This window comes from Bos javanicus, chromosome 13 (genome assembly GCF_032452875.1).
Source record: "Bos javanicus breed banteng chromosome 13, ARS-OSU_banteng_1.0, whole genome shotgun sequence".
Lineage (NCBI taxonomy): Eukaryota > Metazoa > Chordata > Mammalia > Artiodactyla > Bovidae > Bos > Bos javanicus.
Window position 1 is genome coordinate 11,092,973 of NC_083880.1, and position 144,179 is coordinate 11,237,151.

The following is a 144,179-nucleotide window of genomic DNA, read 5'->3' on the forward strand; positions in this document are numbered from 1 at the left end:
CTCTTAGAGACCCCATGGACTGCAGCCTACCAGGCTCCTCTGTCCATGGGATTTTCCAGGCAAGAGTACTGGAGTGGGGTGCCATTGCCTTCTCCCAACATGAAGAATAATTAAGGTAATTGGGAGATAAAAGGAACTGCCTAATTTTGAAATAAAGATTTAACTGTGGAGTTTAGGTCTCTTCAGAGTCACTCATTGACTTGTGAAAAGCTCTTTGGAACTTCTGAATCTATTTCTCAGGTGTAGGGTGTTCAGAATCTGAAAGTAGGAATGAGGTCAATCATGAGACCATGTGGCTGTAGGAAAATCCAAGCAATGTGAAAAGCTTTGGCTTTTCAGATGGTGAAGGCTTTCCTTAGAGCATTGTTAAAACATAAGAGATGGAAAGGGAGAGAGAGATTCAGAAAAGATCACACAGAATTTCCAAGGTAAACTCTGCGACAGTAAAGTTAGATTTCTGTGCCATCTGAGTGTAAATGAACTACTCAGAAAATGCAAAAACGTACGCTGAGTACTCTTGGCAATTGACGGCAATCATTCTAAGAAGGCCATGTCTGGAGCGCGCTTTGTGCCTGCAGAGCTTCCACCTGGTCGGTGCGCAGGGCACTCGAAGACGGCTGGGCCGCCGCTCCCCACACTGACTTTTCGGCCGCGGACCTCCCCGCTGGCGCAAACACGGAGCTCGGCCCGGGGGCTCCCGGTCCAGCGCCGACTGAGCTGTCTCCCCAGCACCGCGCGCCGCTGGACGGCTTCCCGCCTCCGCCCCTCCCGCTGCCGCCCACGCCCCAGCCACGGGGGGCAGGAGGAGGCGGCGGCCGGCCCTCCCCGTGCCCTTTTAAAAGCCTCCCAAGCGAGGCCCGGCAGGGGGATCCCGGCGGAGGAGGGAGCAGCACGTTGAGTTCCGCAGCGGTGCGCGGAGCCAAGCGCCCCGGGCTGCGCCTCCCGCTGGTGGGGCCCGGCACTTCGGGCTCCCGGACGCTCTCGCTGCCGCCGCGGGCCTCCCCGCCCCGGCCATGCGCCCCGGGTAGCGCGCCTGGGGCGCGGCGCCCACCCGGCGGCTCCCGCCGCCCGCCCCCGCCGCCGGCATGCTGCGCCCGCTGCTGCTCGCCGCGCTCTGCCTGGCCGGCGGGCTGGGGACCGCCCGCGGCTGCCAGCTGCCCTCCGAGTGGAGACCCCTGAGCGAGGGCTGCCGAGCCGAGCTGGCCGAGATCATCGTGTACGCCAAGGTGCTGGCGCTGCACGAGGAGGTGCACGGCCTGTACAACTACCTGCCCTGGCAGTATGAGGCCAGCGACGCGGGGCTCTTCTACTCCGCTGAGATCGAGATGCTGTGCGACCAGGCGTGGGGCAGCATGCTCGAGGTGCCAGCGGGTTCCAGGCTCAACCTCACCGGCCTGGGCTACTTCTCCTGTCACTCCCACACCGTGGTCCAGGATTACTCCTATTTCTTCTTCCTCAGGTGAGCCTGCCACCTCCCGCCCATACCATCCTTTCCGCCACTTGGCACGGCCAGCAGAGGTACCTTTATCCCCAGCAGGCTCAGGAACTCCTCCAGAATCCCGTCCAGGCGATGTTAAGTGATGCCCTGGTCTCCCCTGGTCTCCTTCCCATTTTCTGCTCTTTGGTGCTCCTCGTGTCTACAGAGATCTTGGAAGCCTCTGGCTAAGACTGTTGAAAAAACAGGGATGGCTCCCGTGCTTGACCAGGGAAGAGTGTTTCAGGCCAAAGCTCAAGGTGGTTTCCAGCAACAAACAGCCTATTCCCGATAGCAGAGGTTTATGCGGGGGGTGATGGGGGAAGAAGGCCCTGGTCACAGCGCTCTGAGGAGTATGAAGGGCAATCGGACAGGCGCCCTCTCTGGGTGAGTTCCATGCAGGTTGGTCTGTGGTGCAGATGAGATGCCTGTGGGTAAGAGTTCAGGTGACGGCGTCTCCTGGAGTTTGAAATAAGAAAGTGGAACCCTAATTGAGGTGGAATCCTTATAGAGGAGGAAAGCTATTTTTTAAAGTGGATGCTGTGGGAGTCGTTTGGGATGGACAGTGGTCAAAACCAATCCAAACACCTTTGGAATCAGACAATTGTTGGAATTCTGGCTGTGTTCTTCCTGTCATTTTGAGCAAGTTACTGACCTTGTCAAGAACCTCAAGAGCCTCACCTTCATAATGTGCCAAACGAGGTTGGTTGAGATTAGAGCCTAGTACCTGCTGCAGAACACCTGGTGCAGGTCAGATGAGGCGCGTGTAGTTGCTCAGCTCTGCACACCTGCTTGAACGCCAAGACGGGACCGCGTGGAATGCAGCCCAGCTGTCCTCGTGTTCCACTCGGATTAGCTCGTATCAGCTGCCAGCAGATCTCAATGCCAGGCTCTTCCAAATAGCCAAAGTTGACAGAGGAAGGGCCTGGGGGTGGGGGCATTAAGGGATTGGGAAGGTGCTCACAGAGCTTTGAAGAACAGAGAGGTGAATTAGACCAGGCCTTGTCTGTTGGGAGACTCCTGGAATCTTGTGAAGTTCCATGAAAGTTTGTCGTGTGGTCACGACGAAATGCATGTAGATAAGGGTTCAGGTTATGGGTTCAACTGAAGTTTGCAATACAAAACAGCAGGTGGAACCCTAATACATTGGTTCTCTCCAGTTGGAGGAGGAGGCTGAAACAGAGGAACTGGGAGGAACGTCAAAATGGAATCTAACGGATAGTGATTGGACAATAAGTCCCATCTTCCCAGTATGTGGCAGAGCATTAAGGATATTTGGAATAGCCATGACCTTGGTCTGCAGACTAACTTTTAGCTCTTGAGATTTCACATCACTGAGAAAGAAGACAGAAGGTTCCACAGAGGGGCGTCCGTAAGCTTGCAGTAACACATGTTTTCCATATTAAAGCCAGAATATCTAAGTTTAGAATACATGGCGTGCTTTGTGTTGGCTTGGGTGGTTTAGCCAGATTAAGTTGAATTAAAAAAAAAAATACTGGAGAAATACAGTTTCTAAATAAAGCTGGCAAGGAGTGAGATAGTACCTTCTTGATATGGAGAAACTTAGATTTTTACATGTCTTTATAGGGAAACCAGCTCTAAAACTATTCAACAATAAAACTTTATTTTCCAAAGTAAAAAGAGCCAGAGTACTTAAGGAGACATTATTTTCTTTTCCGATTTTATAATGAAATACAGTTTTGTCCACTGGCTCTCTGGTGGTCAGCCAGCTCTTTCCTCTTTTTCTCTGACATATTTATAAAATGTTAGGGCAGAGATACAGAGTCAAATGGTGGTCTGACAAGATTTCTATTTCAGAGGGCTGTATTGCCCTGATGTGTGTTAACAACCACAAACAAATCATTCCTCTGTTATTCTGGGCCCCTCGGAGAGGAGAACAGATTCTGGTCAGTGTCACGGGAGAGAGTGGCAGTGGAGACTCCCTGGTGAGCCCCCAAATGCCTACTTTGGGCTGGAGTGCCGCTTCCATCTCTCCTTTTCCTTCTCTTGACTTCTCTGTCTTGCCAACAGGTACTTTACGCAGGGTTCTGTTAAAATGTTAAGTTTTATACGGTGCTTACTCTGTGTCAAATACTTTACTTACTTTTTAAAAAATGCACTCCTCATCATTAAACAAATAAGGATGCTGTTGTCATCCTCGTTTTATAGATTGTGCTTTAAGCTTAGAGAATTTAAGAAATTCGCTGTGTGTCAAACAGGAGATAAGTAGCAGTGGTAGGACTTGAATCTTGGGTCATTGCAATTGGCTTTCCTTTGCCCAGGAAACAAGGAGCACTCCACTAGGAGAAGGAAGGCAGCTTGGGAGATACACAAATGTTCACCCGCACCCGTCCCCCAACTCACGTGTTTTGAAAAAGGATAGACACGTGCAGTGTGAGGTAGAGAAACAACAGAGAGAGTGACTCCTCTAAGGCGAGCCATGTAAATGTGTAATTGGAAGCTGCATGTAAATCAGTGAAGTTAGAATATACCCTCACACTGCACAAAAATATCTCATAGTGGTTTAAAGACTTAAACATAAGACATGATGCCATAAAACTCCTAGAAGAGAGCATGGGCAAAATGTTCTCTGACATAAATTGGACCTTTGTTTTCCTAGGTCAGTCTCCCAAGGTAATAGAAATAAAACCACATATAAACAAAGGGGACCTGATCAAACTTATAAGCTTCTGCACAGCAAAGAAAACCATAAAAAAAAAAAAAGACAACCTAAAGAATGGGAGAAAGTATTTGCAAATGATGCAATAGACCAGGGCTTAATTTCAAATATACAGACCATACAACTCAACAACAAAAAAAACCCAATCAAAAAATGGGCAGAAAACCTTAATAGACATTTCTCCAAAGAAGACATGCAGATGGCCAGTAGACACATGAAAATATACTCAGCATCACTAATTCTTAGAGAAATGCAAATCAAAGCTACCGCCAGGTACCATCTCCTATCAGACGGAATGGCTATCATCAAAAAAGAACAAATAGCAAATGTTGGAGAGAGTGTGGAGAAAAGGGAACCCTCCTACACTGTTGGTGGGAATGTAAGTTGGGGTAGCCACTATGGAAAACAGTATGGGGGATCCTCAGAAAGTTCATAGGACCACCATATGATCCAGCAGTCCCCCTCGTGGGCATATCCCCGGACAAAGCTGTAATTCAGGAACATACATGCACCCCCATGTTCATAGCAGTATTCCCAACAGCCAAGATACGGAAACAGCCTAGATGTCCCTTGATAGTTGAATGATTAAAGAAAATGTGGTATGTATATATGAATATTACTCAGCCAGAACAAGAAAGAAAGAATGCCATTTGCAGCAACATGGATGGAACTAGAGATAATTCTACTAAGCGGAGTAAGTCACAAAGAGAAGAATAAATACCATATTATATCACTTATATGTGGAATCTAAAATATGGCACGAATGAACCTATTTACAAAACAGAAACAGACTCATGGATACAGAGAATAAACGTGTGGTTGCCAAGGGGAATGGAGGGAGGGAGACGGACGGACTAGGTGTTTGGGGTTAGCAGATGCAAACTGTTATATTTGGAATAAACAGCAAGGTCCTACCTTAGCACAGGGAACCATATCCAATCTCCTGGGATAAACCATAATGGAAAAGATATAAAAAATGTATATATATGTATAACTGAGTCACTTTACAGCAGAAATTAGCACAACATTGTAATTAAACTCTACTTTAAAAAAAGATGTTGTATAACTAGCAACTCTGTCACAGTCTTCTGTTGATTCTCAATTCGACATGGCACACCCCATGGGTGTCCAGCCTACAGCTCTTGCCTCCTTTTTTTCCATTAGGATGGATGAGAACTATAACCTCTTGCCTCATGGAGTCAATTTCCAAGATGCCATCTTTCCAGACACTCAAGAGAACAGAAGGATGTTTTCTAGCCTTTTCCAGTTTTCAAACTGTTCACAAGGGCAGCAGCTGGCGACTTTCTCCAGTGACTGGGAGGTCCAAGAAGACACTAGGGTAAGAATTGGCTATACCCTGTGCTACAGCAAAATAATAAGAGAGCTATGACTCATACGAATGTTGAGAGCAAGGGGGTCAAGAGGCCTCTTCCAAAGTCCAGATCAAGAGGTATTTTTCACCCTCTCCACAGCCCTCCCAGAAGCTGACAAGCACTGCTCACAAACTCTGGAGTCCTCAGGCTGTACTGTGTGGCATGAGGTTCCTCACAAAGTGAGGGGACAAGTTGGGCTGAAGGTTGGCATGCTGTGCCTCAGTTTCCTCTTCTGTAAATTGGAAGCAATAGTAACATCTGTATCTTAGGGCGGATGCGACATGATTTAACTACGTAGGGAATGTCCATAGGTAAAGCCTTTAGTGAGGTGTTTGAGAGTAAGCACTCAATACACTGAGCTGTTATGACTACTTCTGTTGTTGATTTCAAATACTTATGTATGTTTTTACTTGACCCTGCTGGGTCCTAGTTGTGGCATGTGGGATCTTCAGTCTTTCTGCAGCGTGCAGGATCTTCAGTTGCAGCATGCAAACCTTTAGTGGCAGGATCTAGTTCCCATGGAACAGAAGGATCCGGATCACTCTGGGCATGAAGATAGAAAAGGCACCTTTCAGTCTGAGGCAGATGTCTGAGTTGTGGGGATATTTCGAGGACTGTCGCTTTCTTCGAGCAGTGGCATGCAACTGAGCCAGGGGAGCAGGGAGGCCGTGGCCCATCGCTCCCAGTCTCCCACCAAGATGTTTATAGGACCACGTGACAGACCGCAGGAGACAGTTCTGATGTGGGTTAATGAACCAACGTGCATGTATTAGGTGGTTTCCTTCTTTCCCGCATCTGTGGTGGCCTTGGTGGGGGCACTGTCTTTCTCTTGTCTTGTGGGTTGCCCTAGGGGAGTGACCTTGTTCTTCCAAACCTCCTGCCCAGGGCTCCATGGCACCTGGAGGCTTTCTTCATGTTCTTTGCACAGAAACTGTTCTCATCGTGGGCAAATGCATCCGACTGCAGAAAAGTGTAGATTCTTCCTTTCCATACGTTATCCAGGGTTCCTTCCTTAGGCCTGCCCTACTGACGGTTCTCAACTCCCTGACCCCTCTTCAAGATTTGCCAAAATCTTCTGAGTGCTTGTCATATATTTCACTCCCCACATGGATCTAAACACCTTTCTTTCCCCTGCCCCACTCTTCTTTTTTTCCTACCCGGCTCTTAATCTGTGCCAGCGCCCACTCCACATTGAACTGGAACCACCAAGTATAAGCCTGAGTATCCCCAGCCTGGGTCAGACCGTAGCATGTTCAAATTAAATCTTTTTAGTCTTGGTCCTGTGGTTCTCCATTTTGTGGGATTTTTGCTTCATGTACTAAATCCTTGGTAATAGTACACTGATGTCAAGAGATCAGATGTTGATCCAAAAATATCTCGCAGCTGAGCCCCAAACTCTTTAGATATATAACTGATTAGCCCTGTGGTCACACAATGAAGCTATTAACATTTTACTGCAATTAGATTCTCCATCATTCGAAAAAAATAGAACAATGAGACTGTGGAGAATTGTTTTAATGTGAAGGCAGTCCTGTTTTGGGTGGTCAGATGTTGATCTTGGGGAGAATTCCTCTTCCATTTCATCATCCTGGTCTCTTAGATAACAGAGGGTGGGTATGTGTGTTTGCGCTGAGTCAGAAGCTTTTGGGGAAAGAGAATTAATTGTTCCAGGTTGCTGAGCTGCTGCAGAGCCAAATTGAGGTGTTGATGGACTTTGTATGTGTCACGTCTTGGCTCCTTCTTCTGCCCACTTTGAAAGGTACCACATCAGAGCTGAGTTAAATTAGCTAGTTCATTTGAGAATTTAGGTTTAAAATAAAACTACGGTGCTAGCATTTATATTTTATGATATTCCATGAGATATTTTTACTTTCTCTGCAGTGATTAAAATAGTTGTGAATTGAAGGTGTCAGAATTAGATGAAGAGTTATGGACAGTTACTTGCTTCTTTCTTGAAAAAAAAACTAAAACTAAAAATTATCTGCCTTAAAAAAAAAAAAACAACTTATGTTCAGTTGCGCTGGATGTTTGTTGCCGTGAGGGCTTTTCTCTAGTCATGGCAAACGAAGGCTACTCTTTGTTGCAGCGCACAGGCTTCTTATTGCAGTATCTTCCCTCATCGCAGAGCACAGGCTCTGAGCACATGGGTCTCAGTAGTTGTGGGTTGTGGGCTCACTAATTTTGGCACACGGGCCTAGTTGATCTGCAGCTTGTGGGATCTTCCTGGACCAGGGATTGAACCAATGTCCCTGCTCTGGCAGATGGATTCCTATCCACTGTGCCACCAGCGAAGTCCTCTCTGCTTTTTCTGTGTGAAGGTGAGTATCCTGCTTTCTCTCCTATGCAGGGTAAATAAATCATGTTACGACACAAACAGTCTGTTTTTCCTAAGGTGATGGGTCTTCCATTTTAGACAGGGTCAGAGGAGCTTGTTTGGGTCACCTTTTAATTCCAGTTAGACTCTTGCTAATGGGAACATGTGAATCCTTCATTTGTTCTGAGACCATTATGAATGGCCCTGGACTGTGCACATTACACAGTTTCCCTATATCACATGCTGTGTCTTAGATGACGATGAATTCAGGGGGCACACTGATGCATTCTCATCATTTCCACTCTTGCTGCTGCTCTTCTCTAAGTCCCCAGTCAGCTCGAACAGTGTGCTTAGATCGTGGTCGTGAAGGGTGCATCTTCTCCTTCTCATTCTCTTGGAGCATCACATGAATCTGGGACTCTAGGGTCAGTCTGGAGGTTAAGAAATGGAACCAGAGGAAAATCTGATGTAGGGAAACTTTTTGTGATACATACCCAGGACAACCTGCAACTCGGTCCTCAGCAGCCAAATCCTCCCATTCTCTAATCCCATCCTTAGACATCCCACCGCTCCCCCCTCCCCCCACCCCCCCACCCCTTGCTTCCGTCAGTGGAAACAAGCTTGCTTTCAAAAGTTGCCAGGGAATCAGCAGCACTCCTAAGTGTTCAGCATCTCTCTGGTTCAGTATCATGGTGTTAATGGGGCCTCCGGGGATGTCTTTGGCAAGTTAGAGCATCCATCCCATTTTCTGGCAGGGTTCTCTCCACGCCAGCCAAGAACATTTTCCTTTCCTTTTTTCTTCCCTGCTGGGTGAGTGTAGCAATCAAAACAAAAGTTGGCTGTTTTCCTCTCTCAGCAAGTCCTGTCCCCCGGGACCGCAACCCAGACTGACCCACACATACATCAATCCGACCTAGAATGTCATGGGACTGACATAAAATCTGTGGAAGACCTCCTGTCATCTTTCTTTTTTCCCTTTTTAGAGTTGGGAAGGATGGTGAGGGAGGTACCATCCTCATCAGGCAATCCGGATTGGCTGTGCCATTTTCAGAGGCGTGACCTCAGGCAGAACCCTTAATTTCCCACAACTTCAGTTTTCTCCTTCCCTGATAGCTCAGTTGGTAAAAAATCTGCCTGCAATGCAGGAGACCCCAGTTCGATTCCTGGGTCAGGAAGATCTGCTGGAGAAGGGATAGGCTACCCACTCCAGTATTCTTGGGCTTCCCTTGTGGCTCAACTAGTAAAGAATCCCCCTGCAGTGCAGGAGACCTGGGTTTCATCCTTGGGTTGGCAAATCCCCTGGAGAAGGGAAAGGCTATCCTCTCCAATATCCTGGCCTGGAGAATTCCATGAACTGTATAGTCCATGGGGTTGCAAAGAGTCGGACATGACTGAGTGACTTTCACTTTCAAAACATATAAACTGTCTCAGGTTGTCTTAAGGACCCCATTAGATCATAGGTTTGAAAGCACTTTGTCAGTTGTAAAGAGTGATGGAGGGGTTTATGACTATAAATGGATATTTAGAAAGTATGGCTTTAAATCTTAAAGATCATGCAGCTTTTTAAAAGCTTCCGGTGTCTTCCCAGGGCAGTGGCAGTGGGAGCAGGGCTGACAGGGTGGGTGGTGGAGAGGGGAACAGATGACGGGGAAGCTCTCGTGTGTTGTAATTCATTCAACAGACTTTACTGGGTTCTGGTCACAGAGCACTTAAAAATTCATGTACTGAGTTATAAACCATGTTCACGTGGATTTCCAAATCTGAAAGTATAAAATGGTAGTCAGTAGAGTTATTTCTCCCACCTCGGACACCCATCCACCCAGTTCCCACCTACCCTCCAAACGAATAACCACTGTTAATAGTTTCTTGTAAGCTTCCAATGAGTATTCTCCCCCAACAAACACTTCAATCAAGATTCACTGTCTTCTTTAAGGGCATGGCAGCCCACTCCTATATTCCTGCCTGGAGAATCCCATGGACAGAGGAGCCTGACGGGCTTCAGTCCCTGGGGTCACAAAGAGTCGGACACGACTGTGTGACTAACACACACTTTTGGTACCAGTGGCACTGCGATGCGCACACGTGGTTGTGGGACGTGTAAGTAGACATGTAAGTTGCTGTATCTAGACATGTACGTTGGTTTAAACAGCTGTGTCGTATTCCATTGTATTAATGCCTTACTGTGTATTTAATCAAGTCCCCTGTTGATAGGTAGTAACACTGTTTCCAGTCCATGGATATTACATGGAGTGTGGACATGTATGACATTATATCAGTACACACCTCATTTTGTGGAATTGTTGAGTCCAGTCTTTAGCAAGTGGCTGTTGAGTGACTGCCATGAGGCAGCTGCTGTGTTAGATACCAGAGTTTCAATGTTGAGAAAAATACAAAGTCCCTGACCTCATGAAGTTTATAGTCCTAGCGCTGGTGGTGAATACAATCAAAAGACCACATTAATGACTTTAGAATTTAAAATGGAAATAAATGCTTCAAGGGAAAGAAAGGAAATAATCAGGAAGTCTGACCTAGACTTAGGGATAAAGAAAGCTTTTGCTGCTGAATTATACTGAAGCTAAAATCTGATGGAAGAGGAGATACTCTAGTTAATGTGGGAGTATTGGGATAATGAGAGAAATCCAGAGAGGTGAAGAATCTGTGCAAAGGCCATGTGGTAGCAGGATCCATGGTGCCTTTGAGAAAATCAAAGAAATCCCCAGTAGCTGGAGGAAAGGGAGTGAGTGAGAAGGATGTGGCAAGAGCTCTAAGTGGGGCCAGACCGTGTGGGGATTGATAGTTTCCGGTGAGGACTGGGCTTTGTTCTAACAGTAATGGGACACCTCTGATGTTTTGAAAGCAACAGGTGATGGGAGCAAATGCATATTAAAAAAAAAAAAAAACCGAAGTGGGAAATATATTGGAGGGGATCCAGATGATATGGTAAGAAGAGGCAGTGGTTGTTTGAAAGCAGCCAGATAGATGTTGGGCTCGGGTGAAGGGGGAGGGGATGGAGCGATGTAGGCAAACTTGAGAGAGATTTAGGATCTAAAATCAGTAGATGTCATGGCGGTTTGGGTTTGGCTGGTAAACTATGTGGGAGGGACAAAGATGACTCCTGTGTTCCTGGCTGACTGCATACCAGGATAAATGGAATAGGACAGGTTTGGAGAGGAATTCCTGAGTCCAGTGCTGGACATGTTGAGTTGAGGTGCCCTTGAGCTGTCCGCGTGAGAGCTTGAGTAGGTGGTTGGATCTGTGTTTGGAGGTTTGAGAAGAGCTCTGAGTGGAGGATATGCCTTTGGGACTAAGTGATATCCAGGTGTCAGCTGAACCTGGATATGGATGAGATTTCCAAGGGAGAGGACTTAGAGAGAGTCGAAGCCCGCAGGTAGGTCTGAGCCTTGTGAAATGCTAACACTGGTGAGAGGGCAGAGGCGCCCGAGAAAAATCCAGGAGCGTGAACAGCACAGAATGTGTGCAGAAGGATGAGTGATTGACAACCAAGAGCTCTTGAGAAGTCAGGTAGGAGGAGGGCTAAAATAAGACCTTACTCCACTGGCAGAGAGAACAGTTCGGGAGAGGGAGAGAGCAGAATCTAGGCTGTGGCGTGGAGGAGGGAGGGCAGCTCCTTCGGGGTGTTCAGTTGTGGGTTGAACACCATTGAGGCTTTAGGTGAAGGGGCGAAATAGTTGAGGGAGGGGTTTTGTTTTGGTTTAATGGCAGCCATCCTGGTCAAAGCCTCTTGGTCCCTGTTTTCACAGACTAGACTACTTGAGGGCAGGAATATCTATTCTATTCCTTGTTGTACATGTGGTGCATTTTTGTGGTGTCTCATACATTTGTTGAATGAATTCTCTCTCGAATTCTCTCTCATTCAGAGAGCTCTGAGACCTTAGAAAGCAGGGGCCTCTCTTTCTTCCTCTATTTCTGTTCTCTAAATGAATATTTAATTCCACACAATAAAATTCACTTTTTCATATACAGTTATGTTTGACAGATACACGTGGTTGAACAACTGCAACTCCAACCACAATATAGAAAGCTTCCGTCACTGCTGAAACCCTGCCCTGGGCTGCCACTGTGTGGTCAGACCCCTCCCCAACCTCAAATCCTGGGGACTTCTAAAGGGTTCTCCAGCTAGTTTTGCATTTTCCAGAATGTCATGTGAATAGAATCATTATGTTGCTTTTTTTTTTTTAATTTGTCTTCTTTTATATAGCAGGATGCACTTGAGGTTTGTCTGTGGTATATGTCTATAGTTCGCTTTTAATGGCTAAAGCATTTTTTAAAATTAGAGATGATACTTTCATCTTTGTATGAAAGTGAAAGTGAAGTCGCTCAGTCGTGTCCGACTCTTTGCGACCCCATGGACTGTAGCCTATCAGGCTTCTCCATCCATGGGGTTTTCCAGGCAAGAGTACTGAGTGGGGTGCCATTTCCTTCTCCAGAGGATCTTCCTGACCCAGGGATTGAACCCAGGTCTCCCGCATTGCAGGCAGACGCTTTACTGTCTGAGCCACCAGGGAAGTGATAATCTTTGTATAGTTGGCCCAATTTTTATTTTATTTTATTTGTATTGCAGGTTTATTTTTTTTTTAATACCTCTTAATTAATTTTATTTTTAAACTTTACATAATTGTATTAGTTTTGCCAAATATCAAAATGAATCCACCACAGGTATACATGTGTTCCCCATCCTGAACCCTCCTCCCTCCTCCCTCCCCATACCATCCCTCTGGGTTGTCCCAGTGCACCAGCCCCAAGCATCCAGTATCGTGCATTGAATCTGGACTGGCATCTCATTTCATACATGATATTTTACATGTTTCAATGCCATTCTCCCAAATCTTCCCACCCTCTCCCTCTCCCACAGAGTCCATAAGACTGTTCTATACATCAGTGAAGTATTTACACTTCAGTTAGACTTCTCAGAAACAGTGTGAGGCTCGTTAACATTGGAAGTGTCAGCATGTCTATTTTACAGATGAGGAAACTGAGATTTAGGGCAATTAAGTAGGTTGCACAAGATCATCCAGCTAGTAAGTGGTGAAGAGACTGAAATGCAGGCTTTCTCATTTTGTCTTTGCATTAGCCTTGTATGAGGTTTCCAGTTGTTCTTCATTCTCATTTGTACTCGAAATTGTCAGTTTAAAAACAAAATGGATATTCTAATAAGTGTGTGGTGCTATCTCAGTGTGGGTTTTAAGAAAAATTCTACATGTAAGTGCGACCAAATAGTATTTGTCTTTCCTTGACTTGTATCGCTGATCGTGATGTTCTCAAGGTTCATCTGTGTTATCACAAAGGGCAGAATTTCCTTCTTTCCTGTGGCTGAGTAATATTCCTTTGTATGTATTAATACATATGCCACATTTTTCTTCATTTGTTGATGGATACAGGTTGTTTCCATGAATTGGCTATTGTGATGAATGATTCAGTGAATATGGTACTGATTTCTTAGACGTACTGATGTCATTTGCTTGTATACTCAGAAGAGGGTTTTCTGGATGGTAGTTCTACTTTTAATATTTTGAGGACCTTGCATTTGGACTGTTGCCCATAATGACTGCACCAGTTGTCATTCCCATCAACGATGTACAAATGTTCTCTTTTCTCCATATCCTTGCTAACACGTTATCTTTCATTTTTTGAATCATAGCCATAGTAACAGGCTTCCCTGGTGGCTCAGACGGTAAAGAATCTGCCTGTAATGTAGGATACCCAGGTTCAATCCCTGGGTCGGAAAGATCCCCTGGAGCAGGAAACGGCTACCCACTCCATTATTCTTGCCTGGAGAATTCCATGGAGAGAGAGGAGTCTCTCTCAGACATGACTGAGTGACTAACACACTCACGCAGCCAGAGTAACAGGCATGAGGTGATATCCCAGTATGGCTTCGGTTTGCATTTCCTTGATTAGCTAGTCATTTGTATGTCTGTTCAGAACCTTCACCTATTTTTAAACAATCAGATGGTTTTACTATTTATTTGTAAGATTTCCCTGTATGTTTTGGACCAGATAGATGGTTTTTAAATTAAAAGGGCAATAGGTCGCCCTTTTATTTTATTGTTTCCTTTGCTGCACAGGAGCTTTTTATTTTGGTGTAATCCAATTTATCAGTTTTTGCTTCTGTTGCCTGTGCTTTTGGCGTCCTATGTAGAAAATAATTGCTCATACCAGCATCAAGAAGCAATTTCTTTTTCTGTTTTCTAGTTTCAGGTCTTACCTGTAAGTCTTTACACTGAGTTAGTTTGTGTATATAGTGTGAAAGTATTAGTCACTTAGTCATGTCCCACTCTTTGTGAACCCTGTGGACTGTAGCCCTCCAGGATTCTCTGTCCATAGGGATTCTCCAGGCAAGAATAATGAAATGGGTAGCCATTCCCTTCTCCAGGGGATCTTCCCAACCCAGGGATCAAACCTGGGTCCCCTGCATTACAGCAGATTCTTTACCATCTGAGCCAACAGGGAAGCCGCGTATAGAGTCAAATAAGGGTCAACTTTCATTTATCTTCATGTGAATCCAGTTTTACCAGCGTAATTTGTTAAAGAAACGAATCTTCCCCATTTTATGTTCTTGGCATTTTACTGTAGATTATTTGACTGTAACTGTGTGGATTTATTTCTGGGCTCTCTATTCTGTTCCCCTGGTCTTTGTTTTTAGGTTTGTACCATACTGTTTTAATTACTATACCTTTTAATATAACTTGAAATCAAGAACAGTGATGCCTCCAGCTTTGTTCTTTTTTTAAGATTGCTTTGGTTAATACGACCCAGAAATCCCACTGCTGGTCATACACTGAGGAAACCAGAATTGAGAGACACATGTACCCCAGTGTTCTTCACAGCACTGTTTACAATAGCTAGGACATGGAAGCAACCTAGATGTCCATCGGCAGATGAATGGATAAGAAAGCTGTGGTACATGTACACAATGGAGTATTACTCAGCTGTTAAGAAGAACATACTTGAATCAGTTCTAATGAGGTGGATGAAACTGAAGCCTATTATACAGAGTGAAGTAAGCCAGAAAGAAAAACACCAATACAGTATGTTAACACATATATATGGAATTTAGAAAGATGGTAACAATGACCCTATATGCAAGACAGCAAAAGAGACACAGATATAAAGAACAGACTTTTGGAGTCTGTGGGAAACGGGCAAGGGTGGGATGATTTGAGAGAACAGCATTGAAACATGTATATTACCATATGTGAAATAGATCACCAGTCCATGTTCAATGCGTGAAACAGGGCACTCAAAGCTGGTGCACTGGGACAACCCAGAGGGATGGGATGGGGAGGGAGGAGGGAGGCACATGTACACCCATGGCCGATTCATGTCAGTGTATGGCGAAAACCACTACAGTATTGCAAAGTAATTAGCTTCCAATTAAAACAAATAAATTAATTTTTTAAAAAAAGGAAAAAGAAAGGAGGGGGAAGGACAACCTAGTTAAGCACCTGACACTTTCGCATCCTGGTTGCATGACCTGCTAGTTCTGTTTCCTTGCGCAAGCACTGAACTCTCTGGGCCTCTTTATCACTAAATGAAGTTAATACACGTGGGTGGTAAAAAAAAAAAAAAAAAAAAAAAGGTTGCTTTGGCTATTCAGAATCTTTGCAGTTCCACACAAATTTTTGAATTGTTTTTTCCATTTCTGTGGAAAATGCCACTGAAATTTTAATAGCCATTGTTTTGAATCTCTAGATCACTGTGGGTAATATGGGCATTTTTAGCAATATTAGTTCTTCCAGTCCATAAATATGGGACCTCTCCCCATTGATCTTTGTCTTTCTCATCAATCTTATAAAGTTTTCAGGGCATAGATCGTTTACTTCCTTGGTTAAATTTGTTCCTAGGTATTTTGTTCTCTTAGGTGACATCATCGATAGGATTGCTTACTCATTTCCTTTTCGGATTGTTGTTGGTGTAAACAAATACAACTGCTTTTTTTTTTTTTTGTCATGTAGATTCGTATCCTAAAGCTTTACTGGATCATGTATTCTAAATTTGTGGCATGTGTGTAGAGTCTTCAGGGTTTTCTACATATAGAATCATGACATCTGCAAACAGAGATAGTTTTCCTTCCTTTGTTCCAATTTAAATGCCTTTTATGTCTTTTTTTTTTTTTTTTGCCAGTACTTCCAGTATTATGTTTAGTAGAATTGGCATGAATAGGAAAGCCTTCAGTTTTCCCCACTGATTATGATGTTAGCCATGGGCTTTTCATAAATGGCCTTTATTGTGTTGAGGAAATTTCTTTTATATTTATTTTATTCAGTTTTTATCATGAATGGGTGTTGAATTTTGTCAAGTGTTTTTTTTTTCTGCATATTGAGATGATCATGTGGTTCAAATATTGTATTTTGTGAATGTGCTATATATTACATTGATTTGTGTATGTTAAACCAACATTCCTTCCCAGGGGAAGTTGGGAACACCACTGGTCATGGTGTTTAATCTTTTTGATACATATTTGAATCCAGTGTGCTAGTGTTATTGAGGAGTTTTACACCTATGTGTATCAGAGGTATTGGTGTGTAGTTTTCTATTCTTGCAGTGTCTTTGTCCAACTATGATATCTGGTGAGGCTGCTGTCATTAAATGAGTTTGGATGTATTTCCTCTAATTTTACTTTTTGGAAGAGTTTAAGAAGCACTGGTGTTAATTCTTATTTGAATATTAGTAGAATTCAACTTTGAATCCATTTGGTCCTAGGCTTTTCACTTTGGGGAGTTTTTAAAATTACTATTTGAATCTCTTTATTTGTTACTGGTGTGTTGAGTTTTTCTGTTTTTTGTTTCAGTCTTAACACGTTGTATGTTTCTCAAAATTTATCTATTCTAAGTTTTCCAATTTGTAATTGTTCATCAATAGTCCCTTATGATTTTGCTTCTTTACTTTTTAGGTACCTGTTATAATGTCACTTTCATTTCTGTTTTTATTTCAGTTTTCTCTTTTTCCTTCTTAGTTTAGGTAAGGTTTTTTAAAATTTTTTATGGATTTAAATTGAAGGCTAATTACTTGGCAGTATTGTAGTGGTTTTTACCATACATTGACATGAATCAGCCATGGGTGTAAATATGAGGCTTTATTGATTTTGTTTATTTCTTTCAAAAAATCAACTTACAATTCTTTTCTGTTATTTTCTAGTCTGTATTTGATTTATTTCTTCTCTGATCTTTATTAATTTCCTTCCTTCTGCTAACTTTGGGTTTAGTTCTTTTGTAGTTCATTGAGGTATAAAGTTAGGTTGTTTATTAGAGATCTCTTATAATATGGGCATTTATCACTATAAACTTTTCTCTTAGTTCTGCTTTTACTATATCCCTTAAGTTTTGGTATGTTGTGTTTTCATTTTCATTTGTTTCAAGATTTTAAAAATTCCCTTTTGACATCCTCTTTGATCCAAATGGTGTACCCTCTAGGAGAGAAGGAGTTTTATTTCTCCTTTTCAAGTCTGTATGAATTTGTTTCTTTATTGCACTGGCTAGGGCTTCCTGTATGAGGTTGCGTAGATGGATAAGCGTGGACGACCTGTCTTAAGCATGATATCGTTAGTTTTTGTGCCAGCGCCTGTTAGCAGGTTAAAGAAATTTTCTTCTATTTCTGATTTGGTGAGAATTTTAATCTTAAATTCAAGTTAAATTTCATGAAAAACTCTTTCAGCATCTGAGATCATCATGACATCTTTCTTCTTCAGTTTGTAATTAAGTACATGAAATTGAATGTCAAATGCTGAACCATGCTTATATTCTCAAGATAAATCCTATTTTCAGGTATTAATGGACTTTATTTGCTAATATTTTGTTGAGAATTTTTTTACACTTATGTTCATGAGAGATATTTGTTTGTAGTTTTCTTTTAATTAAAAAAAGGGCACGAGGATAATATTAGGCCTCCAAAATGGGTTGGAAAGTGTTCTTTCCTATTCTACGGATGAGATTGTGTAGAATTGGTGGTGTTTGTTTCCCATTAAATGTTGGTGGATTAGTCTTCTGTGGACAAAAATAATATCACGTAGTGGGTGGCTTCAACAAGAGACATTTGTTCTCTCTCAGTCCTGGGGGCCAGGAGTCCATGATCAGGGTGCTGGCAGAGTTGAGCTCCTCTGGGGTATCTGTGGCTTGGAGGTGGCTCCCCTCTTTCTGCCTCCTCACCTGGTCATCCCTCTGCATATGAATGTCCTTAGTGTCTCTCCATTTGTTCTAATTTCCCCTTCTCATAAGGCCACCAGTCAGCTTGGATGGGGCTCACCCTAACAGGCTCATTTTAACTTGATGGCTGCTTTAAAGGCCATATCTCCAGATACAGCCGTATTCTGAAGTGCTGGGGGTTAGGCCTCCAACAAATGAATTTTGGAGAGACACAATTCAGCCCGTAATGGTTTGGTAAAATCTTATCAGTGGATAATCTGTACCTGGAGTCTTCTTTTGTTGGAAGGTTCTCTACTCATTCAGTTTCTTTAATAGAAGGGACCATTTAGGGTGTCTGTTCTGGCTGTGCTACCATGGCAGTGCAGATCTGAGACTAGAGTTGGCTGTGGTACAAAGCTGGGTAAGGAAAAAAGAAAAAGAAAGCCAGGGACTTCCTCCATACTGTCTAGCACACTGGGGCTCCTTTTCTTGATCTAGACAGAAATAGATTTCTTGTAGAGTTCCTGCTGCATAGCGATTCAGCCCGCTTTGATTCAGGTCCCATTGTCTCTAGCTGTTTAGTTTTCAGAGTCTTCAGGTAGTTGCTTTGTGCATTATGTGCACAGATTTTAACATAATCAACAGGAGTCATAGGCTCCATTCAGTTTCCTTCATCTTGGCTTACTGGAAGTTGATGTTTCTGTTTGACTGGGCCCATTGAGAACATCTGGTCAATCTTGCATGGAATGTATTACGGGGAGACAAAGAATGGTATTTATTTTCTGATGATCAAAAGCAAATAAGAATAGGGGGAGGATAACATTGAAACATGTATATTATCATATGTGAAATATATCGCCAGTCCAGGTTTGATGCATGAGGCAGGGTGCTCAGGGCTGGTGCACTGGGATGACCCTGAGGGATGGGATGGGGAGGGAGGTGGGAGGAGGATTCAGGTTGGGGAACACGTACATCCATGGCTGATTCATGTCAATGTATGTCAAAAACCACTACAATATTATAAAATAATTAGCTTCCAATTAAATAAATTAAAAAAAAGAATGGGGGAGGAAGCAAATAGGAATGGGAAAGAGGATCTGGCATTTTTAAAGTGAAATTTGAGCCTAGATGGGTCAAGAAAATCATAATTCAGTTCATCCATATCTTCCATAAAGTACAAAAGTACTTGGTTTAAAATGTCCCTGGAACTTTGCCTAGACAGTCTAATTTACACGTTATTTGTTCAAGAACAAAGATATCCCTTAGGGATGGAGGAGTATAAGGTCAGTTTAACGAGTATTTGCGCACTTGTTAAGTGTAAGTTAAGGACTTTTTCTGTATTTATTCTTCTTTGATACGACATCAAAACTTGAGAAGTGATAGTTTCTTAATAGCTATGGTGCAAAATCTGAAACTTTATCAGTGACTTTTGTTGTATTCCTACATGAAAATCCAGTAGTCTTTCTTGCCCTTTGAATGGGTTTTTTAAATCCATGCATGATTTTGTAACATGATGAATTGACCATACGAAAAATACTGGTTCAGAGTTTTACAGATGTTGAAAATGTTAAGACTTTTAATTATACAGTATTAAAAAATCCATTTCATCAATATCACCATTGATCTCATCAGGAAAGTCTGAAGCAGTGGAAAGCAGTGGAAAAATGTCAAGCATGCAGTGGCAAGTTTTCTAAAATTCTACTTTTTGCTTGAAAGCTTGAGTTTTATCCGTGGCAAAAATCTGCTATTTTTTCCTTAACATGACAGGCCTCCTTTATTCATTTTCAAGAAAATTTCTATCAAATACTCAAATCTAGAGTTTATCTGTCATTCGTCCTTTCAAGTAAAAATAGTCTTTCACAAAGAAAGCCGCTAGTTCAGCTCCGAACTCAGGCATGGAGGTGCTTTGCCTTGAGATAGCCGTTGTCCCTTGAGCACTCGAAGCGCTCTGTGTGCTTCGGATTTCTTCAGAAGTGGCATGCGGGGCGCAGTTGCAGCATGCGGGCTTCTCACTGTGCTGGCCTCTCTTGTAGAGCACAGGTTCTAGGGCGTGCTTGTGGGCTCTCAAGTGCCTCCTCAGGAGTCGGGCTTAGTCGCCCGTTACGGCATGTGGGATCTTCCCAGACCAAGGATCAAAACCGTGCCCCCTGCATTGGCAGATGGACCCTTAACCACTGGACCACCAGGGAAACTCATCAAGGACCTTCTGAAACTGCCATTTTCTTTTCTGCCCACATCAGGCACTAAACAATGTAATGACTATTAGTATTATTTGGTAGCTCTGCCCTGATTTGTATTAGGTGCCATTGGTTTCAGAGAAGGCGATGGCAAGCCACTCCAGTACTCTGGCCTAGAAAATCCCATGGGTGGAGGAGCCTGGTGGGCTACAGTCCATGGGGTCGCCATGAGTCGGTCGCAACTGAGCGACTTCACTTTCACTTTTTACTTTCACGCAAAGGAGAAGGAAATGGAAACCCACTCCAGTGTTCTTGCCTGGAGAATCCCAGGGATGGCAGAGCCTGGTGGGCTGCTGGCTATGGGGTTGCACAGAGTCGGACACAACTGAAGCGACTTAGCAGCCATTGGTTTTACTCACTTTTGCTTTTATAGCAACAGTGCAAATGTCAACACAGTGACCCTGACATCTTAGTGTTGTTCTGAAAATAGTTTTGATCTCATGGGCTCCCCTGAAAGGAACTCAGGATCCCCCAAGAATCTGCAGACTTTGAGAATCACTGCTCTCGACCAGCTCAGTGAAGGGAGACTGTGCCCACTAACTCATGCTGCTGCTGCTACTGCTAAGTCACTTCAGTCATGTCTGACTCTGTGCGACCCCATACACGGCAGCCCACCAAGCTCCCCCATCCCTGGGATTCTCCAGGCAAGAACACTGGAGTAGGTTGCCATTTCCTTCTCCAGTGCGTGAAAGTGAAAAGTGAAAGTGAAGTCACTCAGTCGTGTCCGACTCTCTGTGACCCCATGGACTTCAGCCTACCAGGCTCCTCCATCCATGGGATTCTCCAGGCAAGAGTACTGGAGTGGGGTGCCATTGCCTTCTCCGCTAACTCATGCTAATATTGGGCAAATCCATTCACCTCAATGGATCTTTATGCTTAAAATGTAATTAATATATGCTCAATAAATATTCTTGTTCTTTGAAATAATTTCACCTCTGGAAAATGACAGGGTTATATTTTATTTCTCTAAGGGTTCTGACAACACTGAGCTTGATTCTGTTCTAATTATCACAGTTGAGTCAACTTTCACCCAGACAAGTCAAGGGCTGTGGGTGGACACTGATGGTGCTGGATGTGAGACCGGTGTCTCCCGACTTCAAGTTCACGTTGTTTCTGGTCTCCATCCTGCCGATTCCCTGGTCTCTCCAAAGGCGAGAGAGTTTCTTCTCATGGACTGTCATGTGCCTGACCCACTTCCTACCTGCTGACCTTTTGTGCCGCTGGTCTGGTTTTGTTCTTTCATTGTGCTGTTAGTGCACACTTGTTTTTATGTGTGTGTGGCACTTGTTACAAAAACCATTAAGTAATGATTTATGGCGGAGAAGGCAATGGCACCCCACTCCAGTACTCTTGCCTGGAGAATCCCAGGGGCGGGGGAGCCTGATGGGCTGTCGTCTATGGGGTCGCACAGAGTCGGACGTGACTGAAGTGACTTAGCAGTAGCAGCAATGATTTATGAAAAGACTGGTTTACTATCTATATCCCCCACCTGGAAGGTAAACTCCTCCTTATTGGTGGTTGTATTCCCAGAACCTCACAGTCCCTCTCATGGTAGGCATGGGTACCAACATACAGAAGGGGGTTGTGAAGTATCACATGAATGGTGTAGGCAGTAAAAGCTTTAGGAAGTCAGAGAAAGGAGGTGGCCAGTGAGGCACTGATTATTCTAGAAAGATTCTATAGAAGCTAGGAGGCTTGATCTGGACCTTGTTGATGATCTATAATACAGATGACCCTTGAACAACACAGGTTTGACTGGCACAGGTCCATTTATATGTAGATATTCTTCAGTAGTAAGTAGAGTACCACACGATTCGTGATTGGATGAGTCTGAGGATACAGGGGAACCATGCATGCGGAGGGCCGACTGTGTTACATGTGGATTAACCTCCGTGTCATTCAGGAGTCAGTGGTTTACTGCTTTCAGAGTCCTTTTGAGGTATCAAGGGTCATGTTACCAACTTATCCTCTAATTGAATGCTAGTAACTTTTAGATTGCCATTTTTAAAAACCTGACAGGTCTTTTTGTTAATTTTATTTTTTAAAATTCATTTGGCTACTCTGGGTCTAGTGATGGCCCGTGGGCTCTTCCATCTTTGTTGCAGCATGTGGAATGTAAATCCCCGACCAGGGGTTGAACTCTGCGTTGGGAGCTCAGAGTCTTAGCCACTGGGCCACCAGGGAAGTTCCTAGATTGCCGTTAGTAGATCATTCATTTGACCAGAGGGAGTCAGGACTGTGCAGTAGGTAGAGTGGTGATCTTTTTCATTCATTCATTTATTCAGACCTTTGCCGTACACAGATTTATTATATACCTGCTATATGTCAGGCACTGGGAGTAAAAAAAGAAAAACAGAGAAGAGAGTTCCGTGCCCTCCTGGAACTTACACTGTGGTGGGATGAGGAAGAGATAGTCAATACATCAGTTGATAAGAAAAATGTCAGATGATGAGGTGTTTGGCAAAGAATTAAGAGAGGGTGGTAACAGACAAGGAGGAACTAGTAACTAGGCTTAGGAGATAAAACTTACACTGAACTCTGAATAACATAGGGCTGGCCATACAAAGATCAGGTGGCAAAGCATTCCAGGGAGAAGAACAAGCCAGTGCCGTTGTGCAACCTAGACCTTGCTTGACATGCTTGAGGGATGGAAAGGTGTGAAGCGAGCATTATTGGTGGGAAAGAATGAAATGAGATGAATCTGTAGAGGTGAGCAGGAGTCAGACCATTCAGAGCTTTCTAAGCAAACGTATGAAGTTTAGAGCTTTGTGCTTTGGGGAGCCATGGAGGCGTGGTGTGCTGTGAGTAATGCACGCTGGGGCTGGGGGCCGTGGTGGCGCTGGAGAGGAACGGCTGAGTTCAGGATACATTTGGAAATGGGCTCTTCCTGTGTTCTTCCAGCTGTTCCCTGATCACAGTCTACTTTTCTTTCCCCACTTTTTTTTTAAGATATTTTTTTTTTTGATGTGGTCCATTTTTAAAGTCTTTATTGAATTTGTTGCAAACATTGCTTATGTTGTTTATGCTCTGGCTTTATTGGTCATGAGGCATGTGAGATACTACTTCCTTGAACAGGTTTAAAACCTGCACCCCCTACATTGGAAGGGGGAATCTCAACCACGGGACCACCAGGGAAGTCCCTATGCCCAGTTTTAAAAGCTTTTTTTTTTTGTCTTTTTCCTCATCTTGGAGGACCTCAGCCACCCCCAAGGTGTTGGCTAAATACCACATTTCCCGCAAAAGTGTTTAAAAATACACAGTAGTGATTACGTGTGAAACATTATGTCTTGACTTACATGTGCCTGTATGTACCTGCTCTGCATCACGTAGCTCACAAGAGTGAGAATTAACGATCTTGAGGCAGGACGCCCTTTATTCCCTCTGCAGTGATCTCTGAGTGCTTCCTACATCCTCAGCACTGTGTCATGTGTTATGGAGAATATAGTAGAGGAAGACAACCTGGGGTCTGAACTGGAGCATCTAGTTAGAGACACAGTTAACCCACATGGAAAGATGGATACAGCTGCTGGGAAAGTATTTGGATACCTGGAGAGAGATGAGTTTAGACAGGGAAGAGCATGAAGGGAAGCCCAGAGATGAGGATGCAGGTGTGTGTGTTAGGACAGCAAGAGCTGCATGCGAGGGGCTAGAGGGTGAGTGTTAGGACATGTGAGTTAGCGGGTCCATGCCAGAAGCTCTTGATTTGTTATCAAGTATGTGCAGTTCACACAAGAAGGAGAAGTTCTCTGATATGTTGGAGAGGTGATTTGTAGCTGTCAGGGTTAGGGTTATCATTTCTTCTTCTGCCTTGAACTATAAGCTTTATTGAAACACAGCTGTTGCCTTTCTTAAAGTTAATTTTTATTAGACCACAGTTGCTTTACCACATTGGGTTAGTTTCTACTGTACAGCAAAGTGAGTCAGCTATGTGTATACATATATCCCTTCTTTTTTGGATTTCCTTCCCATTTTGGTCACCACAGAGCATTGAGTAGTGTTCCCTTAGTTATACAGTGCATTGTCATTAGTTATCTATCTTATGCATAGTATCAAGAGTATATATGTGTCAATTCCAGTCTCCCAGTTCATCCCCACCCCCCCATTCTCCTCTTGGTATCCATCCGGTTGTTCTCTTGTCTGTCTGTCTTTCTGGTTTGCAAGTAAGCCGTTACTTTTAAACATTGACTAATACCCTATATAGTTATTTAAAAAACACCCACAAACTTCTTATTTTGTAATAAATATAGATTCACTGGCAGTTGCAAAGAAATAGAGCCAAGTCTTTGGCACCCCCTTGCCCCTTCTTCCCCCTGAGCATCTTGGGTAAGTAGGGCGATAGCAGATCCGGGTGATGACATGGGTTCCATGCACAGAGCTGATTCAGATGCTGCCACGTCCGCAGGCACCTGTGTGTTTGCAGCTTCCTGTCACCACCAACACAGTCACGGCACAGAACCATCCCGCCACCCAGGCTCCCTAGTGCTCCTCCTTCCAGCGTCACCTTCTCTGCTGCCCATCCCAAGCTTTGGCAGCCACTCGCCTGTTCTCTATCTCCAGAGTTTTGTTATTTCAGTGGTTTCACAAGTAGAGCTATACTGGTTGTGGAACCTTTTGAGATGACCTTCCTTCACGCAGAGTAACCTCACTGAGGTTAATCTGACTTGTTGTAGTTCTCTTTGTTGCTGAGTAACATTCTGTGTGGTGGGTGGACCATCATTTGATTCATCTCTCACCACTGAAGGACATTGGGTAGTTTTCAGTTATGAGCTGTAATGGAAAAGCTACTCTGAACACTGGCGTGTAGACTTTTATGTGGACAGAAGTTTTCATTTCTCTACAGTAGATGCCCAGGAGTGTCATAGGCTGGGTCATTTGTCACTTTAAAACAAACACTTGTCATTTTAAAAGAAGCTTGCAAACTCTTTTCCAAAGTGGCAGAATCATTTACATTCCAACCAACAGAGTATGAGTGATCAAATTTTCGCATAGTTGCCAGTATTTGCTATTATCACAACATTTTGTTTGAGCCATTCTGATGGATGTGCTCTTACTGTTTAATTTTTTTGAGATATAATTCACATTCTATTAAACTCTCCCTTTTAAGGTATATAATTCAGTGATTTTTAGTATATTCTCATATAGGGTCAACCATCATCATTATCTGTATTTCCAAAGCATTTCATCCCTGGTAACGCAGGGCCCTTTACCAGCCACTCCCAATTCAGCTGTCTTCCCAGCCCCTGGCAACCACTGATCTTCTGTCTCTATGGATTTCCCCATTCTAGACCCATCATATAACTGAAATATGATAAAAATGGCCCTTTGTGACTGGCTTCTTTCACTTAGCATAGTATTTCCAGGGTTGATGCATGTTGTAATATGAATTGGTACTGCTTTCCTTTGTATGGCTAGATAACATTCTGTTGTATGAATACACTGCATTTTGTTTATCCATCAGTTAATGGATATTCAGGTTGTTTCCACTTTTGCCTGTTATAAACAATGTTTCTCACAGCATTTATGTACAAGTATTTCTGCCTATGTATGTTTTCTTTGGGGTATTTTCCTAGGAGTTGAATCGCTGGGTCATATGGTAATTCTGCATTTAGGCTTTTGAGGAACTGCCAAACTGCTTTTCAAAGCAGCTGCATCATTTTACCTTCCCGCCAGCAGTGTATGAGGGTTCTGGTTTCTCTACATCTTTGCCGACACTTGTATTTGTTTTATTGATTCTCGCCGTCCTACTGGAAGTGAAGTGGTCTTACACTGTAGTTTTGATTTTTCATTTCCCTGAGGACTGATGATTTTTGCATCTTCTTTTGTGCTTATTTGGAGAAGGGAATGGCAACCCACTCCAGTGTTCTTGCCTGGAGAATCCCAGCGATGGGGGAGCCTGGTGGGCTGCCGCCTCTGGGGTTGCAGAGTCGGACACGACTGAAGAGACTTAGCAGCAGCAGCATAGTCGATTGTCAATGTCATGTTAATTCCTGCTGTACAGTGAAGTGATTCAGTTATGCATACATGTGTATATATACCCATTCCTTTTCATATTCTTTTCTATTATGGTTTATCACAGGATAGTGACTATAGTTCTCTGTGCCATGCTGTAGGACCTTGTTTATCCACTCCGTATATAATAGTTTGCATCTGCTAATCCCAAACTCTCAGTCCACCCCTCCACCCCGCCCCTCAACAACCACAAGCCTGTTCTCTAAGTCTGTTCCTGCTTTGTAAATAAATTCACTTGTGTCATATATTAATTTTTTTAAGTTTATTTTTAATTAATTAATTTTTCCCCTGGAGAAGGGATAGGCTACCAACTCCAGTATTCTTGGGCTTCCCTGGTGGCTCAGATGGTAAAGAATCCACCTGCAATGCGGGAAACCTGGGTTCAATCCCTGGGTTAGGAAGACCCTCTGGAGGAGGACATGGCAACCCACTCCATTATTCTGGCCTGGAGAATCCCCAAGGACAGAGAAGCCTGGTGGGCTGCAGTCCATGGGGTCACAAAGAGTCAGACACGACTGAGTGACTAATTACAACACAGCATAATTTATTTTGGGGACCATGCCTCATGGCTTGTAGAATCTTTGTTCCCTAACCAGAGATTGAACCCAGGCCTCCAGCACTGAGAGTGTGGAGTCCTAATGGCTGGACTGTCAGGGAATTCCCCATTTGTGTTATATTTTATATTCCACATATGTGTGATATCATATAGTGTTTGTCTTTCTCTTTCTGACTTGCTTCACTTACTATGATCATCTCTAGGTCCATTCATGTGATTAGAAATAGCATCGTTTCACTCTTCTTTATGGCTGAGTAATATTCTGTTGTATATATGCACCACATCTTCTTTATCCATTCCTCTCTTAATGGACATTTAGGCTGTTTTCATGGCTTGGCTGTTGTGAATAGTGCTGCATAGCTGTAAGATTTTGATCCATGCTAGGCGAGTACTCATTTTTATCTCATTAATAACCACATGATCTTACCATGGCTCAGTTTCTCCATCAGGGAAATGGTCACAGTGGTATGGAACTTGGCTGTAATTAAACTCAGACCTTTGTGAATAATTAGTACTCAGACCTTTGTGAATAATTAGTACTCTGATCCTATGGACAGCCTCATAGATGGCAGATACGCACTTTTGCCAAGAAGTCAAACTCAGCAGGAGAATGTCCTCACTTTGGTTTTTTAATTTTTGGCTTTATTTATTTGGCTGCACTGGGTCTTGGTTGCCTCATATGAACTCTTAGCTGTGGCATGTGGGATCAGCACCCTGAGCAGGGAGGGATCGCTGACACCCCGCATTGGGAGCGTGGAGTCCCAGTCACTAAACCACCAGGGAAGTCCCCTCATCCTGGTTTGTTGAACAGGCTTCACTGAGTGGCCACATTTCTCTATTAATTTTTCATTTCTTTTCTTGCATAATGTTTAGTCTCCAAACTATTCCAGAGTGTCTCAGCATACACATCCTGAAAAGGAAAGGAGGGGGGAACCAATTAGGGGTCTGATACTCATTATAGCGGCTTCTGTGCCCCCAAAGAGGAGGATCCCCAAGCCAGACTTCCCCTGAGCCCGAGAAACAGCCAGTTCTCAGGGAGTTGCCATGGAAATGTACTCTGGTACCAGGAGGCAGTGAAGTAAAGTGTTCCAGGAGTCTCGGAGGCTAGGAAATGGACGTTTTGATGTATGTTCCCAAAGTCTCCTGCAGTTGCTTTTTGCATTAAATTCTTTCTCAATGTTTCATCGTTCCCCTGTGGACACGGAGGCTGAAAGTGTGGACTGTCGCTTAGAGGCTTTACAAAGAGCAGGAGAGATCTGGAAGATTCTGGCCATCACACTGTGGTTTTTAAATAAGACAGGATGATCATTTATATCTCTTCTTGTCTTAGAAGCAAAAAATCTGTCCCCATCTGAACTCTCCCCATGAGCATCTTAGCTCATGCAGCCTTCTCTTGGGAAGGGGGGATGTATCTTTGCCTTTGACCTTTTTTCCTTCCCCACCCGCCCTCCTCCCTGTAGACTCTGATTCTGTAGCACCCCTCCCTGGGAGCTGACCAGCAGCTTCAGCTCTCACCTGTCTCAGCATGCACTGTGGTTTTGCGTTCCGGGGACGGATCTGGGTGGTTAGGACAAACACCGCCTGGGAATCTTTGGCCAGAGGAGATTTCTCCGGTGTCCTCCATACTGCTCTGGTTCTCGCTCATCAGACCCTCAGGGATGCTGTCAAGCTTCAGTTCCCATGGCTGGTTTTCATCTTTCTTTCAGTTAAATCAGCTATGACACCTGGCAGAGCCCTGCTTCTCATGGGGGCCAAGGCAAACCCAGATGCTGCCAGCATGTTCTGGGGCCTGGTGTCCCTGGAGTACATTCAAGGCCAGTCCATCTACTCTGCACAGACCTGGGGAGAAGAATGTCAGTGCTGGAAAGGAGCTGAAAGTCATATCATCAACCCCTTAATGCAACATTATAGAAGAATTTTATTGGAAAACAAACACCTGCCCCCAGCTATAGTTCTTAGTATGTGGCCGAGTGATGCTATTTTGACTTTAAATATAATAACTGTGATTTCAATGATAAAACTATTAAAATATTAGTAGAAGCTAGCTTAGGGTTCCAAAAGTGTGACGCCTCTGTCACAGCTTTGTACTAAAGCAAAATGGTCGGAAATATAGGTCAAAGGAAGTCAACCAATGTGTGCATGCACACACACACACACACACACACGTAAAAAGTAAGGGAAGGACATTCTTGCACAGTGTCAGATGGAAACCCTGTAGGTGCTTTCTAAATCATTTCTATTTATTTGCTTTGAGAAGAGTGTCCTTTCCACCCCCTATTTCCTTATCCTGTGGCCAGAGAGTAGGGTCAGTTTCTCAGTTTTCTGGGAAATATCTGTGGTTGAATTGAAGACCAGGGTTAGTCTCTGTGGGCCGTTTGTCTTTTTGTCTTTGAGTTCTCCCTGTGGACCTAGGCTGGCTCCCTACCTGGTATCCAAGCTTCCACCTTACCTCCTTCTCAGAGTCCCACTCTCCAGACCTCAGAGGTTTCTTCTCCCTTACCTGTCCTTTGCTGACCTGTGTTGTTTCACTCCAAGGCTCTCCTAGATACTTGAAGCTGATCCCAGAGGCTAATTGAAGGTAAAGTGGGAGAGGAGATTAGAGGCATTCCTTATTGCCTTTCCATAAACATTTACGTTTTAAAGCTTTAGATCCTTTAAATCTAAAAGGAATCAAGAGAACAGGGGAAAGACATGATAGAGGAAGGAGATTAAGAGGTGTAAACAAGTAGGTATAAAATAAGATACAACTGGAATACTCTGGTGGTCCAGACTCCCCACTTCCAATGCAGAGGGTGTGGGTTTGATCCTTGGTAGGGGAACTAAGATACCACATGCCTCATGGTGTGGCCAAAAAATAAAAATATTAAAAATAAATTTTAAAAACAAAATTAAAATAAGATACAAGGATGTAATGTACAGCACAGGGAATATTGCCAACATTTTATAATAATTTAAATGGAGTATAATCTATAAAAATGCTGAATCACTATGTTATAAATATGAAACTAGTACAATGTTGTAAATCCACTATTCTTCAGTTGAAAAAATAAAAATGAGTGCAACAGGCCACTCTAGGAAGAATGGGAAAGTAGCTTTTCTTTTCTGGATGTTACATTGGGCCACTCAGATCGCACAGTTGATACCATCCAGACACTGGCCATGCCTACGTCCGGGCCGTAGTTCATTCCTCTGTCCGGTTGTTCTTGAGGATGAGTAACCTGCTTTATTCCAGATGTATCTTTTATAAGCTTTTATCTGTCTGTAAATCAGGTCATAAGTTACTAATGAAAAGGAATCCTCTCTCTTAAATCCAATTATTTTTGTGAACGATAGGAACTTAATATGTATCTGTTAACAACTGAATATGAATAAACCAGAAGGAGTCAGCAGTAAGTCTTTACTAGTTTAGGAAACCACATACAAGGGTGATTGGAACAGCCCTGTGAGGGCTTGGATTCTGTGTTATGAGAAACACCAGTGAACCAAAAGCTTTAAGCGAAGGTCATTTCTTCTCCCCTTAGCTAATTCACATGGCAAATATGTTGCTCTCACAGCTGGAATTGAATGCTTTCTGGAGAGACCTGTCCAAGAAAATGATCTTGAGATGCTGTCATTGTCAGCATTGTGATCAGCTCGCTGACTCTGCAGAGGTGGCAGGTCTGGTCTTTTCCTTTGAAAAACTTCATCAGTGCTGGGGTCTACATGCATTTAGGGCACGGAGGAAATATGTCAAGGGCACTGCTTACTCTCCTATGGACACTTAAAAAAATAGTTTTTTAAATATAAAAATTATATATATAAATCAGAGAAGGCAATGGCACCCCACTCCAGTACTCTTGCCTGGAAAATCCCATGGACGGAGGAGCCTGGTGGGCTGCAGTATATGGGGTCGCAAAGAGTCGGACACGACTGAGTGACTTCACTTTCACTTTTCACTTTCATGCATTGGAGAAGGAAATGGCAACCCACTCCAGTGTTCTTGCCTGGAGAATCCCAGGGACGGGGGAGCCTGGTGGGCTGCCGTCTCTGGGGTCGCACAGAGTCTGACACGACTGAAGCGACTTAGCAGCAGCAGCAGCATATATATAAATGTATATGACCTGGTGAAGACCTGTGCCTGGTCTTCGTTGCAGCTCATGGGATAGAGGGTCTTTGTTGTGGCATGCAAACTCTTAGTTATGGCATATGGGATCTAGTTCCCTAACCAGGGATCAAACCCTGCATTTGGAACACGAAGTCTTAGCCACTGGACCACCAGAGAAGTCCCTCCTATGGACACTTGAAGTGGTGGGTACTGTCTTGAGTGTTGGCCTGGGGCAGACCCTGGGGCTGATCCTAGTACTGCTCTAAACTGGTTCTGTGACTGTGGGTGAGATGTTCACCCTCTGAGCCTCAGCTGCTTTATCTGTGAAACTGGAATGATGATCTCTTTGAGCAGCCCTGTTTTAAGATTTACATGAGCTCTGTATACAGAGAAAGTGAAAGTCGCTCAGTTGTGTCCAATTCTATGCAGCCCATGGACTATACAGTCCATGGAATTCTCCAGGCCAGAATACTGGAGCGGGGCTTCCCTTGTGGCTCAGCTGATAAAGAATCCGCCTGCAATATGGGAAACCTGGGTTCGATCCCTGGGTTGGGAAGATCCCCTGGAAAAGGGAAAGTCTACCCATTCCAGTATTCTGGCCTGGAGAATTCCATGGACTGTATAGTCCATGGGGTCACAAAGAGTTGGACATGACTGAGGGACTTTCACTTTCACCTTCACTGTATGCAAAGAGTTTGGCACAGATTAAGAAGTGGCTAGGGAGTGAATAGAAGCCTTATAGTTTGGTAAATCCCCAGATAGTTTGCAGTTTGGCCTAACTGAACTTTCAGGATGGTGTGTGAGGGCGGAGCTTGCAGACTGAGGAATCTGAGCTTCCAAGCGGATGTCTCTTTAAGTCTTGGACCCCAGAGGGTGACCATGGAGGCTCCCATGGCTGGCCAGGCTGTGTCATGTCTTGTTTTGGCACACAGTTCTCCTTCCGGGGTGGGGGGCAGGGGGAGCGTGGGTTTGGTTGCTGCCATGGAGAGGGCTGGGGGAGAGAGAGGGCTCAGGGTGGGTAGGCTGGCTGGATGCCCAGAGCTCTTACAGCCACGGACTGAATGTTTGTGTCCCCTCCCCTCACCATTCGTATGTTGAGCGGAACCCCCAATGCGATGGAGTTGGGAGGCTGTGATGGGGTCATGAGGCCGGAGCCTTATGAATGGGATTATAGAGAAGACCTCAGTGAGCTTCCTTGTCCCCCCATGTGTGGACATGGCTGCTTACCCACCCAAAAGCTGCACTCCCCTGACACCAAACCTGCCAATGTCTGTTCTTAGACTTCTCAGCCTCTAGAACTGTGAGAAGTCAATTTCTGATTTTTTTTTTTTTTTAAACAAGCCACCCAGTCTATAGTACTTTGTTCTAGCAGCTGGGCTGGACTAAGATACCTGTCACTATTATGATCCAGTGGCCTCATTGAATTAAAAAAATACTTTTTAGAACATTCTCAGATTCACTGCAAAATTGAGAGGAAGATAGATTTTCCATATACCCCCGCCTCAACGCATGCAGGGCCTCTCCCCATTGTCATCTTTCTCCAGATGCTACCTGAGTTGCAGTTGACGAACCTACCCTAACATGATGATCATGGAGTCCACAGTTTACCTTAAAGTTTGCCCTTGGTGATGTGCGTTCTGTGCATTTGTACAGATGCGTAAGGGCGCGTATCCACCATCAGAGTGCCTTTCAGAGTAGCTTCACCGCCTGAGACTTCCCCGTGTCCTGTCAGTTCACTCCCTCCCTCCTTGCTAGGCTTACTGGACTTTCAGCGAGGATTTATTTTGCCGATGGGACAGGACATACTTAGAGGTGCATGCCTCTGTTTTTATCTATATCAAAAGACCATAAGTTAAAAGTAGGTTCGGATCAGAGGTAGAAAAGTAAATTCTATAACGTACCTTGCTTTGTGGCTGTGGATTCTCGTCTTGACAAGTCAACCTTGTGCGGTGTAATTCACTTAGAACCCTTGGCTACTTCTGCTCCCCATATCTGCCACTCTTCACCCTCCACTTCTCCATGACCCCAGATACTCTGAGCATAGGGACTATGTCTTTTTTGTTTAATTGGAATATAGTTGCTTTACAGTGCTGTGTTAGTTTCTGCTGTACAGCAAAGTTAACCAGTTATATGTATACATATATCCCCTCTTTTGTGGATTTCCTTCCCATTTAGGTCACCACAGAGCACTGAGTGGAGTTCCCTGGGCTATACAGTAGGTTCTCATTAGTTACATATTTCATATGTAGTGTCATAGTGTATATGTGTCAGTCCTCATCTCTCAAGCCATTCCACCCCTTTCCCCCTTGGTATCCATACATTTGTTCTCTGAGTCTGTGTCTCTATTTTTGCTTTACAAATAAGTTCATCTATACCCTTTTTCTAGATTACACAAATATGCATTAATATATAATATTTGTTTTTCTGTTTCTGACTTACTTCACTCTGTATGACAGACTCGAGGTCCATCCATGTCTCTGCACATGGCACAGTTTCATTCCTTTTTATGGCTGAGTAATATCCAACCAGTCCATTCTGAAGGAGATCAGCCCTGGCTGTTCTTTGGAAGGAATGATGCTAAAGCTGAAACTCCAGTACTTTGGCCACCTCATGCGAAGAGTTGACTCATTGGAAAAGACTCTGATGCTGGGAGGGATTGGGGGCAGGAGGAGAAGGGGACAACAGAGGATGAGATGGCTGGATGGCATCACTGACTCGATGGACGTGAGTTTGAGTGAACTCCGGGAGATGGTGATGGACAGGGAGGCCTGGCGTGCTGTGGTTTATGGGGTCGCAAAGAGTCGGACACGACTGAGTGACTGATCTGAACTGAACTGAATATTCCATTGTATATATATACCATATATTCCTCATCCATTCCTTCGTTGATGGACATTTAGGTTGCTTCCATGTCCTGGCTGTTGTAAATAGTGCTACAGTGAACATTGAGGTGTGTGTGTCTTTTTTGAATTATGCTTTTCTTTGGTATATGCCCAGGATTGGGATTGCAGGATCATATGGTAGTTCTATTTTTTTAGTTTTTTAAGAAACCTCCATCCTGTTCTCCATATTCGCTCTACCAGTTTACATTCCCACCAAGGGTTTAAGATGGTTCCCTTTTCTCCACACCCTCTCCAGCATTTATCATTTGTAGATTTTTTGATGATGGCAGTACTCTTGCCTGGAAAATCCCATGGACGGAGGAGCCTGGTAGGCTGCAGTCCATGGGGTCGCTATGAGTCGGGCACGACTGAGTGACTTCACTTTCACTCTTCACTTTCATGCATTGGAGAAGGAAATGGCAACCCACTCCAGTGTTCTTGCCTGGAGAACCCCAGGGACAGAGGAGCTTGGTGGGCTTCCATCTGTGGGGTCGCATAGAGTCGGACACGACTGAAGTGACTTAGCAGCAGCATCTGACTGGTGTGAGGTGATGCCTCACTGTAGTTTTGATTTGCATTTCTCTAATAATTGGTGATGTCGAGCATCTGTTCATGTGTTTGGTCATCGGTGTGTCTTCTTTGGAGAAATGTCTGCAGGGACTCTGTCTTCTTCGTCCTTGTAGCGTAATACGCAGATTGCTCAGCCAGTGCTCGGTGAGTGGCAGAAGGCATGCTCAGGCGCCAGCTTTCAGGCCCCGCGTCCTTCACTCGTGCTGCTCTGAGCTTCTGCTGCCACTCTTGCCTCCCGTGTGCTGCTGCTTCTACTCCTCTTTCCGCCCATCTGTCTGTCGGGGGAAACTGGGCAGAGACCTGAGTCTCCAGAGAGACATGGCGGTTGCTTCTCACTGAGCCTGTGCTTATGGCGGGTTGAGGTGGCTCTGCTCCAGGGTCTGAGCCCCATCTGGGAAGGCCTGGGAGCTTGGATGCAAACAGCAGCCATCTTACTCCTGCAGGGGCTCTCAGCTCTCGTCTTCGGACAGTGGGATGCAGTGTGGAAGGGTGTGTCTCAGGCCCAGGCTTTGCTGTGTCCTGAATTTCTAGACTGGCTCAGATCAACTCACTGAAACCTGGGGAAATGCAGTGTAGCACCTGCAAACTGGGGTTGGCTTAAGTCTGCCACCCTTGGCAACATGATGAAAGGATGATGAGTGAAACACTTGGAGGCTCCTTTGGAAGAGTTCCTGGTTAAATGCACAGTCTGTCCATCTCTTGTCACCTGCCAGGGGCACCCCTCGTGTGACCGAGGGTGCTGACCTCAGAAGGGTGTTAGCAGGACCAGTCCCACTAACATCAGTGGGTGGGCAGCTGCTTGCTGAGAGCCCTCAGCTGCAGGCCTGGCCTGGTATGCAAAGCAGGAAGACTGAGTCCCCCTGGCTCACGGGAGGGGCTGTCGAGCATCATTCTTCTTCTAGCTGGAAACACAACCAGGGGCGAATTGACTTCGTGGATTTTTTCACTTTTAACTTTTCTCATGAAACTCAAACTCTTCCTTTTCTATTACAAGGCTGACCTGTGTCCAGCAGGGGTGGGGGGAATTGAGGAGAACATGGGAGGCTTCCTATCTGTTCAGAACTTGGGCTGGGGACTGGGTTTGAAGGAACCTTGCTTGGTTTCCATTGGAGGCTATGGGAGGCCCGGAGAGCATTTGTGTTTGTGTGTGCAAGGTGGGTGGGAGGGGCAGCCAGCATCTTCTTCACCATGCCCTCCGAGATGAGGGGATGCCCTCCGAGATGAGGGGATGCCCTCTGAGATGGGGGGATGCCCTCTGAGATGAGGGGGGATGTCCTCTGAGATGGGGGGATGCCCTCTGAGATGAGGGGGATGCCCTCTGAGATGGGGGGATGCCCTCTGAGATGAGGGGGGATGCCCTCCGAGATGAGGGGATGCCCTCTGAGATGGGGGGATGCCCTCTGAGATGGGGGGATGCCCTCTGAGATGAGGGGGGATGCCCTCCAAAATGAGGGGATGCCCTCCAAAATGAGGGGATGCCCTCCGAGATGGGCGATGCCCTTTGAGATGAGGGGGGACGCCCTCTGAGATGAGGGGATGCCCTCCGAGATGGGGGGATGCCCTCTGAGATGAGGGGATGCCCTCTGAGATGGGGGGATGCCCTCTGAGATGGGGGGATGCCCTCCAAAATGAGGGGATGCCCTCCAAAATGAGGGGATGCCCTCCGAGATGGGCGATGCCCTTTGAGATGAGGGGGGACGCCCTCTGAGATGAGGGGATGCCCTCCGAGATGGGGGATGCCCTCCGAGATGAGGGGATGCCCTCTGAGATGGGGGGATGCCCTCTGAGATGAGGGGGATGCCCTCTGAGATGAGGGGGGATGCCCTCCAAAATGAGGGGATGCCCTCCAAAATGAGGGGATGCCCTCCGAGATGGGCGATGCCCTTTGAGATGAGGGGGGACGCCCTCTGAGATGAGGGGATGCCCTCCGAGATGGGGGGATGCCCTCTGAGATGAGGGGGATGCCCTCTGAGATGGGGGGATGCCCTCCGAGATGGGGGGATGCCCTCCGAGATGGGGAGATGCCCTCTGATATGAGGGGGATGCCCTCTGAGATGGGGGGACGCCCTCTGAGATGAGGGGATGCCCTCCGAGATGGAGGGATGCCCTCCGAGATGGGGGGATGCCCTCTGAGATGAGGGGGATGCCCTCTGAAACGGGGGGATGCCCTCTGGGATGGGGGGACACCCTCCGGGATGGGGGGATGCCCTCCAGGATGGGGGGATGCCCTCTGAGATGAGGGGATGCCCTCTGAGATGAGGGGATGCCCTCTGGGATGGGGGGCATGGAGGCCTGGTAGGCTGCAGTGGAGGACGTTTATGGTGGAGAGTTCTCTCTGCTCCCTGCTGGGTCAGGGCCTTGGTGAGTCAATGTGGATGGCAGGGTCCAAGTCCATGGTGTTCCAATAGTGTAAACCTAGGAATGGAGGTTGATTTGAGCGCAGTCAGTCAGGGACGGACTTGACCCCTGGCCTCGCCAGGTGTTCGACCTTTGGGCATGCCTTCACTGCAGGGGGACCCAGAGACCTCATTTGTCATGGGATTGTGTACAGGGTAGGCGTGACTTACCCAGAAGAGATGAGAATTTCAGGAGATAATGCATATAAAACACCAGCAACCACAAGTCCTTTACACACAGTGTGTGCTAAGTCACATCCTGTCCAACTGTCCGACTCTTTGTGACCCCATGGACTGTAGCCCACCAGGCTCTGTCCATGGAAAGTTCCAGGCAAGAATACTGGAGTGGGTTGCTGTGCCCTTCTCCGGGGGATCTTCCCAACCCAGGTATTGAACCCGAGTTGCTTCTGTCTCCTGCATTGGCAGGTGGCTTCTTTACCACTGGCGCCACCTGACTGGTGTGCAAAATATGGTAACTGTCAACTGTTGGTTTTGTAAATTTTTAGATATGTATTTTCTTGTTTATTTGGCTGCTCCGGGTCTTAGCTGCGGCATGTGGGATCTTTACTTGCAACTTGTGAATTCTCAGTAGCAGCATGTGGGATCTAGGGGTCAAACCTGAGCCCCCTGCATTGGAAGCGCTGAGTCTTAGCCCCTGGGTCACCAGAAAAGTCCCTGTCAGCTGTTAACCAGGGGAAACACATTCCTGGAGCTCTTTGAGGAGATCTGGATCTGGCCATCAACCTTCATCCCTGGATAGAATTCAAGAATCTGGTTGTGCCCCGTGGGGTGAAGCCTCAGAGAATGCCCCCACCCCCACCCAGGTGGGCAGTGACCCAGGAAGGTGGGACCCCCCCATGGAATGGGGCATCAAGGACCCAGCTGCTCAGAGAGCTGGGGGCCTCTGCTGGTGGGTCAGCATCAAGCCCACGAAAGCAGCGTCTGCCTCTCTTCCCCACACTCTCACTAAGGCTCTCCTGGGACTTCCCTGGTGGTCTAGTGGTTAGGACTCAGCACTTCCACTGCAGAGGGCATTGGTTTAACCCCTGGTCAGGAAACTAAGGTTCAGCATGCCACGAGGCACAGCCGAAAAAGAAAAGAAAAAAAAAGCTTTTGCGCCCTGGAGTGGCACTTCTCAGACATGCCACCCTTTTTTACTTGGCCACTCAGAGTGACAATTACCTCATGTCTAGGAGGCCTTGGGGCATTTTTCAAACACCTGGCATTAAAGTGAACTACAGTATCAGCTGTGGGATTAGTTTCTTCATAAAAAAGTAAAAATAGGATAATAAGTGACCCTACCTAATCAGATTGTAAGGCGTTAAATGTATTAACTCACATTCATATACTTAATACACTTAGAGTAAGGTATTATTATTGGTTCTGTGGTTCTTACTGTGATTATTCTTTCATCTTCTCCTCCCATGCCCCCATCCTCTCCTTCCACCCCCTGCCTTTGGTTTGGGTTCCAAGAAGTTTCCAGGAAGGCAGGGGATTGTTGGGTCTGTCGTGAGAAGCTGGGTTCATCCTGTCCACCCTCCCACCATCCCCCACCCCCTCACTGCCCTCCATTCTGATGGGTTGAGTCAGCCCAGTTTTCTAACTGTGTGCCTGGCAGAAAACACGTCTTGCTCCACATAAGGTTGGTTCCTACCCTTGGAGGAGCTGGTGAGAGAGTGTCCTCATCCGACCTTGAAGGACGGGCCTCCAGGCAGAGAGGAAACGAACAGAACACAGGGCATCTCTGGGCCACAGGAGAACTCTCATAAATACCCTCCAGTTTCTTTTCTGGGATTAAGGATGGAGATCATGTCACTGGGAAAAACCAGGCCTCTTCTTGACCCTCTCACCCACTCTTCCTTTCTTCTAGAAAGATGGGGGTGTCCTGTTGACCCTGGGGCACAGCCCACCTTGGGTCTTCCTCATTGTGAGCTTGGTCCCTGGCGCCACTGTGACTCACAGTCAGAGCTCACTTGGCCCTCAGCCCCATGCCCTCTGCTTTGCAGCACCTCGGCAGTGCTCCAGCCAGGTTGTAATTCCCTTTCCACCCTACCCCACCTCCGCTTCTGTGGGGTGTTCTGAGGCCAAGTTTGGATCGAATGGCCACATGCGTGATTTCCAATTCTGTATGATTGCTGTCCCTTCCCTGTATCAGGCTACCACCAGGCAGCTCCCTCCCCTCTGCTGATAGAGATAACAGCTATAAAAACACACTTTGAGGGAAAACAGGAGGAGAGGTGTGTGGCCCGTCCCTGCCAGCAGGCTCGGCACTGGCGGCAGTGGAGACCTCTGGCCTGCGCTGAACTGCCCTCTGTTCCTGCGCTCTGCTAGTCATGCCTCGCATGGGCCATGCCAGCTGGCTTGGCCAGGCTCCGAAAGCCGCCTGTCTCATAAATGGAAACACCAGACAGGACATTTGAAAGCCGGGCCATGGTTTCTGCATGGGACAAGGGTTTTCTCAGTATATCCAGCAGGTCTTTCCTGTCCAACATATTTCATTGTGGGGTCCACAGATTTGGGACGCTCTGTCCGTTTTCCTGTAAATCTCCTACCATTAAAGGGGCTATTGACCATGTCCTTGACCATGTTAGACCTTTCTGCACTGCTTCCCAGTCTTGGGGTGCTTTTATTTCTCATTTCATCTGCACAACCACAGACGTCATTATAGATGAGAACATGGAGGCCAGTGACCTACTCAAAGTCACAGAGGTTGTTAGTGGGTAGGAAAATAGTTCAGGTCCCCAAATGTCTGGTCTAGTGCTTTTTTAAGAGCTACATAATGCCCCTTGGGGAATAGCTGGGGTTATATGTGCAAGGGCCTTGGGGATGTGGCACTGAGGCTAGTTTACCAGGAAGCCCTAAGTGAACTGGAAATTGGGTACCGTGCTGTGAATGGGAGGGAAACTCATCCCTCCTCACTGATGCTGGGGCAACAGCAGCCTTCTGGTGGTCCTGGGAACCCAGCAGATGATTTCAGCCTCTGACCTCCGGAAGGAGACTTCCATATCAGAAGAGCGTGGTCACCTCCCCCTACTTCCCAGAGCTGGCCAGTGCCGGTCCAGACAGGTGAGAACCAACCACATTCCCCGAGTACTCAAGGATGAGGCCAGGTTGCCTCTCCCACTTCTGTTAGTCAGGCCTCCCACCTTGCTTAGACTCTCTGCAGGGCCTCCTTCCTCTTCATTTAGCATGGCAACTTACCCTGTAGGGTGGGCAACTGTAGTGGCCCCATCCCTGGACTCACAGTGGGGGCTGGGGTTTGCAAGGTTCTAGGATGTTCTTTACCTGCATCCCTAAGAGCTGGTCTCATCTGGCCTCCTTCCCCTGTGATCCATCTGACTGTGTATTAGCACGAGAGACTTCAGGTCTTCAAGAAATGAAACAGGCCATAGGCTTTGCTTTGTCTCCCCCAATCCTGGGCTGAGCACCTGGCACGTAGTAAGGGCTCCTGTCGTTGTTCCTCTGATCTTCTTTATTCCTCACAACAATTCCAAAAGCCAGGTGTGACCCCCACCTCATGGTGAAGGGACCAGGCTTAGAGGACAAGGCTGCCTGGTCACAGAAGTCCGTTGCAGTGTTGGGATTTGTAATGTGCAGGTCTGTCCACTCTCAAAGTTGCGGTTTTTTCTACTACAACACCCTACTTTCCCCTCTGCTGTGCTGTTCACCCCAAACCAAGTTGATTTCTGGAGTTCCTCACTTTTATTTAAAAAAATTTTTTTTTTAATTTTTAATTTTCTTTGTTGATTTGCAATGTTGCTTTTCAAGTGTACAGTGAAGTGATTCAGTTATATATATGTGTGTGTGTGTGTGTGTGTGTGTGTATACACATGTATATATTCATTCTTTTCTCATATGGGTTATCCCAGAATATTGAGTAGAGTTCCCTGTGATATGCAGTAGATGCTTGTCGATTATCTGTCTTATATACAGTACTGTGTGTTCATCCCAAGCTCTTGATTTATCCCTCCTCCCCATGTTTCCCCTTTGGTAACCATAGTTTGTTTTTGATACCTATAAATTTAGGCTATAGGTATCTGTTTTAGGTATCTGTTTCTGTTTTGTAAGTAAGTTCACTTATTTCATTTTTTAAAAGATTAGATTCTACATGTGAATGTCATATGATATTTTTCTTTCTCTCAGACTTACTTAGTATGACAATCTCTATGTGGAGAAGGCAGTGGCACCCCACTCCAGCACTCTTGCCTGGAAAATCCCATGGATGGAGGAGCCTGGTGGGCTGCAGTCCATGGGGTCACTAAGAATCGGACACAACTGAGTGACTTCCCTTTCACTTTTCACTTTCCTGCATTGGAGGAGGAAATGGCAACCCACTCCAGTGTTCTTGCCTGGAGAATCCCAGGGACGGGGGAGCCTGGTGGCCGCCGTCTCTGGGGTCGCACAGAGTCAGACACGACTGAAGCGACTTAGCAGCAGCAGCAGCAGGTCCATGCATATTGCTGCAGATGATATTATTCCATTCTTCTTTATGTATAAATAATATTCCATTGTGTGTGTGTGTGTGTATATATTTTTTGCTATCCATCTTCCCTATCCATCCCTTTGTCAGGGGACGTTCAGTTTGGTTCTTGGTTATTGTAAACAGTGCTGCTCTGAACATTCGGGTGTGTGTATCCTTTTGGATTATGGTTTTCTCTGGGTATATGCCCAGGAGTGGGATTGCTGGATCATACAGTAGTTCTCTTTTTAGTTTTTTAAGGAAACTTCATACTGGAATTCCTCATTTTTATTAATTTTTAAATTTTTAATTGAAGGATAATTGCTTTACAGTATTGTGTTGGTTTCTGCCAAACATCCACAAGAATCAGCCATAGGGATGCCTGTGTCCCCTCCCTCTTGAACCTCCCTTCCACCTCCCTCCCCATCCCACCCTCTAGGTTGTTACAGAGCCTCAGTTTGAGTTCTCTGAGTCCTACGGGAAATTCTTATCAGCTATCTATTTTCCATATGGTAATACATGTTTCCATGTTACTCTCTCTGTACTGCTCACGCTCTCCTTCCTCCCCCTGCCCCATGTCTATAAGTCTGTCCTATGTCTGTGAATCCACTGCTGCCCTGCAAATAGGTTCATCAGTACCGACTTTCTAGAGTCCATAGATATGTGTTACTATATGATATTTGTTTTTCTCTTTCTGGCTGACTTCACCCTGTATAATAGGCTCTGGGTTCATCCACCTCATTAGAACTGACTCAAATGCATTTCTTTTTATGGTTGAGTAACAGTCCACAGCTTCTTTGTCCGTTCATCTGTTGATGGACATCTAGGTTGCTTCCATGCCCTAGCTACAATATATACTATTGTATATAGTGCTGCAATGAACATTGGGGTACATGTGTCTTTTTCAATTTTGGTTTCCTCAGGGTGTATGCCTAGTAGTGGAATTGCTGGGTCATATGGTGGTTTTATTCCTAGTTTTTTAAGGAATCTCCTTATTGTCTTCCATAGTGGCTACACCAATTTACATTCCCACCACAGTGCAAGAGGGTTCCCTTTTATCCACACCCTCTCCAGCATTTATTGTTTATAGATTTTTTGATGATGGCATTCTGACCGATGTGGGGTGATATCTCTTTGTAGTTTCGATCTGCATTTATCCAATAATGAGGAATGCTGAGCAACTTTTCGTGTGTTTATTGGCCATCTTTGGTAAAAGTAGTGACGAATTTCCTCTTCTTGGGTTCTAATATCCCTGCGGGTGGTGACTATAGCCATGAAATCAGAAGATGATTGCTTCTTGGCAGGAAAGCTATGACAAACCTAGACAGTGCGTTGAAAAGCAGAAACGTTGCTCTGCCCACAAAGGGCTGTATAGTCAAGGCTCTGGTCTTCACAGCAAACATACGGTTGTGAGAGCTGGACCATAAAGAAGGCAGAGCACCAAAGAATTGATGCCTTCAAACTGTGGTGCTGGAGAAGACTCCTGAGAGTCCCTTGGACAGGAAGGAGATCCAACCCAGTCAATCTTAAGAGAAATAAACCTTGAATACTAGTTGGAAGGACTGATGCTGAAATTCCAGTATTTCGGTCATGTGATGCGAACAGCTGACTCTTTGGAAAAGTCCCTGATGCTGGGAAAGATTGAGGGCAGAAGGAGAAGAGGGCATCAGAGGATGAGATGGCTAGACAACATCACTGATGCAGTGGACATAACTTGGGCAGGCTTCAGGAGATGGTGAAGGACAGGGAGGCCTGGTGTGCTGCACATGGGGTCGCAAAGAGTCAGACACGCCAGGGTGACTGACCAACTACAAAGTGTCTTCTTTGGAGAAATGTCTGTTTGGGTCTTTTGCCCACTCTTTGATTGTTTGTTTCTTCAGGTATTGATTTGTATGAGCTGCTCGTGCTGCTGTGCTTTTCAGTCGCTCAGTTGTGTCCGAGTCTGTGACCCCATGGACTGTGGCTCACCAGGCTTCTCTGTCCATAGGATTCTCCAGGCAAGAATACTGGAGTGGGTTGCCCTTCCTTTCTACAGGGTATCTTCCCCACCCAGGGATTGAACCTGTATCTCCTGCATCTTCTGAAATGTGGCAGATTCTTTAACACTGAGCCAGTGGGGAAGCCCATGAGGTGCTTGGATATTTTGGAAATTAATCCTTTGTCAGTTGTTTAATTTGCTATTATTTTCTCCCATTCTGAGGGTTGTCTTTTTACCTTGTTTATAGTTTCCTTTGCTGTGCAAAAGCTTTTAAGTTTAATTAGGTCCCACTTGTTTATTTTTGTTTTTATTTCCATTACTCTAGGAGGTGGGTTATAGAGGATCTTGCTGTGATTTATGTCATAGACTGTCCTACCTATGTTTTCCTCTAAGAGTTTTATAGTTTCTGGTCTTCTATTTAGGTCTTTAATCCATTTTGAGTTTATTTTTGTGTATGGTGTAGGGAGTATTCCAATTTCATTCTTTTACATGTAGCTCTTCAGTTTTCCTAGAACCACTTATTGAAGAGACTCTCTTTGCCCCACTGTGTATTCTTGCCTCCTTTGTAAAAAAAATAAGGTACCCAGAAGTGTGTGAGTTTATCTCTGGACTTTCTGTCTTGTTCCATTGGTCTCCATTTCGGTTTTTGTGCCAGTGCCATGCTGTCTTAATGACTATAGCTTTGTAGTATAGTCTGAAGTCAGGAAGGTTGTAGAATTCCTCATTTTTAAAGGCATGTGGAACATGATCTAGAGATTCCAGTTTGCTATGAAACAGGCTTCTCCCCAACTCTGGTGGATGGGGACCTGATAAGAACTAGGAACATATCAGGACTGCAGCAAAGAGTGGGACGTGGCTTAGGGTAGGCAGTCTGGCCCACCAGAAAACCCGGGATGGCAGACTGGATAACACATCAGAAACCAGCTGTATGGCCCCTGGACCTGTGGCCAAAATCTCCAGCTGGCTTTAGAAACTGGGGATGAGGTGCCAGTGAGGTTCAAGATGCTGTGGATTCTCAGAGGTTGAAGCCTGCTTGACTGTGAGTATCATGAAAACAAAAACAGAACAGCAAAGACAAAACCACAAGCAAAATTGGGGAGAGGAATTGCATGAGAGGCCTTGGATGGGAATAGTACGTTTGGCCTGGGTTGTGGATGGCGTGAGGTGATGGTTGGACAGAATTACTCTCCTGCAGGCAGTGGGGTGAGAGGTGGGGAGAAGATGGTGTTCCCGGCCTGGGAGGTGATGGTTGCAGCCACAAGGCAGAATGAGCCCCTCCTGGAGGAGATGAGAGACCTGAAGTCGAGAACCAAGCTTTGGGGCTTTGGCTGCAGTTGAGGGAAGATAGAAGGACTAGAGTCAGCCTGGCAGCCCCCTGGCCAGCTGTGGGGAATGTGGGTGGGAGGGCAGGAGGCCTCAGTGTGGTGGGACCTTTCACAGAGACAGCCGGGGGTGGTGGGGGAGTAAGGCAGCAGTGCCAAGAGCTGAAGCCGTGGAAAGATGCCGGATTTGACAAGGAAGAGGTCCTTCAGGACTGCAGGGAATACATTCCTGCTCGTCCACACCTGCACCTTCTGGCCCCATCTTGGGAAGTTGTGCTTCAGGCAGGAGGTCTGAGGTCCTCCACGAGTCACTGGTGTTCTCTGTGCATGACCCAGTTAGGGCAAGAAATTGTCCTGGGTCACGTGAGGAAGGGTAACAGCACTTGCGTTTCCTGCCCAGGCCTTGAGTCAGCTGAACGTGTGTCAGCTGACTGCTTCAGCAAGTCCGGGTTTTACCGCACAATGTAAATATAATCCACATAGCCCGGGGCACAGGGAAGGAGGGAGGTTTCTGAGGGCAGCTGACAGCTCAGGGTCTGATTTCACATCATGATAATCAAGGACTTCTCTTCCCTTCAGAATACTATAGCTTTGTTAATGTGTGTCTTAATTACCTGCCTTGATGCTGCACCTGTAAGGAGACAGCTTCCCACTTTAGAGTGTGGACACTGAGAATCAGTGTGTCTGATGACACGCCCACCTTTGTGAAGCACTTTCTAATTGCTTAGTTTATTAGTCAGTTTGTGGAGTGGCTTTTTTTTTAATTGGAGTATAACTGTTTCACAACGTTGTGTTGGTTTATGCCATACAATGATGTGAATCGGCCAAGAGTGTACATATATGCCTTCCCTCTTGAGCCTCCCTCCCTCCCCTCTAAGTTATCAGAGAGCACAGGCTGAGCTCCCTGTGCTGTGCACCAGCTTCCCACTAGCTAGCTATATCACACATGGCAGTGTATGTATATCAGTGCCGCTCTCGCAGAACGCCCCGCCCTCTCCTTCCCCCGCAGTGTCCACAGGTCCGTCCTGTATGTCTGTATCCATTCCTTCCCAGAATCAGGTTCATCCGTGCCATTTTTCTAGATTTCAAATATATGCATCAATATACAACATTTGCTTTTCTCTTTCTGACTTACTTCGCTTTGTAGAACAGGTTCTAGGTTCATCTACCTCAGTTCAACTGACTCAGTGTGGAGTGGCTTTGAAAGAATTCTTTAAGAGTCTCTAGTTTGGGTGGAGACATAGTGCTTCAGAAAGAAAAATAAGGTCATTGAAATAACAAACGAGTTCATCTAATTATCTTCTTTGCCTGGTTAGAGCCTCAGAGGTGAGGAAATATTAAAGTTGGGACTTCTAGTAAATTAGGCTCTCTATTAGACAGAACCAGAATAAATGGTGTTGTACTAAAACAGCCTTTAAAAGGCAGGACCGCCATATCCAGGGAGTTTCCTTTCTGCCCGGTCATGGCTCAGACACAGCTCACGGTTCCTGGAGCCTTGGAGGAAGTGGGGAGGGAAAGGTGTGCTCAGAGAACAGAAGCTCAGAACTGGCAATTGATCAGGGATGCTGTGCAGTGCTGAGCTCTGGACCCATCACTTAACATTTCTGGGACTTACTTTTTACACCAGGGTCCATTTGGGATAATAAATTCTGTCTTCCTCCCAGGTGTATTGAGAAAGCCCAAAGAGATAGGATATGGGCCATCACATCCTTCAGATGCCATCAAGCACTGGACACAGTCAAGGGTAGGGAAGCTGCTCTGTTTTTGGAAGATGTTGGGTTTGAGTGAGCTCTGTACATAGCCACTAGCTTCCTCACCCATGTTCTGATTGACTTGAAGACTGCTTTTTGTTACACTGATCAAGATGGTACTGGGAAGTGTGGCTCCCACTGCAGGTGGGAGGGTTGACTGCCCAGTTCAGGATTGGACGGACTCGTCCACCCAGGCAGGCACAGGTGGCTCTGGAATGCCGTGGCCTGTGTCTATGGGCTGTGATGTGCTAGTGTGTTCAGCTTTGATAAGAGACTGGAACAGGGAGTTCCCAGTGGTCAGCTAGTTCCTAAAAGGGTAAGCAGAGATGGTGGGGCCAAGTGAGGCAGGCAGGTGCCATTTCTGTTCTCAAATAAACGAGACTCACTCCCTATCCCCGGTCGGGGGTGGGAGTGTGAGTGGGAAGCCTCTAGTGAAGGACCCTCTACACAGAAACTAGACAGCACAGAAGGAGAGTCCTCCACCAGATATTACTGTTTAGAAGTGACTTGGCCCCCAGATCTGATGCTGAGGGCTGTGACTTCTTTAGAGCTCATTTACATCTCTCCCAGAAAGCTTCTTGTCCACAGACCATGACAGATCTATTGAGACAGGGCCTTAGGAGCCTCTGGGGAAAGGCTCACGAAGGACATGAACGTCAGATACCTGGATGGGAGGATTTGCCCTCTGTGCTGGAGACTCTTAATGATGGGTGGCCACTGAAAATGAACTCTTAATTCACTTTCATAGAACTTAAAGGTTTATCATTCAGAGTGAATCCTGTGCTGAGTCCCACGTGTATGGGGTCTGCCTCTTTGCTGTGTCATTCTGCAGAGTGTATAGTAGTGTAGACATCTCCTTGGGGAGAACCAGCTCTGAGTTCTATTTTGCATGGTGCCTCTTTCCAGCTGAAGCTCCCACACCTCTAGCATCCAGGAGTCAGTGACTCAGCCTCAAAGGAGAAAAGAAGCATTAACAGTGAATGATAGATCACTGTCTTATTTATACACTTATATTCTGGAGGCTGGTCACTTGATTTTACTAAAAGATGAACCAGGAAAAAAAAAAAAGATGAACTATTGGAGTCAAAACCATTGTAGTTTAATTTAAAAAATTTTGCTTTTTCATGTGCCTTCTGATGCTTTCAGTGACTTGTTTGTTGTTGTTGTTCAGTCTCTCTTGTATCCAATTCTTTGCGACCCCATGAATTGCAGCATGCCAGGCTTCCCTGTCCTTCACTAACTCCCAGGATTTGTTCAAACTAATGTCCATTGAGTCGACGATGCCATCCATTTAGTGACTTATACCTGTAATCTCTCTCTCTCAAAATCCAACAATCTTTGGGGATAGGAGACAGAAATATATATTGAGCTGTAGTTAATGAACTTGCTAACCATAATTTCAAGATGGGTTGTGCTCGGCATGTATGAGAGAGACAGAGACTGTGTGTGTGATTGTGAAAGTGTCTGTACGTATAATTTATGAAACAACGGTATTTGGAAGTCTTTCTCTTAGCATTTGTTTTCAGCTTTTGTGTATGAACTGTAGTCCTTTAGTGCCTGCATTGGAGAAGGCAATGGCACCCCACACCAGTACTCCTGCCTGGAAAATCCCGTGGACGGAGGAGCCTGGTAGGCTCCATGGGGTCACTGAGGGTCAGACACGACTGAGCGACTTCACTTTCACTTTTCACCTTCATGCATTGGAGAAGGAAATGGCAACCAACTCCAGTGTTCTTGGCTGGAGAATCCCAGGGACAGGGGAGCCTGGTGGGCTGCCATCTGTGGGGTCGCACAGAGTCGGACACGACTAAAGCGACTTAGCAGCAGCAGAGTCTGCATGTTCTTAGGACATTTTCTAGCAGTGTGATTTGTGACTCTAGGCTAGTCACTTCTTCTCTTATTCCTTCTGTCTTATTCCCTTAATTTACAATTACAGATGCCTTGGCTGCAAGTAAGACAGAAATCTATACCCAGCTAATTTGAAACAATGAGGAAATGTATTATCACATGAAGCAAGAAAGCAAAAAGTACGGCAACTGCAGAGACAGTGCAGTCAGGGCTCTCTGTCCCCTCCGGGTAACTCTGCGTCCTCAGACTAGCTTCCCTCATGGTGGCAAGAAGGCTGCTGCAGCAGCTCAAGGCACCCACTCCAGGTCCCACAGGATCCAAAAGAGGGAGACATTCTCTTTTCCTGCATAGCTTTTGTTGAGAACAAAGAAAATTATTCTCATGAACAATTTCTCCTTCCCCACAACGTGGCAGACTTTCTCTCACATGTCATTGGCCAGAAGAGTGTCACATACCTGTACCTTATTTAACTTGGCCCAATAAGGACCCACCTCCTAGAACAACCCCTCCTGAAGTAATGGCCACGTGAAAAGGGAGGAACTTTTAACAACATTGTACTTTAATAGGAAGGAGGAAGGATTTAGGCTTACTGTACTGCATATGTGTTTTTGATGAGCCTGCATGCCATATCAATAAAAAGTAGTATTGTGAATGGTATTGTTTGGTAAGAGATGAAAGAAGACAGATGCCAAAGGTAAACAAGAGAGGGAAAATCTAGTTGGTGCAGAGAACCAAAGAGGAGCCAGAGTGAGCAGTTGGCCTATATTTGGTCATCGTCTTTATCTTGGGAGGAGTTGGAGCAGCTTTCTAAATAAAGGAAAAATACTATTGTCCAACGTGTTAATGAATTCCAGTCTCAGAAGTCTCCTCTTTCCCACAGCTATTTTCTTTCACTAGTTGAAAATGGTATTTAACTGCAGAAGTATTCTTAACACAGCTGGAGGTCTCTTAACCAAATAAAAAGCTTAGATTCCATTACTCTTGATGGGGGGAGAATGGAGCTGGAAAATTGTGTGTTATGTATCTGTGTGTGTAAGTTTAAATATCTCTTTATGAAAAGCACACACGTACACTTGTAAGAAACCATATAAAAGCTATGGCAATCCTAGCCAAGGAAAAGAAAAAACTTGGCTTCTTGAAGCTTTTAACTAGAACTAAAAATAATCTTCCTAAGACCATGTTTGATGCATTACTCAGGAAAAAATGTACTCTGTGTATTCTGAATGATTTTGGAGTTCATTTTCACAGTGTATGATTTAAAAAAGGTCCCTGTTGTATCTGATGGTGTTTTATGTTATTTGGGTCTTAGATTTTTCTGCCAGCCACTTGATAGGGTATTTTCAATGTAATAGCTGACAACTGCAAAATTACCTGTCTTTAGAAGCAGAAAGGAAGGAACAGTTCTAAAAGGGAATGCTTATTTACGTTAACTCGTTGATTACTCCTTATGGTTTGAAGAGGTTCAGGGGGTTTGCTGATCATTAGGTATTTTTCCTAGATCTAAAGCAAATCACTTTGAAGGGAGGGTGTCCATCTGCCAGTAGATCTCGTCATATCAAATCCTTCGACTTCAGGGAAGCCAGAGAAGGCAGGGAGAAATTTGGGAGTTCTTCCTCTGGTGCGAAAAACAGCAGTTTCTGTTTTCACTCTTCTTGGCCTTGTATCAAGTTTGAGTCTGAATCTCAGGAAGCTACACTCCATTATTTATCATCGGCCTACTAAACTCTGCTGTTTGCCAGTCTCTGATCTGACATCTAGTATCCACTGATCCAAATGATCATTTCTTCCTCTCTCAGAGGCTGACATTTTCTCTCATGTCTCTCAAAAAGGGGGTCTTCCTTGAGGTGACCTGAGTATTTTCTTTGAAATTGAGACCAAAAGTAACTATTTGGAAGCCGCATTGGGGGGGTTGTAGTGCAGACCTGCACCATGGAAGGTTGAAGTGGTAACTGTACTGATTTCAGCTGGTTTCTTGCGGGTGGGAAGTGCTTAGCGCATCCCCAGCACCATGAGCCTAAGTGCTTCTGTTAACTTCCTCATGCAAAGCCCTTCTTTGCCCTGAGTTCTCCAGGCTTCTGAGCAAACAGTGGGCTCAAACTGGGCTAGTTGTATAGGGCCTTGAAAATAAGCAGCAGAAAAAACAACCCAATTATGTATGCAGCATCTTTTCTAAGGCTCACAAGAGTCCTTTCTGTGAATAGGTTTGCCACATAAGCTGTTGCGTGGATAATTTAAGGCTGCTGGAAGCCTCTGCCCTCTCTGCATTTCTCATGCCCTTCTGGTTCTTCTTTGGCTTTGAAGGAAATACTGGAGCAAGGAGTCGATCCACCTGCTGTGTCCTTTCATGACACATTTTTGGGAACAGTCACGGCAGGCTCTGGAGACGCTAGGTTTCCACAACAGCCCTACGATGTGTGTACTCTTAGGACCTTCATGTCATAGGCGTGGAAGCAGAGACAGGGTGAGGTGAAGTCACCGAGCTGGTGAGGGCAGTCTGGGCTGGAGCTTGAGTGTGCGGGGTCCCAAGCCCATGCTTCTCTGCAGATCCCCGGGGCGGTTTCAGGATGGTGATGCTCTCTGACAGCACTTTCAAGGGGATCCATATTGCTAAGGGGGTATTGGTGCTATTTCTGGGCTCTTCCCTGGGGTTAGGCACATCTGTTCCACCTCCTGACTACTTTTTTCCCACTGAGACAGCACATTCTAAACAGACCAACCTAAACTGTGAGGCTAAGAAGTCCCCCCAAAGCTCCCGGTGTTTGTGTGCAGAGCTTTGTACCCCCTGGAGAACTTGCCATGTACCATCCTGTTTGGCGGTTTTATTTTAGTAGAGCTGCTTCTGGGTGTTGGGACTGAAATCCCAAGTTGGGATCTGGCTGGCTGAGTTTGGCCCACAGAGTGGCTCTGGTAAGGTGGTGACTTCTCCAAACCCTTGGGCCTGGGGAGGGTTGTGCAGCCTTGCCCCCTTCGGGGGCCTGGGGTCCTTCCTACAACTCTCCTTTCCCCACGGCCCAGCATCCCCTGCCCCACCCTGCGTTTCGATTCTGCCTCATTTGTCATTGTGGTGGGAAGGATCTGGAGCCCAGTACAGAAGTACTGGGCGACGCTGAGTACTGTGGGCTTTGCCCTGTTTGTTCCACAGGGATCAGGGCTGGAATGTCACATTATAAATCTCCCGTGTCTGGCAGCTGCCTTCTCTGGCCAATGAACAGATAAGCCTTGAACCCAGGGGCAGGGAATTTCCATCCTTGGAGTCACCAGGACCCAGACACATCCTTCTGGCTTCCAGTGATCTTTCTTGCCCCAGCCTTTCTTTGTTCTGGCTCTTCTCCTGCACTCTTTCCAAACACATGCAAGGGAAACAGTAAAAAATAAGTAATCCCAAAGGCCTGTGGAATTGGAGGAAAATGCACAACAGAGATTCAAAAACCTTGTGTCTCTTCTTTTCATTGCTTTTTACCCTCAAGGATAGTACAGTTATGCTGAGAAAACTGTTAAGACAGGAGGGAACATTTTAATTTTCCTGTAAGTGTTCTGGGTGCCACATGATGAAGTAAACACTGGGCTGGGAAGAGGTCCCAGCCCTGACCTTGACCCTGACCAGCCTTGACATCCAGGCCACATCTCCAACCCTCTCTGGTCTAGTTCAGTTCAGTCGCTCAGTCGTGTCCGACTCTTTGCGACCCCATAAACTGCAGCACGCCAGGCCTCCCTGTCCATCACCAACTCCCGGAGTTTACTCGAACTCATGTCCATTGAGTCAGTGATTGAGGCCACACCTCCAACCCTCTCTGGTGCGCAGATTTTTTCTGACCATAGTCTGAGAGGTTTGGCCTAAAAGGTTTCTAAGGTTTCTTTCAGCTCTGATGTTCTGTTGTTTGAGTAGAGGAGATACTAAGTCCATAGAGATGGCTTGCTACGAGCTGGTCCTTGGGTTCCCCTGACCCCTCTAGATGCAAATGATGGGACGCTTGGGTGAGTAGTGGTTATTGTAAGCCAGGCACTATGCTCAGGAATAATAAAGCATAGTGTTTGTAGCTTGTAAAGTAATAATAATAAATGATAATGTGGGCGAGGTGGGAGGGGTGCCCTCCCTAGGTCACAGTGAATTGGGGCAGTTGTTGTTGGAGGACAGTTATCAGAGTCCTAGATTTAATTTCACTCCCACCATTTGTGGACAGCTGCTGTCTCAGCCATCTTCTTGCTTTTGGCAGTGGCACCCCAACTTTCCCTACAGCCACCTTTCTCATTGAACTGATGACCTCCCTGTGAGGAAGGCCTGGCCCAGTAGAACTCACATCTGCTGGCCACGGTCAGTGTCTAAGAAATGGGCCATTGGCTTCAGTTCTTTGCTGGAACTGTAAGGACAGAGGCTCCCCTTTCCTTTTGGGGTTGCCAGTTGGAGGAATGTACACCTGACGCCGTTGGCATCTTCACTGTGACATGGGATGGACCTGCTGAGGATGAGATTGACGCCAGGGAAAGCAAAGGAGATGGAAGAGGCTTCTGATGGCCTTGTCAGCATAGCTGAGTCCAGAACCGAAACTCAGGCTTGGGCTTGTCAGTTTCATGGGCCGGAGATCCTTTTTCCCTATTGGAGTTCTGGGTTGCATTTGTGCTCTACAGTGGTCACAATCCCTGACGCTCCTTGGGCACTACTATATTTCTGCCACATCCTCTGGGCAGCTCTTCATCCTGTGGGTTGAATCACTTAGAATGTGTTTGGCTTCAGGATCACATGCAAAGCAGCCTAAACAGTAGGATGCTTATTCATCTCCTATAATAAGCATCCCAGGGCCACATGGGTCCAGGGTCCGTATCTAGTGTCATCAGAAGCTCAGGCTGGCAGGGTCCTGGCTCCCTGGGCTCTCAGCATAGTCTTTGAGTTTATTCCCTCATGGTGCAAGGTTGCAACCCTAGAAATCACCTCCTCACACAACTGCTGTATCCCAAATGGAAATTTCTCCCCAAATTCCTTCATAGTCTTGGGTGGTTGGAATCCTACTAGCAGCCCTTTAGCAGACTTTCCTTATGTTTCAGGTAAAAAAAAAAAAAAAAAAAAAGCCTGCCATAAGTTAAAGGTGGGAAAGACAGATTTCACTCAGTACTATGATGGTAGGCGAGAGAGAGAGACTTGTGTATACATAGAACTGAACTCAACTCTGATCCAGATAGAGGCAGCTGGGTGTTGTAATAGAAGAATGAGTAGGGGGCTTGAGCGTAGGCAGGGAAAATCTCAGAAAGGAAGCTGCTTAATCAGTAGCCTACATCCATGAGGCCACATGGATTTGCTACCTGGTACTGGTGGAAGTGGAAGCTGGTTCCTAGTGTCCCACAGAGCCTGGGAGACCGAGGTGCTCCTGATGATTGCATTAGACGGGAATGGCTCTCAGGTCCTGGAGAAAGACACTCCTTAGTTATAGGAGATACATATATTGGGTTGGCCAAAAAGTTAGTTTTGGTTTTTCTTTCATAAAACCCAAGCAAATTTTTTGGCCAACCCAGTACATCTCAAAGGAACAGAAGGAGGACTTAAAATTGCAAGAGATTTTTTTTTTTTTAATAAATGCTTTAAGAAGAGGGAGATCAAGGCCCTGTCAGGCTGTTGACAGAGACAAGTGGTAAATTCTTTTGGCAGCTTTGAGTCTTTTCTGATCAGAACTTATAGGGCACTGGATCCACCCATGGACGTGTCCACAGGCTGCTAGAAGCCTCATTAGAGTTGGTTCATGTCCTTTAATGGGGTGCAGGGGTAAGACTCGGAGAAGGCAATGGCACCCCACTCCAGTACTCTTGCCTGGAAAATCCCATGGACGGCGGAGCCTGGTAGGCTGCAGTCCATGGGGTTGCTAAGAGTCGGACATGACTGAGAAACTTCCCTTTCACTTTTCACTTTCACGCATTGGAGAAGGAAGTGGTACCCCACTCCAGTGTTCTTGCCTGGAAAATCCCATGGGTGGCGGAGCCTGGTAGGCTATAGTCCATGGGGTCACTGAGGGTTGGACACGACTGAGCAACTTCACTTTCACTTTTCACTTTCATGCATTGGAGAACCCACTCCAGTGTTCTTGCCTGGAGAATCCCAGGGATGGGGGAGCCTGGTGGGCTGCCGTCTATGGGGTGGCACAGAGTTAGACATAACTGAAGCGACTTAGCAGCAGCAGCAGCAGGGATAAGACTGTTTGTGCTGGAAGCTGGAGTGTTTTCAGCACAAGGTCCTCTTCTCCACCAGGCCTCAGAGCAGCTTGACTAAAGCCTCATCGAGAAGAGGTCTTTGTCGTTTCCTTGGCCAGAATTGCATTATTATTTTTAAAATAAAGTTTAATTGAAATGTTTAATTTTACAATGATGTATTAGATTCTGTTGTACAGCAAAGTGAATCGGCTATATGTATATATTTATATTCCCCCGGGTTTCCTTCCTATTAAGGTCACCACAGAGCATCGTGTGGAGGTCCCTGTCCTCTGCAGTAGGTTCTCATTAGTTATCTGTTTTAAACATAGTATCCATAGTGTATATATGTCAATCCCAACCTCCCGGTTCATCCCACCCTCTTGGTATCCATGTGTTTGTTCTCTCCATCTGTGTCTCTTTCTGCTTTGCAAGTAAAGGCCATCTATACCATTTTCTAGATTTCACGTGCATGTATTAATATATAATGTTTGTTTTTCTCTTTCTGACTTACTTCCCCCTGTATGACAGTCTGTAAGTCCATCCAAGTCTTTCCAAATGACCCAGTTTCATTCCCTTTTAATGCTGAATGCTCTTCCATTGTCTCTATGTACCACATCTCCTTTATCCACTCCTCTGTTGATGGACATTTAGGTTGCTTCCATGTCCAGGCCATTGTATATAGGGCTACACTGAACACTGGGGTGCATATCTTTTTGAATTTTGATTTTGTCCAGGTAAATGCCCAGGAGTGGGATTGCTGGGGCATGTGGTAGTTCTATTTTTTAGTTTTTTTTTGAGGAACCTCCATACTGGTCTCCATAGCGGCTGTATCAGTTTATGTTCCCACCAGCAGTGCAGGAAGATTCCCTTCTCTCCTGGCTCTAGCCTTTATTGTTTGTAGATGTTGTGATGATGGCTTTCTGACTGGTGGGAGGTGGCACCTCATTGTAGTTTTGATTTGCATTTCTCTAATAATTAGAGATGTTGAGCATCTTTTCATGTGCCTGTTGCCCATCTGTATGTCTTCTTAGGAGAAATGTCTATTTAGATCTTCTGCCCATTTTTAGATTGGATTGTTTGCGTTTTTTTTTTATACTGAGCTGCCCGAGCTATTTGTATATTTTGGAGATTAATCCCTTGTCAGTTGTTTCATTTGCAAATATTTCTCCCATTCTGAAGGTTGTCTTTTTGTCTTGTTTATTATTTTCTTTGCTGTGCCAAAGCTTTTAAGTTTAATTAGGTCCATGAGAAATGTTGGACTGGAAGAAACACAAGCTGGAATCAAGATTGCCGGGAGAAATATCAATAACCTCAGATATGCAGATGACACCACCCTTATGGCAGAAAGTGAAGAGGAACTCAAAAGCCTCTTGATGAAAGTGAAAGTGGAGAGTGAAAAAGTTGGCTTAAAGCTCAACATTCAGAAAATGAAGATCATGGCATCCAGTCCCACCACTTCATGGGAAATAGATGGGGAAACAGTGGAAACAGTGTCAGACTTTATTTTTCTGGGCTCCAAAATCACTGCAGATGGTGACTGCAGCCATGAAATTAAAAGACACTTACTCCTTGGAAGGAAAGTTATGACCAACCTAGATAGCATATTCAAAAGCAGAGACATTACTTTGCCAACAAAGGTTCGTCTAGTCAAGGCTATGGTTTTTCCTGTGGTCATGTATGGATGTGAGAGTTGGACTGTGAAGAAGGCTGAGCACCGAAGAATTGATGCTTTTGAACTGTGGTGTTGGAGAAGACTCTTGAGAGTCCCTTGGACTGCAAGGAGATCCAAGCAGTCCATTCTGAAGGAGATCAGCCCTGGGATTTCTTTGGAAGGAATGATGCTAAAGTTGAAACTCCAGTACTTTGGCCACCTCATGCGAAGAGTTGACTCATTGGAAAAGACTCTGATGCTGGGAGGGATTGGGGGCAGGAGGAGAAGGGGGCGACAGAGGATGAGATGGCTGGATGGCATCACTGACTCGATGGACATGAGTCTGAGTGAACTCCGGGAGTTGGTGATGGACAGAGAGGTCTGGCGTGCTGTGATTTATGGGGTCGCAAAGAGTCAGACACGATTGAGCAACTGATCTGATCTGATCTGATCTGAGGTCCCATCTGTTTACTTTTGTTTTTATTTTGATTATTCTAGAAGGTGCATCATAAAAGATCTTGCTATAATTTATGTCAAAGAATATTTTGCCTATGTTTTCCTCTAAGAGTTTTTCATTGTCTGGCTTTATACTTAGCTCTTTAATTCATTTTGAGTTTAACAGCCCATGATAATCAAGCCACCACCAAAAGCCCCAGGCTTAGACTATGGTGAAACAAGTGTGATTCCTGTTGCTAGTGTAGAGTCTGACCTTAGACTCATCAAGATCCCCCTCCTGGATCCTAATCCTTCGAGAGCTGGAAAGGGCCTTTTCTCTGAGTCCGAGACCAGGAGGAAGGCGAACAGAATCAGGCTTCTGTGTGCAGGAAGAGGGAACAAGGAGTGGATTTGAGCTCTGCCACTGGGTCTGGTGCTAACTCCCTGGCTCTGTGAGGTGGAGGGCCCATTGGTGTCCATCTTCACCATATTTTCTCTGTAGATATGCTAGACGGGAAAACTGGCCTAACGAGTATCATCCTGAGCTTTCGGGACAGCTCAGTGTAATCTCGAAAAGTGCAGAATGATGGAGTGAGGGAGTTTTTCCTTCTGACCATGGGGCTGGTGGTTTGGCAGAAGAGCAACATGTAGTGGTCACAAGTCAGGGAAATAAGAGTAAAGTTACTGAATCTGCATCTTGTTTACAAGCCAGACGATCCACAGGGCTCACTTGGAACTTTTCTCCCTCTCTTCACTTCCAACATCCTGCCTTGTAATAACCGTGGACAGGCTTGGAAATAACTGGGCTTTGCCTCAGGCAGGTGTTGTTTTCAGACAGGAATCAAGTGATGGATGGAGCAGGATGGGGTGGGGGCAGGATGGAATCCCCATCAGCGGGCAAGTAGGATTTTCTTAAGTGGAATTCTGCAAATTGTCTAGCAGATGTGTCCTTGGAAAGTGAGTTAAGTTATTTTTTATTTGAATTAACAGAGCTTAGTATTTAACGGAATCTGACAGGGACTCGGTAAACAATTTGGGGACTCATAGCTGCGTTCGATATACCAGATGAAGAGTCTAAATACCAGATGTGTATGGACAATAACAGACTTACTCTAAACGTTTAAAAATAAATGATGGGTCATCAAAAAATTGAAGAACAGTTGGATGTTGTGGGTGGTGTGTGGTGGTTGAGTACTGGGCTGTGAGTGACAGCTGGTGATGTCTATGTGGCTAATCCAGACAGTAAAAATGGAACGGCAGATGGCAATGGATTTTGCAGGGCTCTCCTGGGAGTCTCCCAGGTGACACACACATTGTGACTGAGTCCCTTACTTGTTGTCATGGACAAAACTCATTTTTTAGAGTCAGATCAGATCAGTCGCTCAGTCGTGTCCAACTCTTTGCGACCCCATGAATCGCAGCACACCAGGCCTCCCTGTCCATCACCAACTCCCAGAGTTCACTCAGACTCACGTCCATCAAGTCAGCGATGCCATCCAGCCATCTCATCCTCTGTCGTCCCCTTCTCCTCCTGTCCCCAATCCCTCCCAGCATCAGAGTCTTTTCCAATGAGTCAACTCTTCGCATGAGGTGGCCAAAGTACTGGAGTTTCAGCTTTAGCATCATTCCTTCCAAAGAAATCCCAGGGCTGATCTCCTTCAGAATGGACTGCTTGGATCTCCTTGCAGTCCAAGGGACTCTCAAGAGTCTTCTCCAACACCACAGTTCAAAAGCATCAATTCTTCGGTGCTCAGCCTTCTTCACAGTCCAACTCTCACATCCATACATGACCACAGGAAAAACCATAGCCTTGACTAGACGAACCTTTGTTGGCAAAGTAATGTCTCTGCTTTTGAATATGCTATCTAGGTTGGTCATAACTTTCCTTCCAAGGAGTAAGTGTCTTTTAATTTCATGGCTGCAGTCACCATCTGTAGTGATTTTGGAGCCCAGAAAAATAAAGTCTGACACTGTTTCCACTGTTTCCCCATCTATTTCCCATGAAGTGGTGGGACTGGATGCCATGATCTTCATTTTCTGAATGTTGAGCTTTAAGCCAACTTTTTCACTCTCCACTTTCACTTTCATCAAGAGGCTTTTGAGTTCCTCTTCACTTTCTGCCATAAGGGTGGTGTCATCTGCATATCTGAGGTTATTGATATTTCTCCCGGCAATCTTGATTCCAGCTTGTGTTTCTTCCAGTCCAGTGTTTCTCATGATGTACTCTGCATATAAGTTAAATAAACAGGGTGACAATATACAGCCTTGACAAACTCCTTTTCCTATTTAGAACCAGTCTGTTGTTCCATGTCCAGTTCTAACTGTTGCTTCCTGATCTGCATACAAATTTCTCAAGAGGCAGATCAGGTGGTCTGGTATTCCCATCTCTTGAAGAATTTTCCACAGTTTATTGTGATCCACACAGTCAAAGGCTTTGGCATAGTCAATAAAGCAGAAATAGATGTTTTTCTGGAACTCTCTTGCTTTTTCTATGATCCAGCACACTGGATTATAACTGGGCAAGTATCTATTAAATAGCCCATTCAATAACCTTTATCATGGAAGGAAACAGTAAGATCATCCAAAATCAAAAAGCATTTGAGTTGGATGAAGTCTTTTATGAACATTGTGTTTGTTCGGACTTAAAATATCCAAATTCTAGAAATACTGATATTTGGCATAGCTCAGATCATGAGTATTCTGAGTAAACTAATGTAGTATTTGTTTTCTTTTCTTAAATTTTCACTTCCTTGGTAGCTCAGCTGTAAAGAATCTGCCTAAAATGCAAGAGACCCCAGTTTGATTCCTGGGTCGGGAACATCCCCTGGAGAAGGGATAGGCTACCCACTCCAGTATTCTTGGTCTTCCCTGGTGGCTCAGATGGTAAAGAACCCACCTGCAGTGTGGGAGACCTGGGTTTGATCTCTGGGTTGGGAATATCTCCTGGAAGAAGGCACAGCAACTCACTCCAGTGTTCTTGCCTGGAGAATCCTGTGGCTAGAGAAGCCTGTGCATGTAGCCTGGGCTAGAGTGCATGGGGTCACAAAGAGTTAGACAGGACTGACGTGACTAAGCCCGGCACATAGTTCATTTATAATGCTGTGTTAGTTTCAGGTATACAGCAAAGTGATTCAGTTACACACATACATGTCAGTATTGGCTTTCTGAGTGGAGATTTTCAGACATTACATAGCATGATTTCTCTACACTAAGATAGAGGTTGAGAAACTTCGGGCCTCTGGCCTCAGCTGGTCACTTCTGGCCCACTGTTTATCTTTGTATGGCTCCTGAGCCAGGTATGGTTTTTACACTTTTTTAAATTTATTTTTTATCTACTTATTTATCTGGCTGTGCCGGGCCTCAGTCGTGGCATGTGGGATCTTTTCATTGTGGCATGCAAACTTCTTAGTTGCAGTGTGGGGGATCTATTTCCCTGAGCAGGGATCAAACCCAGGCTCCCTGCACTGGGAGCACGGAGTCCTTCCTAACCACTGGACTACTAGGGAAGTCCCATGGTTTTCACATTTTTAAGTGTAACAAAAACTTTTGTGACATGCGAATGGTAAGAAATTCGTATTTCAGCATGTGTAAACTGGTTCACAGCCCTGGTTGGTGTTGGGGATTGTGTGTAGTTGTTTCTGGGCTGAAATGGTCTGGATGAATGGTGTTCCAGGCTGAGGGCCTCACAAGGCAAAAATACCTATTCACTGGCCTTTTATCACAAAAGATTGCCATCCCCACCCTGAACCCTTTTTTGACTTCCCCTATTTTCCTCTTCCCACGTGAAAGGTCCTTCCCTTTGGGTCGGCACCCCCTGCCTGAGTGCCCACGAGCCCTCTGGGCTCTTCCCCAGTCCCAGAGTCCCAGTTCCCCAGGGTTAAGCCCGAGTGAGCCACCCTCTCAGCATGTATCTGAATCGAGTGAGCAGCAGGACTCCAGGGAGGATGTGCCCGGCGCATGTTCAGATGGGCAGTGCCAGGGGCATAGCCCATTGACTTCCCGGAGCTCTGCCTGTGACAGCACCACCAGCTTTGACTTTCTATTTTCCTTTTGCTTCAGGCCATACACTATTTGATTTGCATGTTTATATATTTTAATCTTTTAAATTTCCTTATAATTTACGGGGATAGGATGAGATGGGCTAAGGCTGAGCAGGAGGACTCCAGGGGCACTGACTGGTTTACTCATTCATTCATTTCTGTATTCATTTTTGCCCCCAATAAACACTTACTGGATATGAGGCTCTGTAGACCTCAGGGGGCTCACAATCTGGTTGGAGAGTAAAACACATAAGCAGGTAAATTGCAGCAGGATGTTAGCAAACTGCAGCTGTGCTGGATTTGTACACAGTACACAGATAGCACAGATGAGAGTTTGGTTTACTCTGCAGATGCTGGGGTTAAGGGCATGTTTTGAGGGGGTCATACCAGACCTGGGACTTACAGGACAATGGGATGATGTCAAAGAAGACCAGCATTTCAGGCCAAGGACACTGAAGATGCAATGGCATCAAATCATAAGATAGTCCATGCATGGGAGAATTTCCTTGAGTTCATTCTTGCTGAAGAAGTTTCAACATAGGCTGAGAGGGAAGAAGGCATAGCTAGAAAAGGTGGAGGGAACTCAGGTGTGAAGAGGTGCCCCAGGCCAGGGCAGTTTAGTCCAAAAGATGCCATCAATACATTTCAAGCTGGCATTCAGTCATTTTGGTTCTAACTCAGCGAGTTCTCTAAGTCTAGCCTGAGTATCTTTATTGCACCTCAGTGAAGTATGATTGCTTTGTAGGGTTAGGTAAATGTCCATGTTGGTACCTTGTGATTTTGTCCTAATTCATTCCTTTGTTGAATAATTCATTCAACTAATATTTATTGATGGCCAGCTTTGTGCCTGGGACTGTTTCCAGGACTGAGGACAGAGTAGTGAGCTATAGAAAACCTTTGCCTTGTGGAGCGTCCATTCTAACTGGCACCCTCTGGCTACTTGTGGCGGTTCATTGTTTGGCTCCATAGGAGGTTTGGGGAGAAGCACACAAGCCTGCCTTTTGGTCTCTTTTCTTTTGGCACAGTCATTTTAGTGGTGTCCTCTGTGTGGCCACCAGGAGTCATTTTATTAATATATTTTGCACCTGCATCCCTGATCTATCAAAAGGATATAATCGTGGCTTCTTTGAACTCACCCAAAGAACAGTGTCAGAGGTTGTGCAGATGGGGGTGGAATTCCACCAGGGCATATACACTGAAACAGGAAAGAGGAATTCCCATGAATTCCCAGCCATCATTCATTCAGTCAGTGGCTCCCACATGTTTTTGTCTGGAGCGCTCATAAAGAACACTTTAAAACCAAAACAGAAGTTTCACAGAATTATGGAAGTGCTGCCCTGATATTTTCTATTCTGTCCTGATTTATTTACAAATGCAGGTAGAGACCCGCTCAATTGATTTCATAATCCACTGTGATTGGGCCGTGACCTCCAGGCTAAGAATCTGGCATGAAGACTAACATTCCTTGCTGGCTGATACAGGGTTTTCAACTGTCTTTATTTCTCCCAGTTCTCACTAAGTACTTGTTGATGGATTGTTTCAGCAGCTCCTTGGCCTTTGATAAGCCAAGCAACTGTGCATAAGCGCAACCACAGATCACTCAGGCTTTGTGTGGCTGAGGAATCCTAGCCATCTATGCCCCCCACATGCCCTGCCCCTCCTGTGGTGACCCTGGTCATAACTGCTCCAGTTAGGCATTAACTGGAGTCAGAACCGTCCTTCCAGAGGGTCTCGCTCTCTGCTCTGGAGAAACGGTCGTGATCTGACACCTCCTCCAGGGGAGACTGCAGGTCTGAGCTTATGTCCTGTGCTCTGCTTGGGGTATGCAGATTCTTCTATGGGTTTCAGATGTGGATGAGGAGGTGGAAAATTGAGAAATGTTTATCTTCTCTATTCCAGTGGCATACAGGAGATTTAGCCAGAAAATCCAGGATAAGGAGAAAAGATGGCAATCAAATACACATTTCTCTGGGGTTCACCAACCCCAGGGTGTTAAAGCATTTCATGTTGTTTGTTTTAACAGAGAACAATTCGCCTTATTCTGCTGTTCGCTCCTAGGTTGACCTTGGGTGTGATGGCCTGCATCTGAAAGGGTGATGGATGAATTTCTCCCTCAGAGTCTTGCTTAGCATTCCAGCAGGCAGTATTCCCTCTTTTTTTTATTTTTTAAACAGGTGAAACAGTCCTATGGACAGAGCAGTGACGATTCAGGCTGGCTTTCTTTTAAATAGGCGCTGCTTCCTGACTTCTCGAGGCGGGGTTGAAGGGGGTGGTGCTTTGGAGGGATTTCCTGTTAGCTTTAACTCTCAGACCTGAAGCCTTACTGATTATATTTATTCATTCGTTCAGTAAGTATGTTCGAGCTATGACCTGTCATGGGGAGCCCTTGGGTTAGTCATTGTGCAGGTGAGAGCAGGATCAAGAAAGGACCAGCTTCAAAGAGGGGATGGGGCTGGATCTGTGTCTTCAGGAGAATCGTGGGTGTGGGAAGAGGGCTGCCCTGGAGAGGAGACAGCTACAGGAGCTCAGAGTGTGTTGGTATACAAGGGTGAAGAATGGAAGTAGCTAGGAGAGAGCACAGGTGTGCGCCCCTCAGGAACACTCGGGAACAGGTACCGTGCGATGCCTAGCCCACTGTCCCGCCATTTTGATGGGCCTGCATGACCCACGTGGATATAACCTTGGCCTATGTCAGCACCTGCTGCTTGACAGGCTGTACCCGTAGTGATCTCCAGCCAGAGAAGTCCATGGTCACACTTTCCTCTGGTCAGAAAACCCAGATATATTGGTCTTAAGGGAAGAGTCTTTTGTTCAAGAATCTGATGTGACCTCCTCAGAGAGTCCTGCCAGGTTATTATTTCCACTGAGTTAGAACCACAAGACTGTTGTTACAACTTCTTTCCCAGTAAGCAAGATAACGAGTCCTGTCATGCTATATAACTGGATATATATTCCTTAGGGTTACGTTTGGGTCAAAGATCAGAAAATCCAACAGGCTCAGGTAGAAGTTTGTTTCTCACTCGTGTGAAAGTCAGGTAGGCAGGCCAGGCTGGAATGGAAAGCCTTGGGATCTGGGCTTTCCATCTGGTTACTTCCCTATGCGTGGCCTCTGTGACTTACTTTAACTCATGCCCCAAGATGTCCGTTCCAGCTCCAGCCATCACATCTGCATTCCAGCCAGTGGGAAGGTGGTGGGGAGATAAAAGAAGGACATGGATTTTTCTATTATGAAGCACTCCTCAGAGTTGTACATTCTACTACTCTACCTACCACTTCTACAAATATCCTGCGGTCAGAGCCTTGTTCACATGGCCACACTTGGCTCAAGGTAGGCTGAGATACGTCGGTTCTCATTTGGGCAGCCATGTGCCCAGTTGCACACTTTCTTATAGGGCTCTGTAGGGCTTCTCTTGTGGGTGACCTGGTAAAGAATCCGACTGCAATGCGGGAGACCTGGGTTCAGTCCCTGGGTCAGGAAGATCCCCTGAATAAGGGAAAGGCTACCCATTCCAGTATTCTGGCCTGGAGAATTCCATGGACTGTATAGTCTGGGGTCGCAAAGAGTTGGACACAACTGAGTGACTTTCACTTTCACTTTATAGGACTCTGTTACTGAGGGAAAGAGAGACCTGATATTGAGGGGCCACTGGCAGTGATGTTTGGCTGTTTAAATAAGCAGAAATCTTCCTCCCCAGGAGCCCTAATAATCAAATGTGCTGTTGCAGTCCACTCACAGCCCACTGCTTCCTGCGTGCCCTTGTAATGCCACAGGATACGAATGAACTGGCCTAAGGACAAGAAGTCGAGTTCTGACCAGACCTCTTGGTCTTCAGTTGGTCACCAGAGGTGTATTTAATGCTCCCCGTGACCTAAGGCATCTGACCTGAGATCTGAGAGGTGCACACCCTGTCCAACAGTGACCTTCACATCAAGGTTGAGGAAGGAGATCTGTACTAGGAAGAGTCCTACAAGTAGAAAGAGAAAGAAGGAAAAGAAAGAAGGATGCAGTCTGGGGTGAAGGTGGCCTCTCCCCTCCATCATGTATTGGGTTGGTCAAAAAGTTTGACTTTTTCCGTGAGATGGTACAAAAACCCGAACTTACTGTTTGGCTAACCCAATATGTGTGCTGCCTGGCTTCCTTCAGCCACATCCAATTCTCAGCCCTGCCATCCTGTGACTAGGGAACCACTCTGACCCGACTGTGACTTCTACAGACACCTAAGCTCGTTCCTAACATGGATATTACTAGTGTAACTCTCAAAGGACCATGTGGTTTTAAAGCCCTTGCAGACCATTTCATTGCAGTCTCCTGGGTACCAGGAATATATTTGAAATGTAGCAGTTTTCTCAACCGTAAAATCTCATTCCCAGGAGAAGCAGTGAACTGGGGCTTGGCTTAAGGGGAACAAATTCTTTCAATTACTCTTTTTCCAGATGCCTTGTTTTTTTCTTTCTGTGTTGTTGCTTCTGTAACTGAAATAGTCTAATGTATTTTAAGCTATTTTCTTTTCTCTGTAAAACATCTGCCAGCAGGGGCCTGTGCTTTGTCGGAAAAATCAGCCTGTTTTCAGACATTTAGGTCTGATACGTTAACACAGAAGTAAAATTGGAGACAGGGAAGGCCCTGGAATGGGTATTTGGTCCATCTGAGCCAGGTCTGTCCTATGTTGAAAGGCCTCCAGTCTCACTTTGATGAATTAGGCTAGTACCTAACCGGAGAAGGCAATGGCACCCCACTCCAGTACTCTTGCCTGGAAAATCCCATGGACGGAGGAGCCTGGTAGGCTGCAGTCCATGGGGTCGCTAAGAGTCGGACATGACTGAGCGACTTCACTTTCACTTTTCACTTTCATGCATTGGAGAAGGAAATGGCAACCCACTCCAGTGTTCTTGCCTGGAGAATCCCAGGGATGGGGGAGCCTGGTGAGCTGCCGTCTATGGGGTCGCACAGAGTGGGACACAACTGAAGCGACTTAGCAGCAGCAGTAGCAGTACCTAACAGTCTTTATTTCAAGGAGATTCTTTGGGTTTGCCAATTAGTTAAGATTTTTATTACATCATAAGATTTTTATTACATCATAAGTGAAGTCGCTCAGTCGTGTCTGACTCTTAGCGACCCCATGGACTGCAGCCTACCAGGCTCCTCTGTCCATGGGATTTTCCAGGCAAGAGTACTGGAGTGGGGTGCCATTGCCTTCTCCGACAGACCATTAAGGAATAATAATTAAGCATGCTGCTGCTGCTGCTAAGTCACTTCAGTCGTGTCCGACTCTGTGCGACCCCATAGACAGCAGCTCACCAGGCTCATATTACATCATATTACATCATTACATATTACATCATGGGGGGCTGTAAAAAGTTACTGATTTTGGTTAGTCTTTTTTTTTCTTGGCCACTGTTCTGTGCTTAGTTGCTCAGTCATGTCTGACTCTTTGTGACTCCATGGCCACTCCTGTGGCCCGCCAGGCTCCTCTGTTCATGGGATTTCCCAGGCAAGAATACTGGAGTGGGTTGCCACACCCTCCTCCAGGGGATCTTCCCAACACAGGGATCGATTGCAGGCAGATTTTTACCATCCGAGCCACCAGGGAAGCCCAAGAAGGGATAGAAGTGGGTAGCCTAGCCCTTCTCCAGAAGATCTTCCTGACCCAGGAGTCAAACAAGAATTTTCTGCATTGCAGGTGGATTCTTCACCAATTGAGCTATCAGGGAAGCCCCTTTTTGGCCACACTGCGAGGCATTAGGGATCTTAGTTACCTGACCAGGAATTGAACCAATGCCTCCTGCACAGAGTCTTAACCACTGGGATGCCAGGGAAGTCCCAATTTTGGTCATTCTTAATAGGTTTGCTTTCTTTTAGATAATTATCATGATTTGGTTAGAATCTCTAGTTTGGCCCCATGTGAGAGAACTGACCATCCCAGAGTGTAATTTATTCTTACAGGCCAGTAGACATCTGGACAGAATGGATCCATTTCTATCATTTATTACATACTAGTAATCTTCATTATGAAATATAAAGCTTTCTTCTCAGGCAGCTTAAGAGCTATAGTTGAATGGACTGGATGGATATTGAGCACTGGAGTAGGAATTTAGCTTACTCCGAAGAAGGGCAGCTTTTCTATTGTAACAGGGAGATTAGAAGTTGCAGATATGTTTAAAGAATAGAGAAGAAAGTTGAGGAGCCTTTATTCTACCCCCTTTCGTTTCTTTGTTTCTCTCTCATTTCTCATACACACACCCACCCCTGGAAGCCTTTATTTCTCTATAAAGCAGGAAGCCAGGTCACCTGCCAGGACTGAAAACGCAGGTGGTAGGAGAGGGTGGCTTGGAGGAGAGTGCTAAAGGATGGCATCACTGTTGTGATTGATGGGGGAGAGAGCTGACTTTTGTGACGCATGAAAGAAGAGCTGGTGGAGAGGGTGTGGAGAAAAGGGAGCCCTCTTACACTGTTGGTGGGAATGCAAACTAGTACAGCCACTGTGGAGAACAGTGTGGAGATTCCTTAAAAACCTGGAAATAGAACTGCCATACAACCCAGCAATCCCACTGCTGGCCATACACACCGAGGAAACCAGAATTGAAAGAGACACGTGTACCCCCAATATTCATCGCAGCACTGTTTACAATAGCTAGGACATGGAAGCAACCTAGATGTCCATCAGCAGATGAACGGATAAGAAAGCTGTGATACATATACACAATGCAGTATTACTCAGCCATTAAAAAGAATGCATTTGAATCAGTTCTAATGAGGTGGATGAACTGCAGCCTATTATACAGAGTGAAGTAAGTCAGAAAGAAAAACACCAATACAGTATATTAATGCATATATATGGAATTTAGAAAGGTGGTAACGATGACCCTATACCTGAAACAGCAAAAGAGATATAGATATAAAGAACAGACTTTTGGACTCCGTGGGAGAAGGTGAAGGTGGGATGATTTGACAGAATAGCACTGAAACATGTATATTACCATATGTGAAATAGATCACCAGTCCAAGTTTGATGCGTGAAACAGGGCACTTAAAGCTGGTGTACTGGGATGACCCTGAGGGAGGGGATGGGGAGGGAGGTGGAGGAGGGTTCGGGATGGGGGACACATGTACACCCGTGGCTGATTCATGTCAATGTATGGCAAAAACCACCACAATACTGTAAAGTAATTAGCCTCCAGTTAAGATAAATAAATTAATTTTAAAAATAAATAAATAAAAGAAGAGCTGGGCAGGGTTGAAGTTGGAGATGCAGAGTTTCCGTGAAAACAGTCAAGGTCTGGGGGGTAGAAGGAGAGAAGACAGATCTCTGGTTAGATCTGGGGCTGGTGTATTGTTGGCGTGTTTATTAAAAGGCAGGGGGTTTGAAAGTATGAGAACATAGTTGGAGTTACAGCTCATTGAGTCATTTATCCATTAAGCAAATATTTATGAAGCAACCATGGGAGGCAGGGTGGCTGGATAGGGAGGGAGGTGATTTCAGAAATAAATGGATACTTTTGGAGAAAATGGAACAATAAGGAGATGAGAAACCTCAGGGAGTCAAGGACCAAGAAAGGAAGTGAGGGTATGAACAATTTAGAAGGATGATAGTGGGAGCCAATGTGTAAATAACCCTGTACATGTGCCAGGCATCATTCTAGATAGAAACTAACATCATTCTTGGTAGAAACTAACTCATTTAACTCTCCTGGCAACCATATGAGAAAAGACTTCACACTTTCCAAGCTTGGAAAAATTAAGTAACTTGTTCAGTACGGAGCTGGAATTCTGAACCCAGATAGTCTAGTGTCAAAGCCCAAGCTTTCTGCATTGTACTTACACTGCCTCTAGGAAGCTGTGGTCGGAGTGGGTGCAGAATGGCAAAGGTGAGGTGGTTCCAGGTCATTACCCAGCGCTGGGGCCATCCATCGGAGAAAGTGGCTAAAGCCCAGTGTGGACGAAGGTCCCTGGAAGCAAGATAGAAGGAATGTTATCCACATGGTTCCTGCGGGGAGAGAAGACTGGGCTGAAAACATTCAGGAGTGTAGGCTGGTGGTTAGAAGGCCAGCAGCTGACAAACGATGAGCTGGAGTTGGAGATGCAGTCAGACGGCCCGAGTCCGAAAGCTCCAGGTTATTACATGTGAGTGGAGGAGAATTAGTTCAGAAATGCCATTTTTGGGGGAGGAAAAAGCCAGTCCCTCCTCCCAGCCCTGCAGCCTGAGGGACTGGGAAGCTGTGTTCCTGGGGACAGGCCAGGCCTCAGCTTAGCAGGCAGATGGGAGGAGGATTCTCCCTGTGAGGTGAAGATGTTTGAGGGTTTATTTTCTGCTCCACCGAGTTCCAGGGATGTGGGAGGAAGGGAGGGTGTGGGGAGCCTGGATCCAAGCATCAGAACACAGACAAGATGGGAACAAGAGCAGGGCCAAGGATGGCAGGTGGAAGGGGCCAGTGTTTTGTACAGGCCTACACAGACGGTTTGCCTTCACGGGTCCAGGTGGGGCCCTGGTGTGAAGTTGCATGGGCCTCCAGAAGGCCAAGGCCCAAGTCGTGACCATTGTCCAGAGGGCCCAGGTTGGCCTTCCATCCGAGCCAGGCCAAAACGGACATGCTTTCCACCAACCATCAGCTCTCTTTTAGCCTTGGCAGCCAGCTGTGAACAGGCTTCTTCTGAATCGTCCTCTGTCCCTCTCCGACAGGGATTCTTTTTACTGGAGTAGAGTGGATTTACAGTCACGTTAATTTCTTCTGTACAGCAGAGTGACTCAGTTATGCGTGTGTGTGTGTGTATGTTCTTTTCCATCATGCTTTATTATGGAGTACTGAATGTAGTTCCCTCTGCTGTACAGTAAGACCTTGTTGTTTATCCATCCTGTACATAACAGTTTGCCTCTGCTAATCCGCAATTCCCATTTCTTCCTTCCGCAGCCTCCCTCTTGGCCACCATAAGTCTGTTCTCTATGTCACCAAGCGGGAAACTTTTTTTTTTTTTTTTTTTTTAGCGTGGCGGATCTTAGCTGTAGCAAGTGGAATCTTTGTTGTGGCATGCGGACTCTTTTGTTGCGTCATGTGGGATCTAGTTCCCTGACCAGGGATAGAATCTGCGCCCCCTGCATCGGAAGCACAGAATCTAAATGTCAACACCACAGGGGAAGTCCCCCAACAGGGATTCCTAACCTTCTCTGTGGCAGACAGCTCTCTGACGGTCTGGTGATGGCGTACGGACCCCTTTCCAGAATAATATTTTTAAATGCATAAAATAAGATGCCCAGGGTTACAGAGGCAACAAGTTTTATGTAAGGAGGTTATCAGGATATAAAAACCAAGTTTGTGATATAGAAATACACACGCTTTATTATTGACACCTTACAGAATAAGAACTAGGTGCAGGCCTCATAACGTTTATAATTTCAGGTAATGATGAGCATCAGTGATCTATTGAGATCTAAGGTGAGAGGAACATGTCTGATTTCCACCAGTGACTGAATGTCCGATGTTGCTAATACTGCTGTGGCTTGTTGACTGAATGCAGAATAGAGCAAAATGCTATATTTCAGTTAGAAAATACTGAAAATAAATATGCAGTATGTTTTCCCACCCAAATCCACAGAGTCTCTGAATTCTACTCACAGACTCTCTGTGGGGTGGGGGTCTCCCAGAGTAAGAAACCCCCACAGAGGAAATGTAAACCGAGGACCTAATTCTTGAAATGCAGACAGTTTCGGACTTCTGGCTTTTCCCATTTCACTATATCTGCCTAAGAAAGTTGATAATCGTTGTACTTAGGAGTGGACCTCACTCACGTAGGTTTGTGGACACAGTACACTCAAAAGAGCTTTAAGTGAGTTTGTGCCCCTCACTGTGTAGAGTCAGGTCTGGACCAGAACCTGGGGCAGAAACGCGTCACTGACGTTCCCCCTGACACCCCATCATCACAGGCTCCGCCTTGGCTCTCTGCTCTAGCTCTCCTTCTACAACGGGCTTTCTCAGCCTTGGCACTGTTGACGTTAGGGGGCGGACACTGGCTGCTCTGTCACGGGGGGCTGTCCTGTGCATTATGGAGGTTTGGCAGCATCCTGGCCTCTATCCATTGATGGCAGTAGCATTATCTCCTGTCATGACAGACAAAAAATTCTGCAAATACTGTCAGATGTCCCCTGGGGCTTCAAATCACCATGCTTTGAGAACAGGGGCTGTAGAATATGGTGTCAGCTGTTAACCCAGTAGTAGCAGCCACTACCTGTCAGTGTGCAGAAAGATAATTCTACTGCACATGTCAAAATGGCATCCCAGCCCTTTAATGTCAGATCAACCTCTGGGCTCAGATGGTAAAGAATCCGCCTGTCATCTCAGGAGACCCAGGTTCGATCCCTGCACCAGGAAGACTCCCTGGAGAAGGAAATGGCAACCCACTCCAGTATTCTTGCCTGGAGAATTCCATGGACAGAGGAGCCTGGTGGGTTGCAGTCCATGGGGTTGCAAAGACTCACCAGTGACTCAACTGAGTGACTTATACTCCACTTCTTTCTTAGTGCAGAGAAACGTTCACGGATTGAGGGGAACTCTCATCTGAGTCATGGGAAAAGAGCATTTTCCATTGTTTACAATATTTGACAACATAAAACGGGTAATGCTTTCCCTCAAAATAATACCTGATTATGCTCATCACTCTGTTAAATGTCTGCAAATTGCTTTTGTGACACATACACTCTCTGAGGGCACATTGCAAATTGGTGACCCGTTATCACTGAATAGAAAAGAAAGTGAGAAATGTTAAACCCTTCTCAGAGAAACTTAAAAAGCTTTCTAGGAGAAAGAGATTGTAAAGAAGGACTAGAAACCTATTTGATGAAAATGATTTGGCTGAGATTCTGCCTGGAGTGTGAGCTTGATGACATCTGGAATTCTGTTCCAACTGTGCAATTATGAAAGAAAACACCAGGGAGGAAAATCATCGCCATGACTTGCTCCCAAGTTAGCATCTCTCATTATAACACATAGATACAGGAACAGTACTTTTATTTGAAAACATAGCTGTTAATCATCATTTCCTTCCCATTTTATGTTAGCTGACTGCCTTCTAATACGCCACTGAAAGAAATTTCAGTGGCCAGAGCAAGCCCAGAAGATTCTTTTTCATCCTAGCTTTTCTGTTATTGTGCCTTGCAGAATAGGACCTTACTTCTCTCACCCTGATTCTTCACTTGCTTCTGTGTGGCATCTTATAGTTTACGAAGGCCTTACATGTACATATTTGTGCATGATGTGATCCCCAGTTCTATCAGATTGGCATCAGGACTTTCATTTGAAGCACAATGAGACAGCCCTGAGAGGTAAAGGTTACCGGCTCAGGATCAAGTGATGTTGGATTGTCCTAAGGGGTCAGTCTTGAGGCACGTTGGTCTTTGGACCAGTGGAGAGGGGTGAGCACCAGTCCTGGGCCACCATGATGGGTGAGTGTGTAACTGTGATGTTAGGTGGCAGGTGGTGGACAGTGATGAGGAAGATACATGGCAGAAAGGGGCAACGTGGTCTTCATTTCCCCATGACTCTAACCTGCACAGGGGTGTGTGGGCATCACCCATCGGTACAAGGAGGGACTGGGCTTTCCAGGGAAAACGATAGAGGAATTGAATAAGGAGCATCGTCTTACCTGATGCTCACAAGCTCTGTTTCTGTGACAGCCCTTCATCAGAGTCCCTCACCGCCTTTGCACCTCAATTTTAGTGACCTTAAGAAGAGGCAGAGGCAGGTCGAGTGTTTTCTCTGTCATGACAGGGTGCCAAAAAAAAAGAAACCTCAGTGTTGAGCAGGGGTCCTGTTTAGGCAGCCTTCTGTTGCATTTCTGGGTCCTCTTTTAGTCTGATGGCCCCTGTTGGCCTGGATTTTCACTGTATCAGAGAAACAGAACCAAGAGGATAAATATAGAAATATAGAAAGACCTCTTAGAAGGGATTGACTCTCACCATCTGCCATCTGCAAGCTGGAGGTCCAGGAAAGACAGTGGTGTGGTTCCAGTCAAACCCAAAGGCCTGAGAACCAGGGGTCCAATGGTGTAAGTCTCACTCTGGGTCTGAGGGCCCGAGAACCAGGAGAGCTGATGTGTAGGGGTAGGAGCGGAGGGACATCCCAGCTCAAGCAGAGGGGGAACTCACCCTTCCTCCCCCTTGTTGTTCTGTTCAGGCCCTCAAGGGATTGGATGATGCCCATCCACACTGGGAAGGGGGGTCTTATTTACTCAGTCTACCAACTAAATGCTCATCTCTTCCAAAAACACCCTTAGTCATACACAGCAATGTTTTACCATCTCTGGGCACCCCTTAGCCTGGTCAAGTTGACACATCAAGTTAACCATCACACTCACCTCCACCTGGGGTCAACCAGGTGCCTGCAAAGCTGGTCTTGCCAATGATCCGTGATCGAGATCTGTCTGTCCTCTCACTTTGGATGTTGGGGGACTAGGCGTATCTTCAGCAGAACAAGAGCCTTCTTGCCACATCAGAACCTGTTATGTGGGGAGGGTTGATACCTCCAGGGGTGGGGTGGTGGTCAGAGGATAGAGTTCCTAGAATACTACTATTGCACCCCACCAGGGCTCCTGTGTGCAGAGTCCCTTCCTGTGCGGAGGCTTGGGGCAGGCTGGAAGCCTGGGTGGTTGGGTAAGAGGTAACTCACACCCCTAAAAGCAGCTCTAGGGGGAGGTTACTGAGGTGACTCCATCTCCCTTATTGAAGAGACCACTTTCCTTTTGGTGACAGAGTATAGCCTTGCCCACGGGCAGGAAGGTGAGTCACCTTCCCTAGTGACTCAGACGGTAAAGAATCTGCCTGCAATGCAGGAGACCCGGGTTCCATCCCTGGGTAGGGAAGATCCTTTAGAAAAGGGAATGGCAACCCACTGCAGTTCTTGCCTGGGAAATCCCATAGACAGAGGAGCCTGGCGGGCAACAGTCTGTGTGGTCGCAAAGAGTCGGACATGACTGAGCAGCTGAAACTTTGACTTTCACTTCTTCAGCTCCTCAGTATGTCCTACCGAGGATATCAGTTACAAAGAACAGTCATTTCATGCTTTCTGTTTCTTTCCTGTTGTTGCATTCTTTATTTTAGTTCTTCTCTGCCTGTGGTTTTCTGAACTTTTCTTCCCAAGATGGTAGGCTTCCAAGCTCTCTAAGAGAGTCCAAGGAAGCCTTGGGGCGCGGCTGTCGTGAGCACCTCCTCTAAGCTCAGAGTGTGTCAGTATTAAGCCTTATTTGGACAGTGGTGCAATGCCATTTGCTTGACTGTGTTTGAACACGCTAAGGCCCTGGGTGTGTGCACCTGCATTCCTTGACATCTTCCATGTGCCCTGGCAAGCCTTGAAGTTAGAAAAAAATTAGATAGTTACTTATGATTTGGCAGTCAGCGTTCATCTCCTTCAGCCCCAGGGGGCCCTCTGAAGTTTTTCTCCATTTTAGTGACTTTTCTGGATATATGTGTGTACTCTGAGGTTGATAGAACCTGCAAGTCTAGTTAGTACTTTTGAAATGCAGATTGAATTTCACTTGAAATTGAAAAGTCTTGCTCCTGATGATTTTAATAGAATCTGTGGATTTCTGATGGGGTTCAAACTGGCTTAAAAAAGATGGAGCGAATTCCCTGGGGAATGAGAAGCCATCTCTTCAGAATGTTTTGGAACGGAGAGTATGTATAAGAGAATTCACTCCTAAACTTCTATAATATTTTTTATTTATGTGATGGTAATAATTATCTCTAGCAGAGATCTTTGTTTACATAAAACATTGGTCTTTTTGTCATTCAGTTGCATAAAGCCACCAGTTTCTCTCAAGAAATCAATAAAGTAAAAAGAAAAAGGAGAGGATTATTATGGCACAAGAGACTCAGGAGGTGTAACAACCAAATGCAGTATAAGGGCCTTATTTGGACCATGATTTGAACAAACCCCATACACAAAAGACATCCGTGAAGCAATAGTACTGGTATTAGCTGATATTAAGGTATTATTAAGTGTGATAAGGACATGGTGATTATGCTTTCAAAAATGTTCTTAGCTACTAGAGAACCCTACGAAAGTATTTCCAGGTTAGATGATGTGCTATGTGGGATTTCTGGCAAAATACTCTTAAAAAATAGTTGGGGAAGGGCCAGTGGATAAATGAAACAAGAAAGACAGAATGCTGGGAATTGTTGATAGTGGGTGGTGATGGTACATGGAGATTTACTGTATTCACCTCTGCTTTGATGTGTTTGGAAATTTCCACAATAAAAAAAGATTCCTTTTCTGGGTGGAGCTGGAAAATATCACATCAGCTGATTGGAAGACCAGGCTGTTGGAGTCTTTCTCTGTTGCTAATACTGGACTCTGAAAATCTTTAAATACTTGTTTATTTACAAGGTTGTTGTTTGAGGGTAGTGACTGTATCTTATTTATCTTTCTAATGCCCCACACCATTAAAGAAATGTTCCCTGAGTTTATTTCCTACACTTTTTGTTTTAGGGATAAAAATATGTATGACTATAATGTTTTCCTGATGAGTTGACCCTTGGTAAAATATCCTCTATTATCTCAAGTAATGGACACCACGTGCTGAAATCTACTTTGCCTGATATCAGAGTGGCCACACCAGATTTCTTTTGCTGTATATTTCCATGATATATTAGTTTCTACCTTTTCTCTTTCAACCTAGTTGTGTCTTTTTATTTAAACTTCATTTCTTGTAAATAGCATGTAGTTGGGTCTTACTTTTCCATCCAGTTAGGTCATCTCTGTCCTTTTAATTACTGCTTAGTTCATTCATATTTAATAGTTGAGTTGTACCCTCTTGCTATTTATCATTTTCTGTGTCATGCATGTGATTTGATCTTTGTGTCCACATTAATAGAAAAACAGGATGAAGAGCAGAGAGAGTATGGGCAGGTGCAGAATTCACATCACAGTCTCGGAAAGAGTACTGCTGGATTGCCACTCCGGTGCATCACCAATGAGGCGCCCTGGAGAGGGCATCATGTCTGTCCTGTCTTCCTTTCGCTGGACCTTGTAGCTAAGGCTACTGTTGCCTGCCACCCTTCCGTTCCATTCAGCCACAGTTCTTGGTATACATGAAAGATATGTTAATGGCTTTAAGTACATGGTTTTGGTATTCCATTCAGTGGATCTTAGGGTTATGTCAATTGCCTGGATTCAGAAATTAACGACCACTACCAGTTACACACAGCCCAGTGTGTGGCGTAGAGACCAGCCTTCTGTCACTTATTCACAGCTGTCTTCATACTCTGTGTTCCCTGGTCCATAGTAAGGATTGATATGAATTGATGTTCTTGTTTTTGGTTTCTACTCCTGATGGTCCACCTGTTTCTACCCTGCCCAGTGTCATAGACCAGAACTGGAACAGATGCATCACCAGGTCCAGTTGACCTTCTCTATCACTGCCCAACCTCTCTGTTCAGCCCAGCACCACAAACACCCAACCGTACCTGCAGATTCTCCTTCTACAGCCTGTGAAGGCCTGAACAGCCTATTCTACCCTAGTGAACTTCCTTATAAGAGTCCCAGCTCTTCCTCTCCCTTCTCCTTCTTGCCTCCTACATAAGCTTTGGGCTTTAACAGCCCTGGTTAGAACACCTCTTAAGCACAGTGCTCTGCTCTGGACATCACATGTTGGATGGATGGATGGATGGATTGGAGGGCTTCTTGAGATGCAGAGTCAGAGCACAAGGGGTCTTGAAAAGTGTAATGGGAGAATACTCTCAGATGGAGAGAACTTAAAGAAGGCTTGGACTTGTGTAGCATTGATACAAACCTTTGGCATGTTACCTTGGAGAAGAGGAAAGGGCTTTATTCTGTGCCACTCCAGAAGCAAGAGTTGAAACTGTTTATGTCCTATTCTGCTACAAGGCACATAGGCATGTTTGCCTTTGTGGTAGGTAGCTGTGCTGGAAAATCAAGTGAGCTGGATGCCAGGCACATTCTTCCCTGGAGGCCACGTGTCAGAGGCATTTGCCTTTACTGGGCAAGAGCTTGCCTGCAGGAGCTCGAAACATGTGATTCAGTGGGGCTGAGTTTTGAAATTACTCTTGATTCATTAGTGGGCCCTCAAGGACCTTAAAGAGGGGAAAGGTCATCTGGATGACTTTTTGACTAGGGCCGGTCACCTATTTTGCCAAACATTTGACAAACATAAGCCAAACAGGCGAAGAGGACACCCTCATTTGGCGACCTTAACAGGCCTCCCACTAGCGGGACTTCTCGGCATTTCAAGGCATCTCTGCAGGCATTGCTGCTCACTCTCCTTTCTGGAATTGCCTTCCCTGCTTCCTGATGGAGACCCACTGCTCTGACCGAGGTCACTTGCTCCCCAGATGGGTTCTCCTGGGACCCTGTGTTTCATTCAGACCATCTCTGCTCACCAAACCTACCTTCACCCATGAATGGTATGGGTGGCTCCCTCTCCTTCAGCACACAGAAGCTTCTAGAACTTCAGACTTACTGCATCCTCTCCCCTTGTGCTCAGTAATACCCAGGGGCTGTTCACCATGTCACATCCGGTCCCCACCTTGGGGAACTGCAAGTCTCCCTTGAAAATCTCCAACTCCTCTTTGCCTGTTCCTTCCTGCTCTTCTCCGTGGTCTCCCACACTCAGGAGACCCACACTGACCACATATTTTTGGGAGCCTAACACAGATACACATATGCACAAAGAACATGGTAGAAAAGCAGAAGCTGTGGCCTGCATCCCCCAGTTTAAAAGCTGTGTTCCCGCAGGGACACTCAGGGGGAGAAGTCAGGGTGTCTAGAGGGCCACACAGAGGCACAGCGGGTTAAGAGCGGGAAAATGGATCTTACCCCAGGCCCCTATGGAGATCGCACTTGGCCGTTCCACTTCACCTGTTCTCAGAACATCAGAGTTTAGATATTGTTAGGCTGAGTAAAACATGACAGGTTTCGCTGCCATGGCAACAGTTATAAATTCTGTTTTGGCAACGAATTTTCACTTCGGAAGGCATTCTAGGATTTCTACTTCAACCCACAAGCGTAGGATTTCCTGAAACAGAGCAGAAGAGCCTAATGAGCTCACTGGTGCTCGAAAGTCTGCAGCCTAATGCAGTGCTTTCTGTGTCTTAAATCACACTCTATGGTGAGGTGGTTTCAAGACAGAGTAGGAAATAGGGAATAGCTCTTTGCCCTACAGTTTTCTGGGAGATTGGGAAGGGCTCTAAAAACTCAGAGCTTCACCTGGAAATGTGCATAGTCTAAGCTAATAACACCAGATGCTTCAAGCAGGAATTGAGGTGATAAGAATTCTGCCTCTTCTGAGACCTGTCTCCTTCAGGGTACAGAATTGAACTCACGGATGAATCTCAGACCAGACCTAGTGTGTCACCAATCTATCACAGAGAGAAAATTCTACTTTACTTTGGTTTCACTGCAGAGTGCAGCCATTCTGCCGGGATGTGTACATTGCTGAGTTCAGGTTCCTTATCTACATTTGCAAAGATCCACATGGAGAGAAGCTTGTCTCCACAGACTGTATGCTTAGAGAAGTGTCAACTTGCAAAGCTTAGTAGACTGATGTTTACTGAGTACCTGAAGAGTTCTAGGCATGGAGCAGGGGTGCTGAGTGATGGAGACCAGGAGGCAGACACAGGTGTTGCCTTCAAAGTTGCATCATCAAGCATGGAGGTGAAGACAAGTATGTACACGACCATGATGTATCTCTAGGGTGGACCCATCTTTGAACTATATAAGATTTCATGAAGTTGGTTTTAATTCTTGCCTCTGCAAGAGGAATGCAAAAAGGGAGGTTCCAAGCACCATGGGAGGCCAAGGAGGGTGGACTCCATGCAGTCGAGGGATAGGAAAGGCTTTGTGAAGGTGGCATCAGAGTCTGGCCTGAGAGAGGGTGGCCTGAGACAGGCCAGGTAAAGAAAGCATTGAGAATAGTCTAGAAGTGATGGTTGGGGTTTGTTCGGGGAACAGTAAGACTAGTTCAGGGTGCCTGTAATTTAGTGCTTCATGATGACAAGTCAGCAAACTAAATGAGGACCACCTCCTGGTGGGCTCTGGTTGCCTTTGAAGCTTTCTGGGCAGAGAAGTGATGTAATCCAAGTGTCCTGGCATGTACTTCCCAAGCAGAGGAACAATCAGATTACTTTCTCTTCTAGGAGATTAAAGTTACAGACGGGGCCTGGGGGATGTCTGTGGAAGCCCATTCCAGTCTGGTTTGTCTACTCAGTTTTTTTCCTGTGTTTAAGACTTTCAAAGCCTGCAGATGATCTCTTCCCCCCACAGTGACTTTTAGAAATAAGTGATTTATTCTTCACATCTAAAAGGGATTGTCTTTCTTTCACTCACAAAGGGGAAGGGAAGGAAGGGATGTCTTGTATCTATGGATCAAACATTTGGTAAGCATCAGGACAAGAGTGTTTTCTGAGCCCAGGAGGCTCTGGGCTCCCCCTCCAGGCTGTAAACTGGCATTTAGGGAACCATCTCTTTCTGTACGTTCCCTGCTTGAGAGGAGACATCTCTTTTTAAGCGAGCATTTTTTTTCTGCCAGACTCAGCCAAGAGAAGATGTTAGAAACAGAGGCTCCTTGGCATTCAGACAGTGGAGGGCAAGCCTCTCTCTTTCTACCGCGTAGTGGGATAATACAAACTTTCTGGATTCCAGTCGATGGCAGAGAGTGAGGAGTGGGTGGATGGGGGTGTGGTGGGAAGAGGAAGTGAGGACGAGAAGGAGTGTGGTAGAGACAGAGGGCACTGGGGTGGTTAGCAGTAGGAGCTGGCACCACCCATGGAAGGAGAGTGTTGGCATCTAATAGAGCTTTCCTGCTGCCAGGCCCTTGACACAGCTCTTCTTCAGTCCTCACATCCACCCTGGCAGTTAGATATGGGGCCTATTTTGTAGAAGGGTGTGTGGGCTCCTTGAGGTTTGGCCACCTGCCCAGGACCACCTGGCTGCCCAAGGAGGTGTGGGATTGTAACATTTTTCTGAAGCATCTCCTGACACGGAGAAGCCTGGAGAGAGAAGGGGTGGATCCTGGGCTGTCCAAGGGGCAGATCCTGAGGCTTCCAGGCAGGGAGGTCCAGCCTGAGTCTGCAAGGAACCCCAGAGGCTGTCAGAGTGGGGGCCCCTCGGGAGCCTGTGCCACGTGGGTAGTCGCAGAGCAGGCTTCATCCCCCAGCATGGTGCCTCTGCAGAAAGCGATCACCACCTGGAGGAGTGGAGGCCAGTGTGTGAGGGCAGAAGTGGAACAGATGTCGGGGAAGGTAGGGTGGGGTGGAAACCCTTAGGGAGCCCAGAGGTGAGGCCTGGAGATGGAAGACCATGGGGGCATCAGTGCACTTGATGCCATGGAGCTGCGCACATAAACTTGGCTACATGAAGGTACATTTTGTGTTCTGTGTATGTTGTCATTGTTCAGTTGCTAAGTCATGTCTGACTCTTTCTGACCCTACGGACCATAGCCCACCAGGCTCTTCTGTCCATGGGATTCTCCAGGCAAGAATACTGGAGTGGGTTGCCATGCCCTCCTCCAGGGGATCTTCCCAACCCTTCTGTATTGCAGGTGGATTCTTTATCACTGAGCCACCAGGGATGCCCTCTGTGTACGTTACCACAATTTAAAAAATTATTTGAAATAAAGAATAAGGCCTGACTTTTCCCCTGATCAGTCAAGTCTATCAGTGGGCAGGGCTTCCTGCCTTCCAGCTCTATCAGAGGGTGCATGAGGGGCTGGCTGCCCGCTCTGGGCTGACCTCACAGCAGACATGCACGCCCAGCCCTGGGGACGGGATCCCAGCACAAAGGCAGCTCTGGCCACAGAGGATGTATAAAGTTTATGCGTCAAAAGGTCACCTTCTCAGGGACTGGAATGGAATTTGATGTTCATTAACTGTGAAATTTTAAAAGCCACGCTGACGTCCTTCTTCACTAAAGTTGCTTCCTTAATTCATTTTAAATTGAATATCCAGACTGACTGCTTGCTAGTGGGATTAGGAACAGGGAGGAGGAGGTAGGCACCTGGATTGCTGGTCTTCAGTTTTCTTCTTTGGTAACTGAAACCACTGTGTCACAAGCAAATGTCATCATGTGTAGTTTGCCCAATTTTTTTGGTGGTGGGGGGCAGTAGGAGGGGGAGTAGTTGGAAGGTGGTGGTTCAGGGAAAATGGCCTTATGTGCGAGGCTGAGGGTCAGGGAAGGCCAGAGAGGAAAGCCAGGCCCCAGGAAACCTCTAGAGCTATTGGTTTGCAAATGAAATCTCCTTATTTGAAGAGCTCTGTTACAGAGCTTAAGAGCAAAGGGCACCGCCTTTGAAGAGACGAGGGTGTGGGCTTTAGGCAAGTCACTTCCGCAGTCTGAGCTGCTTTCTCTGGTCTCTAAAATGGGACAAATAGTGCAAGCTACCTTGGGGGTCAAATGTCAGAATTTAATGAGAGAACGCATCCAAAACGGGTGGTAGTATGGTGCCTGGCACGTGGATGCTGGATAAAGGGAGGTTATTGTTCTGTTTGCAACACCAGAATCTAGAGACCAGCAAGTCCCAAGAGTGGGGATCTTGCTACATGGGTATGTAACAGCCCCTCCCAAGCCATGAGCTAGTTCTGACAGGTTCTGTCCTATGTCCCCCGTCGGTCACGTGTTTGGCAGCTGCTCCTTCGGACTGGGGTGACACGTATAAGTGTCACCCATGCCCTGGCTGCTGGTCTGACCCTGATCAAGCTCCTCCAACCCTTTCCAGAGCATGGCTTTTCTTACCTAAAGTGGCAACTGCAGCGTCTCTGTGAGTCCTGTGGGGCTGGGACTCGGTCACAGTGCATCCCCGGGAGGCCGATGCCCCAGGGGCTCCATGGGGCTAAGTATTGTTGACCACCTGTGCACCCAAGAGCTGATCATCCCTTTGAAGAGTGTATGACTTTAAAATCAGGTACTGATTTCTCATTGTACGAGCGAAACATACGTGAATACAGTGTTTGAATCCTACAGGAAAAAACACTTTTACACTCTGAGTCCCAGGACCCTCCCTGGAGGTGACCTTCCAAACCTCTGACAGGGTTTCACAAGCATGTATGTGGGCTTTGAAAAAACCAGTTTTGTGGGTTTTTTATATGTATGTGGTATAAATGATATCATAATATATGAATGGTTCTGCAACCAGGGAGGGTGCTTCCTACTTGACAATATATGTCAGAGATTTTTATCCTTTTAATTGTGTGTGTATTTCATCAGGTGGGCAGGCTGTAGTTTATTTAGCCCTTCCCTTACTGATAGGCATGAAAATCGTTCCTGTTTTGTCAGTCTTATAAACAATTCTGTGACCATCCTTCGTTATCCCCATTAGGAACATCTATGCATATTTTTCCAGATAGGTAATGAGAAGAAGGGAACATATAACTTTTATAGGTTAAATCCAGAATGAAACATAAACTTTCATGGCTTTATTCCCTGAATAGGAATAAAACAGTGTTGAATCAAGGGTTTATTTAAGAAAAAACAATGGGCAGGAAGACGGATCAGAAAAGCATATACTTTGAAGCAATTTTTAAAGTTAGATAATAATAGTCGGTAGTTTTTGATCTATTCAAAATATGTTTAGAGCTGTATGGATTCATAGAATGTTTTAAGATCCGTATAGAATCCTTCTGGATTTTAAAAGTTTGGCCAAGAAATTTTTGAAAAGGAAGATCATATCTTGTAATATACTTTTAATACAAAAGCCCCATGAGATTGGTGTACTACCCCATAGCTGAACAGGACAAAGTTGGTCCAATCATATCTTAGTGTCTAAGTCAGAATCCTGAAGAAGGAGGTACTACAATCTATGGGAAAGGGAGGAGTAGTTTTTTAAAAATATTTATTAGGCTGCACTGGGTCTTAGTTGTGGCATGCGGGATCTTTAACTGCAGCACGTGGGATCTAGTTCCCTGACCAGGGATCGAACCTGGGCCCCCCTGCACAGGGAGCATGGAGTCTCAGCTACTGAGCCACCAGGGAAGTCCTCAGGGAAGAGTATTTAACAAAATGTGGGAGAATAATTAATTTGCTATTTGAAAAAAAAATGTATTTATGTACTCACATCATACCATATACCCAAATAGAGTCTAGATAAATTTTTTTTAAAAAGTGGAATATGAAAATGTAAACCTTAAATCAGTATAATACTTTTGGAAAACAACTTAGCAACACAGAGAAAAATTCTTAGAAATGTGCTTTGCTTCCAGTCTAATTACCTAATTAGGTAATTACCTAATTACCCTTTCAAGTGTCAACCCTAAAGAAATAATCCCAATGAAGAAAAATGTGGCGTTTTATTTTCTTGAACATTATTTACAGTAGCACAATGTATAAAAACAGCCTGTATGCCCAACCAAAGGAATGTGTCTAAATAAATTAAAGAGTAATCTTATAGTGAAATAGGTTCAGCCATCAGAATAATGGAACTCTCAGACTGTAAGGCTTTTATGAAATGAAAGCTTGAGAAAGCCAAATTCAAAATTGAAAATACAGGGTAATTTATAACTGGGTTAAAAAAAAATCACACCAGTAAAAGAAGTCACTTTTAGTGGTGACTTTTTTTTTCTTTCTGTTTTTCAATAGTTTCCAATTTTTAAAATACTTAGCATGTAATAGTTTTGTAATTCATTATTTCAGGCAACACTCTTTTTTGCACTTACTGTATGCCAGGCACTGTATTAGTCCCTAGGGGGTAATAGCAGTTAAAAGTGAGAGACAGAGCCCCTGTTTCATAGTTGGTGGAAGAAAGAGATTAACCATTATTTAGCCAACTGATCGTGCTACTAGGGATACGAGCAGGGTGCCAATAGTCATTAGGAGAGGTTACGTACAGGGTGACAAGGAAGGACATCTGAGGATGTGCCACAGGAACCAGGAGGAGGAGAAGTAACCTGCTATCCAGTCATGGAACAGCATTTCAGAAAGATGGAACAGCAAATTGTTAAAGAGGTGGCTAAGAGTAACTTTGGTTGTTTGTATAATGGGACAATAATTAAGGCATATTTAAAATTTTCTCCTCACAGCTAATATTTCTTTTTCATGTGTCATAGAGTCTGGCCATAACCATGCAGAGTGGGTAGGATTCTATAATGCCTTTCACATGTAAAATGTGCCCTGGCCATGTTATTGAAAACTTTCAAGTTTGCAAGGACTTATGCCACATATCAGGCTAGAAGGATGGCCCTTGAAAGTTGGCAGAGACACATCACTGTGCTTGAGTATCTGTTTGTCATCTGTGGTTTAAGGATTTTCCAGTAATATTTTTACCTATTAAAATACTGATGCTGGGACATGAGGTTAGGGACTGAGCCTGTATGTAATTATAATGGTCAGCATCTAGTGGATGAACTGCTTCCCACATGCCTCCATGCAGTCTCACCATTATCCGAATCTCCACTTTGTGAAAGGAGAAACACGCATGCAGCCTGAGCCAGATTTGAAGCTAACTCTCACTGAATCCCATCCCCAGCTCTGCCCCTTTAAGGACAGGCGGCTCCCAGGCTATCTGTCTTGATTCAGTAGCAGAAAAGCCTGTATCTGGGTTTGATAAATTCTCCAGAGCAAACAGACCCTGGGCTGACTCAGGCCCTGGATGTGGCATGTGGACAAGTCATCAGTCTCTGGGAAGTAAACAGGAGTGCGCTCACAACTTATAAATCTCTGTCACATTCCCCAGTTGGGCAGGGCGGGTGGCGGGAACCCTTTGGGTTTTTTAGCCAGTACTGATGATGCCAGGAAAACACACCAGGCATCGGGAGGAAAAGTAGAGCCTGGTCCTTAACTGCCCTTTCCTTCTAGGAGAAGGGCTGGACACTGAATGCTCAAAACCTGTGGGTGTGAAAGGCCCCGGGGAGATGAGCCTCGATCCAAGATGGGTCAGGATAATAGTGCCTTTGGAGGGAGAGCAGGACAGAGCAGGCGGCTTGCTGGGCCTGGTTTCTGCTCTCAGCTTTCCCCTCCCTGGTGGACCCTGGTGGTCCATGGTCCAGCCTTCCCGCTCTCAGCAGCCTCACCCAGATGTCCTGAGATCAGAGGGGCTGCCTTTAGGTCATCTTGGACCGAGTTCAGAGGACCACAGGGCAAGGTGGAAGCTTCAACTTGGCGTGCTGTCTCCTTGGGCAACAGCAGTGACCCAAGGCCTGGAGCTTAAGGAGCTAATCAGCGGCTGTGGCAGGAATGAACTTGGCCCCCATCCCCAGTAGCAGCACGTCTGTCAACTGCTGGGTTCTAGGGGAGGCGCCTACACCAGCAGGCCCTGTCCTTCCTCTCCCACAGCCTGAGATGCCATGGAGGCGGAGCACGTACATCAGAAGGCCAGCGGCCAGATGTTTAAATAAACCCTGAGATCCCAGTGACCAGGAATGGCACCCATGCCCCCGAAGAGAATCCCTGCATTGGCAAGTCAACCGTGGGTCTGTTTCCTCCCACTGTTTTCATGGGAGAGAACCCCAGCCCTGGCCAATGAGAGCCTGAAATGCCCAAGGAGGCTTTGACCAAACATTCAGAGGCACAGGACCTGGGAAGATGTCTCTGAGGCTATGACCGAGGTTGAGGGAGGACCATGACTCACCACAGTCACTGACTCATTGCTGGCAGAACTGGGACTAGATGGAGGTGTCCCTGTTTCTACTGTGATGCCAACTGTCTGGAGTGAGTTTCTGGAACCTAAACGATCGTACTCTTCTTCCTGCTTTCCCTGGATCTTTTCTTCCTTGCACCATGGAAGGTGCTTGGAACTGAAGGAGAGCTGCTCGCTGCCTTCTCATCCTAGGATCTGTGATTTCAGCTTTACCTCCCTTGGTAGGTCCAGAAAAGCCTCAGGGGTTGGAATCAGTGTTCCGTGACCTCGTGCTTCCCAATCATCCCTCCATCACAGTGGAAAATGATGTTTGCAGGACTCCGTGGAGAGATGCAGATTCCCCCACAAGAAGCTGAGAACCGAGACTGGAATGCCACAGAACGAGACAAGTTCAGTTCCCATCATTGAGGTCCACATGCATGTAATTGAGTGGGTAGTATTTCCTGGCTCACAGCTGAGTGGACTAGCTAGGGGGTCTGGCCTCCTCCAGGCCTAGAGATGGGAAACCCTCACCCTTGAAATCAGTTGTTGTTGCCTGTGGGAGGGTTCTGCCACAGCCAGGAGAGAATGGGTGTAGTTATAGAGGTTGAGTTAATACAGGACCAGTGAGTATGGTTAATAGGTTAATGTGTATCACATCAAAGAGGAACACACAATATGCAGAATTTCTGAAATTTATGTGACAAAGAAAAACTCCATTTGTCCCCATGTGAGCATCTCATGAGATGAGCATTATGTGGACTTCACTTTGGCAGTGCTTTCTAAGTGCATTTATTGGGAGATCTGACTTTATTTCTCTGTAACTGAACTGGCAAACTTCCCTCTCTGTGGTGGCAGGGAATGGACCCGAAGCAGTACCATCTTTCCTAGTTTTAACTGTGGTCTATTCAGGAGTTGAGCACTGGCCTTTTAAGACTCTGTCTGCTTCTTCCACCATTTCTGGGGTCTTTATGAAATGTGTGCCATCTCCCAAATTTACCTGGGTTCCTATAACCTAGCATCTCCCCTTGGAAATTCAGTCTTTTCTCATCTCCATCATGTCCTACAACTCTTGTGGGTTTGGTATGGGATGTCCAAGACAACCTGGTCAGCCGGGCCTGGGAGGGAATCAGAAAAAAAAATGCATGAACTTCAGGGATCCTTAAAGCCAGTTCCTGCTCTTACTGCAACAGGGAGTCGGACGGACTTGGGACAGGACTTCACAAGGGCCATGTGGAACCCAGTACCCACTTTGCAAAGGTCGTTCCTGCTGCTCTGTTCGTTGCCCACTTTTAAATCACTGAACTTGATTCTGTTTCAACCTGCATCCCTTCATTCATTAAGGGCTTTACTGCATGACAGGTGCTAGATACAAAGATGAAAAGATGGAGCCCTTCACTTGAGTGGCTTTGACTGTCCAGGAGAGAGTTAGACTCACAGTGTGATAAACTCGACAATGGACTTGGGGAAAGATGACATGGCTCTTTCTGGAGAAATCAGGGAAGGCTTCACAGAGGAGGTGACCTGGACCCTTGGAGAATAAGAATTGTCTCAGGGTTTGTGGGGTAGTTAGTGCAGGTTTCCTAAGCAGGAGTGCAGAGGCATCGGTAACTTGAGGGATAACTGAGGGAGCCCGGTGTGGAGGAGTAAATCAATCAGGAAAGTTCAGGATGCATAACAGTCATAAAGATTCATAAGCTGTGGTCACTGTATGTCAGGTGCAATGTCAAATGCTTTACATCTATTATCTGATTTTACTTTTAAAATATTTGGCTTTGCCAGGTCTTAGTTGTGGATGTGGGATCTAGTTCCCTGACCAGGAATCAAACCGGGCCCCTCCTGCACTGGGAGCAGATTGTCTTAGCCACTGGACCACCAGGGAAGGTCCTATTAACCTTTCATCTTCAGAGTCTGTCTGTAGTGGAGACGTCACTGTTCCTGTTGTATGAATGAGGAATGGGCGGTGCTGAGGCAGCTGCATTGACGCCCCGCAGTCAGATGGGGCAGCCAGGATGCTGTCCCAGTGGTGCTTGGTTCTGAAGCTCGGGATGCCGGATCCTGCGGCGTGTCTGGTGGGGCGGGGAGCCGCGGAGCCAGTGCCGCTCGTCCGTGGGAAGAGCACCCTGCTCCAGCTCCGCCCCCACCTCTGCTGCCCGTCCTCCACGAAGCCTGTCTGGGCGTGAGCTCTGCCTTCTCCTGGGCTCCTGGCACAGGGGGACAACGGCATTTGACTTGGGGTGGAGCAGAGGACCGGGCGCCAAGTCAGAGTCATGGGAACCTCAGGTTGCTTCTCCAGAGAGTCCACGGTAGAACTGCCCTGTTGTCACTCCTGCGGCTTGGGAGTTTTCTCGGTAGCGCTGGGTATCATCCAAATTACTACTGTCCAGTCCTTTAGGAAGCCGCTCTGCTTTGCCTGGGCTCTGCTACTCGCCTCCTTGCCCCACTCTACGATGTTTACAAACAATGATAGAATGGATAGACAGGGCCCGAGCGAACTGGAGAGAACTCGGGTTGAAGCCTGGTGGGCTCGCCATCAACGCCCCCAGGAGTTTCCTGCTTCACACAGAAAAAGGAAGCGTCTTGGCCTCTGGCCTTGACTGGGTCAGAAGACACAAGGCAGTGTAAGCTTTGCGGAACTGACGAATCGTGTGACCAGTGACCCACTTCAGAGCACCTCTCACCGAGAGTGGATGCTCCTGGGCAGTGCGTGGTAGGTTCCAGAAAGCTTATCTTTCCAGTGTCCATGGGGAATCACTTTAGAAACAGTGTGTTAACCATTTTGGAAAGAGCTGTTTTGCGAACGTCCATCCAGAGGTGTGAAACCGGCAGCAGTCTGTTGAGAGAATCCCTGAGAACTTGAGCTGGCTGCCCAAAGTAGTGCTCGCACTTTGGTGTTTGAAAGTGGTGTGAAAAGAATGTGGGGTGGGCATTGAGGGTCATGGCAGACTGTGGGACCCGATGCTATTTTCATCCTTTGCACTCATCCACACTCCTTGTCTGTTTTCCCTCCAAATTCATCCAGTTGTCAACTGTTACCTTTGCATCTCGATTTGCCTTGAGCGCCTCTCAAGACGAGGGTTCCAGAATTTTCTCCTATAAAGGGCCAGGTACAATTTTAGGCTTTTTGGATCACACAGTCTGTGTTGAGGCTCCGCATCTCTGCCACTGTAGAGGAAAGGAACCACAGACTGTGTGTAAACAAAAGACTGTGGCAGTGTGTTCCAATAAAACTTTATTCACAAAAATGGGTGGTGGGCCACATCGGGTCCATGAGCCATAGTCTGTTGACCTCTGTTCTTGGTTTTAATTTCCTCCTTTTTTCCCTGTTTTGAATCTCAAGAACGGAAGGGAAATATTAAAAAGGCAAGTTGTTGATCAGTGTTGCCACTTTGGGACTTGCCTCATTTTTAACATTTCAGAAAGTACACTTTGTCTTTATAGGTTAGGTTATTTAAATTGAAAACAGCTGCGAAGGCAAGGCTCCTCTCAGTGAGCCTGTGTGTCTGCTGCCCTGAAACAGTAATTTTTAATGTACTGTCTTTTTGTTTATTAGATACAGAGCTTAGTGGCAGAATAATTCAGGAAGAACTTTGTGACATGCAGTGCCAGGCATGGTGTAATAAATGCTTCTTGCTGGAATGAACAGACATGTATCATCTAGAGGCGATTCTCTGTTGCATATGGATTCTATACATATGCATGTAGGCAGTAACATGGATACAGTTCCTCAATAGGAAGGTCCCAGAGTCCTACATCTTTCTGCTCCAACTCGGACCCTACCCATGTCAAAGGGAGGCCGTGGGATCAAGAGCGACACCCTGACCAAGGAGCTGTAGTCATTCTATTCATCCTGTCTTAATAACGACCCCCCGACCCCACACACACTTCTAGCTGTTTCTGTGCTACATCTTAGTTTCTCCAGGCCATTGTCAGGGTGGTCTTTAGACTAGGGAATGACCAGGAAGCCTGGTGTGCTCCTGTCCTTGGGGGTCGCAGAGTTGGACACGACTGAATGCCTAAAACAACAAGAAGAGTGGGGAACAGCTGGGCCCTGGCTCTGAGGGATGCCTGTGAAGGGTGTTGATGTCTCAGGGGTACACTAACGTTCTGCCAAGAGCCTGTGTTTTTAATTAATTTATATTGGAGTAGAGTCACTTTACAATGTTGTATTAGTTCCTAATGTACAGCAAAGTGGATCAGGTATATGTATATATATATCCACTCTCTTTTGGAGTTCCTTCCATATACAGTTGGTGCTCATTAGTTATCTAGTTTATATACAGTATTAATAGTGTACATATGTTGATCCCAGTCTCCCAAAGCACCTCTTCTTTTCCTGCTCGGTGTGTATAGATTGGGTCCCTACTTCTGTTTTGCAAAGAAGAGAATCTATACCATCTTTCTAGATGTTACATACATGTGTTAATATGACATTTCTCATGTGTGTGAAGGAGAGAGAGGAGGGAGACAAGGAAGTCACAGTGAGACCTGAGTGTAACTTAGGAACTTTGTGCACCATTCTTTACATTTATTTTTTTTATTGGAGGGATAACTTCTTTACAAATGTGGATCACCATAGTTATACAATGTTTCCCCGCCTGTCTAGGTCATCACAGGTCACCAGGCACTTATAATGTGTCCACAAGTCAGTTTGTCTGTTCTGTTTGTATTCCTGCCCTACAAATAGATTCATCTGTACCTTTTTCTAAATCCCACATATATGCATTAATATGATTTTTTACGGCTGAATAATATTCCATTATATATATTTGTAACACATCTTTATCCATTAAAAAATGGCCCTTTTCCCCCCTTACTCTGGGGGATCACAGATGAATCAGGTAATTCCTGAGAGCCCAGGCAGAATAGTGACATAGGAGAGAGAGATGCAAGTGTCTCTCTTTTCTTTTTGTTCTTTAAAATCCCACTAAATAACCCAAGTTGGAGTCTCAGGCAGTGTGGGTTGTGTTTCAAGGCTGAAGAGCTCCATTGTGCTCACAAGGCTGGCAGGAATAGATGGACAGACAAATCTACATCACAAAGATACCAATCACAAAACAGACATAAGGAAGAAGTCTTCAGGGTAAAGGGGATGGGCGTGCAGGGGTGAAGACCAAGGGAGGAGAGGTAAAGACAGGAGGGACAGAAAAGACTGAAATGAAGGACACTGCTGCTTCAGCCAACCTGCCTGCTTCCAGAAAGGGCCAGTGAAGGAGGAAGCAAGCACCCTGTCCACTGCCCACCGAGGTGATCAAGCCCTGGAACCAGCCACTTGTATGTTGTCTGTGGGTCCCCAGCCTGCAGGTGGGAGTCTTACCCATGCATACACCCATGTATAGAGATCTGCCACTCCAGCCTGTTGCCAGCGGGATTTTTCTTGGTAAGAATGTTGGAAGGACTGAATTTCCCTCTACTACACAAGATGAGGTCTGAACGTCTGTCATAAATCTCTGGTCAGGGAGAGCCCACTGGACAGGGTCTGCATGGCGTGAGGAGAGCCTCTCCTGCCACTGCTGGCCAGAGTGGGCCGGTCTCACAGACTGAGAGGGGCGATGCTGGACCTGCTCTCTCAGGAGGAGAGGACAGAGAGAGAAGTAGAGAGAGTTCGGGGGTGGGAAGCATTGCCTGAATAAGGGTCCTGAGGCCCCAGGAAGGCAGATTTACCAAACGTGGTGACGCTAAAATGAGAGGTTCAGGTGGCCTCTTTGCTTCCTGTGGGTGACGTGTTCAGTGGTCCCAGGGGTGCCCAGAAACTCTCCCCAGAAGGGGACACACTGAGCGCCACAACGTGTACCAACCAGGGCTCTTGGCCTCCTTAATCAATAGAAACTGATCAGAGGCCTGGCGAGAAGTTGCGAGGGAGGACAGACAGTTTCCCTTGCTTGCCTGCTCCTCATGGTGGTTGTGATTTGTGTTTTCCTGATGAATAGTGGTGTCCAGCACCTTCCACATACCAGTTGGCCACCTGTATGTCTTCTTTGGAGAAACCCCTGTTGAGGTCCTTTGCCCGAGAGGGTCTGGTGAAACTCGGGGACCATTGCAGTGTCCATAGCCAGGACTGGTGTCTTTTTTAATGCTTCAAGATTAACAATAATGTATTAACATTTTCACTTATAAACATACAAATTGCATATGCAGGGAAATAATTGGTTCTGTGGACACAACAGAATACTAGACAGAGACAAGCAAGCAATCAGAAGGAGGTGTGCAGAGATGCATGGGTGGGCAAGACTCCTCCTGGGTCCCCTGGTGGATCATAGTTCTAAAGTCACTTTTGTTCACAGATAGATGCCAATTTTTTTTGTTGGGGCAGGGGAGAGGGATGTCTTATGCGTTCACGATGCTAATATCATTCTTCAGCCTTCTTATAACAGTGTTTGTTGGTTTCTGTGTGTTTAATACAATTACTATATTATTAGATATTTATCAGAATAATTATAATTATTCTAGATGATATATAATATGTATTTTTGCACATGTGGGAGTGTTTCTATCAGATGAAGCCTCAGAATGACTACATCAAGGCTACATGCAGTTTTCATTTTGATACAGCCAGATTGTCCTTTATAGGAGTTTACTCTCCACCTGCAGTATATGAGAATGCCTATTTCCCCAAATACGGACTCTGATTTTACCAAAGGATAAAATTGAAATTTCATTTTGTTGAAAGAAATCAATCCATTGTGGATCTACTTTGCATTTACCTTCTTAAGAGTAGGGTTAAGCTTTTCCTGTATACTACCTTTCCTGTAGACCATCCATATTCTCTGTGCATTTTTCTGTTTTAGGTTTTGTTCTTTTGGGTCACTAGAGCTGTCCTTTTTGCTAGAGTGACAAATATTTAGAATTTTTTTTTTTTCCTGTAAGAAACCAAAGGGTCTTAGGTAAGAAACCAACTCTATTTTTCAAAAGAGGCGCTCACTTGCAGTCCATTCCACAGCGACTAGAAAGATCTCCAGAATGAGGGTATTTGCACCTTGGTGCCAGCAAAGCTCTGTGGTGGAAATATGCTGAAGGCCCACCAAGTTTCCCTAGGTGATCCTCAAGCTTTGGCTTTCCTGAAAAATGTTCTAGACAGATTGGAACTGCACAGGTAAAAGCGCTGACCGAGGAGAGCACAAGGTGAAGACTGACTGCTCCAACAGGGGAGAGACAGGATGCAAATGGATAAGCACGTAAGACAATCCATGGAGCATCTCTTTTACAGCTAAAGCATCTAGGTACCCAACACAGAAAGCAAGAGCTGGGCTCTGCAGTGCGGTCCACAGCGGGGAAGCCAAAAGGGGTATGAGGGCTGGCCTTATTCCGGGGTCAGGCCATTAGTGACAGGAGGCCTGTGCCTTGGGGCTGGCAACCCCAGGAAGCTTACCTGGGGAGGTTTCTGAAACTTACCTGCCTCTCTCTCCCCCAACCTCGCGTTTCCTCCCCAGCTCATGTGTTCCTCGGTGCAGAAGGCCCTGTTTGAGGAGGAGGACCACGTCAAGAAGCTGCAGCAGAAGGTCGCTACCCTGGAGAAGCGGAACAAGCAGCTGCGGGAGCGGGTGAAGAAGGTCAAGCGATCCCTGCGGCAGGCGCGGAAGAACGGCCGCCACCTGGAGCTGCTGAACCGCAAGCTGAGCGAGAAGCTGGCGGCAGCGGCGGGCGCGCTCCCACACATCAACGCGCTGGGCCGCGAGCCCGCGGGTGCCCCCTACCTGCGGGGTTAGCGGGCATGGAGCGCAGGCCTCCCCTGGTCCCAGGCGGGGCCCTTCCCAGGGTGTGGAAAGGGAGGCAGGACTTGTACGCGCACATAGCTCAAGAACCCTCGTAGATGACGTTTTTACTCTGCATTTGGTAGCGGCTACTGGGTTTACAGGGCAAGTCTCCTGTCTCCTTGGCTGCCCAATTCCTGCCCTCCCGTGTGCCTGGGGCCTGACCCTGGCATTGAGGAGCAGCTGGGAAAGTGCACTTATTAGGGAAAGAACATTTCAGAATCTCTCTAGGGGCACAAGGACTCAAGGGGTTCAGCCTCCATTTTCAAGGAAAGGCAGTATGGTCTCAGTTCTGAGTGGCAGGACCACCCTGAGCTTGGAGTGTTGAGAAGCAAGTGGTGGCACCTTCTGGTGTCATTAAGACTTAATGAGCCCATCACAGGTCAGGGAATGGAACTAGGAGTCGGGTGGAGGTAATTGAGTGGGGTGAATAATACCTGCTGTTCAACAGCAGCTGCCCAGCGTCCCAGGGGACTCCCATGGGCCACTTTAACCTAAAGGGGAACTGCCTTTATGGGCCTGTCGTGTCTCATCACAGCACATTTCTAAGTTGGAAGAGCCTCAACTTCCACGGCTAAATCTGAACTTACTGTTTGCTCAGTGCTTGGTTCCAACTTCTCCGAATTCGAGGTGAGCTGACCCAACATGCTGTGAACTTCTGTTGTGCAAAGACATTTCTTTACCTACTGGGGCCTGAGGACCTTGCCTCCTTACCGTCTGCGCTCTGCTCATGAAAGGGCTTGTGGCAGGCCTCCCGATCCTGCCTTCTTTACACAAATGCTTTCCCCCGACCTGGACTGTCCAGACAGACCCCAGCAGTAGTGCTTGAGTGTTGGCCCACTTCTCACCGCGGTAGATTTTGTGTATGGTCACTTCACCTTCTTTGGGAAGAAACCTTTAGAGAGAGAGGTATTGCGAATATCTTTTACTTACAATTTGCCGTGCTAACACTTGAGCCCTTGACTTACCCACATGTGATCAGATCCCAGGTGTGTGTTTAAGTAGTCACCCACCCCTTGGTTATCCTCTGCTAATGATCCTGTAGACCAACCACTTTCCCTTCCCTGCCCCGTAACCACCCCAGATACAGGAGGGCCTGATAGTGCCATCCTCTCCACTGGAAATGCTCAGATTTCCATCCACTGCCTTTAGAAACATCATGTCTTCCTTGCTCTCGGAGACTGTCTGGGGTGTGAGCCTTGTGTCCCTTGGTGGCAGGTGATGGCCTTGGGGGAGAAGTTGGTGCCCTGGTCTGCACAGCAGGGGGACCTCTCAAAGGCTCTTCACTGCCACGCTTCTGCCAGCACTTTATTAGTCATAGTCTTCACAGTCTGGTACAACAGGAGATGTGTCTTCTGGTTTCTTCTTCCCAGGGACGTTCCATTCTGTAGTTTCACTGCCACCCACGGGTGATTTACAGCCAGTGTCTGGAGCACTGTGGAAGCTGGGTCTCTTCAGATGTGTTATGTTCTGCCTTTTCAATAAAGATGAGCAGTAGTTCAGCCACAGCAGCAAAGTGATGTGTGTTTCTTTTGGAGCAGGGAGACTGCAGGATTTCCAGCCTGAGCCTGGAAAGGCTATTTCTATCCTCTGGGGGTCATACCTGGGATAAAGGGGAGACTGAGCCCAGTCCACCTTCGCTGTCTCCTGGGTTCCCATCTTCCCGTACACCTGCAGACAAGCCGTGTGATCCTGGCCTCACGTCATGAGGGACACGCATCTTCATTAATCAATGCCTTCAAAAGTGCACTCTGATCTATGCCAATGGGAATGCCCCAAGTCCTCATTATCTGCCATACTGTCATCTTACAGCTCCCCTCGCCACTGGCTCGTTGCATGAGTAGGAATTGTTCATGCAGGAAAAACCCAAGAACTGCTCAGAACTTCACACACTTTAGCCAGCCTATCACAGCACGGCCTCTGAGCCCCGGGGTTTGGTTCCACTTGGTGTGATTTTGCCAAAGTCATATAATAAGCAGGAGGCCAACAGATTGTAGCATCTTTTAAACCTGTGTCCCCAGGAGTCACAGACTCATGGCATATGGCCCACACCTCATGTTAGGGTGAGGCTGTGTCTGAAGGTAACCCTTACTGGAATACGGGTCTGGGCTACTGTCGCACACCACCCCCACACCCCTCCCCGTCCTCATTTATTTAAACACACACCACACATTTGTGCTACCTGCCTAGCAGCAGAAGTTAACAGGGATTCCTGCTTCTGTGGCGCAAGTCTCCATCTTCCTTGGGGGAAGAGAGAAGGTGAACTCCTATCACACGACTACAGATCAGTTGTTAGCTCAGCAGTGTCCATATTCTATGACGGTTTAGGCTCTTGCACACACATCTCATTTAATACTAATTTCATCAACAGTGATTCTGATCATCATTGCCCAGGGTGCACACTAGGACAGGTGGCCTGTCAAGCCTCCAAGTCCATCTTTCTTTCTTTGCATGTGCTCACCTGCAGGACGGGGATGGCTTCACTCCTGCCATAAAGGCTGTCAAGAGGGTTGAAATTACTCCTAAAGATGCTCAACATGATGCCTGAGAGCCCATACACATGCAATAGGTATAATACAAATCTTTACTGTGAGTGTTAAGTACTCACCAGAAGGGCCCAATGCATGTCATAAGGAAGAGGATTGGTGGGATGCCACGTGATCTTCTCATCACCTTTCTAATCACTGTAAAATATTCCGGCTCTTTTCCATGCTCGTTTCTGAACCAGCCACTTTTCTTTCACAGTCAGTACTTGGTTGTTACTCTAAATTTACCATGAAAATATAGTCCATCAGAAGTGTGTTTCCTCCCCTTCCTAGGGTTGCACAACCTGAATTCGAGACTTCAAGTTTTATTCAGTGGATAGGCTGAGGACCTAAGCCTGGGAAGTGCGTCTCAGCTAGCTCTGAAGGACTGTTCCAAAGAGGTAAGGGAGGAGCCAGAATACATGAGTCATTGCAAAAACAAAACATGACTGCCCTGGTGGCTCAGACGGTAAAGCGTCTGTCTACAATGCGGGAGACCCAGGTTCAATCCCTGGGTTGGGAAGATCCCCTGGAGAAGGAAATGGCAATCCACTCCAGTACTATTGCCTGGAAAATCCCATGGACAGAGGAGCCTGGTAGGCTACAGTCCATGGGGTCACAAAGAGTCAGACACGACTGAGCAACTTCACTTTATACTTTCACTTTTAAGGAAAAACCAGACATCTCAAGTTAATGAACTGAGCATATCTATAAACTGAGCATATCTTCCCATATCTGTGTATGGGAAGATAGAAGAATCTGGGCTTACTGGAATCAGTCCTTTGGTAAGCATCTTACCTGTCTGGGGCCAGCATCCTATTTCCCTCTATCCTAAATCCCCTCGGCGCACAGTCGGCTGCTGCGGTGGCTGCTGGCCCGTTGGCCACACCATCCTTTGTTTACTGATATGGCAGGGGACATTCTTCATCCACACTAGTGCGTCACTATCTGGTCTGCCCCTCTTCTCTCCTCCCTCCCAACTCAAAGGAAGAAACAACACATCCCTCTGGCCCACATCCAGGGTCAAACCCTTTCTCCTGAGTCCATATTGCTCCTCTCAAAACCTGGCTCCACCAGTGTTCCCTCATCATGTGTGTGTGTGGCCTTTTTTATTAAGTAATTTTATACAACAAATTGAAAGTCATGTCAAACATAAATGCAGTGCAAATAAGCTGTTCATGTGAAAACAGAATAAATGCATACAAAATATGTGCAATATCATGAGCCTTAGTGAAGGCGCAGAAGCTAGAAGACTTGAGGCCAAGTAATGCCTTTGCACTAGGTTTTCAGGTAAAATATGGGATTCCGTATTTTATAAGTGAACAAAAAGTATTTTTAGAACCAGTATGACCCAAATATTGCACAGGACCTACCTTACAACATTCATTCATTGTTCATTCGTTATTGAAGTTTAACTGGGCATCCTGTATTTTTCTTTGCTAAACTTGGCAACTCTACTCTGAGCTTTAGTGGATTTTCACTGATAAGATAATAATACCTAGATAGCTAATCTGGCTGTTGAGATACTCAAAAGGGGTACAATGATAGCATGCCATGAATCTTCTTTGACTTAAATATATTCAGCTCTATGCCTATCTGCTGATGTCTCCAAAAAAGAGACAATCAGAGAGTGAGAAAGAAACAGAGACTAAGACATGGAGAGGGAGACGCGAAATAGCAGGGACCACCCACCCAGCCCTCCACTGCCAGAGCACATGCCCGGGGTGAGAGCGAGACGGGAGGCTGCTTTTGCTGTCCTCGGTCTCCCTGACGCTGCTTCTCATAATGTGAACACCTGGTGGTTCCAGAGTGTGATTCCAGTGTTGAAAGATACTGACTTTTAAAGTGTATTTCCTAATTGGAGTGTACTTGCTTTACGATGCTCTACTGTACAACTACGTGAATCAGCTGTAGGTATACATATATCCCCTCCCTCCTGGACCTCCCTCCCACCCCTCTAGGTCATCACAGAGCACCGAGCTGAGCTCCCTGTGCTATGCAGGAGCTTCCCACTAGCTTCTATTTTACACATGGTAGCGTGTATATGTCAATCCCAATCTTCCACTTCATCCCACCCTCTCCTTTCCCTCCATGTCCAAAAGTCCATTCTCTACATCTGTGTCTCTATTCTTACCCTGCAAATAGGTTCATCAGTACTATTCTCTTGATTCTATATACATGTGTTAATATACAATGTTTTTCTCTTCTGACTTACTTCACTCTGTATGACAGACTCTAGCTTCATCCACATCACTGAAAATGACCCAATTTCATTCCTTTTAATGGCTATTCAGAAACAGTTTAGAAAGGATTGAGGCTGTCTTTAAAGATGGTGACACTGAAGGATCCTGGACTCCCTGCCTCCAGTGGACACCAAATGGACAGCTACACAGAGCAACTCTCTCTGAAGAAACTCACTCACTGGTTAAGCACCTCTTACAAAATGAGGGACCAAGATAATGCCTATGTCAAAATGAGTAGAAAAGGCTGAGACACGCTCTTACTAAACCCCCAGTGGTGTTTAGTAAGGGAATACTACAACTGAAAGGGAATAGCCAAATGCCAGTTTCTCCTTGAGGGATGAAGGGTCTAGACCCCATATCTACAACTCCAGGTTTTAAGATTCCCACCCAAAGGCCTCCAGATAAGTTCCTAGCTCTAAAAGTCAATGGGGTTTGAATCCACCAGTTAGTTCCACAGACAACGGAAGCAAAGCAGCAGTTGTTAAAGGCACACTCACTCACCTCAGCAATCCCCTTGAGGGCAGCGCAGATCAAGCCCACCTCCCACTCTGTCTCTGGATGGGATACTTTAAACGCTGCTGCCTGAGGGTCAGGCCTCTAATTGAGCACCTATCTAGGGGCTGACTGCAATCCTCCCCAAAGGTACCACCCCTGCCCACTCTCTCTGACCTGCTCCAAGTTGCCAGGCCCTCCCTGAAAGAAACCTGTACACACATCTGTACCTCAGCTTTTGTGGCTACTGGTAGAGGATGGGTCCCCAGATCAGCCGTCTCTGACAGCCACCAGGGTGTGCCTTCAGAAGCTGGAGAGGACAACAGAGGGGATTTAAACTGCACACCCTTCTCCCCCCAGGGCTTAGCACAGAGAGGGCATACAGAAATGCTTGACTCCCAGTCCTTTCCTGAAAAGAGTCCATTTGCCTGCTTCTAAAGCTTCTGCTACCCACTCCAGTATTCTTGGGCTTCCCTGGTGGTTCAGATGGTAAAGAATCCATCTGAAATGCAGGAGACGTGGGTTCGATCCCTGGATTGGGAAGATCCCCTGGAGGAGGGCATGGCAACCCATGCCCTGGGTTGCCTGGAGAGCAACCTGCCTGGAAAATATTCTTGCCTGGAGAATCCCCATGGACAGTCTGCCAGGGTTCACAAAGGGTGAGACACAACCGAGCAACTAAGCACAAAGCTTCTGCCTGAGGGTCAGCCTTCTAACGTATTCTGTACCTAGGGGCGGACTGTGATCCTCCCATAAGGGCAGGGAAGCCAGCAGACACCTCTCCCTCCAGCCTGTCCCAGGTTGCTAGTTATCTCCCTGGAAGGAGCCTGGACACATGTCTCTGTGCCCCAGCTTTTGTGGCTGCCTCCTCAGGGATAGGTGCCCAAACTGCTTGGTTCTGAGAGCAAACAGGACTTACATTCATGTAGTGAACAAAGACATTCTTAACACATTATTGACCAGAGACATATTAATACATCTTCTGTTACCCAAACATTATTCACTGTACAACTTATGACTGTCGTTATTATTCACATTTTGCTCTGTGAGGTTTTTGTTCCTACCTTATGTATATTATAAATCCAAGTTAATAATACTATAAAATTTTCAAAAATGATGCATCACCAAATTTTGAGTGAAGAATTTTTCGGTCAATTTTATGCAGATACTTGCTCTTGATTGTCTGAGCAACATATACCTTAGTGTCTCAGAAGAAGACTGGAGAAGGAAATGGCAACCCACCCCAGTATTCTTGCCTGGAGAATCCCCATGGACAGAGGAGCCTGGCAGGCTTCAGTCCATGGGGTCACAAAGAGTGACACAATTGAGTGACTAAGACAGAAGAAGACAGTTCTTTAGGACTTCTCTGGTGGTCCAGTGGTTAAGAATCTGCTAGCCAATGCAGGGGAGATTCCATGTCACCTGGCAATTAAGCCTGTGTGCTACAACTACTGAGCCCATACACCTAGAGCCTGTGCTCTGCAAAGAGAAGCCATCGCAATGAGAAGCCCGCACACTGCAGCTAGAGAGTAGCTCCCCCGCCTCTGCTGTCTGCAACGAGAAAGCCTGCACATAGCAATGAAGATCCAGTACAACGAAAAATAAATTATAAAAAAGATGACAGTTCTTCAGGTATAGTTATCACTCAGATGATTTGAACATTAGACCAACAAAAAGACAAAAAAACCTTAGTGCCTGACTCTGCCACAGAAAGTGAAAATGAAACTCACGGTGCTGGAGAATGCTCCTTTGCTCCCGCAGAAGAGTGGATTGAAGACATTTCATGAAAATTAGAAGACTTTATAGGTGTGTCAGATATAATGACTGAATGTAATAACCTGCAAAATGTTACTGAAATAACAGAATTAATTTTGGGTAACTGCTTTTTTGAGTTAGTCGCTTCTCAAACTTTTATCACCAACAGAATGAAAAATCATGTAAAAAGTATGATAAAGCTTTAAAATGGACTCATGTAACCAACAGTGACATAGAAATTTCTTTTAAAGAAGTTTCTTGAATTCATAATTTTGGTGGACAAATGAGAAAGTCACACTGGATCCATTATTTGAAACATCTATCTTTCCCAAGGTTATGACAAGAAGAAAGTTTGAACAAATAATAACATTTCTTCACTTTAAACATAACTTGGAAACTCTACTCTCTGAAGACAGACTTTCATAAATTAAACACTGATTATGCCAAAAGCCTTTGACTGTGTGGATCACAATAAACTGTGGAAAATTCTTCAAGAGATGGGAATACCAGACAACCTGATCTGCCTCTTAAGAAATTTGTATGCAGGTCAGGAAGCAACAGTTAGAACTGGACATGGAACAACAGACTGGTTCCAAATAGGAAAAGGAGTTCATCAAGGCTGTATATTGTCACCCTGTTTATTTAACTTATATGCAGAGTACATCATGAGAAACGCTGGGCTGGAAGAAACACAAGCTGGAATCAAGATTGCCAAGAGAAATATCAATAACCTCAGATATGCAGATGACACCACCCTTATGGCAGAAAGTGAAGAGGAACTCAAAAGCCTCTTGATGAAAGTGAAAGAGGAGAGTGAAAAAGTTGGCTTAAAGCTCAACATTCAGAAAACGAAGATCATGACATCCGGTCCCACCACTTCATGGGAAATAGATGGAGAAAGAGTGGAAACAGTGTCAGACTTTATTTTGGGGGGCTCCAAAATCACTGCAGATGGTGACTACAGCCATGAAATTAAAAGACGCTTACTCCTTGGAAGGAAAGTTATGACCAACCTAGATAGCATATTCAAAAGTAGAGACATTACTTTGTTTTTTTAATTTTATTTTATTTTTAAACTTTACGTAATTGTATTAGTTTTGCCAAACATCAAAATGAATCCATCACAGGTATACATGTGCTCCACCTCCTGAACCCTCCTCCCTCCTCCCTCCCCATACCATCCCTCCAGGTCGTCCCAGTGCACCAGCCCCAAGCATCCAGTATCGTGCATTGAACCTGGACTGGCATCTCGTTTCATACGTGATATTTTACATGTTTCAATGCCATTCTCCCAAATCTTCCCACCCTCTCCCTCTCCCACAGAGTCCATAAGACTGTTCCATACATCAGCGTCACTTTTGCTGTCTCGTACACAGGGTTATTGTTATCATCTTTCTAAATTCCATATATATGCGTTAGTATACTGTATTGGTGTTTTTCCTTCTGGCTTACTTCACTCTGTATGATAGGCTCCAGTTTCATCCACCTCATTAGAACTGATTCAAATGTATTCTTTTTAATGGCTGAGTAATACTCCATTGTGTATATGTACCACAGCTTTCTTATCCATTCATCTGCTGATGGACATCTAGGTTGCTTCCATGTCCTGGCTATTATAAACAGTGCTGCGATGAACATTGGGGTACACGTGTCTCTTTCCCTTCTGGTTTCCTCAGTGTGTATGCCCAGCAGTGGGATTGCTGGATCATAAGGCAGTTCTATTTCCAGTTTTTTAAGGAATCTCCACACTGTTCTCCATAATGGCTGTACTAGTTTGCATTCCCACCAACAGTGTAAGAGGGTTCCCTTTCCTCCACACCCTCTCCAACATTTATTATTTGTAGACTTTTGGATTGCAGCCATTCTGACTGGTGTGAAATGGTACCTCATAGTGGTCTTGATTTGCATTTCTCTGATAATGAGTGATGTTGAGCATCTTTTCATGTGTTTGTTAGCCCTCTGTATGTCTTCTTTGGAGAAATGTCTATTTAGTTCTTTGGCCCATTTTTTGATTGGGTCATTTATTTTTCTGGAGTTGAGCTGGAGGAGTTGCTTGTATATTTTTCAGATTAGTTGTTTGTCAGTTGCTTCATTTGCTATTATTTTCTCCCATTCTGAAGGCTGTCTTTTCACCTTGCTGATAGTTTCCTTTGATGTGCAAAAGCTTTTAAGGTTAATTAGGTCCCATTTGTTTATTTTTGCTTTTATTTCCAATATTCTGGGAGGTGAGTCATAGAAGATCCTGCTGTGATGTATGTCAGAGAGTGTTTTGCCTATGTTCTCCTCTAGGAGTTTTATAGTTTCTGGTCTTACGTTTAGATCTTTAATCCATTTTGAGTTTATTTTTGTGTATGGTGTTAGAAAGTGTTCTAGTTTCATTCTTTTACAAGTGGTTGACCAGATTTCCCAGCACCACTTGTTAAAGAGATTGTCTTTAATCCATTGTATATTCTTGCCTCCTTTGTCAAAGATAAGGTGTCCATATGTGCGTGGTTTTATCTTTGGGCTTTCTATTTTGTTCCATTGATCTATATTTCTGTCTTTGTGCCAGTACCATACTGTCTTGATAACTGTGGCTTTGTAGTAGAGCCTGAGTCAGGTAGGTTGATTCCTCCAGTTCCATTCTTTTTTCTCAAGATTGCTTTGGCTATTCGAGGTTTTTTGTATTTCCATACAAATTGTGAAATTATTTGTTCTAGCTCTGTGAAGAATACTGTTGGTAGCTTGGTAGGGATTGCATTGAATCTATAGATTGCTTTGGGTAGTATACTCATTTTCACTATATTGATTCTTCCAATCCATGAACATGGTATATTTCTCCATCTATTAGTGTCCTCTTTGATTTCTTTCACCAGTGTTTTATAGTTTTCTATATATAGGTCTTTAGTTTCTTTAGGTAGATATATTCCTAAGTATTTTATTCTTTCCGTTGCAATGGTGAATGGAATTGTTTCCTTAATTTCTCTTTCTGTTTTCTCATTATTAGTGTATAGGAATGCAAGGGATTTCTGTGTGTTGACTTTATATCCTGCAACTTTACTATAGTCATTGATTAGTTCCAGTAATTTTCTGGTGGAGTCTTTAGGGTTTTCTATGTAGAGGATCATGTCATCTGCAAATAGTGAGAGTTTTACTTCTTCTTTTCCAATTTGGATTCCTTTTATTTCTTTTTCTGCTCTGATTGCTGTGGCCAAAACTTCCAAAACTATGTTGAATAGTAATGGTGAAAGTGGGCACCCTTGTCTTGTTCCTGACTTTAGCGGAAAGGCTTTCAATTTTTCACCATTGAGGATAATGTTTGCTGTGGGTTTGTCATATATAGCTTTTATTATGTTGAGGTATGTTCCTTCTATTCCTGCTTTCTGGAGAGTTTTTATCATAAATGGGTGTTGAATTTTGTCAAAGGCTTTCTCTGCATCTATTGAGATAATCATATGGTTTTTATTTTTCAATTTGTTAATGTGGTGTATTACATTGATTGATTTGCGGATATTGAAGAATCCTTGCATCCCTGGGATAAAACCCACTTGGTCATGGTGTATGATCTTTTTAATGTGTTGTTGGGTTCTGTTTGCTAGAATTTTGTTGAGGATTTTTGCATCTATGTTCATCAGTGATATTGGCCTGTAGTTTTCTTTTTTTGTGGGATCTTTGTCAGGTTTTGGTATTAGGGTGATGGTGGCCTCATAGAATGAGTTTGGAAGTTTACCTTCCTCTGCAATTTTCTGGAAGAGTTTGAGCAGGATAGGTGATAGCTCTTCTCTAAATTTTTGGTAGAATTCAGCTGTGAAGCCATCTGGACCTGGGCTTTTGTTTGCTGGAAGATTTTTGATTACAGTTTCAATTTCCGTGCTTGTGATGGGTCTGTTAAGATTTTCTATTTCTTCCTGGTCGAGTTTTGGAAAGTTGTATTTTTCTAAGAATTTGTCCATTTCTTCCACGTTGTCCATTTTATTGGCATATAATTGCTGATAGTAGTCTCTTATGATCCTTTGTATTTCTGTGTTGTCTGTTGTGATCTCTCCATTTTCATTTCTAATTTTATTGATTTGATTTTTCTCCCTTTGTTTCTTGATGAGTCTGGCTAATGGTTTGTCAATTTTATTTATCCTTTCAAAGAACCAGCTTTTGGTTTTGTTGATTTTTGCTATGGTCTCTTTTGTTTCTTTTGCATTTATTTCTGCTCTAATTTTTAAGATTTCTTTCCTTCTACTAACCCTGGGGTTCTTCATTTCTTCCTTTTCTAGTTGCTTTAGGTGTAGAGTTAGGTTATTGATTTGACTTTTTTCTTGTTTCTTGAGGTGTGCCTGTATTGCTATGAACTTTCCCCTTAGGACTGCTTTTACCGTGTCCCACAGGTTTTGGGTTGTTGTGTTTTCATTTTCATTCGTTTCTATGCAAATTTTGATTTCTTTTTTGATTTCTTCTGTGATTTGTTGGTTATTCAGCAGCGTGTTGTTCATCCTCCATATGTTGGAATTTTTAATCGTTTTTCTCCTGTAATTGAGATCTAATCTTACTGCATTGTGGTCAGAAAAGATGCTTGGAATGATTTCTATTTTTTTGAATTTACCAAGGCTAGCTTTATGGCCCAGGATGTGATCTATCCTGGAGAAGGTTCCATGTGCGCTTGAGAAAAAGGTGAAATTCATTGTTTTGGGATGAAATGTCCTATAGATATCAATTAGGTCTAACTGGTCTATTGTATCATTTAAAGTTTGTGTTTCCTTGTTAATTTTCTGTTTAGTTGATCTATCCATAGGTGTGAGTGGGGTATTAAAGTCTCCCACTATTATTGTCTTATTGTTAATTTCTCCTTTCATACTTGTTAGCATTTGTCTTACATACTGCGGTGCTCCCATGTTGGGTGCATATATATTTATAATTGTTATATCTTCTTCTTGGATTGATCCTTTGATCATTATGTAGTGACCTTCTTTGTCTCTCTTCACAGCCTTTGTTTTAAAGTCTATTTTATCTGATATGAGTATTGCTACTCCTGCTTTCTTTTGGTCCCTATTTGCATGGAAAATCTTTTTCCAGCCCTTCACTTTCAGTCTGTATGTGTCCCCTGTTTTGAGGTGGGTCTCTTGTAGGCAACATAGGTAGGGGTCTTGTTTTTGTATCCATTCAGCCAGTCTTTGTCTTTTGGTTGGGGCATTCAACCCATTTACGTTTAAGGTAATTACTGATAAGTATGATCCCGTTGCCATTTACTTTATTGTTTTGGGTTCGAACTTATACACCGTTTTTGTGTTTCCTGTCTAGAGAATATCGTTTAGTATTTGTTGGAGAGCTGGTTTGGTGGTGCAGAATTCTCTCAGCTTTTGCTTGTCTGAAAAGCTTTTGATTTCTCCTTCATACTTGAATGACATCCTTGCTGGGTACAATAATCTGGGCTATAGGTTATTTTCTTTCATCCTTTTAAGTATGTCTTGCCATTCCCTCCTGGCTTGAAGAGTTTCTATTGAAAGATCAGCTGTCATCCTTATGGGAATTCCCTTGTGTGTTATTTGTTGTTTTTCCCTTGCTGCTTTTAATATTTGTTCTTTGTGTTTGATCTTTGTTAATTTGATTAATATGTGTCTTGGGGTGTTTCGCCTTGGGTTTATCCTGTTTGGGACTCTCTGGGTTTCTTGGACTTGGGTGATTATTTCCTTCCCCATTTTAGGGAAGTTTTCAACTATTATCTCCTCAAGTATTTTCTCATGGTCTTTCTTTTTGTCTTCTTCTTCTGGGACCCCTATGATTCGAATGTTGTAGCGTTTAATATTGTCCTGGAGGTCTCTGAGATTGTCCTCATTTCTTTTAATTTGTTTTTCTTTTATCCTCTCTGATTCATTTATTTCTACCATTCTATCTTCTAATTCACTAATCCTATCTTCTGCCTCTGTTATTCTACTATTTGTTGCCTCCAGAGTGTTTTTAATTTCATTTATTGCATTATTCATTTTATATTGACTCTTTTATTTCTTCTAGGTCCTTGTTAAACCTTTCTTGCATCTTCTCAATCTTAGCCTCCAAGCTATTTATCTGTGATTCCATTTTGATTTCAAGATTTTGGATCAATTTCACTATCATTATTCGGAATTCTTTATCAGGTAGATTCCCTATCTCTTCCTCTTTTGTTTGGTTTGGTGGGCTTTTATCCTGTTCCTTTATCTGCTGGGTATTCCTCTGTCTCTTCATCTTGTTGAAATTGCTGAGTTTGGGGTGTCCTTTCTATATTCTGGCAGTTTGTGGAGTTCTCTTTATTGTGGCTTTTCCTCGCTGTGTGTGGGTTTGTACAGGTGGCTTGTCAAGGTTTCCTGGTTAGGGAAGCTTGTGTCGGTGTTCTGGTGGGTGTCCAGTAATGAGTTATGAGATGTCTATGGTTTTGGAGTGACTTTGGGCAGCTTGTATCTTGAAGCTCAGGGCTGTGCTCCTTTGTTGCTGGAGAATTTGCTTGGTATGTCTTGCCCTGGAACTTGTTAGCCCTTGTGTGGTGCTTGGTTTCAGTGTCGGTTTGGAGGCGTTTGATGAGCTCCTGTCAATTAATGTTCCTTGGAGTCAGGAGTTCCCTGGAGTCAGGGTTTGGACTTAAGCCTCCTGCTTCCAGTTATTGGTCTTATTTATACAGTAGTTTCAAAACTTCTCCTTCTATACAGCACCATTGATAAAACATCTACATTAAAGATGGAAAGTTTCTCTACTGTGAGGGTCACTCAGAGAGGTTCACAGCGTTACATGGAGAAGAGAAGAGGGAGGAGGGAGTTAGAGGTGACCCAATTGAGATGAGGTGGAATCAGTAGTGGAGAGAGTGGGGTAGCCAGTAGTCACTTCCTTATGTGCACTCCACAACTGGACCACTCAGAGATGTTCACGGAGTTATACAGAGAAGAGAAGGAGGAGGAAGGAGACAGAGGTGGCCAGAGGGATAAAAGGGGGGAATGAAAAGGAAGGAGACAGACCCAGCCAGTAATCAGTTCCCTAAGTGTTCTCCACCATCTGGAACACACATAAACTCACAGAGTTGGGTAGAGTAGAGAGGGGTTAGGGAGGAGACACAGGCGACCTGGTGGAGAAAAAGGAGAGTCCAAAGGGAGAGAGAGCAGTCAAGCCAGTAATCTCGGTCCGTAGTGAAAAATGGGTCCTGAACATTGGGTTCTTAAAGGTACAAAATTGGTAACAAATACATAAAAGCAAAAATTAAAAATCTAGAGTTTGGAATTTCAAAAATACGATGTTAAAGAAAAGAAGAAGGAAAAGAAAGAGAGAAAAAATGAACAAAGAAAAACAAACAAGGTCGCGAAAATTATAAAGAAAATACAGGTACAAAATTGATAACTAATACCAAAAAGCAAAAATTAAAAATCTAGAGTAGAGTTTGGAATTTCAAAAATACAATGTTAAAAAAAAAGGAAGAAGAAACATAAAGAGAGAAAACAAACAAACAAAAACAATGTCACAAAAATTATAAAGAAGATACAGGTACAAATTTGATATCAAATACCAAAAAGCATAAATTAAAAATCTAGAGTAGAGTTTGGAATTTCAGATATACAATGTTATATAAAATAAGAAGAGAATGAAACAGAAAAAAAAAAAAGTCACGGAAATTATAAAAAAAAAACTGTAGGTACAAAATTGATAACATATACCAAAAAGCTAAAATTAAAAAACTAGAGTAGAGTTTGGAATTTCAAAAATACAATGTTAAAGAAAAGAAGAAGAAGAAGAAGAAAAAAAGATCAAAAAATTATAAAATATATATATATGAAGTTTGCTGAAGAAGAAAAAAATAGGGTCTTTTTTTTATTTTTTGCAAAGTAATAGGTTATAAAAGTGAAAATTAAAGGAACAATAGAGGACTTAAAAATTTTTTTTTAATTAAAAAAAAAAAAAAGAAAGAATGATCGTAAAAATAGTAAAAATATATCTAGGACTTTCTCTGGTTTTGTTGTATGGTGGGTTCAGTTCATTTTTGGCTAGTTCCTTGGTCCGACTTATATTTCTGAAGATCTATAGGCCCCTTCCTATGTAGTCCGTAGTAACCACGGGGTTTTAATCTATTGCCTGTAGCTTCCAAGATGTTTCCCTCTGTTATAACTTCTTCTGTTTGCTGGTCTCTTCAGGGTCTGGCTTCTGCCCTGACACAAAGGGGACGGTGGGGGAAACTTTTTTTTTTTTTTAGGCTCACTTGTTCAGTCGCGCTGTGGGGAGGGAGGGCGGGATGCTGCAAACAAATAACACTGGCGTGCGCTCGCAGTGCCTCAGCCACACTGGGTCTGCCCCCACTCACGGCGCGTGTAGCCACCCTGCCCTCACTGCTCGGGCTCTAGGTTGTTCCGCCGAGAACAATCCGAGGCCGGCCCTGGGCTGCATGTACCTCCCAGGTCCAAGCCGCTCAGGTTCAGGCACTCGGGTAGTCCTCAGAGGCGCAGACTCAGTTGGGCCTGTATTTTGTGCTCTTCCCAGGTCCAAGCAGCACAGGTGATGAGGTGCTTGGCGAACGCCAATGCTGCGACTTATCACCTCCCCGCCACTCAGTTATCTGGGTGTAAAACCTGCACACCTTCTCAGGCAGATGTTGACCGTCCAGACCCCCAAGAAGTTTTAGTTAGCAAAGAAGCCTGCTTACAGTTTTATAGATAATGTCTCTCTGGGGCTGCGATTGTCCCCTTCCGGCTCTGGCTGCCTGTTACCGGAGGGGGAAGGTCTGCAGCCGGCTATCTCTGTTCAGTCCTTTGTTCCGTGCGCGGGCCTGGCGGTGTCTTAGGTTGGGGCTGGCTTTTCGCGTGGTAGATATCCCACAGTCTGGTTTGCTAGCCCAAATTATTTCGCTCAGATAGTGCTCAGGGTATTCAGGCCAGATTCTTAACTCTGAGCGATGCAGCCCGCGCCGCGCCTCCCTGCCCAGCCCCCACTTGCTAATGGCCTGTGCAGGCGTCTGCACTGCTTCTCCGCTGAGGGAGTTACTGTAGGGCTCGCAATCTGCGAGTTTATTGTTTATTTTTTCTCCCGGTTATGTTGCCCTCTGTGCTTCCAAAGCTTGGCACAGATTCGGCAGTGAGAAGGCTTCCTGGTGTTTGGAAACTTCTCTCTTTTTAAGACTCCCTTCCCGGGACGGAACTCCGTCCCTCCCTCTTTGTCTCTTTTTTTTTTTTGTCTTTTATATTTTTTCCTACCTCCTTTCGAAGAGTTGGGTTGCTTTTCTGGGTGCCTGATGTCCTCTGCCGGCATTCAGAAGTTGTTTTGTGGAATTTACTCGACGTTTAAATGCTCTTTTGATGAATTTGTGGGGGAGAAAGTGTTCTCCCCGTCCTACTCCTCCGCCATCTTGGCTCCTCCCCACGCAATGAGACATTACTTTGCCAAAAAAGGTTCGTCTAGTCAAGGCTATGGTTTTTCCTGTGGTCATGTATGGATGTGAGAGTTGGACTGTGAAGAAGGCTGAGCGCCAAAGAATTGATGCTTTTGAACGGTGGTGTTGGAGAAGACTCTTGAGAGTCCCTTGGACTGCAAAGAGATTCAACCAGTCCATTCTGAAGGAGATCAGCCCTGGGATTTCTTTGGAAGGAATGATGCTAAAGTTGAAACTCCAGTACTTTGGCCACCTCATGCGAAGAATTGACTCACTGGAAAAAGAGTCTGATGCTGGGAGGGATTGGGGGCAGGAGGAGAAGGGGACGACAGAGGATGAGATGGCTGGATGGCATCGCTGACTCGATGGACGTGAGTCTGAGTGAACTCCAGGAGTTGGTGATGGACAGGGAGGCCTGGCGTGCTGCGATTCACAGAGTTGCAAAGAGTCGGACTGAGCGACTGATCTGATCTGATTCCGATAATCCCTCACGACGGCAGCCGCTGCTTGGGTGTGGCGCTGTGGCGACCGAGCCGCTGCTAACATGGCGGCCACGCGTCGAGCTCCAGCCCGGCCTCCGCGTGCGCTCTGCACCCCTGATGCTGCCCGGGCGCTGAGCCCGCTCTGGCTGGGACGATGGTCAAGTATTTCCTGGGCCAGAGCGTGCTCCGGAGCTCCTGGGACCAAGTGTTCGCTGCCTTGTGGCAGCGGTACCCGAATCCCTATAGCAAACATGTCTTGACGGAAGCCAGTGCACCGAGAGGTGACCTCTGACCAGAAGCTCCTGTTCCGACAAGTCCCGACCAAGAGGAACAGGATGCCCCACTGGGCTGAGCGACTGTTTCTTGCCAATGTTGCTCACTCAGAGCACATCCTAGAGGACTCTATTGTGGAGCCACAAAAACGAGACCATGACCACCTTTACATCAACCACACCCAGCTGATGGTGGTAGAGTAAGGACGTGTTTACTGTGGGAGCTCAGATAACAGCAGCTGGACCAAAATCTGCGAGGAAGCCTGGGTCTCCTCTAGCTTATTTATTTGGCGTCTCCAGAGCTGTCCAGGAATTTGGTCTCACATGGTTCAAAAGCAACGTGACCTAGACTATGAAGGGTTTTGAATACACCTTGGCCAAGCTGCAAGGTGCGGTCCCTCCCAAAACCCTTGTTGAAACAGCCAACGAAACCCAGGAGAAGGCCAAGGAGACGGCACTGGCAGCTACAGAGAAGGCCAAGGACCTTGCCGGCAAGGTGGCCACCAAGAAGCAGCAGCAGCAGTTCGTATAGCAAGGCCCAGGCCCCAAGACAGCAGCCTAGCAGACTACCGGCTCCAGTCCCTATGCCCCCTCCTCCTGTACTTTATTACTGAAAGCCAGCTTCCACCCTGTCGACTGTCTGGGTGGTGGGCTGGGGGTAGGTGCCCTGTTTGGCACCTCCAGCACAGCCAGCTGGTTACCCACGTCAGAGCCAGGCCTCCTTACTCCTGCATCAGGTGGCTAAGGACAGAGGTGCAGTGACTTGCCCAGGTCACGGCATCCCCGTGGTCATAAATGCTAGACTGTAAGCTCCATGAGGGCAGGGACCATTGTTTTATCCTCTGCTGTGTCCCAAGTATCTGAAACAAAATCTTGCATGTAACAGGCACTCAATAAATACTTGTTGAATTCAATCAGAAAAGAAAAAAAACCACTTTGGGGTTATTTTCTACCAAAATTTCATTTGATCTATATACCCAAACAGAGTTATCACTAAATGAGGCAATACTAAGGTGAAGAGGACAACTCAGATTCAAAACCTATAATCCAGAAAACTTACAAAATATGGAATTTTGGTCAGGATGGTTAGCGTAAGTGAAATTAGATATATATGCAACCTTGAGATTTACATAGGTGAAGGAAGGAAACCACAAGAAACAATATTATAGGTCCTGCAACCTTATCTGGGTTCATGGCACCATGGTTACCAAGGTAATTGTTACAACAGTGTGTCCACATCTGAAATACTGTTGAAAAATAAGTCCAGAGTTTGTAGGACTATAAGAGAGAACCGTGGTCTACTAAACCAACTTCAAGGTGAAATATAAAAATCTACAGAGTGGAAAAATGACATTCTTACAGAAGAAGGGTTTCCCTGATGGCTCAGCAGATAGAGTCCGCCTGCAATGCAGGAGACACAAGAGATGGTGGGTTTGATCATGGGTTGGGAAGATACCCTAGATAAGGAAATGGTAACACACTCCAGTATTCTTGCTGGAAAAATCCCACAGACAGAGGATCATGATGGGTTACAGTCCATGAGGTCACAAAGAGTTGAACATGATTGAGTGACTAAGCACAACACACAGAAAGGAAAAGAGATTCTTCTTATATGGAAAGACAAAAGGCTAATCTACATGGTGACAACTATTCATAACACCTCCATCTACAGGAAAGGAAGACAGGAGGACTGGCCATCAGATAACTAAGCCCACTTACATATTAGAGTATAATAAATATATGAAAAGAGTTACTGATCTGATTAATATCTGGCAAGCTTCAGTATATTCTGGAAAACTCAAAAATGGGCTTCTATTTGAGTAATTTTGGTTTATTTGATGCATTTAAAATTTATTGTAGCCTCAATGCATGTAATAAAATGATTTACAAGCAGTTTTTGTTACCAGTAGCCACTGACCATTCTGGTGAATGCCAAACAATGTTCAAGCTACTGCACAATTGCAATCATCTCACAAGCTAGCAAAGTAATGCGCAAAATTCTCCAAGGAAGGCTTCAACAGTACGTGAACCAAGAACCTCCAGATGGTCAAGCTGGATTTAGAAAAGGTAGAGGTACCAGAAATCAAATTGCCAACATCTGTTGGATCATAGAAAAAGCAGGCAAATTCCAGAAAAATATCTACTTCTGCCTCACTGTCTACACTAAAGCCTTTGACTGTGTGGATCACAGCAAACTGTGGAAATTCTTCAAGAGATGGGAATACCAGACCACCTTACCTGCCTCCTGAGAAATCTATATGCAGGTCAAGAAGCATCAGTTAGTACCAGACATGGAACCACAGACTGGTTACAAATTGGGAAAGGAGGACATCAAGGCTTATTTAACTTATATGCAGTTAAATAAATTATATGCTTATTTAACTTATATGCAGAGTACATCATGAGAAATGCTGGGCTGGGTGAAGCACAAGCTGGAATCAAGATTTCTGGGAGAAATATCAGTAACCTCAGGTATGCAAATGACACCACGCTTATGGCAGAAAGCGTAGAGGAACTAAACAGCAACCTCTTGATGAAAGTGAAAGAGGAGAGTGAGAAAGCTGGCTGAAAACTCAACATTCAAAAAACAAAGATCATGGCATGTGGTCCCATCATTTCATGGCAAACAGATGGGGAAACGATGGACACTGACAGACTTTATTTTCTTGGGCTCCAAAATCACTGCAGATGGTGACTGCAGCCATGAAATTAAGGCACTTGCTCCATGGAAGAAAATTTATGACTAATTTAGACAGCATATTAAAAAACAGAGACATTACTATGCCAACAAAGGTCTGTCTAGTCAAAGCTATGGTTTTTCCCATAGTCATATAAAGAAAGGTGAGCACAGAAGAATTGATGCTTTCCAACTTGGTGTTGGAGAAGACCCTTGAGAATCCCTTGGATTGCAAAGAGATCAAAGGAGTCAACTGTAAAGGAAATCAGTCCTGAATATTCATTGGAAGGACTGATGCTGAAGCAGAAGTTCCAATACTATGACCACCTGATGCCAAGAACTGACTCATTGGAAAAGACCCTGATGCTGGGAAAGATCGAAGGCAGGAGGAGAAGGGGATGACAGAGGATGAGATGGTTGGATGGCATCACTGGCTTGATGGACATGAGTTTGAGCAAGCTCCAGAAGTTGGTGATGGACAGAGAAGCCTGGTGTTCTAGAGTCCATGGGTCACAAAGACTCGGACATCACTGAGCAACTGAACTGAACTGACTGGTTCTGGTGAATGCAATGGTAGTCTCTCACCTGGTCCTTCTTGTGGCATTTCTAAAAGAGCCCCCTGCAAAGATCCACCTTGTCGACTATCAGGTAAAATAAAAGAACATATTCTAGAGGAAATAATACCCACAGCACTTAAAAAACAAAAGCTGCCAGAAAGTATAGAGTCTGCTCTTTCCAGAGGAAAGCACAGTGAAACACGGTGCATTTGTAATAGATGTTCTGTTCTCCTGCACAGAAGTGCTTGCTACACTGCCTATCACACTAATAAAATATCAGAATGCTTTAATAAGACATGTACAAAGTTTCAAATAGATACATGAAGTGCAAATGTTGATATTTATTCAAATGTGGGTGTTTCAGCATTCACTTACATAACAAATTGCTACCCACAGGCCTTAGTTTCTGCAAAAATTTCCTAATAATGTATCAATAATGTGTTAACAGGCTTAAGAGCACATCCCTGAACACCCAGCTATACACCTGGGTCCAGAGCAGAGGGAGCAGGCAGAATCACCATCCTCCCATTTCTCCCTAGAAGACAGCTATCTGCATACTTTCCCAGCTGCTGCTGCCTGAGGGGTCAGCTTCTAACCAGCCTTCATGTAGGTGCTGACAGTGGTCCCTGCCTTTGGATCACTGCCAAGTGGGCACACCTTCAACCACCAGGATGCACTAGGAATACAGGTGGTGGCTTGGACAATTACAAAGGTTACAGGAGTGGGAGCCAGCCTGATAGATAAGCTTCCTCTCCCACACAAACCACTCAAGCAAGACTAGGAGAGGAGGCTGCTTTATCTAATGCAGAGAAACAAACTCAGAGTCAAGGAAAATGAAGAAACAGAGGAATATGTTCCAAACTAGAGAACAAGCTAAAACTCCAGAAACAGGTCTTAATAAAACAGAGATTAGTAAGTTGTCAGAGAGTTCAGTTAACAGACCCAAAGATGGTCACTATGGTCAGCAGCATCTCTGTTCCGTCATCACTTTCATGAACAAAGAATTTCAACATAGAGAAAGAAAATATTAAGAAGTACCAGTCAGATCACAAGACATAGAATATAATTAACTGAACTAAAAAACTCAATAGAGGGTTCAACAGCAAACTACATCAACCATAAGAGATCCATGAACTTGAGATAGAACAGTAAACCATAGGAGCAAAAGACAGAAGCTCAAGAGAATGTAAGGGACTTATGGGACACTCAAACAGACCAATACACACACTTAGAAGGGCACAAGGAGGAGAAAAGACAGAGGAAGGGACAGAAAGCTAATTTAAAGACATAATGGCTGAAACTTCCCTAACCTGGAGAAAGAAACATGTCCAGATCCAGGAAGCTCAGATTTTCAAAAAGGATGAATACAAAAACAGACTCATACTGAGACACATTATAATTAAATCATCAGAAAATACAAGGAGAAAAATCTTAAAAGCAGCAAGAGAAAAACAACTTGGTACATACAAGGAAACTCACATAAAATTATCAGATTTTTTTTTTTTTTTAGCAGTTTTGCAGGCCAGAAGAGACTGAAGTATGTATTCAAACTTGTGAAAGAAAAAAAAAAACCTACCACCCAAGAATAATCTACCCAGCAAAGCTGTCCTTAAGAATTAAAGGAGAACTTATTACATATACAAAACCCTGAAGACTCAACCAGAAAAAGCTATTAGAACTAATAAACAAATTCAGTAAAGTTGCAGAATACAAAACCTATATACAAAAATCAACTGCATTTAAATTGCCCCTCAGAATTGGAGAGCGAGTTTTTCAGATAAGCAAAAATTGAAGGAGTTCAGCACCAATAGACTGTCCCTATAAGAAATGTTAAAAAGACTTTTTAAGCTGAAAAAATGGTACTAATTAGTAGCAGGAAAACATGCATAAATCTTGCTGATAAAGTTAAATATATAATCAAAGTCAGAATAATATAATGCTGTAATAGTGCTGGGCTATAAAGCCAGTATAAAGGTTAAAAAGAAAAATAGTGAAAAAAAAAACCCACTATAACTACAATAATTTGTTAAAGTATACTAAAGATAAAAATAAATGTTAAAGCTTGATTTTTATAAACATTTTAATATGTAGTTTGGACATGATTTATTGAATTAAGGTTCTTTAAACTGAAAGTGAAATGCATGCCTTCCGAAAATGTTTTGGCTTTGTTAATTCTGTAATAAGCATTTCATTGAGAAATATCAATCCAGTTATACCATTTTCCAATGAGTGAATTTTTCATTCTATCTTTGCTTTAAAAATAACTCAAGGGTACATATTATACTGTTAAAACTGTGTTGGATTCAAAGTACAAATAAGTAAGATACCTCCACAAGGTAAGAAACTTTTTGGCTCTATTTTTAGGATAATTACGAGATTCCCTCAAAATAATAGCTTTTATAGTAGGCATATCATTTCTTGAAAACCAGCAATGAATAAAATATTTGTCAGAGCTGGATTCTACTTGGCTTTCAAATTGACCTTTTTAGCTATAGATAACCCTTAAGTTTTTATAGAGATGACTTCCTGAAGCTATTGTCATAATGATTAATAGATGCATCCAGTTCTCTGTATCTTTGACTTGATGCTTTCTATTTTTCCTATGTCACTTCTAAGGGAACAAGCCATAAAGGCTTCTCCAGGTTTAACAGAACAGTAAAAGTACCTGGAAAACCAACATTTTTGAATGTATGAACACTGGACTTGAGATCATCTGCAGTGAAACCTTCTAAAGAATCCAAGAATTTGTCCTTTCCCCCATATATACTAATAGTGCCATGTATAGCACTGAAATGATGATTAACATTAAAAATTGATTTTGGTTCAAAAATAAATAAATAAATAAATAAAGATAAAATGATGCAAATATGACATCAAAAACATAAAATGTGATGGGAGGAGACAGTAAAAATATAGAATTTTAGAATCATTCAAACTTAAGTTGTTATCAGCTTATAATAGACTGTTATAACTCTTAGATGTTATATGTAGGCCTCATGGTTAACCATAAAGCAAAACCCTACTGAAGATACACAAAAGATAAAGAAATCTACACATACCACTCAGAAAAGTCATCAAATCATAAAGGAAGAGAACAAGAAAAGAAGAACAGAGGAATTACAAAACATCCATGTTAGTAAAAGCAGAGAAGTCACTTTGCTGACAAAGGTCTGTATAGTCAAAGGTATGGTTCTTCCAGTAGTCATGTATGTATGTGAGAGTTGGACCTTAAAGAAGGCTGAGCACCAAAGAATTGATGCTTTTGAACTGTGATGCTGGAGAAGACTCTTGAGAGTCCTGTGGATGGCCAGAAGATCAAACCAATCATAAGGAAATCAACTCTGAATATTCATTAGAAGGATTGGTGTTGAAGTGGAAGCTCCAATACTTTGGCCACCTGATGGGAAGAGCTGACTCACTGGAAGAGACCCTGATGCTAGGAAAGACTAAGGGCAACAGGAGGAGACAACAGAAGATGAGATGGCTGGCTGGCATCCTGACTCAATGGACATGAGTTTGAGGAAACTCCAGGAGATGATGAAGGAGGGAAGCTGTACTTCATGGGGCTGCAAAGAGTTGGACATGACTGAGTGACTGAACAAGTAATTGCATTAAATGTAAATTAACTTAATTCCCCCCCCCCAAAAAAAGAGAGAGACAGACAGACACACACAGAGTGGTTGAATAGATTAAAAAAATAAAATAAAACCCCAAAACCAAGAACCATCAATGTGCTACCTATGAGAGACTCATTTCAGGTTTATACGTACAAACTAAAAGTGAAGGGATGAAAAAAATTTTTTCATAAAAATGTAAACCCCCAAAAGCTAGGGTGGCTATAGCTAAATAGACATTAAGACAAATTTTGTAATAAGAGACAAAGAAGATCATCATGTAGCTATAAAGGGGCCAATCCAACAGGACATAACATTTGCAACTACTTATGCACTCAACTTAGAAAAACCTAAATATATCAAACAAATATTAACAGACCTAAAGGGAGCAATAGATAGCAATACTATAATAGTAGGGACTTCTATTTTTCTATTGACTATATTTTCATCAATGGATAGATCATCTAGAGAGAAAATCAATAAGAAAACACTAGACCTAACTGACATGTTAGACCAGATAAACTTGGCAGGCATTTAAGAACATTCCATCCAACAGCAGCAGAATATACATTCTTCAAGTATACATGGAACATTATTCAAGATAGATCACACAAAACAAGTCTCAACAAATTTAAGAGGACTGAAATTATATCAAGCATCTTTTCCAACCAAAGAAGTATGAGACTGGAAACCAGTTGTAAGAAAAAACTATAAAATTCACAGATATGTGGAGATTAAACATGTTACTGAACAATCAAGGAATCAAAAAAAAAAATTAAGAGAAACAAAAACATGAGACAAATGAAAATGCAGCGAAAGCAGTTATAGGAGAGATTAAATGAGAAATGCCTACATTAAGAAATAAGAAACATCTCAGTACAGTAAACAACTTTCCACTTCAAGAAATTTAGAAAAAGAACAAACTAAGCCTAAGGTTAGTAAAAGGAAGGAAATAACAAAGATCAGAGCAGAAATAAATAAAATGGAGATTAAAATGACAAAAGATCAATGAAACTAAAACCTGGTTTTTGAAAAGATAAACAAAATATGCAAATCTTTAACCATACCCACCAAGAGAAAAAGAGAGCACTCACAATTAGAAATGAAAGATGAACTTTTACAAAAATATCACAGAAAAGCAGAGATCATTAAATACTTTTCTTTTGGCTACGCTGTGTGGCTTGTGGGATCTTAATTCCCTGTGACAAGGGATAGAAAACCTGTGTACAACAGAGTCCGAACCCATGGACGCCAGGGAGTTCCCTTAAGAGACTGTTACGTACAATTATATGCCAACAAATCAAACAATTTAGAATAAGTGCATTATTCATAGAAACATAAAACCTTATTAGACTGAATCATGAAGAAATAGAAGATATGACAAAGCAATTACTAGTAAGGAGATTGCATCAGTAATCAGAACCTCTCAACAAGTAAAAGTCCAGACCAGATGACTTTGTTGATGTATTCTTCTAAACATTTAAGAGCCAATACCAATTTTTCTCAAACTCTTAAAAAAAAAAAAATAAGAGAATATTTGTAAACATTCTACTAGGCCAGAATTACCCTGATACCAAAACCAGAAAGAATAGTACAAGAAAATTATAGGCCAGTATCCCAGATGAAAATACAAGCAAAAATCTTCTAAAAATTCAATAATATTTAATATTCAACCACATTAATGGGAACATAGAGCATGATCAAGTGGGATTTATTTCAGGGATACAAAAAGCATGGTTCAACATCCACAAATCAATGTGATATACATTAACAGAATCAAAGATAAATATGACCATCTCAGTTATGCAGAAAACAGTACTGGACAAAATTCAACATCCATTCATAATAGAAACTCTCAATTAACTGGATACAGACTGACTGAAACTCAACATAATAAAAGACGTATGTGGTACGCCCACAGCTAAGATAACATTCAATGGTGAAAGTTGAAAGTTTATCTTCCAAGATCAAGAATAAGATGAGGACACACACTCTGATCACTTTTATTCAATCAGGTACTGGAAATCCTAACCAGGCCATCACACAAGGAAAAAGAAATAAAAAGCATCCAAATCAGCTTAGAAAAAGTAAAACTGTCTTTATTTCCAGATGACATGCTACAAAGAGCTTCCTTGGTGGCTCATACAAACTCCTGCAATGATGGAGACCAGGGTCCAATCTCTGGGTGGGAAAGATCCCCTGGAGAAGGGAATGTCAATCCACTCCAGTATTCTCTCCTGGAGAATCCCATGGTAGAGAAGCCGGATGGGCTACAGTCCATGGGGTTGCAAAGAGTTGGACATGACTGAGCAACTAACACACATGCCACTATATATAGAAAACTCTAAAAACTACACCAAAAAATGTTAGACAGACTAAAGTTGTAGGATATAAAATATACAAAATCAGTTATTATATACACACACACACAAAACCACAAGCAAACTGAATCATTCACTCAACATTCAAAGCATAGTAGATAAAAATTTAAAACAACCTTTGGCACTATAGAGCAAGGACCATAAGGAAATGAGGAAAGAAGCACTGTATGTTAGCCACTCAGTCATGTCCAACTCTTTGCAACTCCATGGACTGTAGCTTGCCAGCCTCCTCTGTCCATGGAATTTTCCAGGCAAGAATACTGGAGTGGGTTGCCATTCCCTTCTCCAGGGGATCTTCCCAACTCAGGGATCAAACCCAGGACTCCTGCATTACAGGCAGATTCTTTACTGTCTGAGCCACCAGGGAAGACCCATAATGGGCTTCTAAAGAAGCATTAAAGTAACAAAAAGCAAAGGTTATTCCTCTACCTCTGCATAAGGATTTAACTAGTAAACATTAACAAAGGGAAGTGAAGTTGCTCAGTCATGTCCAACTCTTTGCGACCCCATGGACTGAAGCCTACCAGGCTCCTCCATCCATGGAATTTTCCAGGCAAGAGTACTGGAGTGGGTTGCCATTTCCTTCTCCATAACAAAGGGAAGTTATTAGTAAATATCTCAAAACCAAATGAGCTGCTTATAAACAGTTTTATTAGAATAAACTCATTGGACTTCCCTCATGATGCAGTGGATAAGAATCCACCTGCCAATGCAGGGGACATGGGTTTGATCCTGTTTGGGAAGATTCCACATGCCATGAAGCAACTCTGCCCATGTGCCACAACTGCTGAGCCCATGCTCTAGAGCCCACGAGCTACAGCTACTGAGTCTGCCTGGTGCAATTACTGCAGCCTGTGCTCCGCAATGAAGAGTAGCCCCTGCTCACTGCAATTAGAGAAAGCCACACAAAGCAACGAAGACCCAACACAGCCAAAAATAAAATAAACAAGTGAAAAAAAAATTTTAAAGAACAAACTCATCTATGCTGCAAAATGGAGAGAAGAGGTGACAAGCCTCACAAGCCTGGTGATATCTGACTGTCCAAGAAAAGAAATTTAGTTCAACTTTAAAAATTACAAAAAAAATTATAAATTGCAACTTTTACAAAGGTACAGCTTTTTAGAAATGGGTACAACCTTATCTAGAGAGTAAAAATAACATCATAGCTGGCTTAAAAGCAGTCACCAATTAAGAAGTCATTCAAGCTCAACAATGACTTTATCTTAATATCAACAATAAGCATATCAACTCCTAGTTTTACACTGGACTGATCTATTAGCCAAAAGAAGCAATAATGTTAACATGAGTAACAAGAATTATTTCTCCTTGTATAAGCTTATATCAATTACTGATCAGATCAAATCAGATCAGTCGCTCAGTCGTGTCCGACTCTTTGCGACCCCATGAATCGCAGCACGCCAGGCCTCCCTGTCCATCACCAACTCCCGGAGTTCACTCAGACTCACGTCCATCGAGTCAGCGATGCCATCCAGCCATCTCATCCTCTGTCGTCCCCTTCTCCTCCTGCCCCCAACCCCTCCCAGTATCAGAGTCTTTTCCAGTGAGTCAACTCTTCTCATGAGGTGGCCAAAGTACTGGAGTTTCAGCTTTAGCATCATTCCTTCCAAAGAAATCCCAGGGCTGATCTCCTTCAGAATGGACTGCTTGGATCTCCTTGCAGCCCAAGGAACACTCAAGAGTCTTCTCCAACACCACAGTTCAAAAGCATCAATTCTTCGGTGCTCAGCCTTCTTCACAGTCCAACTCTCACATCCATACATGACCACGGGAAAAACCATAGCCTTGACTAGACGGACCTTTGTTGGCAAAGTAACAGCAAATAAACACAATTCAACATCAAAATACATACTAAGTATACTGTTAACCCAACATAGGCATGCACTCAAGGAAAGATTTCTTAAAGAGTAAAAGGAACTCAGCAAACACAAACCCCACCTGTTTACCAAAAATCTATCACCTCTAGCATAACTAGTATTAGAGGCACTGCCGGCCCAGTGGTGACTGTTAAACAGCTGAGGTATCCTGACAATGCAGAATGCAAAGGTAGCATCATCATTTGTTCTCTAAGTAAGGATTTGTATGAATAGCCACACAAGGGTTTTACTGTCTTTTACTTTCAATCAGTGAAACTGACCTTCCCATGAAGAGACAGGTATAACAAAATATAACAAGATGATCCTGCTGCTGCTGCGGCTAAATCACTTCAGTCATGTCCGACTCTGTGTGACCCCATAGAAGGCAGCCCACCAGGCTCCCCCATCCCTGGGATTCTCCAGGCAAGAACACTGGAGTGGGTTGCCATTTCCTTCTCCAGTGCATGAAAATGAAAACTGAAAGTGAAGTCACTCAGTCGTGTCTGACTCTTAGTGACCCCATGGACTGCAGCCTACCAGGCTCCTCCATCCATGGGATTTTCCAAGCAAGAGTACTGGAGTGGGGTGCCATTGCCTTCTCCAGAGATGATTCTATGGAGTTTTAATTAATTAACCCCAAGACACTAATTAAACCACCAATGGATAACAAAATTTTCATATAGGTTGATGGTTTTGGTTGGGGTGACCTTGGAGAACAGAAAAGCCTCTGAGTGATTAAAATCTAGACTTACTAGTCAAAATATATTATTGATATATTTTTATTAATATATATTATTTGCATATTTATTGATATCATTTTTTAAAGTTTTTAATAAATTTAAAAATAGGCTACATTTGAGCAAAGAGCGACAGTTTTAATCAAAACAGTAATTAATGTAAAAGCTGACATATAAAACATGGGTTTTAAGAGCAGTACTTATAGGGAAAGCATTTCAAAATGAAGGTTAAGATTCAGGATTTTTTAAAAAATACAGTACTTAAAACATGCAAGACTACTACTCTTTAACAGAATGTCTCCATAAAAATGAACTTTAAAAAAAATATAAATTTATTTAATTGGATGCTAATTACTTTACAATATTGTATTGGTTTTGCCATACATCAGCATGAATCCACCACAGGTATACACGTTCCCCTTCCTGAACACCCCTCCCACCTCCCTCCCTGTACCATCCCTCTGGGTCATCCCAGTGCACCAGCCCCAAGTTTTGAGCAAGCATAACCAATATATGGGCTCCCTGGGTAGTTCAGTTGGTAAAGAATCCACCTGCAATGCTGGAGACCCCAGTTTGATTCCTAGGTCAGGAAGTTCCCCTGGAGAAGGGATAGGCTACCCACTCCAGTATTCTTGAGCTTCCCTTGTGGCTCAGATGGTAAAGATTCTGCCTGCAGTGCAGGAGACCTGGTTTCGATCCCTGGATTGGGAAGACCCCCTGGAGGAGGGAATGGCAACGCACTTCAGTATTCTTGCCCCACAATCCCCATGGACAGAAAAGCCTGGTGGGCTAGAGTCCATGGGGTTGCAAAGAGTCAGACATGACTGAACGACTAAGCACAGCACAGCACAACCAGTATACAGAGAAGGTCAAATCAAGACCATACGCAGTATGCTATTTTCAGCAAAGGAGAGGTACAGATTACCCTGAAAGAAAAGCAAAGAGACCGACACAAAGCTCTCCATTTTTCAAGTTCTGGAAATTTAAACATTGGAATTTAAAGAATGTTTAAGAAGATACAAGTTCATGTGGTAACCAAATTGGGCTTCACAAAGTATTTGAATAGAATACAAGCATAAATACAGAATTTTGGATGGCAATGATGTTCAGTTAAATTCTATTCACCCTTACCAGCCAAATATTAGTGAGCGAAATTAATTTTTATTATGCAAAGTGGGTCACACATAGAGGAAAAAATATTTTCCATCATAACTGAATTATAGAGTGAAATAAGATAAATTCCTTCAAGTTCTAATGTTTAAAAGAATGAATACCTCACTATTTATTAAATCTATAGCTATAACCTTTACAGTCTTGATTTATAATACAAATCACATAGTACATAATCATACAGTCGCCAATAAACTCTTCAAAAGTGACTGCAACTTTAAAATTATTGGAAAAGCAGCCCCAACTAGTGGAGATCCCAAGAAAGAACTAGAAAAAGGAATTCTACATTCTGATCTAAACTTCGTCAGTTATTAGCTCTGAGACCTGCTTACCTTTGATAAATATTCAAAAGGTGTAGAGAAAAAATAAGAAAGAAAAAGATGACTCCAGATTTTAGGGACAGGATGAATGGAGTAAAAGATGATGCCCTGATAGGAAACCATATTATAATGGGCAACGTCTGGAAAGGCTAATTCTTTGGGGGAGTAAAGGATTTTAAATTATGTCAAGTTTAGGTTTGCAGCATAACCCAAAGCACTAAAAATGTAGGCTTAAAGACAAATTGAGGCTGAGCCAACAGGTAAGTTCTCTGTGACAGTGAAGATAATTGGAGAATTGGACTTTGGTTGATATCAGCATTCTTCAGTAGAACTTTTTGAGACGATGGAAATGTGCTGAATCCGCATTTTCCAGTATGGTAGCCACTACCCACAAGTAGCTGCTGCTACTACTGAGGGAGTAAATTTTCATTTTAATTAATTAAAATCAAAAGTTATCCATACAACAGAGTATTATTTAACAATAAATGAGCCCTCAAGCCATGGAGAGACACACAAGAACCTTAAACACACATTGCTAAGTGAAAGAAGACAATCTCACCCATAGAACGATACAACACAGAGAGTCAACTGTAACATAAACTATGGACTTCAGTTAATAACTTGTCAATTCTGGTGTATCGGTGATAACAAATGCACCAAACTAATGTAAGATTAAGTAACTGTGTGACTGTGGGGGAAGGCATACATGGAAACTCTACATTTTCAGTGTAATTTTTCTGTAAACCTAAAACTGCTCTATAAAATAGTCCATTAAAACTTTAAATAATCACATGTGCCTAGTGGCTGGTATTAAATACCACATGTCAATTAATGAAAAGACTGATATGGGAAGAAAACGAGAATGGCATTTCATTTTTTACCACCAACTCCATAAATATTCAAAGTTTATTTTTATCTTGAATACTAACATTTGACAGCAGAAAATGTTCAAATACTCTAGATGAATATCTTTCTAAACTGATTTCTATTAAACAAAATTTAAGTAATAACATTTATTGAATGGGTACTATACTGAACATATATGTTAGTTCATTTAAATTTCAAAACAATCCTTTAAAACAAGATATTACCACTTCTATTGTCAGAGATGAAGAATCATATATGATAAAAGATGGGAACCAAGATACATCTGACTCCAAAGTCTATGTTCTAAAATACTCTGTATATAGTTCTATGATTTCCCAAATCACACAGATAAGTGAATTTTTCCAAAATGAATCTACCATCAAGAACAATAGGTTAAACAGCAGAATACGTAATTAATTAATGAAACACTGTGTGTGTGTGTTAGTTGCTCAATCGTGTCCAACTCTGAGACCCCATGGACTGTAGCCCGCCAGGCTCCTCTGTCCATGGAATTCTCCAGACAAGAATACTGGAGTGGGTTGCCATTTCCTTCTCCAAGAGATCTTCCTGACCTGCGGCTGAACTAGAGTTTCCTGCATTGCAGTTGGATGCTTTACCTTCAGAGTACTAGGGACACCCAATGATACACTAAAGAGTCTAAAGAAGCATCTCTGTATTAAACTGTCCCAAGCTAATGTGATAATTCTGGGCTAGATGAATCACGAGCCGGATTCAAGATTGCTGGGAGAAATAGCAACAACCTCAGATATGCAGATACCACCACTCTAATGGCAGAAAGTGAAGAGGAACTAAAGAGCCTCTTGATGAGGGTGATAAAAAAGGGTAAAAAAGCTGGCTTCAAATTCAACATTCAAAAAAACTAAGATCATGACATGCAGTCCCATCACTTCATGGCAAATAGAAGGGGGAAAAGTGGAAACTGACAGACTATTTTCTTGGGCTCCTAAATCACTGCACATGGTGACTGCAATCATGAAATTAAAAGACATTCACTTCTTGGAAGGAAAGCTATGACAAACCTAGAAAGCATATTAAAAAGCAGAGACACCACTTTGCTGACAGAGGTCCATACAGTCAAAGCTATGGTTTTTTCAGTAGTCATGTACAGATGTGACAGTTGGACCATAAAGAAGCTTGGGTGCCTAAGAACTGATGCCTTCAAATCATGGTGCTAGAGAAGACTCTCGAGAGTCCCTTGGACTGCAATGAGATCAAACCAGTCAATCCTAAAGGAAATCAATCCTGAATATTCACTGGAAGGACTGATGGTGGAGCTGAAGCTCCAATACTCTGGTCGCCTGATGGGAAGAACCGACTCACTGGAAAAGACCCTGATCCTAGGAAAGACATGCTGTTTCGAGCAGCAGCTCCTCTCAGCTCCAAGTCCCCATGGCTGCTGCCACTGCCACGGCAGCCACCGTTGACTCTGCCCCAGGCCGCCGGGCCATGGCCCCCACCACCACCACCAGCACTGCGTCCAGCCTCCCACCTGCTGCTGAGGCTGCTCCTGCAGCAGGGGCCATCTTGTTGATCTGCCTCCTCTTCTTCCTCCTCCTCCATCCTGTTGCTCGTTGACCTCATCCCCTTCCTCTCCCTTGGGTTCCCGATATCATTCATTGATCCAAAAATTGACCAATGGAACAAGTTACCCTAGGGATAGCAGTGCAATCCTATTCTAGAGTTCATATCAACAATGTATTTGTCATAAATGATTAACCATCTCAATGCTGGACCAGGACATACCAATAGTATACTCACTATTAAAGATCCTTTTGTTAAATGATTAAAGTCCTACATGATCTGAGCTCAGACCAGAATAATCCAGGTCAGTTTCAGTGTGAAAGGACATGAGAAATAAGGTCTACATTTAAAAAGTGTCTTAAAACCAATTAATGATATAATCTTAATTTAATTAATATATACAAAACCTTACCCAAGAACAGAGTTTGTTAGAGCAGCACAGCTGGGTAACTGCACAAAGTTTAAACCTTTATAGCCAGAGGTTCAAATCTTCTCCCTAACAAAATGTTCATAATTTTTATAATGAGTTTATAAATGTTTACTTTATAATGAGTAAACTTAATACTTGTTATCCCTATTCTTCTAGCCATGGGATTTCTCACATTAATTGAATGAAAAGTTCTAGGCCACATGCAACTTTGAAATGGACCAAATAATGTTGTACCATATGGCCTATTACGACCTATTGCTGATGTAGTCAAATTATTCATTAAAGGATCACCATGACCAGCACATCTTCCATTTCCATACTTATCACACCCACTTTAGCCCTAACCTTGGCTCTAACCATACGAATTCCCTGACCTGTACCTCGTGAAAGTAGTGTCCGTCGCTCAGTCATGTCCAACTCTTTGTGACCCCATGACTGTAGCCCACCAGGCTCCTCTGTCCATGAAATTCTCTAGGCAAGAATACCAGAGTGGGCAGCCTGTACCTTACCCCTCATTAACAAAAACTTAGAGGAGTATTACTGATACTTATATCAGATATGTCAAGCCTAACTGTCTAGGCTTGAGCCTAGACATTGATCCAGATGAGCTTCCAATTCAAAATGTGCACTTATTGGAGCTCTACGAGCAACAGCACCAATAATTTCACGTGAAGTAATGCTAGCGATTCTTCCTCTAATCCTTTTAATAAATGTGTCCTGGGACTTTCCTGGTCGTTCAGTGGTTAAGAATCCGCCTGCCAACGCAGAGGATCCACATACTGCAGAGCAACTAAGCCTGGGCACCACAACTACGGAAGTCTGCGTGCTCCAGGGGCTGTGCTCCATAACAAGAGAAGCCACCGTAAAGAGAAGCCCACACACCACAATGAAGCGTAGCCCCCACTCGCTGCAACTAGAGAAAGCCCTCATGCAGCAATGAACCCAGCACAGCCAAAGACAACCAAATAAAATTAATGGATCCTTTACTCTCTCAACCCTCATCTCAAGGACATTTACGAATAATTTTCCCATCATGACCCCTAGCCATAATACGACTTATCTCTACTCTAGCAGAAACTAACTGAACCCCCTTCAGCTTGAAAGAAGGAGAATCTGAAGCTGTATCAGGCTCTAACATAGAATATGCAGCAGGCCCATTCGCTATATTTTTCTTCACAGAATATGCCAACATCATCATAAAAAATATTTTCAAAATAATCATTTTTCTAGGAGAATTCCCCAGCCCCCCCACTAGAACTATATACAACCAACTTTATTATCAAAATACTATTGTTTACAGTTTTTCCATTGTTCTAGTTTTTTCAGTGTAAAAACAGTTTTACACTGTTTACAGTGAAGTCGAGCATCCTATCCTTGAGTTCTAAAGAATAGTAAGGAGAGATAAGAAAGTCTTCAAGTGAGCAATGCAAAGAAATAGAGGAAAGCAATAGAATGGGAAAGACTAGAGATCTCTTTAAGAAAATTAAGAGATACCAAGGGAACATTTAATGCAAAGATGGGCACAATAAAGGAGAGAAACGTTACAGACCTAACAGAAGCAGAAGATATTAAGAAGAGGTGACAAGAATATACAGAAGAACTGTACAAAAAAGATCTCAATGACCCAGATAACCACAATGGTGTGATCACTCATCTAGAGCCAGACATCCTGGAGTGCGAAGTCAAGAGGGCCTTAGGAAGCATCACTACGAACAAAGCTAGTAGAGGTGATGGAATTCCACCAGAGCTATTTCAAATCCTTAAAGATGATGCTGTTAAAGCATCATATGTCAATATGTCAGCAAATTTGGAAAAATCAGCAGTGGCCACAGGACTGGAAAAGTTCAGTTTTCATTCCAGTCCCAAAGAAGGGCAATGCCAAAGAATGTTCAAACTACCGCACAACTGCACTCATTTCACATACTCGCAAGATCATGCTCAAAATCCTCCAAGCTAGGCTTAAACAGTATGTGAACCAGGAAGTGGACATCCAGATATACAAGATGGATTTAGAAAAAGCAGAGGAACCAGAGATCAAATTACCAACATCCACTGGATCATAGAAAAAGCAAAAGAATTCCAGAAAAACATCTATTTCTGCTTCACTGACTACACTAAAGCCTTTGACTATGTGGATCACAACAAACTGTGGAAAATTTTCAAGAGAAGAGAATACCAGACCACCTTACCTGCCTCCTGAGAAACCTGTATTCAGGTCAAGAAGCAATAGCTAGAACCAGGCATGCAACAATGGACTGGTTCCAAATTGGGAAAGGAGTCAAGACTGTATATTATCACTCTGCTTATTGAACTTACATGCAGAGTACATCATGCAAAATGCCAGGCTGGATGAAGCACAAGCTGGAATCAAGATTGCCAGGAGAAATATCAGTAACCTCAGATAATGCAGATAACACCACCTTTATGGCACAAAGTGAAGAGGAACTAAAGAACCTCTTGATGAAGGTGAAAGGTAAGAATGAAAAAGCTGGCTTAAAACTCAACATTCAACATGTATACCTGTGGCGGATTCATTTTGATATTTGGCAAAACTAATACAATAATGTAAAGTTTTAAAATAAAATAAAATAAAAAAAAACCAACTCAACATTCAGGACTTCCCTTGTGGTCCAGTGGCTAAGACTCTGTGCTCCCAATGCAGGGGGTCTGGGTTCGATCCCTGGATGGGGACTTAGATCCCACATGCCACAACTGAGACCTGGCACAGCCAAATAAATAACTAAATTTTCAAAAAGAATAAAACAACATTCATAAAACTAAGATCATGGCATCCAATCCCATCACTTCATGGCAAATATATAGGGAAACAATGGAAACAGTGAGAGATTTTATTTTACTGGGCTTCAAAATCACTGAAGACAGTGACTGCAGCCATGAAATTAAAAGACGCTTGCTCCTTGGAAGAAAAGCTATGGCAAACCTAGACAGTGTATTAAAGAGCAGAGACATTATTTGCTGACAAAGGTCTGTCTAGTCAAAGCTAAGGTTTTTCCAGTAGTCATATATGGATGTGAGAGTTGGACCATAAAGAAGGCTGAACACCAAAGAATTGATGCCTTTGAACTGTGAGGTTGGAAAAGACTCTTGAGAATGCCTTGGACTGCAAGGAGATTAAACCAGTCAATCCTAAAAGAAATCAACACTGAATATTCACTGGAAGGACTGATGCTGAAGTTCCAATACTTTGGCCACCTGATGCGAAGAACTGACTCATTTGGAAAGACCCTGATGCTGGGAAAAACTAAAGAAGAGAAGTGGATGACAGAGGATGAGCTGGTTGGATGGCAATACCAACTCAGTGGACATGAGTTTGAGCATGCTCGGGGAGATGGTGAAGGAAAGGGAAGCCTGGCATGCTGCAGTCCATGGGGCTGCAAAGAGTCGGACATGACTGACCAACTGAACAACAACAACAATCCTTGATTCTGGTATGATCAACTTTTCAACAAATTGAAAAAATTTCCTACCAGGAACACTAGCCCTGTGCATACACATCTCACTACCTATCATAACATCAAGCATCCCCCCACAATGTAAGAAATATCTCTGATACAAGTTACTTTGATAGAGTAAATAACAGAGGTTTAAACTATCTTTCTAGAATCACAGGAATTGAAGCTACCCTTAAGAATTCAAAATTCTTCCTGCTACTGCATAATACTACATTCTGTACTAAGGTCAGCTGAATAAGCTAGTCGGCCCATACCCCAAAAATGTTGTTTTATATCCTTCCCATTCTAATAAATCCTATCATCTTTATCATTACTGTAACCATTATATCAGGAACCGTAATCGTAATAACTAATTCACACCGATTGCTTATCTGAATTGGATTTGAAATAAATACAGTTGCCATTATTCCCATCATAATAAAAAAAGTTTAATCCATGAGCCATAGAAGCATCCACTAAATATTTTCTGACACAAGCCACCACATCAATATTATTTGTAATAGCTGCTCTTGTTAATCCATTATATTCTGGCCAGTGAACTATAAAAAATCTTTAACCCAATAGCATTAACCGTCATGGCAATAGCTCTAATCACAAAACTAGGACTCTCTCCATTCTATATCTGAATTCTCATTAATAGCAGACAATTTTATTAACAGGACACAAACTCATGCCAGTATTGCACCGAATTTTACCATCCATTAAACTTAATATTATTAATATTTACATCCATACTGTTAACTGGGGGATAGCTGTGAAAAGAAGAGAAGCAAAAAGCAAAGGAGAAAAGGAAAGATATAAGCATGTGAATGCAGATTTCCAAAGAATAGCAAGGAGAGATAAGAAAGACTTCCTCAGTGATCAATGCAAAGAAATAGAGGAAAACAACAGAATGGGAAAGACTAGAGATCTCTTCAAGAAAATTAGAGATATCAAGGGAACATTTCATGCATAGATGGGCTTGATAAAGGACAGAAATGGTATGGACCTAACAGAAACAGAAGATATTAACAAGAGGTGGCAAGAATACCCAGAAGAACTGTACAAAAAAGATCTTCATGACCCAGATAATCACGATGGCATGATCACTCACTTAGAGCCAGACATCCTGGAATGTGAAGTCAAGTAGGCCTTAGAAAGCATCACTACAAACAAAGCTAGTGGAGGTGATGGAATTCCAGTTGAGCTATTTCAAATCCTGAAGATGATGCTGTGAAAGTGCTGCACCCAATAGGCCAGCAAATTTGGAAAACTCAGCAGTGGCCACAGGACTGGAAAAGGTCCATTTTCATTCCAATCCCAAAGAAAGGCAATGCTAAAGAATGCTCAAACTACCACACAATTGCACTCATCTCACACGCTAGTAAAGTAATGCTCAAAATTCTCCAAGCCAGGCTTCAGCAATACGTGAACCATGAACTTCCAGATGTTCAAGCTGGTTTTAAAAAAGGCAGAGGAACCAGAGATCAAATTGCCAACATCCGCTGGATCATGGAAAAAGCAAGAGAGCTCCAGAAAAACATCTATTTCTGCTTTATTGACTGTGCCAAAGCCTTTGACTGTGTGGATCACAATCAACTGTGGAAAATTCTGAAAGAGATGGGAATACCAGACCACCTGACCTGTCTCTTGAGAAACCTATATGCAAGTCAGGAAGCAACAGCTAGAACTGGACATGGAAAAAGAGATTGGTTCCAAATAGGAAAAGGAGTACATTGAGGCTGTATATTGTCATCCTGCTTATTTAACTTATATACAGAGTACATCATGAGAAATGCTGTGCTGGATGAAGCACAAGCTGGAATCAAGATTGCCGGGAGAAATATCAATAACCTCAGATATGCAGATGACACCACCCTTATGGCAGAAAGTGAAGAGGAACTAAAAAGCCTCTTGATGAAAGTGAAAGAGGAGAGTGAAAAAGTTGCCTTAAAGCTCAACATTCAGAAAATTAAGATCATGGCATCTGGTCCCATCACTTCATGGGAAATAGATGTGGAAACTGTGTCAGACTTTATTTTTCGGGGCTCCAAAATCACTGCAGATGGTGACTTTAGCCATGAAATTAAAAGACGCTTACTCCTTGGAAGGAAAGTTATGACCAACCTAGATAGCATATTCAAAAGCAGAGACATTACTTTGCTAACAAAGCTCCATCTAGTCAAGGCTACGGTTTTTCCAGTGGTCATGTATGGATGTGAGAGTTGGACTGTGAAGAAAGCTGAGTGCCGAAGAATTGATGCTTTTGAACTGTGGTGTTGGAGAAGACTCTTGAGAGTCCCTTGGACTGCAAGGAGTTCCAACCAGTCCATCCTAAAGGAGATCAGTCCTGGGTGTTCATTGGAAGGAATGATGCTGAAGCTGAAACTCCAACACTTTGGCTACCTCATGAGAAGAGTTGACTCATTGGAAAAGACCCGGATGCTGGGAGGGATTGGGGGCGGGAGGAAAAGGGGACGACAGAGGATGAGATGGCTGGATGGCATCACCAGCTCAATGGACATGAGTTTGGGTAAACTCCAGGAGTTGGTGATGGACAGGGAGGCCTGGCGTGCTGCAATTCATGGGGTCACAAAGAGTCGGACACAACTGAGCGACTGAACTGAACTGAACTGAGGCAGTCTAAAGCAAACCAAACTATGAAAAATCATAGCTTACTCATCAATTGCCCATATAGGATGTATTATAGCCATTATATTGTATAATCCAACTATAACAATCCTACTAATTTATATTGTAATAACACTTACCATATTTATATTATTCATTTGTAGCTCAGTCACCACACTATCACCATCACATCCATGAAATAAAATGCCCACTATTACAACCTTTATTCTCATCATCAGATCAGATCAGTCGCTCAGTCATGTCCGACTCTTTGCAACCCCATAAATCACAGCACGCCAGGCCTCCCTGTCCATCACCAACTCCCGGAGTTCACTCAGACTCACATCCATCGAGTCAGTGATGCCATCCAGCCATCTCATCCTCTGTCATCCCCTTCTCCTCCTGCCCCCAATCCCTCCCAACATCGGAGTCTTTTCCAATGAGTCAACTCTTCGCATGAGGTGGCCAAAGTACTGGAGTTTCAGCTTTAGCATCATTCCTTCCAAAGAAATCCCAGGGCTGATCTCCTTCAGATTGGACTGGTTGGATCTCCTTGCACCCCAAGGGACTCTCAAGAGTCTTCTCCAACACCACAGTTCAAAAGCATCAATTCTTCAGCACTCAGCCTTCTTCACAGTCTAATTCTCCATCCATACATGACCACAGGAAAAACCATAGCCTCGACTAGACGGACCTTTGTTGGCAAAGTAATGTCTCTGCTTTTCAATATGCTATCTAGGTTGGTCATAACTTTCCACTGTTTCCCCATCTATTTCCCATGAAGTGATGGGACCAGATGCCATGATCTTCATTTTCTGAATGTTGAACTTTAAGCCAACTTTTTCACTCTCCACTTTCACTTTTATCAAGAGGCTTTTGAGTTCCTCTTCACTTTCTTCCACAAGGGTGGTGTCATCTGCCTATCTGAGGTTATAGATATTTCTCCCGGCAATCTTGATTCCAGCTTGTGTTTCTTCCAGCCCAGCGTTTCTCATGATGTACTCTGCATATAAGTTAAATAAACAGGGTGACAATATACAGCCTTGACGTACTCCTTTTCCTATTTGGAACCAGTCTGTTGTTCCATGTCCAGTTCTAACTGTTGCTTCCTGACCTGCATATAGGTTTCTCAAGAGGCAGGTCAGGTGGTCTGGTATTCCCATCTCTTTCAGAATTTCCCACAGTTTATTGTGATCCAGTATGTGCAGGTAAATATACATATTAGATATGTGTGTGTGTGTGTGTGTGTGTGTGTGTATATCTTTCTCAAAGAGAGGCCTGCCTTGAGTCTCTGCCTTAGGAGTTAGTAACAGTCCCTCAACTGATTATAAGACCTGAGACAGTTCATAAAGTCCCTTGACTAAAGAGGGGGTCAGAATTCTGAAGAAAATCTTGTGGTAACATTACAGGATGCTGTGAATCTTCCTAGTTATCTACAGGTGCTCACTAGTGTAAATGTGCCCCAGAGAAGGGGAAATCCTAAAGCCTTTATAGGACTGGATAACAGCGCTGAGTATCAGTCAGAGGGGATGCTTGTAGGGGCTGGGGGCTGGGGTCCCACTGCAAATGGTGTTCTGGCCCAAGTCCATGTGACAGTAAATGGCACGGGTCTGTGAACCCATTCTGCAGTTATTTCCCCAGCTCCCCAGGATGTGGTTGGAACAGACATTCTTGGGGCCTGACACTGGACCCCTGAACCTCACAGTTAAGACTGTTATGGCAGGGAAGGTCAAGAGGAAACCCTGAAGCTTCTCCTTTTAAGCAATGCAGAAGTATATAAACAGTAAATAAACCCGAATCCATAAGAACAGTATTTTACCAAATAGGGAATATCAATAAGAGAAATTATAAAAAGGAACCAAAGGAAAATGCTGGAAGGGACAAACACAATAACTGAAATGAAAAATTCACGACAGGGGTTTGACAGGAGATTTCAACAGACAGAATAAATAATAAGTGGACTTCAAATGGGTCAAGTGAGATTATCCAGCCTGAGAAACAGAAATAAAAAGGAATGAAGAAAAATGAACAGAGCCTAAGAGGCCCGCAGGACACCACTGAGCTTACTAACATACACACAGTGAGAATCCCAGGAGAGGAGGATGAAAAGAAAAGGGCAGAAATTAAATTAATGGTTGCCAGAGGCTGGGGTGAATGGGAAATGGGTTTCTTTTGCGGTGGTAAAACTGTTTTGGAATTAGATCATGGTGTTGTTTGACAACATTATGAATATACTAAAGAAAAAAATTACACCTTACAATGGCTAAAATAGTGAATTTTTTGTTATATAAACTTTACTTCAATAAAAGAAATCACCATATATCGGTTCCTCCTGCTTTACACCCCCTCATTCTAAGCCACACTGGATCCAGTTCACTCAGCACCCAGTGTCTCTGCTATACACTACTCCCATGCTTTTTACCTTGGTCTCTGTCCCCTCTGTCTCAAAAAAAATCTTATCCAAGTTTCAGAATCTGCTCAAAGTTTGTCATGATTCTCATTTCCCATAGCAATTGTCATAATTCTTCAAAATTTTATAGTGTGGAAGTGGGTAGCTATTGGGAAGCCTTAGGTTATCCAGTCTAACCTCAACTGGAAAGTCTTGTGAAGCATCATTTTAAAAACTTTGGTTAAAAAAAGAAACCCGTAACGTTTACCACCTTAGCCATGTTTAAGAGTATACTGCAGTAGTGTTATAAGGACACTGCAAGACAGCTAAGCTTCACTAGACCCTGGTTTTCGAAGCCTTCCTGAACACCCTAACTGCAGTCAATCACCCCTCCTCCTGTGACCCCACAGCATTTGGGGCACACTCCCATTCTAGGGTTTGACTACTTTTCTTTCTGTTTAGCTCTTGTTTCTGTTCCCTCCCCTAATTTGTGAGATCCCTGAGGGCAGGGCTTATTGTGACTTCATCTCCGAAATTTTTTTTCCCTCAGTTCAACATCTGTTTTTTAAAATTTATTTTTAATTGGAGGATAATGGCTTTACAATGTTGTGTTGGCTTCTGGTGTATAACAACACGAATCAGCTGTAAGTATACAAATATCCCCTCCCTCTTGAGCCTTCCTCCCACCCCTCTAGGTCATCACAGACCCCAGGCTGAGCGCCCTGTGCTATACAGCAGGCTCCCACTAGCCAGCTATTTTACACGTGGAGGTGTATGTACGTCAGTGCTCCTCTCCTCATTCATCTCACCCCCTCCTTCCCCTACTGGGCCGCAAGTCCATCCTCTACGTCTGTGTCTCGATTCCTGCCCTGCAGATGGGTTCATCAGTACCATCCTTCTGTATTCCATATATATGCGTTAATATACAATATTTGTTTTTCTCTTTCTGACTTGCTACTGCTAAGTCGCTTCAGTCGTGTCCGACTCTGTGTGACCCCATAGACAGCAGCCCACCAGGCTCCCCCATCCCTGGGATTCTCCAGGCAAGAACACTGGAGTGGGTTGCCATTTCCTTCTCCAGTGCACGAGAGTGAAAAGTGAAAGGGAAGTCGCTCAGTCATGTCTGACTCTTAGCGACCCCATGGACTGCAGCCTACCAGGCTCCTCCGTCCATGGGATTTTCCAGGCAAGAGGACTGGAGTGGGGTGCCATTGCCTTCTCCACTTTCTGACTTACTTCCCTCTATAACAGGTTCTAGGTTCATCCACCTCATTTCAATGAACTCAAATTCACTTCTTTTTATGGCTGAGGCGTATGCTCCACTGTATATATGTACCACACCTTCTTTAGCCGTTCATCTGTTACTGAACATCTAGGCTTCCCTCTCTGATTTCTAAGTGAAATTAACTGAATGCATGCCGAGGGGAAAATGAAGAGATGAAGACAGAATCATGTACCCAGAATGGTGAGTACTGGAGACATGAAGAGAAAGAAGCAAAGGATGACTGCCTTCATCACCCCGGCGTCCTCCTCTTCCTCTACATCCTGGTCTAACTTCTCACTCCAGCCTTGGCCAACCACAGGGACCAAGGGGATCAACTCCATGGGTTCCAGGTCCTGTCAGCTGCTGGCCTCATGGAAACTCTTACCTCCAGGACAGTTTCTTCCATGGCTAACACCCTACAGTAGCTGAACTGCCATTGTCCAAAGCTATCTGCTCTGTGTATGAAGATCCAGTCTCCTCCAAGCTTTCAACTCTCCTGGACTCTAGGAAACATCCTTGTGTATGTTGCTTTCCACCTTATATCTGCTCACCAATCTTATACAACCAACTTGCAAGAAAATAACTACTTGGCAAATCATTTCTGGGTTATCCAGATACCATTCCTCCAGGGAGGGGATTAAAAACCCTCTGGCTCCTCTCCTGCCTCTTTAGCGCTGCTTCCATCCCCTTGATGTCTATAGAACTTGCTGTCTTTGGCAGTGGAGACTGAGTACAGTGAAGGAGTAAAGCCCCATGAGTTTGTCTGCTTTCTTCAGCTTTTGCTAAAGGCTCAGAGACAAGGCTGAACCAAGAAACTGAAATGAAACTTTTTGATTATCTGTGTTTTTCCAATTAATCCTGCTCCCCACTAAGGGATCATGAGTTGGCTGCATCACTGTGTCCCTAAGTGATGAATCCCCATTTGCCAGCTGGCCATGCATGAACCGGATGGCCTGGCATTTCATTTCTTCCTATCCAGTAAAATGAGAAAACTCAAACCAGACACTGAAATGTCTTTTTCTTTTATTAAAAACATTTCTCAATTGTGTAGCTGGGTACTCTGAGGGTGAACTTCAATATTTCTGAACCTCTGAATGTTGGAAACAGGGAAAAAACTACCATTCAAAGAAGTGCCAGACAATTACATAATCTGTCTCTGATCTATGGTTCTCAACCCTGGCAGCCCATTAGGAACAACTGGAGAGCTGTAAATAAAAAGATACCTGCCAATCTGCGCCCTTCTTACCTGAATGGGGCAGCAACATCGGCTTTAAAAACAAAGCAAATCAAATCAAGCCAAGCAAAACAAAACACCTTCCATATGATAATATGCATCAAGAATCGAGAAGTTCACTGCCTGCTCTGAGGGTAAAATAAGTTATTAGCCTTCAGAGTAAGTACTTTAAGAGTAATTGGGCTTCCCTGGTGGCTCAGTGGGAAGGAATTCGCCCACCAGTGCAGGAGACATGGGTTCAATCCTTGGGTCATGAAGGTCCCCTGGAAAAGGAAATAATAACCCACTCCAGAATTCTTGCCTGAGAAATCCCATGGACAGTGGAGCCTGGCAGGTTACAGCCCATGGGTCACAAAAGAGTCAGGTACAACTTAGCGACTAAACTCTAGGAGTAACTATCTTAGGGAGCCCCCTGGGTAAGAAGATATTGAGGTACTTGGAGCACCTCTGCATATCGGTAAATTAATCCAAATACAAATATTAATAGTTTAGACTGATATGTCAGCTACCTACTGCTGGATAACAAAGTACCACATACCTAGTAATAATTGTGTAGTTACTAATGACTTAGTAAACTATGAGCTAATATGTGTGCATTGTTTTATTGCCTTAAAGTAAGACATGTTTATTGTCTTGCAGTTTCCATGGGACAGGAGTCTGAGCATGGCTTAGCTGGCTTCTCTGCTTCAGGGACTGTCAAGAGGCTGCAATTGAGGAACTGGCCAGGGCCGGGGTCTTATCTGAAGGCTTGACCTTATTTCCAAGCCCATGTGGGTACGGTAAGATCAGTCTCTTGCAGGCTGATGAACTGAGGCCCTTAATTCCTAGCTGGCTGTTGACTGCCCTCATTCTGTACCAAGTGGCCTGCTCCAGCTGTTTACTTCATCAAAGCATACAAGCCAAGAGGGCAATAGAGGAAGCCCCCAAGTAAGATGTAAGCTAGTCTTATCTAACCTAATCAAGAAAGTGCAATCCTATCCCTTTACAATATTTCACTGCTGAGAAGTCACAGGCCCTGCACACAACCAAAGGGAGAGCAACGCACAGGACATAAAGACCAGGAGCTGCGGATCAGCCAGAGTGATGCCTCCGGCTTTGTTTGGCTTGCTCAAGATTGCATTGGCTACATGGGGACTTTTGTGGTTCCTTAACAAGCTTTAGGATTTTTTAAAATTTTTATGAAAGTACCATTGGAATTTTGATAGGAACTGCATTGAACCTGTATGTGGCTTTGGATAGTATGGACATATTAACAATATTAATTCTTCCAACCCATACACATGGGGTATCTTTCCATTTATTTGGGCCTTCTTTAATTTTTTCATCAATGTCTCATTGTACTAATCTTTCACCTCCTCGGTTAAATATATTCCTAAGAAGTCTGTTGTACTTGATGCTATTGTAAAGTGCTAGTTTTTTGTTTCTTTTTTGGATAATTTGTTGTTAGTATATGGAAATACAACTGGATTTCATGTCAACACATCTATATCCTGCAACTTTACTGAATTCATTTATTAGTTCTAACAGGTTTTTAGTGAAGCCTTTGTGTTTTCTATATTTAAGATCAAGTCATCTGAAACAGATAATTTTACTTCATCTTTTTCTATTTGGATACCTTTTCTTTTTTCTACTTAACTGCCATGACTATGATTTCCAATGTAATGTTAGTTAGAGGTGGTGAGAATGGGCATACTTTTCTCTGATCTTAGAAGAAAATATTTCAGCTTCCACTGTTGAGTATAATATTAGCTGTGGGCTTGTCACATATGGTCTTTATTATGTCCTACTGACATGTTTTTAATCACTGTCTCCACCATTTTCACAGCTGAGTATTTTTATGAAGGACAACTGGTAACCTTGAAAGTAGCTGAAAGTCACAGAAGCACTGATAAATCTTTTACTGTCTCCTTGATGTAGTTCAACATCCAACAAAAAAAGTCTATATAAGAGTCAATTAAAAGCACACACAAATCCAGGGTGAAAGGGAACTAAAGATTCTGGAGGCCAACTCCATAATCAAGACCTTTCTTCAGCCCTCCCTTACTTGGGGCTATAATAGCAGAATACCATAGTTTTGTCAAGAGAACATGCTGGTCATAGCAAACACCCTTTTCCAACAACAGAACAGACAACACTACACATGGACATCACCAGATGGTCAATAGTGAAATCAGATTGATTATGTTCTTTGCAGTCAAAGATGGAGAAGCTCTATATAGTCAGCAAAAATAAGACCTGGAGCTGACTGGGGCTCAGATCATGAGCTCCTTATTGCAAAACTGAAGAAAGTAAGAAAAAACCCACTAGGTCATCTAGGTCATTCAGGTATGACCTAAATCAAATCTCTTATGGTTATACAGTGGAGGTGACGAATAGACTCAAATGATTAGATCTGCAGACAGAGTGCCTGAAGAACTATGGATGGAGGTTCATAACATTGTACAGGAGGCAGTGACCAAAACCATTCCAGAGAAAAAGAAATGCAAGAAGGCAAAGGGGTTGTCTGAGGAGGCTTTACAAATAGCTGAGGAAAGAAGAGAAGTGAAAGAAAAGGAAGGAAGGAAAGATATACCAAACTGAATGCAGAGCTCCAGAGAATAGCAAGGACAGATAACAAAGCCTTCTTAAAAGAACAAGGCAAAGAAAAACAACAGAATGGAAAGACTAGAGATCTCTTTAAGAAAACTGGAGCTACCAAGGGAACATTTCAATCACGGATGGGCATGATAAAGGACAGAAGTAGTAAGGACCTAACAGAAACAGAAGAGATTAAGGTAGTAAGAATACACAGAAGTACTATACAAAAAAGGTCTTACCATGATCGTGTGGTCACTCACCTACAGTCACACAATCTGGAGTGTGAAGTCAAGTGGGCCTTAGCAAGCATTATTACAATTAAAGCTAGTGAAGGTGATAGAATTCCAGTTGAGCTACTTCAAATCCTAAAAAATGATGCTGTTAAAGTGCTGTACTCAATATGCCAGCAAATTTGGAAAACTTAGCAGTGGCCACAGGACTAGAAAAGGTCAGTTTTCATTTCAATCCCAAAGAAGGGTAATGCCAAAGAATGTTCAAACTACTGTATAATTGCACTCATTTCACATGCTATCAAGGTTATACTCAAATTCCTTCAAGCTGGCTTCAGCAGTATGTGAACCAAGAAGTTCCGGATTGTACAACCTAGGTTTCGAAGAGGCAGAGGAACCAGAGATCCAATTGTCAACATTCGTTGGATCATGCAGAAAGCAAAGGAGTTACAGGAAAAACATCTACTTCTGCTTCACCAACTACACTAAAGGCCTTTGACTGTGTGAATCATAACAAACTGGAAAATTCTTAAAGAGATGAAGAGATGGGAATACCAGACCACCTTTCCTATCTCCTGAGAAAACTGTATTGAGTTCAAGAAGCAACAGTTAGAACCAGGCATGAAACAATGGACTGGTTCCAAATTGGGAAAGGAGTACATCAAGGCTGTATACTGTCAGCCTACGTATTTCACTTATATGCAGAGTATATCATGAGAAATGCTGAGCTGGATGAAGCACAAGCTGGAATCAAGATTGCTGGGAGGAATATCAATAACCTCAGATACGCAGATGATACCATTCTAAAGGCAGAAAGTGAAGAGGAACTAAACAGCCTCTTTAGAGTGAAACAGGACAGTGAAAAAGCTGGTTTGAAATGCAACATTAAAAAAACTAAGATCATGGCATCTGCTCCCATCACTTCATGGCAAATAGGAGGGGAAAAAGTGGAAACAGGGACAGATCTTATTTTCTTGGGCTCCAAAATCACCGCAGGCAATGACTGCAGCCATGAAATTAAAAGATGCTTGCTCCTTGGAAGGAAAGCAATGACAAACCTAGACAGTGTATTAAAAAGCAGAGACATCACTTTGACGACAAAGGTCCACAGAGTCAAGCCTATAGTTTTTCTATTAGTCATGTATGGTTGTGAGAGTTGGACCATAAAGAAGGCTGAACACCAAAGAATTGATGCTTTTGAATTGTGGTGTTACAGAAGACTCTTGAGAGTCTCTTGAACTTCAAGGGGATCAGACCAGTCAATCCTACAGGAAATCAACCCTGAATATTCATTGGAAAGACTGATGCTAAAGCTCCAATACTTTGGCCACCTGATGGGAAGGGTCAATTCATTGGAAAAGACCCTGATGCTGGGAAAGATGGAAGGCAAAAGGACAAGGGGGCAGCAGAGGATGAGATGGTTGGATGGCATCACCAACTCAATGGACATGGATTTAGCAAACTCTGGGACAGAGATGAGGACAGAGGAGCTGGGCATACTGCAGTCCATGGGGTCACAGAGTCAGACATGACTTACCAACTGAACAACAAGGAGGCTTCAACAACAAACTTCCTTTTCACAGTTGTAGAAGCTCAGAAGTTCAAGATCAAAGCTCTGACAGATCTTGTGTCTGGTGGGGGCCCTTTTCCTGGATTACAGATTGTCTCCTCACGTCCTCAAATGACAGCAAGCAGAGAGGAAGAAAGATCTCTGTGTAATTTCTTGTAAGGTTACTAATTCCCTTATGAAGCCCCATGACCTAATCACCTCCCCAAGACATCATCTTCAAATATCTTCACATTGGGGATCAGAGTATCAACGAATGAATTTGGGTGTGTGTGTGTGGCGAGGGGACACACATTCAGTCTATAGCCTTCTCCACTGCTCTTCAGGATCCACAGGCAAACTTCCAGTGATGGAGAGAATGCTTCCCCAACAGAAAGCCATCATTGTGAGAGGCAAACCCACGGTGCTGAGATTTATTATTGTTCTTTTGTAAGTAATGTGAAGATGATTCAGCTTCTCTGTATTAATGTCCCCATTAGTAAATTTAAAAATCAACCTACCTAGTCTTTTTATATCTATATTTGCTTTCCAATATAGCCCTGGAAAACACATCAAGAAGATGGGTTCTGTACACTTGCTCAAGTCCATGGATCTCCTCCAAGGAGCAGTTCTGCCTACACCCACCCTGTTGTCTGCAAGCGGCACTGAAAGCTGGCTTTCTTCCTTAAGTGTGACTCTGCGATGGATCCCCAAGGCAGTTTTTTACTTGGAGTTAATAACTCAGACCCAAGTCTTTATTTTGGAAGATGGAGATCATTGTAAATCTCTGAGTTACCCAATCCAAGGCCAAGTGAAAGCTTTCTAAACGTTGAATGCAGGGAGGGGCCAGCCCTGCGCTTTCACGCTCCCCTCCAGGTAACCCCTGTCAGTGTCCTGGAGGCATAAGCCTTCACACCCACCCGGTCTGCCTGCTTGCCAAGATCTGTACACCACGGGAACTGCTGACAAGAAAACAACACAGCAGTTTGAGAGACAGAATTTTTTTAAATCCTCATAAATTTTTCTTGTGCTGATCATGAGCCTCGGTGATGATGAGAAGAATATTTGTTCTGCCACCGTGACAGAACACTCACCCACCTGCCATAATGCTCACCCATCCATCACCCACCCCAGCAGTCAGGATGAAGCTGGGCCCGCAGCGTCCGCACCCCCATCTGCCTGCAGTGATGGATGGCTCACCAGTGACTGCAGCAGAGTTGCTGGTGGGGGTGGGAGGCCTCAGGGTGGGGGAGCTACAACTGGCTTTTAGCTAAAAAAGAAAGGGATTCTCCCACAGCTCTAACCCCCATCACATAGAACCTATTTCTACTTTGAAAATCATGTCGGTCATGGTTATACATGCTTTTGATGAATACTTTTGGCCATTTTTAATTTTTACTTTTGCACTGAGACTTTCAAGGATGGAATTCTTTCCTCTTTTTTTTTTTTTTTGTGGGTAGTAGTGGGGAGAAGAGGGAAAATTATAACCCACAAAGCAAAACAAAGAAAATATAACCACACAGCATTTCACAGATAACTATTCTTACACCTCCAAGGAAAAGGTTCTACTCTCATTTTTACCAGTTTGGTGTCAGACACCAGTGCCAACAAGACAAAAGCTTGGACACATCAGCTGCTTCCCATTTCCTGGCTCTCAGACAATCAAATGCCAGCAAGGTTTGGGCCAGGAGGGTCACCAGCTCCTCTTTCCTGGAAACTCAGGCTGCAAAGTCCTAAGCCCTCCCTTTCCTGATTTTCCTTTCAAAATACTGTGACTGATATATGCAGATGTTTCTAGCACTTTATCACACTATTTAGTGAGAAAGAGACAATTTCTCATCAGACTAAAAAGAGGCATAAACAATATTTCAAAAGAGTAGTAAATTCTAACATTTCCCTGCATGATTTCTCTCACCCTATGAACTCTGACCTCTAGAAAAATGGAAATTTGGACAGGTTTTCCTTTTGCCTTCATGCCTCTCTAATGGCTAACTCACATGCATGAATTAATACTTTGTTGTTCAGTTGCTAAGTCATGTCTGACTCTTTGCAACCCCATGAAGTGCAGCACTCCAGTCTTCCCTGTCCTTCACTATCCCCCGGAGTTTGTTCAAACTCATGTCCATTGAGTGGGTGATGCCATTAATCATCTCATCTCCCTCTGCAGTCCAAGGGACTCTCAAGAGTCTTCTCCAGCACCACAGTTCGAAAGCATCAATTCTCTTAAGAATACCCTTTAGGAACCCTCCTAGGCTATTGGTGGGAATGTAAATTGGTACAGCCACTATAGAAAACAGTATGGAGTTTCCTTAAAAAGCTAAAAATAGAGTTGTCATATGAAGTAGCATCCTACTCCAGGGCATCCATCTGGAGAAAATGATAATTTGAAAATATATATGCACCCTTGTGTTCATAGCAGCACTGTTCACAATAGTCAAGAAATGGAAACAACCTAAATGTCCATCAAGAGACGAATGGATAAAGATGTGGTACATATATACAATGGAATACTACTCAGCCATAAGAAAAATGAAATAACGCCATGTGCAGTGACGTGGATGAACCTAGAGATTATCATAGTAAAGATAAGTCAGACAGAGAAAGACAAATACCTATGATATCACTTATAAGTGGAATATAAAATATGATACAAACGAACTTATTTACAAAAGAGAAATACACTCATATACATAGAGAACAAACATGATTACCAAAGGGGAAAGGGGGTGTTCAGTTCAGTCGCTCAGTTGTGTCCGACTCTTTGCAACCCCATGGACTCCAGCACGCCAGGCCTCCCTGTCCATCACCAACTCCCAGAGTCCACCCAAACCCATGTCCATTGATTCGGTGATGCCATCCAACCATCTCATCCTCTGTCATCCCCTTCTCCTCCTGCCCTCAATCT

At 44.3% G+C, this 144,179-nt stretch overlaps 1 protein-coding gene, 1 long non-coding RNA gene and 1 pseudogene across 2 annotated transcripts; 2 read left to right on the forward strand and 1 right to left on the reverse strand.

The window, feature by feature from the left end:
- Positions 1–850: 850 nt before the first annotated feature.
- CCDC3 (coiled-coil domain containing 3) lies at positions 851–94,178 on the forward strand. The gene is made up of 3 exons (XM_061435689.1): positions 851–1,459; positions 5,319–5,493; positions 92,350–94,178. Exons 1-3 carry the CDS (start codon positions 1,086–1,088, stop codon positions 92,623–92,625), a joined length of 825 nt encoding a protein of 274 aa, XP_061291673.1. The 5' UTR covers positions 851–1,085; the 3' UTR covers positions 92,626–94,178.
- Positions 61,051–77,301, reverse strand: LOC133258942 (uncharacterized). Its single transcript, XR_009740202.1, has 3 exons — positions 77,194–77,301; positions 68,196–68,322; positions 61,051–63,541 (listed from the first exon to the last, which is right to left on the reverse strand). It is a non-coding gene; the product is annotated as an uncharacterized LOC133258942 (long non-coding RNA).
- Positions 94,179–108,571: 14,393 nt separating the features above from the next.
- LOC133258943 (PRELI domain-containing protein 1, mitochondrial-like) lies at positions 108,572–113,303 on the forward strand (annotated as a pseudogene).
- The last annotated feature ends 30,876 nt before the right edge of the window (positions 113,304–144,179 follow it).

Excerpts from the sequence above, each read along its gene's own strand:
- CCDC3 (XM_061435689.1), top strand. The coding sequence starts at position 1,086 with ATGCTGCGCCCGCTGCTGCTCGCCGCGCTCTGCCTGGCCGGCGGGCTG. Across the intron at positions 1,460-5,318 it reads TCCTATTTCTTCTTCCTCAG|GATGGATGAGAACTATAACC; the intron begins GTGAGCCTGCCA and ends TTTTTCCATTAG. Across the intron at positions 5,494-92,349 it reads AGGTCCAAGAAGACACTAGG|CTCATGTGTTCCTCGGTGCA; the intron begins GTAAGAATTGGC and ends TTTCCTCCCCAG.